At 41.7% G+C, this 144179-nt stretch overlaps 8 protein-coding genes across 9 annotated transcripts; 6 read left to right on the plus strand and 2 right to left on the minus strand.

The window, feature by feature from the left end:
- Window positions 1–42869: 42869 nt before the first annotated feature.
- lnpa (limb and neural patterns a) lies at window positions 42870–49047 on the minus strand. Of its 2 annotated transcripts, none has more exons than XM_079563049.1 (13): window positions 48913–49047; window positions 48144–48216; window positions 47804–47845; window positions 47102–47289; window positions 46962–47020; window positions 46839–46879; window positions 46025–46108; window positions 45898–45949; window positions 45585–45803; window positions 44459–44564; window positions 44217–44287; window positions 43792–43944; window positions 42870–43666 (listed from the first exon to the last, which is right to left on the minus strand). In XM_079563049.1, the coding sequence occupies exons 2-13, from the start codon at window positions 48168–48170 to the stop codon at window positions 43503–43505; spliced, it is 1206 nt and encodes a 401-aa protein (XP_079419175.1). In that variant the 5' UTR covers window positions 48171–48216; window positions 48913–49047; the 3' UTR covers window positions 42870–43502. The 2 variants fall into 2 exon arrangements, with proteins under 2 accessions (XP_079419175.1, XP_079419176.1); XM_079563050.1 differs by having other exon boundaries at window positions 48144–48212; window positions 48913–48958.
- A 9812-nt stretch (window positions 49048–58859) lies between these two features.
- evx2 (even-skipped homeobox 2) lies at window positions 58860–63054 on the minus strand. The gene is made up of 3 exons (XM_079563076.1): window positions 62214–63054; window positions 61504–61730; window positions 58860–61014 (listed from the first exon to the last, which is right to left on the minus strand). Exons 1-3 carry the CDS (start codon window positions 62599–62601, stop codon window positions 60400–60402), a joined length of 1230 nt encoding a protein of 409 aa, XP_079419202.1. The 5' UTR covers window positions 62602–63054; the 3' UTR covers window positions 58860–60399.
- Window positions 63055–71214: 8160 nt separating this feature from the next.
- On the plus strand, window positions 71215–72403 carry hoxd12a (homeobox D12a; the record flags this gene model as incomplete). The annotated part of the gene is made up of 2 exons (XM_079563064.1): window positions 71215–71713; window positions 72168–72403. 2 exons carry the CDS (start codon window positions 71215–71217, stop codon window positions 72401–72403), a joined length of 735 nt encoding a protein of 244 aa, XP_079419190.1.
- A 3735-nt stretch (window positions 72404–76138) lies between these two features.
- hoxd11a (homeobox D11a) lies at window positions 76139–77771 on the plus strand (the record flags this gene model as incomplete). Its single annotated transcript, XM_079563184.1, has 2 exons — window positions 76139–76760; window positions 77536–77771. The coding sequence occupies exons 1-2, from the start codon at window positions 76151–76153 to the stop codon at window positions 77769–77771; spliced, it is 846 nt and encodes a 281-aa protein (XP_079419310.1). The 5' UTR covers window positions 76139–76150.
- Window positions 77772–81448: 3677 nt separating this feature from the next.
- Window positions 81449–82975, plus strand: hoxd10a (homeobox D10a; the record flags this gene model as incomplete). The annotated part of the gene is made up of 2 exons (XM_079562460.1): window positions 81449–82214; window positions 82701–82975. The coding sequence occupies 2 exons, from the start codon at window positions 81449–81451 to the stop codon at window positions 82973–82975; spliced, it is 1041 nt and encodes a 346-aa protein (XP_079418586.1).
- A 1367-nt stretch (window positions 82976–84342) lies between these two features.
- hoxd9a (homeobox D9a) lies at window positions 84343–85586 on the plus strand (the record flags this gene model as incomplete). Its single annotated transcript, XM_079563269.1, is given in 3 exon segments — window positions 84343–84417; window positions 84424–84973; window positions 85342–85586. Coding segments are annotated over 3 exon segments (870 nt in total).
- Window positions 85587–94911: 9325 nt separating this feature from the next.
- hoxd4a (homeobox D4a) lies at window positions 94912–96781 on the plus strand. Its single transcript, XM_079562500.1, has 2 exons — window positions 94912–95395; window positions 95696–96781. Exons 1-2 carry the CDS (start codon window positions 94924–94926, stop codon window positions 95986–95988), a joined length of 765 nt encoding a protein of 254 aa, XP_079418626.1. The 5' UTR covers window positions 94912–94923; the 3' UTR covers window positions 95989–96781.
- Window positions 96782–98510: 1729 nt separating this feature from the next.
- Window positions 98511–105607, plus strand: hoxd3a (homeobox D3a). The gene is made up of 4 exons (XM_079562501.1): window positions 98511–98925; window positions 102069–102125; window positions 103294–103839; window positions 104071–105607. The coding sequence occupies exons 3-4, from the start codon at window positions 103380–103382 to the stop codon at window positions 104817–104819; spliced, it is 1209 nt and encodes a 402-aa protein (XP_079418627.1). The 5' UTR covers window positions 98511–98925; window positions 102069–102125; window positions 103294–103379; the 3' UTR covers window positions 104820–105607.
- Window positions 105608–144179: the final 38572 nt, after the last annotated feature.

Genomic DNA, 144179 nt, shown 5'->3' on the forward strand with positions numbered 1-144179 from the left:
GATACTGGACAAGGCCCAAACAAATCCATGTTTAAATATAGGAACAAATAATCTCTCTCATTGTGTTTGTTCCTGTTGCGATGGGCTCTTTCTAGCACATCCCACAATGTAAATGATCCATGCAAGAAGTTTGGTATTGCACCTGCAATACACACTTTCAGTTCTCATGGGACAAACTCAACCCTTAAAGGTGCTAAACAGCACTTTATATTTAGAGTGCACAGGTAGGTGTTTTTAATATTTCTAATATCCAGCTGAAGTAATCCCAGGGGGCAGAGGGAGAGCTTTGCTAATTTCTCTCTGGTGACTTCCACTGTGTCCCCTGCTTACTTTTAGCATCGAAACACTTAGATTATAAATCAATTGGCTGTATTTTGTCAATATATTAATCTCTACAGTAATTTATCAAGTGGAAATAGAGCCCATAAGCTCAATAATGTTACATAGATCTTTCCGGATGAACCAATCTAGCAATATTATTGGTTCAGAAACAAAATAATTAATAGACAAATTAATCTTGGAAATATGTATGTTATTTACAGCCATACTTAGCCTATATAGAGACCCACAAATCAGCTCCAATGAATTCAGGAAAAGTCAAATGAGGAAAGCAATGAATCGGACGAAGCCATTGTTGCTAATATGGCCACAGAAGTGACCGCCCACAGCTTTACATGGAGAATAAGCCAAGTGCTATTGATCCTGGCTCGATTAGCCTGCACTTCTATTAATCATTTCTAACACAGAAACAGGCCTGAGTTTTTAATGTTCACAACAAACAAACATAACCGCTGGTAATGAGAGGTGATGATGGAAGACTCAAGTGAAGTCTCCACACTTGAAATGTGCAACACTAATTCCAATAAAGCCCCTTCCTATCGAAATAATTTTGCTTTAATTATAACTGCCATAACAATGAGCCGCAGAGAGATAAATAAATAAGTTCACTGTCCTCCCTGGAATAGTGCTGATGCGGAGGCCTGCCTAGGCATTATAAACCTAATTAGCAGAAGATTACTATGCAGTGTGCAAGGCTGTGGTCCAGAAAGACATCATTAGGTCTTCTGATGGGGATATGCCTTCAGCACATTGATTCTTTTTTCGCTCCAAGAACAATGCAGATTGCACACTTTATAATTGGGCTTTCAGGTCACTTGTGACTTCACTTCCACTATGTTTTTGCTGGTGATCTCTCTTCAAACAAAAGAAGCTAAAACAAAAATTCTCTCCTGTTGTGATTGTGGAAGTGTATGTATAATAAGGTATATCCACATAGGCTTTAAACATATGTGAGCAAACATCTGATATTCATCATACAAGTAATAGTGATGTCTTGAAAAAAACAACAACATTAACACAGTCATTATTTAAATGTATTATTCTTAAATTACATTTAGGGCTGGTTCACCCAGATTCCGGGGGAGGCGGGGGACATGGAGTCAGAGTGGACTCTGTTCTCCTCCTCCATTGTCGATGCGGCTGCTCGTAGTTGTGGCCGTAAGGTCTCTGGTGCCTGTCGCGGCGGCAATCCCCGAACCCGGTGGTGGCGCCCGGAAGTAAGGGATGCCGTCAAGCTGAAGAAGGAGTCCTACCTGGCCTTGTTGGCTTGTGGGACTCCTGAGGCAGCTGAGAGGTACCGGCAGGCCAAGCGTGCTGCGGCTCGTGCGGTTGCGGAGGCAAAAACTCGGGTCTGGGAGGAGTTCGGGGAGGCCATGGAGGAAGACTATCGGTCGGCCTCGAAGAGATTCTGGCAAACCATCCGGCGCCTCAGGAGGGGGAAGCAGTGCTTCACCAACACTGTGTACAGTGCGGGTGGGGGGCTGCTGACCTCGACTGGGGATGTCGTCGGGCGGTGGAAGGAGTACTTCGAGGACCTCCTCAATCCCGTCGTCACGTCTTCCAATGAGGAAGCAGAGGCTGAGGACTCGGGGGTGGGCTCGCCCATCACCGGGGCTGAAGTCACCAAGGTGGTGAGAAAGCTCCTTGGTGGCAAGGCTCCGGGGGTGGATGAGATTCGCCCTGAGTACCTTAAGTCTCTGGATGTTGTAGGACTGTCTTGGCTGACACGTCTCTGCAACATCGCGTGGCGGTCGGGGACAGTGCCTCTGGATTGGCAGACCGGGGTGGTGGTCCCTCTCTTTAAAAAGGGGGATCGGAGGGTGTGTTCCAATTACAGAGGAATCACCCTCCTTAGCCTCCCCGGTAAGGTCTATTCCGGGGTGCTGGAGAGGAGGATCCGGCCGATAGTTGAACCTCGGATCCAGGAGGAACAATGCGGTTTTCGTCCTGGTCGTGGCACACTGGACCAACTCTATACCCTTCATCGGGTACTCGAGGGTTCGTGGGAGTTCGCCCAACCAGTCCACATGTGTTTTGTGGATCTGGAGAAAGCGTTCGACCGCGTCCCTCGTGGTGCCCTGTGGGGGGTGCTCCGGGAGTATGGGGTCCGGGGCCCTCTGCTAAGGGCTGTCCGTTCCCTGTATGACCGCAGCAGGAGCTTGGTTCGCATTGCCGGCAGTAAGTCAGACCTGTTCCCGGTGCGTGTTGGTCTCCGCCAGGGCTGCCCTTTGTCACCGGTTCTGTTCATTACTTTTATGGACAGAATTTCTAGGCGCAGCCAGGGGCCGGAGGGTGTCCGGTTTGGGAGCCTCAGAGTCTCATCTCTGCTGTTTGCGGACGATGTTGTTCTGATGGCTTCAACGAACCAGGACCTTCAGCACGCACTGGGGCGGTTTGCAGCCGAGTGTGTAGCGGCCGGGATGAGGATCAGCACCTCCAAATCCGAGGCCATGGTTCTCCACCGGAAAAAGGTGGCTTCCCCTCTGCAGGTCGGTGGGGAGTCCTTGCCTCAAGTGGAGGAGTTCAAGTATCTCGGGGTCTTGTTCACGAGTGAGGGACGGATGGAGCGTGAGATCGATAGACGGATCGGTGCGGCGTCAGCAGTGATGCGGTCGCTGTATCGGTCTGTCGTGGTGAAGAGGGAGCTGAGTCGGGGGGCAAAGCTCTCGATTTACCGATCGATCTACGTTCCCACCCTCACCTATGGTCATGAGATTTGGGTAATGACCGAAAGGACAAGATCGCGAATACAAGCGGCCGAAATGAGTTTCCTTCGCAGGGTGGCTGGGCGCACCCTCCGAGATCGGGTGAGGAGCTCAGTTACCCGGGAGGAGCTCAGAGTAGAGTCGCTGCTCCTTCACGTCGAAAGGAGCCAGCTGAGGTGGCTCGGGCATCTGTTTCGGATGCCTCCTGGTCGCCTCCCGCGGGAGGTGTTCCAGGCATGTCCTAGTGGGACAAGGCCTCGTGGAAGGCCCAGGACACGGTGGTGGGACTATGTCTCCGAGCTGGCCTGGTGTCGCCTCGGGGTCCCCCCAGAACAGCTGGAGGAGGTGTGTGTGGATCGGGAAGTTTGGGCATCTCTGCTGAGACTGCTGCCCCCGCGACCCGGCCCCGGATAAAGCGGAAGAAAATGGATGGATGGATGGATGGATGGCTGGTGAAAACAAATGTTCTGCTGCTCAGTACAGAAGCTTGTAGTTTAGCCACTGCATTTGTGGCTGGTTTAGCTTGCTCATTAAAGGCAGTGTTATGATCACATACCTTCAGAGACAATAACCTTGGAGGATTTCAGTTATAAACAACCTTTTATTATAGTAGTTTAGCAGTATCTAAAATGAAAAAGGGTTTGGACAGCGAGCCCTAAATATCACAATGCGCCCTGTGTGATGTCCTGCTTGAGCTGCTCTTTGCTTGCTCTGCATTCCTTTATGTGCATCAGGAAAAGGCCCCGCCACTTTAATCAGCTTGCTCACTCCCTTTCCCTCCGCACTTAGACATCCAACGGCCGTCTTGTGCACCACGCTCTCTTTGGCTGCCGCGTGTACAGCACTACGGCCCCATTTGAGGTATGATAATCAGCTGATTAGCCAGCGAAGTCCTTTTCCCAGAGGCTCCTTTGTGTGCAAAATCCTCACGCTCAATTGACATGTGGACATCATCAAGCTGATGAAATGCAATTGTAATGAACAAGTGAGGCAGAGCATCTGCAGTGGGACCCTGAGCGAAAGGACTCTTCCCTCCTGACATGCTAATGCGGAAAGCTGCTCTCCGCTGCACTCCCCGCGGGTCTCTCATGAAAATGTGAAGAGATGCATATTCAAAGCCAGGCCTTCTGAGGGGCTACTTGTACGGCAGAGCGAGGTGGAGGAAAAACCCTGTGTGGACTCGGCCAAATGCTAATTCTGAGACAGATTATATTGCATCACGCGCCGTAATGATCTGACAGTTCATTTGTGAGGAGAGTTCAGGATCTGAGCTTTAATGCTTGGCTGGACGCAGGTGCCGAGCCCTGGCTCCTCAGAGCTGTCAGCGCCGAGCAGGGGGCTGCTGTCAAATTATCCCAGTTAAAAAGGCTGAGGCGCCAGCAAATATGAAAGACATTTAAGAAATTAATGCATTCGTATTCAACACATATCGCAACAGCGTTTCATTAGAGATGCTTGAGTCGTATTAAAACTGACATCTGACCTTTCACATTTCTCCAAGGCAACCAGTAACAGTCTTATTACATACATGCAAAGTCAAAGAGAAGGTAATTGTGATAACTAGCAATAATTAAACAAAGTGATATTTTAGCACCATCATTTTCACTCTTATCCCTGTTCTTGAGCACCACCCCAGAGCACAGGGGTAAGACACTGCCAGTTCATTCCAAAGAAATTGTTTTACCATCGCTTTCTGCCTAAATATAGTATGGTCTATCCCTCGCTCCATTTGTGTTATCAGAGAGACTTATTGCATACCACTGCTGTTTTGTTACTGCATAATCTTGCTGTGATTATGATAAGCATACATAATGGAGACAAATCCATACAATTTCCCAGATCAACATTTTCAGCTTTCATGTTTAAAAGATTTCACATTCATCAACACCAGCCATAAACAGCAAGTCTCTACAGCAGTCAGCACAAACATGTTGTGAATTACGGCTGTTCTTCAACACTGGCTCCAGATGTTGCGTCATGCAGCTGCCCATAAAGTTTATCTAAAGCCTCAGACTTTAGCGGGAGGCTGCATCTTCTCACTGCAGCGCATGCACTGAATGTAGAATGTCTTCATGAGGCAGTACAGTTGGTGGAGGTCACGGTGGATAAACACAATGATGATGCTGTACATATTGTTCTATATGGATGAATGTAGGTCATTGCACCTATGGCCTCCAGCTGAGAGGTTTAGTGATGAGAGGACCTTAGTGAGCAGCGTCACAAGCCTCTGGGGTTAGTCCAGTGGCAGAGTCTACAGGGTCAGAGACCCTCAAATCCAGCTCAGTGCATCTCAACACCGGCCCTTAGCCACTGCGTGCCAAGAGGTGTCCCGTCCCACCAGGTGTCTTCAGGTGTGGAGTGGTGTGGCCCCAGGACTACACACAGAACTGAGGGTCAAACATGGAGCCATGGTGGACCAGCTGTCGCTGTGCGGCCCATGCTCTGAGCCAGAGATGGTGAGGCCAGCTGCACACACTACAACACCACATTCTGCCGTCTGCTTTAGTGTCATTTAGTCAACTGCATCACTCCAGGAGGAAGACGAACCAAAAGGTTTGTGATGTCAGAAAGTAGAATTTCAACACATGAAGAATCTGTGCCTGCTAGGTGCTCCTTTAAAAATACTATTGTGTGCAGATCACAGGCTGGCCAGTGTTTGGAAGCAGCAGCACTCCATCATCTGTCTAGAAGCGCCTAAGAGCATGAAAGCAGTGGTAAGAGTTCATTTGACTAACTGACTAAAGGCACTGAGGGAGTAAAGCTCTGGAGAGATTCATACGAGCGGCCAAATGCCTCATGCTCCTTATATTAGAACAAAAGCTTGTTGTCTCTTCCAATTACAGATGTCAAAACGCTTATTTTGAGGGTTGTGATCTTTTCCCTTTTAATCTGCAAAGATAAAAGCTGTGAGCTTCATTTGCATGTGTGCTCCCCTCAGACTTTGGCTCGCTGCAACAGCCAGCTCAGCCTCAGCCTATTACCCACTCCTGGGGCCATTAAGGTCTAACATTAATGATGTGTAATTAGCATATGATGACAAATAATAACAATGTACTCCCATTGACTGTAATGGGGCTAAGATAATAACATGGAATCCCACTGTTTCAGCCCTACATACAGCTTAACAATATTTATGTTTTATGGCACACGCCGTTGTCCAAAGGTATGATGAAGTAGGGTGCACAATGAATGCATATATTATCTAAATTAATTTGTTCATCAAGAATCCTCACTAACACAATATATCGTCATTTTGTTTAATATGCACAAAGGCAGACAGCAGGTAAATCATTTTTAACGACTTCAAATGTATGCTGTTGTTTTTTTCTTGTTTTTTTTGCTTTTCTATGCCATGAAATACATTTTTTTGTATATAATGATAAAATTTGGTGGGAACCCAAAAATGGCAATAACAAAAACATTTTATAGTTTTGATTATGGAAGTGTGTCGCTTTATAAAACCAGAATTAAAATTAGTAACAAGACAAGTGCAAATAGAGAAGTATTAGTGGACAAGTGATCAATTATGCTGCAAAGAGGTAAAGCAATCAGAAGTGACAGAGCGTCTTCAAACATCTTCCATTAAACAAGCTGCCTGTCTGTGTCAGCTGTGGCTCAGAACAAAACCATACAATTAGAAACACACATTCATATGCATCTCCAACATGGAGCATCTTGTATTGTCTTTGTGTAACGCAGCCAAGCCTTTTTATTTTCCACATCTGTCACAAAACAACCCATCACCAATTATACTGAAGCACAAACATGGACTACTTCAAATTTGTTGGTTACCTCCTGTAAAGAAGATGGCGGGGCATCTCTGAATCAAACTAATCAAAGCACCTCTAAAGTACAAACCCTGACAGATACATATCGACAAAGAGAAAATAAGGTTCTGTTTAAATAAACAAGACTGAGACTGCTGGTGTGGGTAAGGTGTTAGAAGTGCATTAAAACAACTATTCTGATTGAAATTTAAGTAGTCTATGTCAAAGAAGTTTTCCATTTTTGAAAATGCAAACATACAAAAGATAATTCCATTTGGAATCCAGACATAGTCTTTCTAATTGAATTTCGTTCTTTGAAAGCACAGACATTCATGCAGCACTATTCCAACACTGTTTACAGCAGCCGGATCTGAAATTGACTTGCTAATGTTAACTTTTATTCCGTTGCCATGGGTAACCATGTCATGTGATTTGACACCGCGCTACAGACACTGCTGATTAGTAGCATCCAGCTCTGTCCATCTCTTTGCATCACTGAACCATCTGGTCATTTATCCACTAATAAGCCCCTAATGGCCCAAATATTCAGCAGCCTGTCACTGTGACATGGCAGAAAATGCCTACATCTTTCAACTCGCTTTGACATGTTGCTTGTTTCACATCAAAACTCGTCATTTACAGAGAGAAACTCAGGAGGTGTAAAAAGTTGACCTAATCGGCAGTGTTAACACAGAGCCAAGGAGCTTTGTTATCTGCAAGAGTGACTGAACGGATGTTAATGCATTCATCCTTCCCCACTTCAAGACCTGCTTTTCTGCCACAGGGAGAAGGATATGAGTGCTGTCAATAGGAATTTGATTATGCACACATTGATTCTGGGCTCAAAAAGGCGAGATTATGCACAGCCCGGACTCTGAGCCGCTGGGAGAGAACATAGCCTCTGCAATGTGTTCACGTCCAACCTGTCATTTGTCGCCAAAACATTGACTTTTGCCATATTTCTTTCCAGATGAACAAAGCCAGCTGGTGTAGTAATTGGTGACATGCAACCGTAAATTTAACCTTTCCAGGGACGCTGGTGGCAACCAATTAACAAGCCATTGAATAAAAATTTTCTCAATTATCTGTCTCATTATGGTCACGCTGGCCTGCAGACAAAGTGAGCACTAAGTGAAAGATAATCAGCCACAATGAAAAGTATTGTTTTCCCTTTTTTCCCCTGGAATTTTCTTTAGAGTCGGAATGAAATCCATATTCTGTCTTATTATAAATGTTTTTGATGATCTGTCACATTTAGCAAAGATGAAAGGTGAATTTACGGAGATTGAAAAGCCACTTTAATGTACCTTTCCAAATGAGATCCTCAGACAGCCCATTCTATCATTGGCCTGATTGGAGCGTGAATGGGCTTCAGGTTGACCGACTGGTTGTAGAGCCTCTCTGTCAGCGTAACTAGCATCCTTGGATGGTGTGAATGTATACTTAACTCCCTGTCACTTAGCCAGGCGTGCACCCTGAGCCTCCATCAGGACGAGCTAAGTAAGATGGAAGACGAGCAGCCTCTGGCTGGAGAGAGAAGGGAAATGCCACCTTTGGTGAACCCACCAGGGACCTCTCTGTCAAATATGAACGCTGTGCTTAGGGAAAGAGGACACAAACTGCATGAATCTCACATACTTAATACTCCAATATTTATTTTGTTAATCTCTTATTATCCTCTCACATATCTTAATATGTGGTTACATTGAGCTGTTTAAATAACAAGGTGAGCCAATGATACACTTCGATTTTTGTGCCAAATAAAATTAAAGAGCCTTTAAAGACTAGAACCACATTCTAAGTACAGATAGTTTTTGAGTGCCTTCTTTTAGTACTTTTAATTAGTCCAAATAGTCCACACAAGTAGTGCAGGCTGTCTCATGCCACCTCAGTTCTGTGGTCTAATTTATGTAAACTTGTTCCATTATATAGGCTGCTGAGAGTATCATTAAGGTTTGGCTTGGTTTGGGGACTTTTCGAGCACAGCCAGCTCATCTCATTTGCTTTCTGCGTTGGATGGCTATTCTAATGAGTGGCTTACAACAAAGCGACCTGCCAGTGCAAATAATTAACCTTAAGTGAAACCAATTACATACTTTTGTGCTGTGGCAGAAGCCTCCAAAAGCAATCATGTATAGCTTTCCACAGGAATGTTTTGCTGATGCAGTAACAAAGTAGCGGATCTTGGGTTATTCTGTAGCAACAAATGAACACTGAAGTCTCTTTATGCTCACTGTTATCTAAGAAGTAAGAAGATAAACAACAATTATAGTGCTCTCCCTGTCAGCGCGGCATGCCTCGGGTCAGTCCATTAGATCACTGTTTGGTGCTCTTGTGCAGAATAAGAAGAGCACCCGTTTGCGGCTGGGCTTTTGACTGGCAGTTGGGACCTGGAGACTGCGTGTGTTGTGGGCAGCCTGTGAATGCGCGGGGAGTGTTGGGGGGGGGGTGTATCCAGACGTAAACTTCCACTGTCAGCACGGCAATCATGGCGCTTCATTGTCCAGCAGCATCATTACAATATGGTTATCATCTGAGCGCGCGTCTGACACCTTCTCCAGGACCTCTCCAATCACCCCCATAGTGGGCTTCAGTAGCAGGCAGGCAGGGCAAATCTCAGCTTTGTGCTTGTCTGCCTTAATAGACTGGATGTCACTTCTGCCTGTGGAATGTGGCCGGTCTTCACTGTCAGTCAGAGCGCGGGTGTCAGGCCGGAGCGTGGCTGCAGCCGTCTGGATTAGAGGGTAGTTACCATAGCTGTCAGAATACTGACAGCCTGACACCCCCTCACCCAACTTCCTCTTATTGTTTCTTTGTTTCTCTCAAACATCCTCCAGATGGGAGAATTACCAACCAGGAGAGAGAGAGGGGCTGGAAGGGGCGGTGGTTAAGAGCTGGGTGGGGTTTCAAAGTTCTATGCCACGTTAGCTTTGTGATGAAGTAAAAAGCGTGCTTGGCTACATCCCCATCGAGGAGGATGGAGAATGGAGGAGGAGAGATCGTCCACCTATTCCCACCTCTCCTTGTTATCTTTGGTATTCATGTCAAGATAGGTGATTGTGTTGGTCATTAGTGTTCCTATAGCCAAAAGTGTGTCTTAGTCCGTGCCTTTGAGGGAGGCTTCATCTTCACACTGTAGTCACCCCTTTGACTGCTCCTGTCTCACACGTCTGAAGAGAGCAGGAATGTTCCTCTTAATTTCTCTTCTTTTTAAGACAAATGAACTGCCTTAAGGGAAAGATGTAGACAGGCATGATAAAAATCACTTAAACACTATAACCTATAATGAATAATGGAATCATCCGTGGTTTGAGGAAGTATTTTAATGATTGAAGAAACGGTGGGCAGGCTACGGGTCAGCGCTTGTCTTTACATTTTTCATTCCTCTCATTTGGCTGACCCTGGATGGGCGACACTGTCATCCTGCCATTTCTAAATGAGCTTCGGACCAACAGCACACTCTACATTTGAGGGTAGTCAACCAGTGGGAGAATCTGCTCTAAGATCCAGGCCTGTGCCAACAATTCCTCCAGACTAAAACTCTACCTCACTTTAACTTCTTCTTTCAAACTTTCTTCAAAATACTTCAACATGAAATACAATCCAGCCGTACATACGATATAATATATCATCCCAAAACATGCACAGACTCCTGACAAACTGCCCCGAGGCACTGGTTGAAGGTGGGGTTAAAAGCAGAGGACAAAAAAAATCCAATACTTCAGAGAAACAGAGGTAACAATATAAATGCATCAAATCAATGTCAGTCTTGTTATGTTCCATATTGAGGGTTAACAATCACATAGGAACAATTTCTATAAAAAGCTCAATAAAGATACAGAAATATGCAAAAATATGTGAGACAAAACCAAAACAATATAAATCCATCAAATAAATATGAGGCTAAAATAATGGAGCACTGTTGATTTTAACAATTATTAGCATGCTCTAAATTGGATCAGCCCCGAGCAGTGAACTTGAGAAACAATTACATGAATATCAAATGAAAGGAAATGGGGTGTTATGTCCTCTGTAAAAGATACCAGTAACACTGCTTCAGCCCCCTTGCCTTTGGATTCCGCCATAAAAATAACCAAAGGCAGATTACAGTTTGCCCTGACCTCCAATCTCCTCTAACAAGCGCGGCCACTGAAATCAGCTGCGCCGTCATGTAGGGCCGAGATAATGAGGGCGCTGCCTGAGGAGAGACCCAATGCAAAACAATTATAGTTAGTTCCAAGAGCACAGGTTAATATTCTCTCATGTCCCTCTGCTTTGGCGTTCCCTTTTGTCCTGCATCAATCTTAATGAAAGTTATGAGACCTGCCCGCAATGATAAGCAGCCACTCAGGCGTACTCTGTGTCAAGGCTCCCACATTATGCCTCCCCTTCAGCCTATGTTTTGCATAGCCTAAAGCATCTATTAAAATCCCCTTGTAAAATTCATAAAACAAAAATGTGGTGGGTCAAGTCTAGGGGGAGCCAAAGTAAGCTGCTTATTAGCAGGGAGTCGAAAACACAGATCCAATTACAGATCCTGAACAAGGAGCACTAAGAATCAGCATTGGGGAATAAGTATTTTCCTTTCCTCTCCTCTTCAATTGGCCAAGGTGCGGACGAGAGAGGGGGAGGTATCGGCGCGCAGGATCCACGAATGGTAATTACAGTGGGAGTGTTTAGTGCATGAAGCCGGAGTTGGAGCCATTCAAGTACAAACTCATGTAAATCTTGACTTTGCTTCAGATAGTAAATTGGTCGGGTTTAAGAGGAATCCCAGAAGGAAAGGAGGAGAGGGTCTGCGCCAAGAGAAGCCATGAGCTCCAGAGATATGTAAAGAATCTCTGTCTGGAATTTAAAGGGCTACAAATTAGACCCGACATTAGCCTTTCTCTTTTACAGAGCCAGCAGAATGTGAATGAAACAGAATAAATAACTATAAGACGGCTTTTCCCCCTTCTTATAAGATGACATTAATCCTTTCATGTGCAATGACAGCTTACAGGGGCTGACCCTCTCCCCAGACAGCCTTGGAAAGCCTGGAGATTTCTTAAGATTCCACCAAGAACAAGCCTGTGTTAATAAGAGCTCCTGATAGAGGTCTCCACCCCACGTTTAATTCAGCCGTTTACACGACCTGCCCCACTATATGCATTCAACAGATGGCCCTTATTAGCCTAATCAACAATATTGTCAAATGTAAATCCACGCAGGGTTTATTTAAATGGGACTTGTTTCAAAGGCGTAACAAGCGGACAGCACTAGTCCACTTTTTTCCTGCGGTGTAGTGAAGGCTGAAGCGCCTCTCAAGCGTACAATAGCAAGAGCGTTTGAGCCCTTTGAAAGAAAAAGATCAAAGGCGCCGGGTCTGGGTTTAAGCTGTAGCGGCGCGGCCCAGGCTCTCCACATCTGGGGTGGCACATAGTGGTGGGTGGCGAGCTGACTGATTGCAGCAGTGTAGTGTCTACATCAGAGTCCCTGCGGAGGGGCACGGAGGTGGACAGGGGGCTCAGGACATGTGGACGCCCCTTTCCAATACAGCAGCATCTCCTGTAATGACCCCAGTGCTTAATGTGCTACACTAATATCCAGACAGGCTAATTCATTAGCACAAATGGACAATGCATCACAGTCTGCACACAATACACTGTGTCCACAACTAAATGAGCACTTAGTTTTTCAATACATGCCGACTGATAATAGGCTAATACAAAAATAAATCTATATATAACTATTTCTAAAAGTGATATTTATGGCATCATGTTTTCCTCTTCCTTTGTTTCATTGGGAAAGAATATAATTACACAGATGCAAAACCATCTATGATTCATACTTGGAATAGGCAGCAGTTGTGTGAAAAATCCTGGGAAATCTGTTTTCTAAATAATCATTGCTTATAAAATATACACCTGCGTACAAATAATACATTTTGATCATATACAAAATTTGTAGTTTTGTAAATATCATTATTTTGACATTTTTTTAAGAAAGGAATCTTGTTTGTGTAATGTACTTTCAGATGATTTCAAGAATAACACCTAAATGTAGTGCTGTAGTAATGGAGTAAAAAAAAATTGGTAATAAGTTGTAGTTTTGTGTAATATTGCCTCACAGCAATTTTGGCAAAAAAGTCAAGCACAAATTTCTCACCTTGTGCAAATCCACTGCATTGTTGGTAAAGATTTGACTCTTCATGTTTTAGTGAGACCCATTGTGACGAAACCTAACTATACAATGGTACAGTAGAAAAATAACGAAATAGTTCAAAATAAATAACTGAAAACGACGACACTAAAATCTGCAGTCATGTCAGAGGCTAAGCTAAGTGCAAAGCTGTGCACTTACTGTATAAATGTTAACACAGCCGTAGGAGTTAACAGACACTTCTGGACAATTACCAGCCAGTGTTACACTCCTGACCTGACATTATCAGGCTCCAACTCCGCAGTAACGACGGTCTGTCTTTGCAAAACAGCAGCGAGGTGGCCCTCGACTTACGTTTCCTCCTTCTCCTCTGTTTCATTTGGAGATCAGTCGCATCTGCCGTCAATGATCCGAAATTCATTTTAAAGAGACACAAAACAAATAAAACGCTCTCCACAACAACATCTGCTCTAGTCGCTGTATGCAGATTAATTGGAAGTCTTAGGGCCGTGATTTCAGCTGAGTGCAGTTTGACTAACATCTTAACCTACTTAGTGCAATTAGTGCTTCATTAGAGAGGCTAACTAACTATTGCTTCCCTCCGTAATGATGTGCAAGAGTGTAGACATAAAAGTACATAATCAATGGTTTCCAATTACTCCAGAAGTGCAACCACTATTTCAAATAAACTGGATAATAATATAGAGCCATTACGGAGTCTAAGGTAGCAGAACCATTTAATTGCGCTGCACTTTGTCTCAGCTTCGAGATTTTTTCACACTAATGAAGTGTCATACAAAAAAGGCGCTATTGATTTTTTCACCACACAGCCTCCACCACAAATATGTAATTATCCCTTTGATATCTGGCAGGGGATTAAAGTAATCTATAGTATCTAGCCTTTGCGCTTTCCTGACAGCGCTGTGTGGGGCTTTTACCCTTTTCAAAATATGCAGCTTTTTTGATGAATGAACTTTAGACAAAATGCTGCTCTGTTCTATATTGTTTTGTCTAAAAACCTGTATTCTGAAGACATCATGCCGCATGTACAGCTGCCCGGGCTTTCAGTACACCATCATGGCATTTGAAGCGCTGTCATCTGAGAGTCAGGCAGTTAGAGCGAGCACACACAAACAGCCTCTTAGCTCCAGCACACGCCCGGGCAAGTAAAAGAGCGCCTCACATTTGCACCGATTTTCTTAAGAGATCAGTGTGAAGCTGCGGGCTCAATAGAATTCATCACAGCTGGTTAATAAGGTTAATTTAATCCAATAATGTGTCCATGAAAATCACTACTTCCTCTGGAGCAGCACACAAAAGCACCCCGCTGTTCACTGTCAAAGCCATCCACTCATCCACGGGCTTCACATAATAACAGCTCAGTCCACTTAAACTTTGAGCTACTCCTTTCTCTGCTCCCTCTCTCCTGCTCTGTCTGTCTGCGGACCTGAGATGGACGAGCAACCTTAAGACTACCCCACGCTGGGCTGCCCTTCACGATAATAAAAAGCCATTACCTTGACCGCTGACACGAGGCCAAGTGTGAGGGTCAGAGTGATATTTATTGATGAAACTCTGAGCTCCCAATCTGCTGCACTCAGTGCGCATCATACAGCTGTCAGCACAGACAGGGATCAGGCAGCATGATGGCCCTCGACATGGCCCATCTATAATTTATGAACTACACAGAAAACAACCAGGAGACAACAGAGGAGCCCGGGCTGCCCAGGGATTACCCTGCAGCCCAGCTAAAGAGCTCTGAACCACAAGCATCTGAGGGCCACAGCGGGCCAGCGCGCTGGTATGGGGCGCAGGTAGAAGCACAATGGCTCTGTTCCATATTCAGAGGGGCCTCGGCGGGATCCCTCTCTCTCAGGACACTGGTGTGAATAATATAATAGACAGTGTTTACAGTGGGCATGTAAAGTGAGTGCAGTGGTGCGTCACACGCCCAAGCGCTCTTCAGCTGAGCCCCGGAAATGAGCCAACAGTGGACAGGCCACGCAAACTTCAGGCCCCGTCTGTAACAACCCACAGTTATCAGTCAGAAAGGTTTATCTTTCACTTTAGACTCCAGAAACACACAGTGGTTAGAACTGCACTACCAGGCAGAATACTGCCTTATCAACATCATGTAAATATTGTACTGAATGTGTAATGAACACTGACTTGGTGTTGCCTCATACATTTTTGCATACTAATTTGAAAGACGAAGCAATTGAGGGCATAATTGTAAGGCAGAACTTTCTCTGAGGATGTGGGTTTGAATTTTTTTAGAATCTGTCAAAAAATAATGGCACTAATAGACAAGACTGTGAAGTCAGCATAAATATGCTCAAGGAAAACAGCACATTATACAATGAATGATTATTTTCAAAGGTTGCAACAATGTTGTGTTCACTTCTTATTTGGCATTGAAACGTAATCCATAGAAAAGAAGGAATAATTTACACCAGTGGTTTTCATGGTAAAGCTTGTCTACAAAACAAGATCATTAAAAAAAAAAAAAAAAGTTTGAAAGGACATTCATATGTATAAGTGTTTGTTTAAAATACATACTTTGAATCAGTATTAAACCACCAATCTCCATATTTGTCATTTTACCAGTGATTTTAGCCTGTCAAATGCTACACATTGGTTTGAATACAGTGTCTTATGAATATCAAGGGCCCTTGAGGTATCTTCGGATCGATACGGAGGCTCCAACTTAAGGAATGCCTGACTTGGACCATTACAGTGAGCCTATATTAATTTTTAAGCATTAGGACAAAATATAATGTGAAACTGCTCCAATTATTCAGATGGTTGTAATGCCACTTCTTCTTTGAAATCTCTTCTGACACTTCTTTGTGGGAAACTTTAATTGCATAAAGACTTTTTGCCTGTATTTGAACACAAGGGCATTCTGTCTCCATTCTCGAATTCCCCACCAGATCAAATGCAATCCTTCATCGGCCAATTTCCCTGACACTTCCCTTTTACCCGCTGAATTCATCTTTACATGCGGCAGACAGACATACATTGTTTCTGATCAATAAATAACCATATAATTGAAAAGTGCTGCATCCCAAATGAAGCCCTCATTTACCAAGCTTCAGTAAACAGGCCGATCCGCTGCCTATCTAACGCTGACATTTCACAATTCAAACACATTCGGGGCAGTGTCAATGCGCACTGCTTCTGTATCCCACTTAAGCTGCCTTTTCAATATGAACTATCTCCACCCAATAAATTATTCTGGGCATCTCCAAAGTCATTACACATTTATTTTGATCTGGCATCATAATTCACAGCTCGACGCGCAATGTATTTTCTCAAAATGCATGGTAATTCCTCTGTGCACATTCATTTATAGCAGAGTGACAGCATAATGCAGAGACGTCCAAATCCATTAAACTGTTCAATGTCTTGGGCTTTATTTAACTGATGGTGAAAAATATACAGTCTGCTGTGTTTACCTCACCTTTAGAGCCAATGTGTTATGGTTCCAATTAATTTGTTATTCCTGTCACTAAAGGCATTGTCTATGTCAAAGCTGTCACAGCGCTCTGGGCTTTGTTTTCTGAGAATGGCATTTAATTTCACTCTATAGCTTTTACAATCTACCTCATTGGAAAGGTGGGCTCTCTATTTAGTGCCACTTAAGCTTAATACATAGTGATTTGATTGCTCATCACAATGGCAGATTGTGAAATTGCAGCTTTTGCTTTGACCAGTGAGAGCTAACTGATCATTCAGCCCTTCAAGACATTCAATTAGGTATCTTATAGGCGGCTGCTGAGCAGGCTTCTGCACTTTGGCTGAGTCTTAAATTGCATTACCTCACTATATATGCACATAATGCAACTACTTAACACTGGTGCTTTTCTGAATACATTGCTCTACACACTGCTGAGGCAATGCAGATCGCACACTGCTTTGTAAGTGACTGACTGCAGCATATTGCAGGTGTTGAGTACCTGTTCATTGTGCACTTACATTACATTTTAAATTAATTAATCTGTTCAATTAAAATCCATGGGCTGGGTCTAATCTGAAGTTTCTGACAGTGCTACAATGCCTGTGCTGTAGCGGCTGTGCAGTGAGCACAGCTTTGGTCTGAGCCTGGGAAGGCAGGAGGGTTTTTTCTTTCTTCTACAAGGTTTTTTGTGTGCAGTTATGGTCCATCATTATTAAATGTCTCTTGTTGGATAGGAGAGGCGCTTTATCAAAAACAGCCATTCATCAGACGCTGTGCAAGACAGCTCACATCTGACCTCTGCGGCAATAATGCCGCATCAAGTAGGCCAACTACCTAGTTTAGCGGCGGAGCAGGGAGCAGGGGCCGGCTCCAAGATTAAGTGCGCTGTTTCAGGTTTTCATTCCCAGGGGCTCTGCTGGCTGATGTTGTATTGATTGCAAAAGTTTACCAGTAAGTATCACAAACAACAATAGCCAGGTCAACGATCGCTGATGCCTGAACCGCTATTCCCCGGCGGGAGGCTACACGTTCAGGGCTAAAGCACTGCCATCATCATGGCTGTGTGCAGGGTGCACTGGGGCTCTCCCGAGCTGCACACAACTGCACTGGCTGCTCCAACTGACATTTAGGAAGGCAATGTGTCAGTGTGAAATGAACGAGTGTGAGATAATTATAAGGCTTTGCATTATAAAAGGCTGCATCGACAAACTGTCGTGCTGGCTTTTCAGAGAGGCGTGAGGACCTGTTAGTTACTCCCGTTTAGGTAGCTCTTTAAGCCATTTCAGTGGCTACTAATTTTTCACATTTACTCTTGACTGCAGCTCACTGTGTTTTGTTGTTCTGATGTTTACAATAACATGCCAATCCTTTTCACTGCAGTAAGTGTATGTGAGCGCACCTTGAGTAGTGAAGAACACTCTTCACCCTGAGGCCATCTTGGCCTGGCTGAATGATGGTGCATCCTTGGCCCTGTGTGGAGGACAGCACACACCCCTCCATCACAGTGCCACCGGACCATTACCCCGGGACTGCTACGGCCAGGCGCCCCGAGCAGGCCTCCTCCACTGCCCCATGAAGCTAATCATGTGATTTGATGCAATGACAGAGTAATGACACAGATTGGTGGTGTGTTGAGCTGGACTCTGCAGGAGGGATGGGCTGGTAAACACAGTAGATGGCAACATTACAGGCAAGTTGAGGAGAGATCCAAGTGCTCTCACAAGTGAAATCAAGATTAATGACGCTGCAGAGGAATCCCTTTATGTCCTTCACTATCTATATTTCACCTAATGAGGGACATTAGCTGTAATAAAACTACTCACAAGTACAAGCCGTTAATTAATGCTTCCACATTACCACTCAATGAGAAGAACGGAGTTGTAGGACCCATTGGACCAAATATTAAAAGTGCAATCTGTGGGCTCATAATTTCCACTGCTCGGCACCAATTCATCATTTTCACAACTGAGGTCTATTTCTCGTCCTTACTTCCAAGACCAGTAGCGTTAAGCATTAATTATTGTACTCAGCATCATTCCTTATTAGGCTCTCTGTTTCTTCAGCACAGACTGAAAAGGCCAAATTTGTGAGCCTGTAATAATACTTAATTAGTTTACTAAACATTTTGATTTTGCTAACAAGGAAGAATACTATATAAATACTATACAAGGGGGTTGAGGTTTGGGATGACTGCAAGGTATGGTAACAACAAAATCAAAAGTCTTAAGTCTATCTTAAATTATGGTCCTAAAGTAAATATGATATAGTCTTATAATATGATCAACATGTTGAAAATCGAAATGGTTTTTGAATGGCAATTGCTGAAACATTTTAACTCACTTACCCACGCTTCTAATCAGTCACCTACAGTCAGGGAGCACATACACAAACTATCAAACAGCTCCAAAGCATAACACTGTGATCGTCGGTTGCACACATGCCAATAAGTTGCTTCATTGTTGGTCTTCTTGCATCAGACTTTGCCAGCGAATATTAGCGGCTCTCCACACCTGAGCACCAATGAAATCCATCTACCTCCCTCTCAGAGCACCTTTATCTGGGCTATAATCCTGGCTGTAATGTGGGCTCGTTAGGAAAGCACTGCTGGCCCACACCAAGCGCAGCACGGGAAAGGCCTCGGGCACCACTGGAATTAATTACAGACAAAAGCGGCGGTGTTTGCAATTGTCATGCCAAATTTATCACTCGCCACTTAATGTGCTTCATCTGAAGTGATCCGCACTAGCTAAACTGCCCCGGGGCTTCTATTCTTTGGTCTTCCAGGGGTGGGGTGCAGCTAGCGAGGGAGCTAGCGTGCCTTTTGTGTACGTCCGTGCATGTGTGTAAGTGCGCAGGCCGGGGCGGTGTGCGTCTGCCGGGGGCCTGCCTAAGTCTTTGGGCCGGGGGCGGTGTGTGCTAACAATGCCCCCAGCAAATACAGCATGTAGAAGTCTGTAACAAATGTTAACAACCGCCCCCACCCCTTTTCCTCTCCACCCACCCAGCGCCGTCTCCAGAGAGGGGTTCAAAGCCGAGCCTGACATCTTTAATTCTGCCACTTTTGTCATGATAATCCTTGATATGCTCCGATGTGGTGTCAGTAGTCATTTGCTTGCTATCGAAATACGTCTTTACAAAGGCCTTTGACATAGAAAACACATTTATTTTGAATGGCACTTTCCTCATTTAGCTGTCCGTAAGACTTTGTATAGTGGTTTAGTAGTTTATCAATAAAACTATATTCTAAGACAAAAAAACAAAAAACAAAAAAACAATATGGCAATCAGTAATGACATGATGCCAGATTCTGTAAATTACACTAAGTAAATAGCAACATCCAAAATAAAAAAGAAAGAAATCCAGTCTATATTTAGTAAAGTTCACTTCACCATCACCACAGAAGCAAAGAACATGTTTAATTAAATACTGCCATTTATTTGGCTGTTTACATCAAAAGGACAAAGACTGTCCCTAATGCATACTCACACATAAGCCACCATTATCTTTCTGCTTGTGCAGCTGAAATCCTAATACCTTAGTTCAATAATAATGCAGAGGGGACAGCTCATTGGTGCCCTCGCTACAAAAGAATAATAGCTCCGGAGTGGCCCCGCATCCGTAAAATAAATATGCAGGTGCTTCAGTTCAACCCGGGAAAAATGAACCAAATACTGTATCCACAAGTGCATAATGTCTCATCAACAACCATTGGTTATCAATTACAGCAAAAGCTACTCATTATATTAATGAATGGCCTCAGCCAATAATGGGCTGTCTTATTGACGTTCGAGCAAGGTAAGTAAGTACAAACTCCCTTACACAGCACCGAGGACCTGAGCATCTGAGAGGAGATTTGCAAGGATGAAGAAAACAAGAAGGAGAGAAACCAGAGGGGCTGAAGGACACAGCAGGATAATCTCAGAGGACTGCATTTATTCCAGCGATTGTCATGCAAGTGGTGTTGTAAGTAATAATGTGGCCTTTAATGACGGAATGATGGACCTGCCAAACACTGCCTCAGCCATACACTATCTGTGTCCCCGCCGCCGCTCTCTCGACCCATCTGGGACGTATTAGCATATCCTCGTCAATTCGCAGGCCTTTAACATAATCCATATTTGTTGGGTAAAGTCCAACAGTGAGCCACCACCACAGCGGTCATATGATGCTATGACACACTTCAAGAGCCCAGCCCACGTGAAGCATGCATGGGCAGCTAAGCAATTCCGAAATGCAAAATAGGAGGGCACACCGCTCCCTACCTTGTAGCTAGAGGGACAAATCCCTTTTGGCCAGACATCTCCAGACTTACCTTGGTATTCCTCCACAACACTTCTTGTGATTTATATTCTAAGTGTTCAAGAAAAAGGAGAAAAGGAACAAAAAGGAGTCTGCTGTCATGGCTGCCACAGAGTGTGTAGAATATAGTGAACTGCCGAGGCATGTCAAAGTATGTATGCTTCACCTATCAGCGAATAATGCCATATTTTGATACACATTTGCTCCGTAAATATTCCACTTTTATTCTTCCGAATATGGAGACCAAAAGTCTGTCTTATGCAGCAGTTACTCTAAATTTAAAAATAAAGACAGAAAAAGAAGCACTTTGTAAATGTAATATGTATTGAACTGACATTACCAAAAATGTATTTTGTATTTGAATTATTTTTAACAATGTGATGCAGTTCCATTCTAATTATGATCCTTTACAACTAGAGCATTTTAGTGAAAATGTATCATGAAATACTTAAATATTCATTATGTAAGCATTGTATTGAAACTCATTTGTAATTATAAAGTTTATAAATGCGTGTGGTTCACTACTATTTCCTACAGTACTGTTTTCTGAAGTTCAGGGCAGTAAAGACATTCAGCAGAATTCCTTCACCCGCTTGACGCAATACCTGTCATGAGCCATCATCACAAAAGCCTTCAGAGATATCATCTCGGAGAACTTTTAACCCAGGAATTTCAAACCTTCCTGTCAAAGAGAAAGCAGAGATCTTGGGATCATGACACTCAGTCAGCAGCAGTCACACAGCTCTGGGCCCACGGCTTCTCAAGAGCTGGACTGTCTGGCAGCCATAGGGCCAAAAGCTCTACTTCACATGCTTTTGTTAAATAGTCCTCCAATGGGAGACACTGTAGCAGTGGTGTCAGAATATAGATTCTAAAACTATAAGTAAAGTATTAAACTAGTTAGCAGAAATTATGTATTAGATAAGATTATTTGTGCACGTGCTGTCTGATTTTTGTTGTAAGTGACACCACACTGTCGATGAATCAAATATTAAACAGAGGGAATGCATAGCTGAACTGATTTAAGAGAAGAAATATCTTGCTCTATCCTGAAGCAAGGAATATTTCTCCATCAGGGTTGAAGAAGTGATTTTCTTTTCGTAAATTTGGATAAAGATAAATTTCAATATATATCAAAATACATGTCATCTATGTTTCCAACAACTCAGGACTGACTGAAATGTATGTTCTAGTCTCAAACATGAGGAGGTTCAGAGAGTGAATTTTACACAACACCCCCATCACAATGGAACACAGTGAAGCTGATGCTACTGTATAACGGGCGTTTGTGCTCAATGTCATGCAGCATGTCACACGCCTGTTTAAATTGCACTGCCAGTGGCTCAGCAGCAGGGGTCACATGAGGCCCAATGTGCAGAGCAACACGTAACGCATGGGAGACCACCATCTGAAGTCTGCCTCATAATGACTCCAAAACGTCTCGATAAAGATTGAGGTGCAGCTGTTCTCAAGTCCTCCCTATCCACTGCAGTCCGAGATCAAGCCTGAGGTACTGCTCCTTAAAACACACAGGGCAAAGATCAATGTATCAATACTGGGTCAATAACGCTCAGCTAACACAGAGCAACTCTTCAGATAGTGTTGTTCTTCATTTATAACTATTATTTTTTTTATTTTTTTTTATTTGGAGAATAAAGCTCAAGTGTGATGCAAAAGGATATGTTGAGGTGTGGAGCAGCTTCAACCATTTGCCCTTGTAAACACAAAGCCCACATGTGCGGCGGCCTCAGTTGGGCAGACAGCAGAGGGAGTTAACAAAGCTAATTAGGAGAGGCTGACATGTTAAAGTGAGCTGCGGCTCGGGAGGCAGCTCTTTCACATATGTTTCCTTTGTGGCGGGTGAAGTGGCTTCTTTGTTTGTGAATTGATGGCGTTTCGCTCTGCCGTCCCTTTGGGTAGAGGCAGTGACCTGCGGAGGCCCCGACAGCGTCTCCCCGAAGCCTGCTGCTCCAGCTGTCCCGCTCCCTCCCAAACCCAAACCCTCCCGAACCATGGTGCACACAGAGATGGGCAACACCTGTAAAGAGTGAGTACCTCCGCCCAGGCACCTCAAGCAGCCTGCCCACCTGCTACTGAGCTCTCTGGGCCTGCAGCTTAAACGCTCATTTTGTGCCTCTCAGCACGGGACTTATTGATATAAATAGCTGTGCACAAAGTGCACACTCTGTTTTCTCTTGGTCTGATGCTGTAGGTGTGTGTATGTGATTATATTCAATGGCAACCTCTTTCAGCTGGGGATGAAATATGAACAGTTTGGACACAAGCTAAATCACTATCTCTGCAAGGATTCACTCAAAAGGATTATGGTCCAGATGACATGTATTGGAATGGACAACACTGTTTTGGTGCTTCTTTAAACAAAGATTCAATATCTAATATGTAGACACATACTCTGTGTTAAACAGTACAGCTACACAATAGATTTAATGATGACCTTACCATTCATCTTGATATAGTCTGTCCTTTAGGATGGTGCAACACAGACTTGTCCTTGAGCAGTAAGCACTGCTCCGAGAACAGGAGACAAAACAAGTCACTATTGAGGACTCGATACCACTCTACACATGTGATAATGAGATTACTGTGATAGATACACGGAGGCATCAACAACATGTAAAATGAGATGAAATTCAAAAATCAAAATGAGTATGAACAGAACAAAACCTCAAAGTTGTTGTATGGCTACAAAGAAAGTTATTAAAGTTAGTCTATTTGATTCACCTAAGCTGCATGTCCTCAGATTAATGTGACCATTTGGATGACAGGCCAATCTGCAGGGTAGTTGAGTGTAAATAAACACGCTGAGCTGAAGATAATACATTAGGCTGCTGACCGCGCTATTACATTACAGCAGCACATTTGTTTCCATACACACAGGAAGCCATTGAGCCAATAGTGTCTTTCTTTCAGGAGGCGAAAGTGTGCTCTTGCCTCTGAGTGGAAAATAAGGGCATCAGGACTCTCAGACATTAACTTTCATCACAAAAGTCATCCCAGCCTAGAGAAATAGAGGCTCTGTGAATCTGCTCATAAAGAAAATATAATACACAGCCTTCAGTTTAAGGGGTAACAATACTTTGGTCTCCATTAGGTCTTATAAAACAACAACCGGAGTGCTATTTCAGACCCATGACTGTAAAACCACGACCCTGCAATCATTCTGCAGCGGCACAAGACAAGCGAAAAGTGACCGCCCGATACGTTTCATCTGAGCTTATGTGAGAGAACCCTTAGATTTACCACTCCAGGAGCTAGTTAAGCTGCAGAAAGAGGCACGACGAGCCAAGTGCCTGCATTGATTTTGCAGTAATTGATCTGACGGTTCCTTGTGATAATTGACAATTATCCCTGATTACCAGACAGGGGCCTAAAATCAGTCTAAGAAAATGACCAGCATTATGGGATGTTGTACAATGGGTGAACAAAGATAATCAATACACATCAGAAAAGTGCTTAGAAAACAAGACAAAAGACACTGCAGCACATGGTGTTTCTCCTCACATAGTAAATGTATCTATACAAATATATACGCTAAACATACAGATATTCAAAAACTGCAAAAATGCATTTGCTACACAAATATAGTCCCTTTGATATTATATAAAAAAAACAATTCTGTTTGGAAAATGATAAATGATTAATAAATTGTATATTCTGTAATTAACATCACTTTGGTGGACAGTTTTTGTGCAACCGTTTTTGATGGTGGAACGAACCTCAACAAATTTAGATTTGTGCTGCTGCTCCAATAACAAGCTCTTGTCAGCGCTCGCGCAGTGTCTATATTTCTCTTTTACTATGTGCCTGACCTCGGCTGATTGGTCATCTTGATTTAACCAGACAGATGCAACTCATTGCAGCTTAATAAATATAGGGGCCCAGGGGATGCTGCTAAACAGTTCTATTAAGTTGGAAACATGTCAGCCAATATAAAAGCCAGCTGACCCTGCGAAAGGTCAGCTGTGACACGCATGTTTACCCAGGAAAACAACGGCAGGCAGGAAGGTCCTGTTTTATCGGACGTTACAGAGGGGAGAGAGTGTGTCTGGCTGCTGAGATGCTGCTTTTACGCCATTTTTAGGTCTTTGAGCCGACAGAGCAGCTTGTCATCGGTGCAGAATATTATACTCTGTGCGCCGGAAAACAACTAATACATAGGTCAAGGAAGGAAAGAGAAGAAAAAAAACTTAGGCAGGTGGGGAAAACTCTCAAAGTCTAGAGAAATGTAATGCAAATAAAGCTAAGAGACACACTTTCTTATTCTAGGGGTTGATGACGCATTATTCCACGTGTAATTAGAACAGGCCATGAGTTACGGCAGGATCCCTAGTGTCTAAGTACTGTATTTATATTTATATTTATATCTTTATGTATTTTCATGTGGGGAAAATAAGCAGCGCTTGTGCATTTACGTTGAATTTATATTAAGTGACAAAAACAAGAAATGATAGAGGTAGTTATTGTTAAACGGTACGTCCGTGTTTAAAAAAAATTACATAAATCCATACTTAGTTACTACAGATACTTCTGACATCCCCCAGAATGGGTACCATAACTGATCCCAAGTTTTTATGTGCAGCCCCTTAAAACCACACCGCGTAGAATTTTACCCAATAAATAAAATTGAAACACAAGCATTCATTTGATGACAGATATTTTCATCATAGAAAAATTCCTCAGAAATGCACAAATGAACATGTGCTTTTGCTTTGAACTCCCCAAAGATAGGACTGTAACTTCCCCAAGAGTGGGTACGTCTCCGTCTCCATGGAGATGTGACTAAAGTCAGTAGAATTTTAGATTTAAACAGACTACGTTCAATTCTTCGATTAACCCACTGCAGAAATAGCATTTTCTGTGTCGAGCTGGTCATTAGGAGCATGTTTTATACTGATGGCAACAGTGTAGTCTAAAATGTTACGCACTGCGCCTTTAAACAGTGCTACTAAAGGAATGGCTGGTTCTGCTCAAATAAATAGCAATATATAAACATACTTATTATGTTTTGTGGTTCTTCATTTATCTCTATCAGGCACCAGTATATTGTAAACAAGGTAGTGCTTATGTACTGACTTGAAACGTGGAATCGAGCGCATGAACAGCGATGCACACGTCAAAGCTCTGATCAAAGCCGGTCACCTGTGACACGTGAGGAGACCGCATCGCCTTGTTATATCGCCGCCGCTGCTGCTCCTCGTCTCTAATGTGCCTCTACAATGTTTAATCAGCACATCACAACACTGAGGGAGAGGAGTTTCCGTGCTCGGTGAGCATATTAGGGATGCAGTCACAGCGTTAACTAGCATTGATGAACTGTTTGCTTATGCAGTAATAATTAACTTCCATTACATTACTTTGTGTGATTACTTTCTTAATTGCCTGAATTATGCATCAATTTAATATCTAATAACCAGTCTCAGACATTAGACACTGTTCAGACACAAATTGCATGTAGTTTCCGAGCTTTAATTAAACACACCAGAATAAATGAAACGAAGGAGGATGGATGTCTTGCGGTGATTTCCTGGGTGCTTAAATATGCTATTTATTATAAAAGCATATAAAATTCACTTTCTCCTCAGGAAAGGAAACCACAAGATGCCAATTATAGTCCGCAAGTTGCTTTGCTGTGCCTTTTTCAGAATTGAGGCTAATAAATTTGTTGAGTGGGGCTCATTGTTATATTATGCTAATACATTACTATGCCATTTTTTAAGTTTCAAATTTGGTGTGCGGAGCAAAACATGTCCCCGAAGATGATTTTAATTAAATCGTAGAATGGGCTGGGGCTGCGGTGTTTTTGTCTCTTGCTATGGACCCAGTGAGCTGAGACACATTACATTTATTTGTTGTAGTGCGTGTTTAAAGCCACACATCACTTCGGTCATCTCTCACTCGCAATGTGATGCAAAAATAAAAAACCTTTAGAGAATTGAGGCGATCATTTACAATCGCTCGAGCCGCGCCACCTGATTTAATCCTGATTCACAGGTATGAAGCGGCTGCGTGTCATACGAACTAACTATAATTAAAAAGCCAACCAGTGGAAGCAGCAGGTCATTCCCCCAGATTGATATGAACTTTCGGTCCCCGTGTATCATCATTTCAGCCTCGTTCAAAACCCTGACACATCCACTTAAAGAGAAAAATGAACCCTATTTTTCTCATCAGTGGGATTTTTTTTGGGGGGGAAGACGCGTAATAGAAGCACACGCGCACCATGCTCATGTCCGTATTTTGAGAGTTAAAACAACCTAAAACGTATGAGAATTACTGAAAACGACGTCTTCGCAAAGAGACAGAACTACGCAGCCCACGAGGTAATTCTGTTTAACTGATATTCCCGACACCAGCGGCCGCGGCGTTGGGCCTGGCAGAGTCGTTAAAGTCTGTTTTTGTTTTTTTTGTTTTTTAAACGATCCCCGGCACTTGCTGAGCTGCTGGCAATGCAAGGTTAGACAGAAAATGATGGCGGGCGGGCGGATGCTTCACAGACCTCATGATAGTCTGCGTCTGTCATTATTCACGTCTGACTAGTCGCGTCATGTCAGCTACCGGGAGAGACACTTTTAATGTGCCCCCCCCAACCTCCCTCCCTCCCTCCCTCCCTCGCTCTCCCATTGCTTTTCACAGCCCGTGTACGATACCATTATTTCTTTGCTTCAGTACCTTTAGGTGAAACTCGGCCTCCCATCAACCAGAATCAAAGACACATCCTCTGCTTGGTATAATACATGCTCGTGTTTTTTTTTTTTTTTACCTCTAGACATTGAGCTGCAATGAAAACAGGGCATATTGTATCTCATTTGAATTGTTGGTATCACTTCGGATTAAGGTGTGCTCATTACGTATGAACAAGCATTAGTAATCATTTTAAGGTTACCGTAAGGGTTAAGGTTAGGGTTAGGTTTAGGGTTGGCTATGAATGAGCGTATTATTAAAGCCTATTAATATGTTAGATAAAAGTATAATAAGCAGTGTGTTAATACTTTACAAGGATATTATCAATGCTTATTAGTACCTTATTAACAAAGCGTTACCGAATTGTTAAATATAAAAACAGCAGAAACATGGAGTTCTTATGGCACAGATTATCCCGACATATGAACTTCTGAAATATTTCTATACATTATTCAAAAATATAAATTTAAAGTTTTAAGACTTCTGTGGACGTGGCGACCGGCCAATGCCATCGAGCTCCCTCCTATTCATGATGTGAGTATTATAAAATGTTATGAACTTGTAACGGAAGGAGAGCACCCTGTGGCTTCACTTTCCCAACATACAAATTTATTTCACAACATGGTTCAATAAGACAGTCATTTATCACGGCGCCGGCCATGAATCAAGCCACGTTGTAAAATCAATCATTGATTCACCTTATTCCCTTGTTTTTCCATCTGAGCCACATAATGATCATTAAACTGACCACAGCATGTCCAAAAAATGGATTTATAATACAGCGAGCAGCAGCTGAGGCGTCCCAGCAGCGGTGTCCAGAGGAAAAAAGATGACACAGATATAGAATCCAAAAGAGGACATTAAATTGCTGTTTGCTGTGGCTGCACTTCCTCGTGCATCTCAAACAGAGCTCGGGTTGCGCGGCTGAGAACTCCAGGCCCGGGACCTCCTGGCTGCGGTCCAGCTCCATGCTTTGTGCACGTGATCACAGCCTAGATGAGCATGCTTTAATGGGACTGCTTAGCCCCATCATGACCCAATGAGTGCCGGCTGTGGAGTGGATGTGCTGGGTGTGCGAGTGCGTGTTCCCAGCAGGGAGAGCGTGCCTTATGAAGGTCACAACTGCAGCAGTCTGGGGCTCGCTAAGTGAACCCAGGAGAGGATAACAAGCCACAACCATGCGCTCTCTTTGTGCTCACCGCTACTGATCCACCTCCGCTACAGAACAATGCAACACACTTCGCAAAGCAAAAACACTGAGCGGCTACACAGAGCTATTACTTTACTCCTTCTATGTGCACCTTTACAGTTACTTTGAATCTCTGCTCTGCTTTAAAACGACGCAAATTGGGAAATGTGTTTTCGGCAAAGCGAGTCCTCAAACGTATGCTTACAAAAGTAGGGGAAAGAGGATATTTTCCTTGTGGGAATCAACTGCAGTGCAGATTGGGACAGTATTGCCCTGTGTTATAGCCACCTAATGGACAATGTAGCATTAATTCAGCTTCAGATGAACAGGCAGGGCAACAGAATCAAAAATGAGGAGGGGCTCGAGGTGTATGAATTATGCATATTACATTACCATAACCTTACAATACACCAACAAAACAATGTGCCGGAAATTGGTCTTGGACTGGGATATTGAACAATTTTCCACATGCTTCTTGGCCATGCACCTTACAACAGGAATTGTATTTAGTTTGCTTAGTGACAACAGAGCCGTGTGCAATATTTATGCTAGCATTAGCATGCCGGGGAAAATGCTAAAACAAGTCCCAAATTGAAAAGAGAGCGTACTGACGGCTTTCCCTTGGCCCCATCATTTAGATGGAATTTGGTTAAATGGAAGAGAAATTACTTTATTCATTGATTTTCCTTTAGACTTCAACAGAAATTGAGCAATTTACTTTGTCTGCCTCTGAAAGTATATCCAAGCAAAACATGTCAGAAACTATTATCTGTAATCATTTTGCTCTGATTGGTCTGAAAAATAGAAGAATGAAAATTCACAATGGGACATGCAGGTCTCCAGCACACTTTAGTGTGTATTAGAAACAAGAGTGGAGACACTTTCACTTATTACAGTAAATGAACTCAATCGTTCAATTGTATTTAAGATTCAGAGAACAAACATGCCTAAACACAACGCTGTGGTCATGTTAAAAATGACTAAATTGTATGGTTTAATGAGACATTTCAGGTGAATGCTTATGTGTAACTGCTGAGTCCTCATGTGAGTCTGGGGCAGCTGAAGCACTGGTTCCAGTGAGCTGTGTAAAACAGCATGTGGTGGAGGTAACTGCTTCTGTTCTAGTCTTGTAATCATTACAGGGCATCTTATTGCCCGTGTGGCTTTTAAAGCTCTTGTCTCAGCTTTAGAAAACAGCGAGTTATAGCTGATCTTTTATTAAAACTTTGGGAGAGTGTCCCCCACTCGAGGGGAGGAGGAGGATTGGGACAAATTAGTGTTGACAGTAGACACTTAAAGCAGGAAAATCACAGGCCCACAGGGAGGCAGGGCCACATGGGGCTCGCGCTGTGTAAAGAACACTCCAGATTTCACTTGAGATGCAGTCGCCTTTTAACAGGGCAGAGGCAATGTCAACACACCCCCTTGAAAGAACCAATAAAGCCACTAAAAGGAAGGATTAACCAGCTGATATTAGGACAGCGGCTTGTTTTGAATGCACCCCCCTTTTGTGGACCATGGCCCATACTCCGAGCGTTTGCTATTCTTAGGGTGCTGGTATTCTGCCAGTTAACATATCATTAAATGTAATTATAATTGATTGTGGTCACAGCAGGGCTAACCATGAAATTTGCAGGTGAATATTCTCAATGCATAAATACAACATAATAAAATATAATGAAAAATATATTTAAAAAAACGGTTGAACGGTACTGCTGTTCTTAAGTGATTGTACATCACATAAAACTGCAATAACAAGATATCAGGGCCTTTCAATGTCCTGATCATTTCCCAGCAGCTGTGACAGAAAGCCCTCAGTCCAATTAATGTGTCAAATGTGACTAAACAATGTCATGGCTTTCTCCCAACCCCATAAACATCACATAAAACATGCGCGGTAATGAAGCACAATGGCAATGTTTTATTTCTATGAACCATTGAGTCATTTAGGGCAATCCTCCCGTCTGTGTCTAGAGCCAGTTAGGGAGCGACGCTGTAATTCAGGTCTTAAAACGCAGGCATCTGTAAGAGGCTGGTAAACAAGAAACTAAAGCAAGTCTGGACTGCTGTTAAAATAGTCACTAATGGGTTTTCAGTCTTACACTGTATTATTAGCAGCATCTTCATCTTTATAGACAGCACAAGCGAATTACCACGATTGGACGACAGAATCTAGCTTGTACCGTTGAATGAAAAGTTTTTCTCACAGCACGACACACGTTTTTTAACTTTTATTACTAGGTTGTACTTCACAAGCCTGCTTTTCATAAACATACGACTTAAGATGACATGCCTGCTGTTCCAAAGTTAGTTAATGTCTGGAGAAGGGCAACATGCAATTAGTATTTAGAGCATCTTTCTGTTTCACTGAAAACTTGTTTTTTATGTCAAGCAGGGCGGCGCGGGATGAATTTAGGCATTTGCTATGTGCATCTGATTTATTATGGGGAAGGTGAGGGTACAACATTGAGGGATTTCCACTTAATCAGATCTCTTAGGAGCCCATGTAGTGGACCAATACTCCGATGAGTTCCCTTTTTAAAAGCATAGAATATTAGATTGGCTGCATGCTACCTCGGTTCGGCCTCAATCAAGGTGAATTGAAGGGGATTTATTCAACCAGAAAGCCTTTTACGACTCTAAAAAGTTCATTTCTCTTCATTCTATGACTAAATAAAATCTAACAATCACTTATGCATTTGTCCATTCAGAAAACGGTCAACTCTAAAACTATAGATGTCGACTAAATTTGGAGATTACGGAGGACCAATCACAGAGGTGCCTGCCTCTTGGCTCGAGCACAAATAGATTCTTCCCAGCATTGTAAATCAGGACCTCAAAGACTATTATTTAGCCTCAAGCAAAAGAGTGCTTGTTTATCAGATGGTGCCTGCGCCGGGAATAAAAACCTGCCCATAAATCGGGCTCTTTTATGTGCTCTCACAGACTGACTCATTCACATCGTCTTAGGCATTCAGATAGGCATGCCATTCATGTCAAGCAGAAGACACGCCTTTGCACTGCAGCTAATGGAGAGCGTTTATGAGAACTTTAAACTGCTCGTAATTGCTCTAAATGCAGCCTAATGAGACTGCTGTAACATACTTTGCCTTTTGACTTGAGTGGAGACAAACAAACCATAAAGCACCGATCAGTGACAAATCATAACAGTTAAAGGGTGAATTCAAGGTGAATCTTTGGCTTGGCTAAAAGCTTTGCATCCTTGATTTAGTGCGTCTTGTCACTATATGGGTTCAATAAGCATTGCCAATTTTTCACATGAAGTGTCAGTAGGTGCCACGCCGCATCCGACAGTGTTGGATGTAAGTTATCAGGCCTGCGGCACCCCAGCAGGTAATTTTCTCTGCATTTTATTTTGTTACCTGATATATTGCCGCTGTGAGATGGCGATGCTAAAGCCCGGATGATAAATCAAACGTGCAGTGGCTGCCTCTGATAACTCAATAAGCACCTGGACTCCTCTGAACATGTCACACCTGCACGTCTTCTCGACGGGCTGTGGTCCCAGGGCCTCGCCGGAGGATCTCCGCACCTGCCTCACAGCAGCACAGCGGCACGGCAGCTGGGAGACAAACATCACGCATGCTTAATTAGGTGCATCAGAAACCACACTATACAGCTTACTTTTGTTTGTGACCAGGAGGACAAGGAAACAAAAGTAACTAAAATGTATTGGAAAAAAGTGTCAAATATTCAAGTCTATAAAAGTTACAAAAAGAAATCCCTGTCCACATTTAGTGAAACTGAGGTTAGTTATGATGAGACCCATTGCTAAATGTTACATGGATACTTTTAATTTCACCAAAATCTTACAAATCAGCTATGTTTTAAGAAATCCTACAGTTGTTTTACTATTTCCCTTTTTCTAAGTTAATAAAATGGTGGATAGAAGATTAATAGAATATGGTGGCAGAAAAAATATCTGGGTGTGAGCTGCTTGTTTACCATAGACAAGCATTAAATGTATTTGGAGTATTGTACTTTATTTACAAAGCTGTGTAATAAAGAGTTGATTTAATGAGCCACAGAAAACCAGGGGAATCTCCATTCATCAATATCACTGTGCTTTCTATATAATCAATAGTGTCTGCTAAGTGTATTACCAAGTGTGTAAAAACGAATGAGTGTTTACAAAAATAATATTATGCTTTTTCCCCAAAGGCATTAGTATCAAGAATCTTCAAAAGAATGAATCGACAGTGAATGCCGAAATACAAAGTTTTGTCCACAGATTTCCACACAGCTCTTTAGATGATTAGAAAAGTGCAACAATATCGTTAAAAAGTGTTTTCAGTCAAACTAAAGCTCCAACGACCGATCAGAATAATGGTAATTTGCAGACTATTGAAATAATCAGGTCATTGATAAGGTATGTGGGTAATTTATTATTTTTTATGAGTAAAAACAAGACACACAAATTCAGACATCGTCCGAAACCAGAGCGAGAGGCTATTCACTCCCACAGTGTCTGATCTATGCACAGACCCTATCTTAGGTTTTACCACAATGCATTATTAATTATAATGCAATAGTTATGTAAAGAAACTGCACAAAACAAAGCTCATTTTGTACATTAAAAAAAGAAAAATGAATTGGAAAAAAAAGTCAGTTTCAAAGGGTCCAAGTCTAAACAGTTTGTATAATCTGGTTCAAATTTAAATTAAAATATAATGTAAATACAGACGCCATGTCAATAAGTAAAATGATCATTATTCAGCTGTAATGTAGTGCATCCTGACAAGCAAAGCAAAACAGGTTATGAATTAGGTCTACACGATTTAGGGGAAAATATATTTGCAGTTTTTCAAACACACATTATATAAATTATATTAGCAATCCATGCTTAAAAATCAAGATATAGTTCACGGTTCAGACTTTTAACATTTGAGTGAAGATCGAAAGATGAATCGCATGCACTTTAAAACATTTTTGTAGACGTCAAAAGTCTAAACTACAAATATAAATCCTCGAGTTTTTGCAAATTTCAGAGGGTATTATGTTGCCTAAATAACTGCTGTTTTTTTTTGCTATTTACTAATTGCTGCCATTAAAATTGAGATTTTGCTGTGATTTATATTAACTGTGCAACCCTTTGAATTCATCTTCTCTCTCAACGGAGGTTTTAAAAATATAGACAAGTAACTGCTGTGTTATGACCCTATATGCAGTAAGGAGTGTCACGGAGGGCATTTCAGAGTGGGGCGGCATTTTCTAACAGCTTTTTAGTGTTTTACGGATCCAATCTTCAGCGTGACTTGATTGCTTCTCGGCCAGACGACTCATCAACGCGGCTCGAGCGATGCGTTTGGTCACATAAACTCATTCTGATATGTGGGTTCAGCATAGGCCGCAGACTCTATAAAGAGTCTAAGGACATGAGGAAGAGAGGGGCGGCAGATAACTCAAGAGCGTCCTGCTGTAATTACGGTATTCATGAAAAGATGAAATTGACTGCAGCCTAAATCTGTAGCTCCGGGCAAAATCAACAGCCTGGCGTTACGGCATGACCCCTGCCTTTGGGGAGAACGCGCCGGCACGCCGAAAGTTTGCCGCCTTCTTCGTCAGTCAAGAGTGAGGGAATGAAGTGCATCGATTGCTTGTGATTATTAACTAGACTGAGATAAGCCCTCTCCTTATTATGCAGATTACTGAGGCTCTCTGCACCAGCATATTGTACAGATGCAAGGGAGCAGCTGCTCTTACAGATGGCGGGTACACGGATCTATCATCATGCCTCCATTGTCTCCACTTCAATTGTTCAGGGGACAACAGAACTGCATCAAAGAGCAATCCAACTGCAATGAATTAGGAACGAGAAACGGAAAGCATCAACTAAATTTATACACCCGAGGCCGAGGAGCGGAGAGGAGCGTAAAACTGAGCTATTACATCTATACAGCCACGGAGTCGCCCAGTCATGTATACTGGAGCCAAATCTGTCAGAGGCAGCACTGTGCACCAGACATATGTTGTTTTGAGACACTAAAGTGATTATTGAGCAAATAAATATTCATTACAATATGAAGCCTTGTTATTTTTACCAAGCGTGCATTACCAAGATTAAATCATTGAGTGGAAAGTAGGCATACAGCGCATTTACGACCAAGCTTTTGTTTCATAAAGATATTAATTAATAAGTATATTTATATGTAAAAACAACACAAAAAAGGTTAACAATTAAAAAAAAGGAGAAAACACATATTTGCAGGTTAAGCAAATATAACAAGTCCTGTTTTGTTTTTCCTTATCATGACTTAATTTGATGGGAATCATGGGAAAATGCTGATGTTAAATACTAACCACAATCAATGAAGTGACAAATTTATGAGGAAAAGTGGAAGTTATTATGTTCAATAAAATCAGAGTGTGAGCGTTCCATATTCCAAGGATAGAGCTGGGATGAACTCATGGCCCTTATGTACAGCATGGGGGAAATCACCTTATTGCCGCCATTTTCCATAGTGTATATACATGTCAAACAAGGGAAACTATACTAAAATATGATCTAACCTGATATAATGTACTCTAAATGAGTTGAAAGTAAGATTAGAATAATAATCCAGTGGTATCACGGTGGTTCTAAACATATGTAGAGACCAGAGCATATGCAGATGTGGACAGTGCCCTCTGTAGTACCTCTGGTTGTGCACCGGCCGGGCCACGCCTCCCGCTGAGCTGATTGCGAGCGCAGGACACTGGACTCCTCTGATCCAACACGACACCGCTCTGGAGGAGATTACATATTAGCCACATTAGCACAGAGAAGGTCACACCCAGCCGCATGTCACTACAGCACTGCTACAACGCAACCACAAAGACAGGCTCGTACTAACGACACGCACTGACATTCAAACGGGCACATTACAAGAATACACGCTCAACTGACCACTGCTTTCTCACTTTCTGCTGGAAGTGAGAAGCTGGGGTCAAGTACTTACAAGATTGAAGATATATATTAATATAAGTGCATTATTTGAAAGTACAACACACAATGCCCGTTTATTTGAAAAAGAGGCTTAGTTGACTTGATGCATCTTTTTATTGCAATGGGAAAATGTATAAAATAAGCATAAAAAACACCACTCTTTTGGAAGCTGAAGAATCCCATTGATCTCCATACAGAGCAGCTCAAAAATACTTATAAGTGTCCTCTTACTTTAAGCAGTTACAAGTACACTTTGTTATAGCCTGCAATGGGAAATCGGAAACAAAGTAGGTGTCTCTTTGTTGGTAAGAGACGTGCATTTGCTCAGCTTAACTTGTTTTGGACTTGTTCTAACTGTATTCAAATAAAGCAGAGCTGCTTTCTTAAGTCATGTGTCATGGCTGGATAGACTGAGCCGCTGTCAGATCACAAAGCCCCGTCTGTTGTTAGGACCTGGTCCACATGGGGCACGTTTGATTGGAAAGCCCAAAGGGAGGAGTTCCACCAGTCACTGGGGCATTGTTAGTGCCTCCAAACTGGCCAGAGAAGAATGACTGATTATGCAACCACAGCTAGGGTTACTAATAGGAATTCTATTTGAATTTCTAACATAACAGATGTTTGCTGGGCACCTCCATGGAGTGTGCATACACAGTTATGCTAATTTAGCAGTGTTTCCCTTCAAGTTAGCTCAGAGTCATTAGAGCACACAGCTAGCTTGGATCCTTCTGTCAAACTAATAATTGGCTATTATTGATATTAATTAACATTTTTGCTCTCTGTGTCCTTTTTGACCCAGTATGTGTTAGTAAATCCGCTTACTGAAGCCTATTAGGGTGATCATTTCTATGGGACTCTATAGCAGAACCATTTATCAGAAAGTGAACATAAAGCCAATTAGGACTGGGAGCAGACAGTTGTCTTCATTCTCCACTGACTATTTCTTGATCTCCATTATAAATTGCTAATAGGGCAGATACTAGTTAGCGAGCGAAGGAGCCGGTGTGGGGGGTGCCATTGCTCCCTTGCAGCAATGACAGGTGAATGGGACCAGTAATAGTGGACTTGCTTGATGAGGCTACACCAACATCAGCTGCTGTTTTTAATATTCCTTTGTCTCTCGTGGAGCGCCTTCTATTTTACTGCTGGTCAATCACACTAATTGGCTTAAAACTACAATATTACAGAAATCCATTAAATTGCTGATGTTTCATGCTACAAAAAATAATAGCCTCTGCTCTGCACACTATTATGATGCGATGAGCATCGGAAACAGAGCACACCACAGCTTTATGGGCTCAGATCAAGAAATCCTAATAGGTGTATATTGACTGGTTTATTTTCCACTAAAGTCCAATGGGAATGCTGCTTGCGAGAAAATATATCAAAAAGGCTATCAACAATGGTTGGGTCTTCTGTGCAAAATCAATACTGAGCCATAGACAGCTTGAGTTTTCACAGTTCTCTCTCGTCATTTAAAAATACTGAGCTTATATGATGCCTATAGACCAAAAGAAGGTGAAGAAAATTAGTGATAAATTCATCTCGATGCCATTAGCCAGAGAGCATTGTTTCTGAAATATTATGCACTTGCTGCTGGTCTTGCTTGACACTTGGGATAAATGGTTTAGTTTTCTAGAGCAAAAGGCTGAGCAGCATGAAGGATCACGAGGTGCTGTTGAAGGAGTACCCTAACATGACCTGCGTGAAGCACAACTTATGTTCAACTCCCCAAATCCAGATGCTCCGACGACAGCACAGGTTTACGACAAGAGGCTTTGCACTCTCTTAAATGAGCACTGGTTAATAGCCCGGATTCAAGAGTAAAGGCTTTCTCCCCTGAGCTTTACTCCGAGAACCTAATTACAAGTTTCATCATCAATCATAAGCATTATTTATTCAGTGAAATGAATTTCTAATTAATAACTGATGAGCATTATGGCCTCCAAGACTGTAAAGCAATTAATTATGGTTGGCAACAGGGAATATGAGCGTACCGGACTATCTGGCGTACAGTCAGAGCGCAGCAGTGCCAACAAGCTAATGTCCACAACACAGAGAGACACACAGCTTTTGTATTGAGTTTACTGCCATAATTACTACACTCATTGTTTTCTCAGAGCTGTCACAGAGCTGGCAATGGAACAAACACAGAGAGCAGGGTGCTACTGTAAATGTAATTGTCTAATCTGCAATATCATGCTACATATATTATGGCCAACTCCAAACTACTACACTGTTAAGTTTCATACGTCCATTTTAAATATGATCTATCTGTATCTGTGTACCTGTTTAAACCATACATTGACATAGTGACAACAAAGGACTTTTAGAACTTTGCTGACCATTATTTTACTAAGATTAGCCGCAAATGAATAAATGCCTCAAGCTTAAGTGGCAGACAACGAATTGCGATGTGAGTGGTAGTATGTTAAAAACATTACATTGGATGTTACAACTTCACGGGGGAAATCTCAGTGTTCATAGCAGTAGGAGTCTTTGTCTTGAAGCTCATATACAATAAAGAGTATATGAACAAGCCTGCATAAAATATGTTGATCTTTCAAATATTTATTGTACTTATTTGTGTGGGCCACTTCTTAAGAACAGGGGTGGAAGGAAAACCCTGTCTGATAGTCCTGGAAGAAATCACTTGTTGATTCTATGCAATTAGTCTATTGAATAATTGATTTAGTCACAGCTGCACAAATATTTTACACCATGCAAAGTTGATTACGTTAACTTTTTGCTCATTATAAAAAAAAAAACATATCAGAAACTACTGAGAGTGGGTTTCCATGTCCCATGGTTCAAACCAGCTTAAAATAAACAAAAAAAGGCTCTCTCTCTCTTTCTACCATAGTCTCCCCCATGACCAATGAAGTCCTAATTGTTCCACGTAAAGTGCTTTGAGTCCATGTCTGTGAAAGGTGCTGTTCTAATAAAGTCCTTTCCTACCTTTGCTAATTAGTGCTAGAGCACCCCTCCATTAGTTAAAGCTCACTGACTAGATTTTGAAGTTGAGGTACAGTATATCTGTAACCACTAAGTGGTTGCTGCATGATATAAATGTACACAACTTTAAAATGACGTTATCTTGTTTTCCCAGGGCCACACTGTTACATTATTCTTAGTGTTTTGCCTGGTGCCTGGTTTCTGAGCTCTGCATTACTGAGATGAATAGAGTCATGCATGGTTGTTTGAGCTATTCAGAGTGTAAATGTAATAAATGTACATCACTACAGTATATTGCTGAATCGCAGAAGTTTTTTCTTTTTAATTTGCATGTTTGTATCGTCTATGTGTAGCGAGACAGAAGGGGTTATACATTATTCTTAATAAGAGCCCCATTTTGGCGAGATGTTGAATAGTATTGTGTCCCAGGATCTAACCATAGACTGTATAACACGCGCTTACCTTATGTAGTTGAAGCCGGGAGACCTATGTGCGTAATTTTCGTACCATGAAGCTAAAAGATTAAAAAAAAGCACAAATTAATATAACCTTACAAAAACAAAATAATAGCCTAATAATAATAATGTGCTGTCAACGCCTACAAAACATATTTAGACATACTTTCACCCTCAGCGTTTACTTACAACCGTCCTTTGGGTCTGGGATGAACTCCTGGTAGGCCTCATGGGCCAAAAGGATCGCGACGCACATTTGATTGGACGCACGCAACGTGCAGCGTGTGATGGCACCTCCGAAAGTAGATACCGCATACACTAAAAGTGTGGTAAAAGAAGTTGCACAGTTTTATAGAAGCAAATCCATCTGTTAATAGCTGTAGAATACTGCACTATGTGACCATATGTTGTTTTTGCGGAGGAATTCATCCATTTTAGTTGCACAGTTGTGAGCAGAAGACCCGCCTTTTTACGTTGAAGTTTTTTTCTTTTCTTAGTTACACTTGATTGGGCGAGTAGATGTTCAGGCGGGCCACAAGTCAGCGGGTCAGTTCATTAAACATTATGCCACTCTTACTGCACACTCAAACCATCACTATGTCATTCTTCAACATGTGTGAGACAACACTGTCCTCTGTAGATCCACACGCACTCGCAGTCACACACGTGCACACTAAACCATTCCCCTTTCCATCTGCTGAAGTGGGCTGTTGTGATTGATTTGTGGATTTGCTGTTTTTTTCTCTCCTCCATTTAAGTGAAATAATGTATGGAAGCAATCTGGCGACAGACATTTTGGAAAATCTATTTGAAATCATTTCAGCTGAAGCCATGGCAGTTTGTCTTCTTAGGGGAGAGGAGCAAAGTATAATTGTCTGCAGTCTAGTAAAACACAGTATAACTGCCATCACACTTGACTGAGCTTATAGCCAGCTAGTCCCATGGCCTCTAGAAGATAGAGCAGTTAATGTTCCCTTTTATTTTAGAGGATATGTCACTTGTATCGCAGATTTATACCATGATACAGCAATTTTGTCCAAACAGATGGATAATGGTGTCACCGGCAGAAAGCCCTGTTTTTATTGGCTTTGGAGGGTATTGTTTAGATGGGGGACTGTGTTGAACAGCTCTGCCAGCGCCTTTTCTCTTTATCTCTCTAATCTTGCCAGTATTAGATTTGATCATTTTTGTTTGAAGGAGGAAAATGTGGCTGTAATGGCTTCCTAATAGCAAACACAGGGGATACAAATCCAAGAAGCCTGTGCGGTAGTGCTTCCATAAGCACCACTGATTTATAGAGGTCTTTATGACAGAAAGGAAAATGATGTGCTGCTGGTATAAATCAGGTGAGGAGTAGGAAATTGAACTTAGATATCATCTTGTCAGATGCTTAATGCTCTTCCTCCTGTCACATTCGATAGGACCAATTTGGAGAATCCTGCAGAGGTAAAAAGAAGACAATTAACAATGACAGTGTGGTAATAGATGAAGCTATAAAATGAACCTGCTGCCTGCAGGATGCTTTGTATGATTTCCACACAAGGCAGTGGCAGGGAATGTTGCCATTTAGTCTTCCCCATGTAGATTTCAGTATTTTGTAAGCAGCATTAGGTTATGTAAAAAAAAACATAGCATAGGGATCAAGCTATACTTTTAACATCATGCATTTATTATATTGGGGTGAAGAATTTTGTCTCAACACTAAACTGATATTATATGAGTGTAGTACTGTTGATATATTGTTGCCTTTCTTTTACACACTAATTTGACCTGTGTTTTGCAGAATGAAAACAGATTGTTAAGTTCCCTGTCAGTTTCGCCTGATAAAAGGTAGAAAGTGTTGGAGTGATGATGGAGGCTGTGCCTGGGCTAAGGCAGATGTCTTCACTCAGTGCTGTAATGAGTTCACCATAGGACACAGAATGACAATGCTCTCTGATCCCTGAATGTCACTGTGGTATAAACTACAGCTCTCTGGTTCATAACAGCCCATGCAGTTCATATTGCGTTTGTGAGCCGATGGATAGAACATGAGGAAAAGTGGAAATCCATCCATCTGGGCATGTGGGCTTCAAATGACTTGAATTTTAAAGTCATCTCTCGGAGGCTGATGACCTTTAGTTGAAAGGCTGCTAAACTTCATCAAAGGGCAATTCAAGCACAAGTGGCTCAGACATAGATGTGCGCATTGTAGCTCATCAAGCCCAGCTCTTGTATAATCTAATTTGATTTTAATGCATCTCTGAAGGAGATTGTGCTCTTATTACTGTGTAATGATGCTGTTGTCAGGAGCCAATGGTGATGGCTGATATCACACCATGTTAACGGCCTCTGTGACACTTTGGATTTCACAATGCGCAATGGCTTTTGCTGTATATTTATCGCACTCTTGTTCTTCTTGGTGCATTTGTGAGTGACAAATCTTTAAAAGTCTCTTCTTTATTACCACTGTCTGATAAGGCTCCTTTTTGTATTCAGTACAGTAGATAGAGCATAACGATGGAGGCCTAGGCTGAGATGAGGAGAATTCTGAAGTGCTCACACTCGAGGGCAGCAAATGGTAAAGTGACAAGCTTGGTGCACTTGTCTATTTTACTTATTCTGTGCCTCGGTTTCATATTCCGCCTCGCACCGTGGGCTTATTTTCCTCTGGGGTTCAGGAGGGCATGCTCTTTCATTTCTTCAGAAAATTGTTTCGCAGGATTTCAATCTTTGGCTGCAAGATATGACAAAACACAATATCAAGAACACTTATGTTTCTTATCTGCCATTTTTTCAGGGTATAAATAAAAGATCAGTATAAATTTAAGTCAAGTGGCCTCGAATGCACATGTGAAGGATGAGTATGAAAAGAACTATGAACCATGGGACAGCTCCACTGTACATTTTCATCGCTGGCTCAAAATTACCTTGGCACTGGGGCTTTGTGTGCCATTCATCATCCTTGAAAAACAATTAGTGTGTCTATGATAGCAATCCAGATGCAATCCTTTTGAGAGTTTGACCCCAGCACACAGACAACTGTTCACGTTATGTAAACATTACTGCCTTAAATTTCTTTATAAAGCATCAGGTGTACAGTTTTAGGTTAACACACAAAGTGGTACTATTGACTATTGTCACCAAGAATGCGGTCAATCCAACTAGAGACTAGTAACAAAGATTGTTCACATAGCCCTGGGATCTCGTGTGATAAATCTTATGATGATGCAGCCTATGTATACTGAACAGCCTCCCAAAGGTGTGAAAACATCCCAACATTGTCCTATTGATGTCCCATTTTTTTCCCTATTCGCCTCTTGTCAGAGGTCAACCTCAAACAGCATGCGGTGGAATCAGGCGTTACTGTCGATGTCACATTGATGCATTACAAGGCCCCGGAGGTCACGTCTCTGTAAACATACATTATCAAAACCCATAGAAGATGTGTGGTTTTGACCCCCAATAGTTTACATTGAATCTACTGGTGAAAGGGTCACGTGGTGCCAGAGAGCAACTTTGTAGCCGCAATGACTTTCTGGTTGCAAATGAAGAGGGTCAAGCAATCAAGACCGGTCGGGCTCTGTGTCAGCACCATTATCTTACGCTGTCTAAAATGATCAATGAGGTAAAATAAAATGATCACAAGGTAAAATTGGCCAGCTAATGAAAATAGACTGTTTAAATGTGCAGCTTGGTGAAAACCCGGCTGGAGGAGGGGGCCAAAATCAAAGGGCTACAAGAACCTAAATGTGTTATTTTGTACTAACAAGTGAAATATTTAACCCTTCACTAGTTTACGTGCTAGGCAATCTTTGTTGTTTTTAAATAGTTATAATTTATTTCAGCGATGCCTAACTGTACAATACAATAGTATAATAGTGCAGACAGAGACAGGACCAAAACACAATCTCTAGAGCCAATGATTAAATATTCTCACATTTTTATTTATTCAAGGAAAAAACGAAAGGAACATTAACCTCGGCATATTGTGTCCCTTGAGACCTTAACAGCATTTGTATTTAAATAAGTTTCAACAATACTCGGAAGCAGGAGAGATAAAAGGCACATAGGGCAGGGCAACAGTACCGACATGAATTCTTCCCGACCTCTGAGCAATAAATACATTCCAATTGTAGCGATGATGTGTAAACATGCTAGCACTATGGTGCTACAGAACCTCATTTAACACTGTTGACAAAGTACAGCAACATTGAAAATATAAATAAATAAAACCCAACAACATACCACTGTTTCTTGTGAACTGTGACCAATTCATTCAAAAATAAAAAATAAAATATGGAGAAAAAACAAGCGCATCGAGAGAGGTATTGCTACATAACACCAAACAGCACATTAAATTGCTGTGATGGGAAAATAAGCCAAGAGTGGGATTGGCAAATACTAGTGCTACAAGATTTACAACTCAATTCATTTGTAATACAATATTAAAACTATCCTGAAGGAACTGTATGAGACGTCTTAGTAAAGCTACCCCAGCGGCTTATGGCATTTATTTCATTATGTAATTGTCCTAAAATGAAAAGGCTTGTGGTGGTTGTGCTTTATTCCACCTCCATTGCAGATTCGTCCTGGTCCACGTCAGACTTCTCAGAGGGCACGTCTTGTGATTCGGGGGTGTTGTGTTCATCTGACGCAGAGCAGCCATCGGTGGTCGGAGTGCTCGGCTCTTGGGGCTCATCTGACTCATCAGTAAGTTTGCACTTTCCTAAGGCATTCAAATATGACAACGTTTAGAATTATTATTATTATTTTCTTTAAATCTATTTACCTGATATTTTTTGTATATTTTTTTTTCTTTCTGTGTCATGTTCAAATCTGTGTTGTTTTTACCCAGTACAGACACTTCCTCATCTTCATCGGCTGCAGGAGGTGGTGACTGAGGCGCGGGCATCCTGTGCTCAGCTGGACTCTCTTGTAGTCTAGGAGCCTGGGGCCGCGTCTTCTTTGCCGGATTCAGAAAGTAACAATACGCACATCGGAAGGCTTTAAAAAAAACAAAACAAAGTATGACACCAGTTTACGTCAGTGTGTATTTCTAGTCAGACACAGATTAATAAACATGAAGATGAAGCAGTGACAAAAATGGCTGAGAGGCACAAACATTTCAGATTGATGTGATGTGCTGGTTTGCATATTCAATCTTACAGGGGTCGGCGGAGGCAGAGGCATTTAAGTGCCATATGATATACAACACTGCCAAATGCTAGAGGGCAAACCAAGGCATAGTGTCTGATGGAGAATAACAAGTGTCTTACCAGTGTACTCAAATTCCTCTTTTAAAGCCATGCCATTATGGGACAGACACTGCTGACAGATAAGAGCGTATCTGTGTGTGTGAGAGAGAGAACAAGGAATTATAGTGTTACTTAAATTAAAGAGAACAGTTTAATTCTTACAATCAGAAATTAGAAAAGAATTGTATATATTACAAGATTTGCTATATTTGACTCTGTATTATATCAATATAAGCATAATAATAAACTGTTTTCCAATGCACCTGTTTCCAGGACCATCTCCAACCAGATACTCAATGACCCTGTCCACAGCCCCTCTTTCTCTCGGTAGCACAGGTCTGGCCAATGGCGGTCCAGGTGGATGCATGCCTGTGTTAAGACGATACACAAGATTATTTGACATTATTTGTCTTAAAAACACAAACAATAAAGTGCAAACACTTAGGAGAGGAAACTAAAGCAGTGATTCATTGTATTCTGCACAAACCATGACGAATTTAACAGCCTCTCCTTTGCCTAATGACTTAAAACTGGATCTCACTTGCAAAGCACGTCCAGACTCCCTGCTGTGTTGGTGAGTAGTAATTAATATAATCTAACATCAAGAGCAATCATAGGAAGATGACTGGTCATTTCTGTGAGACTTGGCAGAGTCTTGGCATCCTGCTGGTTATTAATTTACCAACATATGGAAACTCTGTGGTGACTCTTTGTATCAAATTGCTTTTCACTTTCAATTTTCAGCAGAAGCAGGTGATAACATCAAGTCATGTAAACCATTTGCGAGGTGCTCCCAATGCCAAATGCAATTTCACCAAACATTAAAAGACATTTTGTAAAATTCCAGCACCATTGCCCAGAGAATGAACACATGTCTACAGAATTAATCACTGTTAGTGCAATCTTACTTTGTCTCGCAGTGGGCATTCTACATTGCAATTACAGCCCACCCCTTTCTCTATAAACACATTTTCTTTAAGGTTTGATCAAATATGCGCATTTACGGGAGAGCTCAAATGCTTTTAAATTTCATAAATGGCCCCTTGCTTGGCAGTGAAAAGTGTTCTATTGTGTTGGCCAACAGGGAAGAAAATATTGATTCAGATGTTAATTGCTGGCGTCTTTTGTTGGGGTACGTATGTCATGTGGAATTTTAGTACCAATTGCATATTATCAAAGTCAGAGGTGTGCACTTTGAGAAGGCTTTAACCTTTTAATAGGGTACCTAAATTTACATTTGCACAATTATCATCTACAACAGTAACATATAACAACCTTCTGACAACACACTGCAGAGCCTTGAGCAACGAGGGACACAGACGCAGAGGAGTAAATCACACCTTAATCGAGCACATTATGATGTGGTCCCCCTGTGAGCAGGTAACTCACCCACTCCTGGAACAGGTGTTCCTGGGGTCACAGGCCTCCTCATCAAGCTCTGCTGAGCAGCTACAGCCGACAGGCCTCTCTCTGGGGGTCCACCCGGAGCAGAATGGGAAGTTCGTCCGGAATGGGTGGGCCCAGAAGCAGAGGGAGGGCGAGCAGCCGCACTCCCAGGATTCAGCATCACTGTGGGGGTCTTTGGCATGACACTGCGATGCCTGAGCTCTAATAAAGCAACCATTGCATTTTGTTTATTCCTGTAGTTGTCTAAGCATGCTAATGTAATTCATAAGATAGGTGCTACTAGAGTTTATACTACCTTGTCCTAGGGTTGGAGTCATCATGGGTCCAGCTGGAGAGGATTCTAGTTCCTTTGTACAAACAAAAAAGCATATATAGAAACAGCCTCCTCAGGAACATAGTATCCAAGTAACAAATTCACTTACAATTTTCTTCTTGGAATCTGGATCAAATCTCTCCAGAATCATTTTGGCATTTTTATATGTCTCAGTTTCCATAACTTCCTCAAGCTGGGAAAAAAAAAGGAAAGCAAATCACACCATGAATATGAATACATGTGTGGTTCCTTCCTCCTGGGAGGGGCCTGAGTCTTATATAGACCGATCTGGCTTACTTTCCAGGGTCTCATCCTGACCACAAGAGCTAAGAAGAAGCATCTGTGTATAGAAGTGAAATGTCTTCAACTAAAGCCAGTCCAGTCGATGATTTAAGCTTCACGACCACAATAAGAAGGCAAAACCCCTCTATTTGGCATGCACAAACTGGACACATTTTAACTGAACAGGTGACAGCGAAGCTATTCCTCTTTAAAAGGAACCAAAACATTTACAAAATGTTTGCTTATGATATGAAGAATAATTACATTCACTACTTCGATAATGGAGAGTGTGAAAATCCATCAGCCCTAATTATTGGAAGTTATTAGACTTGACAGATGATGACAAGCCATTTCTCAGATTTATTCCCTTCCTGCTCTAAATGCTATTAATTAAAGTGACATTAGCAGAGTAGTTTGAGGGTTAAGTCACTGTGTAAATCAAATGTTGTCAGTATAGATCTTGGATTAGCAAGTATTTTGCTACTAAACACTGGGTGGATCAATTAAGGCATAACTAAGTCTTCCTGAGGTTCCACAGAACAAAGAGCAGTGCAGTGCAAAACATCCTGAGAATGTGGAAAGTGGAAATACAGACACATCCACACCAAGCATAGCAGTCCAGACATGAAAATAAAACTCACAATTTTTCTCTTTTGCCCCTTAAGATCATCCAACTTTTCATCTAAAAATATACATATTACAATTACAAATGGATTATACAAATAGACAAGTCATATCTTGTTTAAAAAAAAAGGGTTTCTTACTATTTCTTTCTGTTCTTCGGGAAAAAACATATACAAGAAATTTTCTAAGCAGCCAGATTCTAAAAAAAAGAAAGAAAAGAAAATAATGTCAGTTGCAGATGGCGAAGTTCGGTTAATAATCAATATAGCGACATACTTACAAAAGAGGAAAAAACAAAAGGGGAAGACACAATATGAGCCGGCCCATCAGCTGTTCAGGTAGGTACCACAAATACACTACCAGACAACTGAGCAGGTAAAGTATTGAGGAGTATAGCAAGAGGCGTCCAACCCATATTTTCAGCTGCCGTTGATTTTTTGCACTGTATTCTTCAAGAGCCTGGATGTCCTGTGGAGAAAATTCTAGTTGAGATACATTTCATATTAGTTTTTAAATAACACTTTCGACTGATAACTATTTTGAATAGCAAATTCTCTTGCAAATGGCAGAGCTAACAAGAAGCATCTAAAAATAGTCAGCAAACAGACAGGGGCTTGTGCTTGTGACTATCGTTCACATGTGTGTCTGTCACTCTCACCACCAACTGCCTACTGTACATAGGCATCTGGTCAGTAATGGTGAGCCATTACTGACAGAGATCATTTTTTTCAAAAAAATGGAAGAACATAACTTTTTTTCCTCACTTTCTTTTGCAAAAAGAAAGAAAGAAAATAAATAAATAAAAATACTAATAACATTGCTTTGAATGTATAGAGCCACTTGCTCCAAAGATAGTAACACGAAAGACCACTAGCTTAGCAGCAAAGAACAGCAAAGCCTGTTTCATCAGCTGGTATGGAGATTCACATTCACCCAAGTATAGGTGATCAAAGCAAAAAGATTATCATTATTGTTACACAACCTTTTCAATTCCTTCCAGCACCTCAACAGTGGATTGTTTTGTCTGCAAAGAAACAAATCAACAAGTTAGAAAAAAAATGGAGCTCTGTGGGGATGTCACGCATGCATTCATAGGAGCATTAACATAAAGCTCTTACTTGCTCTAAGTAATGCCACTAAAATCATGCAACAAAAACACATCAATAATAGAACAGAACAAAGCATTACACATGGTCTTTTCAATGTTTGGATATGTTTTGTGGTTTAAGTTGTGTGTTTTTGTTTATATAAGATACAACATGTAACAAACACTAATTTAAACAGATTGTAGTTAAAGATTTAAAAGGAAGGACAACACGAACCCGCCATCGGGATAACACAGCCCCCATGACGCTGACGGTGGTTAATTTCTGTCCAGGGCACACTCCTAACCTGCTGGAAAAAAGGAAATATATTTCATATAATATAAACATATTTAAAGATTAATCAGTGGCCTTAGTTTGGGCAACTCGAACCTTCATGTGTTTATGGTAGCGTTTAACGTAGGGCTCTAAATATGTCCTCCAAGTCCTTGAATATATTCCCAATTGTAGCTCAGAGCTATCTTTATCAGGGACATCTATCAGTACACTTGGCAGCTCTCACGTCCATTAGCAACATTGTTTGACAGGTACTTCACTCAAGCGCACAGCTGATATTTTAGGGAATCTATTGTTAACAGATTTCCTATCCTATGTGATCTAATCTGCGTAATGTACTGAAGGGTGTAAGCGGTGGCATTTATTATTGCAAGGAAGAAGAATTAACTTAAGTTATCAAAGCTAGCAAAGTTAGCAAACTGTTTTGATGAAGCTAGCAAAGCCCTATGATTCATATAAAGAGCGATTTTGTCATATGCATACCCACAGTATGGCCGGTTCCGTATTGTTTGCACAAAATGTTCCCTGAGGCACGTTTCTGGAAATATTAGCCTAATATTAGCATTAGCGAAGGCTGCCTGGTAGGCTAGCTAACAGCTAGCATGCTAGCTTCACACACCAATACTTTCCGCAAAACTTTATGCACTTCAAATTAATAATACCATTGGCAGAGTTGCTACATCCTAAGCAGTGGCTAAAACATCAACATTACCTTAGCAAGGCTTCGGACTCAGCACCGCTTCTGTGTAAGTCCTGCTGTCAGTGTGGCGCCTGCCCTGCAGAGAGTGTTTGGGACAAGATGGGGGAGTGCCCACCAAAGAGCTGCGTGGCTTTGGGTGACTAATCTGAGTGGCATGGCCATTATAGTCCAACTGTATGAAATAAATGGTGTTAAAATGACACAAACCGGTGATTAGTGTCAACACTGAAGCAGATATCACTCATTAGTTTATCTAAGAGTTATTTAAAAATCCTTGTCTTCAGGGCAACAAGATGTATGCCTTGAATGTCAGTTGTTATGCGAGTAGGTACTTGCCAATACAGTCTACTAGACTAGGCTTGTTTGTGCAGTATCACAGACTTTTACTACTTTGTTGCTCTGCTTCAGGCTAGTACGGCTAGGGTTACAATGTAGCAAATACAATGTTGGTGCTGGTGCCACAGTGCATCAGTAAACACTTTAGAAAAATGCTACTAGCCTGCAACTACTTATTTCCCCTATTATGTCTCCTTCTGTAGATACTATATATTATGAAGAATGGTTAATTTAGTTTTTGATGGTTTATTAGACCTGTGTGTCCCAAAGTGCGCCACAGAGCAGGAGGCCCCAAGTGGATTTCAAAATATAGGCTTAAAAAAGTGAAATATTGATTGGGTATTCAATATAATTCCTACATTAAAACAGAATAGATTTGTGATTGAGGTTAAATAACAAAATAAACCATGTAGCCTATGCAAATCACTAAACCAGAAAGGTGTTTGCTTATTATTTATTTAGTTTTAGGCTGAAATGTTTGGGATCCCCTGGCTTAGACTATACCATAGTAGAGTGTAGTAGAGCAGGTTGTCATATAACCGAGAGGTTGGCGGTTCTTTTCCTAGCTCCTAGCAAGACACTTCACTCACCGCCTGTATGAATGCAGTGTGTGCGTGAGCGGCTAGTGGTGGTTGGAGGGCCTGAGGGTGCCGACTGAGGGTGCCGATTGGCATCAGTGTAACCCAGGCCAGCTGTGGCTACAATAGTAGCTCTAACACCAAGTAAGGGGTAAGTGAATAATGACTACAAAACTGATGAGGAACTTGTCAACACAGACAAATTGTAATACAGTGGGAACCACCTTATACACTTCATAAAAAGATGCATTTTTTCCTCAATGCCAGAAGAAACAGACATTTCTTTTGATACTTTTTACGAAGTCAGAAATTACTATACCTTTAAACAATTTGGGAAAGCCCAGATAGCAATGTCATGTCCTTGGAAGCACAAGTCTGGTTCATCCCTGGGTGCAATTTCAAGACACTTGAAAGTGCCTGGTTCATTGGTTCAAACAATATACGCAAGTATGAAAAGATGGAAAAATCAACCCAAAAACAAATGCAAGAGACCTGGTGAAGATGCTAAAACAAAGAGTTTGTCATCATCCACAGTGAAACAAGTACTGGGAGGGACTGGTGCACTTCACAAAATAGATGACATCATGAAGAAATAACACTATGTGGAAATATTGGAGCAACATCTCAGAAATAAGCCTCGAAGTTAAAGCTTGGGTACAGATGGGTCGTCGGAATGGACAATGACCCAAAGCAAACTGCCAAACTGGTTACAAAGTGGCTGAAGGATAACAAAGTCAGTGTTTTGAAGTGGTCATCACTAAGTCCTGATTTCAATAGGTGAAAATATGGGCAGAGCTGAAAAGGCATGTGCGCACAAGGTGGCTACAAATGTGGCTCAGTTACACCAGTTCTGTTTGGACGAACAACCAAAGCTTCGGCCAACTATTGAGAAGAACTAGTAGAGAACTAGTGAGAACTAGTGAGAGGGACTGCGGATGGAAAATAGCTGCTGAGCTAAATCTGGTACAAACCATCTCCTCTTGTAAAGACTAATGGTTCTGTACATTGTCCCTGTTTCAATAAATAATGATAATAGAAGCTTGTGGAGGGAATTCCAAAAACTTTGACCCAAGTTGTACAGTTTAAAGGCAATGCTTCCAAATATTAATGAAATGTATGTAAACTTTTGGTTTTGTAAAAAGTAATATAAAACCATGTAGAAAATTCTGTTGTGTGTTGGTCTCCGCCAGGGCTGCCCTTTGTCACCGGTTCTGTTCATTACCTTTATGGACAGAATTTCTAGGCGCAGCCAGGGGCCGGAGGGTGTCCGGTTTGGGAGCCTCAGAGTCTCATCTCTGCTGTTTGCGGACGATGTTGTTCTGATGGCTTCAACAAACCAGGACCTTCAGCACGCTCTGGGGCGGTTTGCAGCCGAGTGTGTAGCGGCCGGGATGAGAATCAGCACCTCCAAATCTGAGGCCATGGTTCTCCACCGGAAAAAAGGTGGTTTCCCCTCTACAGGTCGGTGGAGAGTCCTTACCTCAAGTGGAGAAGTTCAAGTATCTCGGGGTCTTGTTCACGAGTGAGGGACGGATGGAGCGTGAGATCGACAGACGGATCGGTGCGGCGTCAGCGGTGATGCGGTCGCTGTATCGGTCTGTCGTGGTGAAGAGGGAGCTGAGTCGGGAGGCAAAGCTCTCGATTTACCGATCGATCTACGTTCCCACTCTCTCCTATGGTCATGAGATTTGGGTAATGACCGAAAGGACAAGATCGCGAATACAAGCGGCCGAAATGAGTTTCCTTCGCAGGGTGGTTGGGCGCACCCTTCGAGATAGGGTGAGGAGCTCAGTTACCCGAGAGGAGCTCGGAGTAAAGTCGCTGCTCCTTCACGTCGAAAGGGGCCAGCTGAGGTGGCTCGGGCATCTGTTTCAGATGCCTCCTGGTCGCCTCCCGCGGGAGGTGTTCCAGGCATGTCCTTGTGGGACAAGGCCTCGTGGAAGACCCAGGACACGCTGGAGGGACTATGTCTCCGAGCTGGCCTGGTGTCGCCTCAGGGTGTGTGGATCGGGAAGTCTGGGCATCTCTGCTGAGACTGCTGCCCCCGCGACCCGGCCCCGGATAAAGCGGAGAAAAATGGATGGATGGTAGAAAATTCTATCTCTCATTTTTCTAGCATTTGACAAATATAGATATATTTTTTTAATTCTTATTGACCTATATAAAGTAAAAGTTAATTCTGGTTTCATGTCAGACAGTGAGGAAAAAATGCAAATCTGTCTTTTTATAAAGTGTATAAAAACATGGGCTATGGTTACCGCTGTATAGAACTACACTATTTGTATAGGGCAAAGAGTTTGGGTCACCATGGTAATTTATCAAGATGAGTGCAAAATAGCGAGTGCAAGCTGGAAAAGCCCTAAATCTGATATGTAAATAAGAAAATGATGCGTAATTAAACAATGTGTAAATTACTCTGCTGCACTTTTGCACGTGCTACTTGTTTTGCACATGAGCAAACACTTGGCAAATGAACCCCTTAAGGCTGGTAGTCCTAATCATCAGAAGAATGATGAGTTTTTCTTTTCACTCTTGTTAGATATGTTGTTCACCATGGATGCATGCTTCTGTCTGTCATCATAGAGGTTGTGGGATCAAATCTCTAGTCAGCCCAATGCAGTCTCTCCATATTCTCTGCTTTGGTTCTCATCCACCATCCAAGACATCCTAAAGAAAGGTGAGCATGATTTAAAATATCAAAGTGTGATGAGGGATGTATGCATCCCTCTGCATCAGTCCCAGCTTTGGCTCCATCCAACAGCATCTGCTAATATTAAAAGTAAAAGATGAATGAATGAACGGTCTTACTTTCCAAAAAAGATGGCTTGTTTCAATGGGCTATGTATTCTATTTTTTGTGCTTATCATGTTGTTTTAGAGTTGATCCTTGTTATTTTGTGTGATTGTGTGTGAGGTATGCACATGTGTTCTTTTCATGTTCATTAATGTGCATTGTTCCTATCAAATTAATAAATAGATACAGTTTTGGTTATCATAAGGTGATGCAACCCAAATCTTGCTACAAATATAAACGTGTTATAAGTTTGACAGGATATGTGCCTTCTGGAGCACCGTATGTTTGACATTAAAACATTTAGATATTTGTTTAATGACATGTGTGATATTTTAGTTATCCTTTAATTTGTGAGATTAGTTTATCACATATGTCTCTTACTTCCTGCAAGATTTACCATAGCTTTCGACATTTGCGGAGGCAATTCAGAAAATGGGCAAATTGGATCAGCCAGGTTACATATTCAAGGAAAAATAAAATACAGTATTCATATACAGTGGGTTGCATAAGTATCCGTACCCTTTAACTTTTCAACATTTTGCCACGCTATGGTCTACAAAAATAATACATATAATTTAAATTTTGCGTGAAAGCCACACACTAAGTGACACACAATCGTCAAGTGCAATGAAATGTATACATTTTGATTTTTTGTCGTCTGAAAAGTGGGATTTTTGCGAAAGTATATTCCCCCCCTTTCCTTTTAGTGCAACCAATTGCCTTCAGAAGTTTCATGATGATTTCTTTATGATCACATGTTGACCCAATGACTAAATATAGTCTACCTGTGTGTAATCTAATTTCAGTTCAAATACAGCTGCTCTGTGATGGTCTCAGAGGGCTGTTAAGAGACTAATGGGGTGCAGACAGCCTCATGAAGTCCAAGAACACACCAGACAGGTCAGGGATAAAGTTGTGGAGAAGCATAAAGCTGGGTTCAGTTATAAAAAGATTTCCAAAGCTTTGAACATCTCTCAAAGTACAGTTAAATACACCAACCAGGAATGGAAAGAGTATGGCATCACTGCAAACCTACCAAGACCCGGCCGTCCCCCTAAACTTAGTGACCGAACAAGGACAGCACTGACCAGAGCTGTTACCAAAAAGCTTATGATGACCCTGGATGAACTGCAGAGAGCTACAGCTTAGGTGGGGGAAACTCAAAGTCCAGACCTAAATCCAATTGAGAATCTGTGGAAAACTGCGGTTCACAACTAACCGCTCTCCATCTAATCTAACTGAGCTTGAGCTGTTTTGCAAAGAAGACTGGGTAAAAAATCCAGTCTAAAGATGTGCAGGACTGGTAGAGACAACAGACTTGAAGCTGTAGTTGCAGCAAAAGGCAGTTCCACAAAGTATTAACTCTGGGGTATAGATACAGCGGGAACCATATGTTTACATACGCTTCACAAAAACACAGATTTGCATTTTTTTCCTCACTGTCTGACATGAAACTAGAATTAACTTCTCTCTTTTTTAGGTTAATTAGAATTTGAAAAAAATAAATAAATCTAGTTTTCAAATGCCAGAAGAAAGAGCGATAGAATTTTCTACACATTTTTTATTACTATTTACAAAACCAAATGTTTACATACACTAAGATTACTATACCTTTAAATAATTTGGGAAAGCCCAGATGACCTTGGACGCACACGTCTGGTGCAGTTTCAAGACACTTGAAGGTGCCAGTTTCACTGGTTCGAACAATGATGGAAATTACCAGTCGTCATACAGATCAAAAAGAAGTCGGGTTTTGTATCCCAGAGATGAATGAATGATGATGAATGAGATGTGAATATCAACCCAAGAACAAATGCAAAAGACCTGGTGAAGATGCTGAACCTGGTAAGAGTTTGTCATTATCCAGAGTGAAACAAGTCCTGTACAGACTCCAGTTTGGCGTTTGCAAACAAAAGAGGGATAAAGACTTTAATTTTTGGAGACATATACTCTGGTCTGACGGAAAAAAAAAGAAAAGAAAATGGCCATAATGACCATCATCATGTTTGGAGGAAAAAGGGGGAATCTGGCAAGCCTGAGAACACCATCCCAGCTGTGAAATATGGGGGTGGCAGCATCATGCTGTGGGGTTTGCTGTGGACTGGTGCATTTCACAAAATAGATGACATCACGAAGAAAGAACACTATGAAAAAAATATTGGAGCAACATCTCTGGACATCAGCCAGGAAGTTAAAGCTTGGGCGCAGATGGGTCTTCCAAATGGACAATTCCCAAAGCAAACTGCCAAACTGGTCACTAAGTGGCTTAAGGAAAACAAAGTCAATGATTTGAAGTGGTCATCACTAAGTCCTGGTCTCAATCTAGTTGAAAATGTATGGACAGAGCTGAAGAGGCATGTGCACGCAAGTGGCCTTCACATGTGGCTCAGTTATATCAGTTCAGTTTGGACGAATGGACCAAAACTCCTCTCAACTATTGTGAGAAGCTTGTGAGTTATACAGTTTAAAGGCAATGCTACCAAATCTTAATGAAATGTATGTAAACCTTTGGTTTTGTAAAAAGTAATAAAACATTGTGTAGAAAATTCTATATCTCATTCTTCTGGCATTTGACAAATAGAGATATTTTTCTTCTATTTAATTGTAATTGACCTAAAAAATAAAAGCTGATTCTAGTTTCATGTCAGACAGTGACAAAAAAATGCAAATGTTTATAATGTGTACGTAAACTTGTGGTTCCCGCTGTACTTTTGCACATCCCTCTCGTTTTTTTATTTATAAAATAAAATTTTATTTCACTTCACGATTGTGTGTCACTTAGTGTGTGTCTTTTACAAAAAAATTCAATTATACATATTTATGTTTGTGGTCCATAGCGTGACAAAATGTCATAAGGTTAAAGGGAGATACTCATGCAACCCACTGTACATATTCAGGGAAAAATAATAAAGTTTTTTGAAAACGTTTTTGATTTCATCAAAGTTAAACTATGGTATTGGTACACATCTGGCTATATTGAAGTTTTAGGATCAGAGTTGTAGTTTTCTATGTCTACATCAAAATGCTTAATTTTTAATTTTGCAAAGAGATGTAAAACATGTATAGCATTGCTCTTAGATATTGTTTTGAGTCAGTGTGAGACACGTGCATGTAAACATTCTACGCCTGATTCTAGAGCATACAAATGACAAATAATATATGGAATTTTCTGTCATTATTGATCAGGCTTAAATTGTGCTCGATTTCAATTGAAGAGTGACCAAAAAAATCAACCTGAAACACCAGTTACAAAGCCCACAGTCATGTAGTTGTCTGGGGTGGCCAACGATAGCACAGGCCACCCGGTACCCCCAGGATTCAGTATATTGTGGTCAAGTTCAATTTGGTTTTACTTTTAATATATCACGACCAAAACCAAATATTGGGAAATCACCTCAAAACAAACGAATGCCGAAAACCCTCAATTGAAATTCAGTCTTGAAAAACTCAGACCGGCCCTATGTGCCACCCCTGATACTTTGTGTTAACAGGCTTAGGGGTTTTTATATTGTTTAAAAATGCTTCAAAAATAAAAACATAAATGAGTCATCACTTTTTCTCATGCTGCCACACATGCCTGAAAACAATAATACTGAGTAACCTGACACAATCAACTGTCCATGGGGAGATGGTAAATGGTCTGAACTTATATAACGCTTTTCCACCAGACACTCAAAGCGCTTTACAGCAAGGACCCACTCATCCATTCACACTCTCGTTCATACACCAGTGTACACAGAATGGTTTCATAAATACTACTTGTCTTATAAAATTGAATCAAATCAAAAACATGCAATTCTTAATTTGATTAAATTCATAAGTAACTGCTACATTAGGTCCAAGATGATATAGCTTTTGACATAAAAAGGGCACCGCACATTTCAATAAAATCCTATGGTTATTAGAGTTCAAATTATTTTTACAGTTCTAAAAGAAAAAATAAGTGGCACACATTTTGTATGTGCATAATTTTCGGTGCCTTTGGGATCTCCAGGACACCTTGATGATCTGACATTACTGTTAATTTACTTTTACAAATTTTCAAGTTTAAGTTCGAGTGACATTTTTACACAAGCGAGTGAAACTAAATACACCACCAAATAAACCTCATTCTGCCAGATCCTTGGAAAATTCTGTATAAATTCTTGTGCCTGGGGTTTACCAAAGTCCTTGTAAAAGTCCACTGTTTAAAAAGCATGCCCTGTATAACAATATCAAAGTCTGTCGTAATTATGTAATTCCAAACTTGTTCTAATAAAACTGGTGCAATAATTATAACAACCACAGCTAGTGCACAAGGCACGGGAAGAATTGCATTGCGGCCGATAAAAGCAATTTCCAAACATAATTGAGAACATGTTTCAATACATATGCATGAAAAGGGGATTTTCCATTTGACCGCCTTATACGCCCATGTAATTGATTGAGGGGACGACCTGTTATGTTAAATGTTATTTGAGAACCATCAAAACCTGCAAAATTGCAAATTGCCCAGCTTGTATCTGAATTAATACCTCATTCATCATCATTATGAGTTGATAAGTTAATTTAACCATTTCATTCTGTCTTAATGAGCTATAGTTGAATTAATGTCATGTAATATATGAAAGTAACATTTGAACAGAGGCAATGATATGAGACAAACAGTGTGCAGGCTGCTTTAGAAGCATAATGGTGGCATAAATCTCAGCAGGCTGCCGTCCGCATTACTATAATACAACAGAAGTGTTTGATATGGCGCTGCTGGACCTAATGTTAAAGGGCAGATAATACAAAATACATACTTTTTTTTTTTTGTGCCATTGCCATTCATTCATTTGCTGTTTCTTTTACATTTTTGTGTGTGTAAAATGTGTTTTCCCTTAAAAAAAAAAGAAAGAAAAAAAAAATCAAAATATGGGCCTTTATGAATCCAAATTACATTAAACGAGGTCACGTTATGCGTCTACAATAATGTGATTTTGTAAAAAGCCACATAAAATAGTGCGCAATAATGAAGTTGGCTCAGATGGTGTGACCCATCCGAGACCCATCCAGTCTCGTCTCGACTCTGACTACACAACAGCCTCTCTCTCGGTTCCACCTTAAATGCGTTTTGGCCCCGCTTGCTCCCTGTAGTTTAGGTTTTTTTTTTTTTTTTTTTTGTCCTCCCCGCAGCAGCTGTCACCCTGTATTACTCGCAGTCAGCTAAATGAAACATTATTCTAAACATATGCATCGTAATCAGTCCGGTCACACTTACAAGAACACGCGTTAATAAGGCAATCAATCATTCTGGAACAAGCAAGTTGTTCTGTAACAGCTCATAAACAGTGTGTAATGAAGAATTGGAGGTTAGCATGACACGGCGCTGATCAGATAATCAATGTCAAAGATGCGATGAATGTCAGTAAATGTAGTTTTCATGTCGTTTCTATAAAATCGCCCAATTTACAACAAGCAGTTCAATTACCCTGAAAATACAGTCAATTAAACGGGGGGGTGATTGGACAGTAGGGGCAGGATCATCGATCTTTGCATTTTCTATCTCGCTGCTGGACATTTAATTTGTTTTTTCTATTAGCACCGAAATAAAGAAAATATAAAATATATTAAACCGGCCCAAAGATTTATTCTCTTGTCAAAAACCATTCAGCGAAGGTGACAGACAGTCCTTTCTGCATTATGATGAAGACGCGTTTTCTCCTCGCTCCTGCGCATTGGCCACAAAAACTAATCGTGTTATTGTGGCCGGTGTTTTCCTGGCCTCTGTCTTCTCCTTTTTACCCCTCCATCTATCTCAATGCCTTTGTTGTATGGGTTGCAGCCCTCGCTTTTAGTAAAGAGCAAGGAAACACGGTGATACATCACGCCTATATTTGCTGCCCTAATCCTATTTCTTTTAATGGGGACGTTCAAAAAAGCAACTTATCTTGAAGTCCCACCGGGGCATTCTGGTGGAGGCTATATTTTAACCAAGTGCAATTAACGACTGTATCAGCTTGTATCATTTAGAGGTAATGTAAAAATAATGGTAAATTATAAGGCCGGTATGACCCGTGATGGCAGGCCTTATATTCCCTGTAGCTTTACGCGCCAGTTTAATTAATACAACAAATGTCTCTAGAAATGGTGTCAGCGCCTAAATAAGCTCTAGAATACAGGAGGCCATTGTTATTCTACAGCCTATACATTCCCATCAATGTCTGTGCCATTAATGTGTAGCAGCCCAAATATGTAAAGATTGTTGTTTTTTTTATTTAGTTTCCAAGAACAAACACGATCAATAAATAACAAGATTTACATTTTGTATTGCACATTTTTTTTTCCAAGTTAAAATATTTATAATACAGTCCATCGATAATTTAAATACATTGATAGTTAAAACGGAGAGAGCCCAGGGACATATAGGCCAATGTGAACTGAACTGGTTATTTCAGTGCGTTCGTTTCACCCCCTGAAGTCTCTCAGGGAAATTTGTCGTCAGTTTGGTCTATTTTTTTTTTGGAGAAAGACAATTTGTAGAAGGCTATGGTCCATCCAGTGTTTAACATTAAACAAAAACATTCAGCAAGTCACAGAAAATAAATTAAAAGGCAAAAATACTCCAAATATGTGCCAAATGACGATAGCCTAGAACCACAATTAATGGAGCGTTAGGGCGATCAGTAGCAAAATATTTCACGTTTTACATTTCACATGGTTTATGATAACTCATTGGTGAACGAAAGGCAACTTATGTTTACTTTTTTTCCTTTCTTTTTTCAGGCGATGAAAGAGGCTAAAGTCGGACTATACTGAGTGTGAAACATTTCGCCTTACTCACTTCCAGTCAATAGACAGCTCCTATATGACAACACTGGACTTCATTAACGAGCTTCGGCCATTCAAATTGAACAGTGGCTACAGTATCGAGGTATTTTCTTGGTTATTACGAGCCAACACGCCTGTGTGTAGCTCTTAGTAGGTTGCTATTTAATTTGGAAGCCCCTTATATTAGCCTCACAGGCCTACAGTGCTTGCTGTCTGTCGCTTCGCTTTGTTCCAGCTCTTTTGTATGTCTAATGACTTCCCTCCGCGGGTTGTTAGCACATGACAGCGGCTCTCACAACGACCGACTCCACTACAGCCGTGTATTCAAAGGAGCTCCATCTAGGTATATGATTGGCAATTTTTGTCATGATCCTCTCATTATTAACATAAAAATTGACATGAAAGACGCGGTGCAAAATGATATGCACCTTGTAGCTGATTAGGGGCGTCCCTATAGAGCACAGGCTGGGTGCAGGAAGATGCTATTGCTGCCAAAATCTCAGTCTATTAGGTCTAGTGAAGAAATATGGCCAAGAAGCACCTTCTGCTAGCTAAACTTAGACCTCTAAATTAGCTTGCACTGCTGCCCTATAACACCAAGCTAAAATGCTGCAGGTTTGAATCTCAGTATAAACAAAACCAAAATGGCGAGGTCTGGCGAATAGGCCAAATTCATTCATTCGTTCATTTGGATGGTTGAAATTAAGACTTAAGGAGTTCAAAGTATAGGATCACTCTCCCTAAAATACATAATGCCTACATGTAAAAAAATTAAATCATTGTTGTTTGGCACATGGCTTGGAAAGGTTGTAGATGGTGGTAAAGTTATGCGTAATTTCAGTTGCGGACGTCGTTGTAAACGGTCTTTTGGACATGAGCATAAAAAATGTACAGTGCTGTTAGAATGCTCCAGTGGATGAGGCCTGTTCTAACACAAGACCAATGTTTTGTTTTGTTTTTTGCCCTCAATGGAGACGTTGCAGCGACTGACGGTGCTGAGTTATCTGTTGAGTGACGATTCTTCCCGTTGGTCTGGAGATGGGACTGAGGTCTTGCTCAGGACAGCGGCGGAATATGGCAAAAAACTGCTCTCGGAGCGCTGGGATGATGCTGTACAGGGAAAGTCAGCACTGGTGCTCCGGGAGCCAAGCGCACTAGCCGCCTGGCTGCTGTGGCAGCTCAGACACGAACATGGCCCACCGGCTGAAGGCGCACTCACCGCCGCAGCCGCCGCTGCCGCCGCGGCAGCCGCTGAGGCTGCGGCCGAGCTGTTGAGGCCTGCGGGTGACTGATACAGTCCTGGGTGTCTGAAGCTGCACAGGAGCTCTGGCCGTGAGTAGGGGTGAGAGAGCGCGCGAAAGGTGTCGAGGGGCCGGATAGAAGTGGCGAAAGGTGAAGAGGCGGCGCTGGTGGCCGCCGCGGCCGCAGCGGCTGCGGTGACGCCGACATGCGGATAGTAATGGAGAGGCATATGTGAGTGGAATGGGTAAGGTAAACTTCCGGTAGCAGCCGCGTGCGTCATCATGTAGGTGTAAAAGCTGGGGTCTGCGGGATGCGGCCAAGACATCGCCAAACGTTGCCTCTTGTCCTTCATCCTTCGGTTCTGGAACCAAACCTGCACAGAGCCCACACCACATGCGCCGTTAACCCACGTGCTCAAGCTTCAGCGAGACCTTAAAGACTTGTGTAATAACTGTAAACGGTGTTCCAGAAAGAACACCATTTTTATTGTCAAAATTATTATTGTTTTTCTCCCAAAAAATAACGCGTGAAACATTAATGAATAGCCTAAGTTACACGCGCGTCACCTTAAATATGGATAGATCTGTGCACAATAATGAACGTTTGTTTATGACTAATTTATAATAATACGCGTGCCATTTTGCCCGTGTATTTAAAAAATATTTTGTTTTATAAATGCTCGGGGTTTAAAGGACAAAAGCGTTTCTATATTTTAAATATTTTGATTCCAATTTTACCATAACCAAAACTATTTTAATTTTAGGTTTTACCTGTGCAATTTTACGCACGGTGTCCATTTAATACAAACCGCAAAAAATGCGCATACAAACAGTTGAGTTGAATAATGAATATAAATATGCACCTTGATGGTAGTCTCGGGCAAATTGAGCGCCGCAGCCAGCTCACACCTCCGTGGCCTGGATACATAGTTTTCCCGATAGAACTCCTTCTCCAAGCGGCCAATCTGCTCTCGCGTAAAGGCTGTGCGGTACCTCCGGACTTGGTCAGCGTTGGAGCTGTTGCCTCCGTTCATATTGGACATCGAGGAGGAGCTGGTGTTTGAGGACGCCGAGTTACTGTCAGAGAAGCCTAAAAATAACACAACAATAATCATTACATTGCACATGGCCTAAATATAAGCTATACAAAATACACACGCTTTTAAAATAGCAATTTCGATTTGCTTGTGCAATAAACTAATGTAAAAATACACGGTTGGGCATTGAAGCACACAGCTCTAAAATGTGATATCGATAAATATGACATTTCTACTATTGTGAAATAATCAAATATTGAATTATAAAAATTAGCCTGCCTATATTGACAAAATTAAAACAATCGAGAGAAAAAATAACCCATAGACACAGTAGTGGCCTAATAATAATAATAATAATAATAATAATAATAATAATAATAATAATAATAATAATAATAATAATAATAATAATAATATTGTTGAGCCTGGAAAATATCAGTAATAATGACGATATTTTAAAAATAGTTTATATAGGCTACTTTTCTACTATAACACAAATGAATTAATGGGATCAAAGCAATGTGGTGGCCGAATACCTTTGTTCTCCTTGTGCTGGCTCGGAGATCGGTGCGACGGGCATCCCACCTCCACATCGCTGTTAATATCAGACTCCTGGGAAACTTCAGAATAAAGACTCATCTTCTTTCTGCTATCCGACGACGAGATGTCCGCTGAACCGTTGTCGCTGCCGTGGTGCGAGCCAAAGAGACTGTCTATTTCAAATTTGCCTTTGCTCGGGATATCCCCCAGGTTTCCGTGGAGGGACGCAGAAGTGATCCTGGGGCTCAGGCGGCCGCTGTGCTGCGAGTTTTCCAGGGCCTCGAGCACGGAGTTCCCCGGCGTGTCCGTTAGCCTCTTCCCCGCCACGGGACTGTGCAGCCCTCTCTCCATCAAGATCATCTCTTTCCTTATCCTCTCCATCATCAAGCCGCGCCACAAAATAACACCCACCTAGACTTGTCTGGAGGGGGGGCTGGATCACCAATGGTTTGCGTCGGAGCCTAAATCCGCGTGCAACTTGCCAAGTGTCTCTAAATAAGTGTCTTTTTATAACGCGCAAAATGAAAGAACGGCGACTGCTCAGAACCGGTCGAGAAACCTCCCCACGGCAGAAGAAATGTCATTCATCAAAAAGTGCGCGCTGCTCTGCTCTTCTAATGCTCGGCTGACGTCGCTCCAATGATCATTTATTGTAACAGGTTTATAAGCAAATAAATAGGAGAGGGCTGTCACTTGATGATGGAGGCGGCCTTCGGTCAGACGAATAATATCCAAGAGAGAGGAGCGGAGTGGAGTGAGACGCTGCGTGTCTCTGCAACATCTCTGAGTCTGAGCCAGTCTTGCTCTTGGGTTTGGCCTCTTGGCTCAAATTGACAGTCTGATTAATAAAATGAGCCCGGCAACGTTTCCCTCTTCATTTAGGAATATTATCATGCTTTGATTCTCTATTGTTCCCCTCCTCTTCCCCGCCCTCTCTTTTTTGGAAGCTTTCTGGGTGTTTTTTTTTTCCTTTTTTTGTATTTACACTCTTTACTCTCTTTCGCCATTTTCTGTTGTTTTTCCATTTTTGTAATTTGTACACATTTTTTGCAAGATGTGAGCTTGTGGGTTGTTCTTTTTTTAATGACTGATTTAAATATCTGCTACCACTCAAAAGAAACATTTATATGGTTTAGAAATTGCGCACTAACACTGTTAATGACGTTTTTGGGAGTCTTGGCTGGACCAAAAGCTGTGCGTAATTACGCTAGTGACCAATATCGTATTTGTTTTTCAATTATTATTTCAGTCCATTATGAATACTATTAAATAGGATATATGGATATTATTTTGAAGTCATTTGAAGACAACCATGTTGACTGACTTTATCATCCTCATTCTCATCTCAAAAGAGCTTTTCTTGATCTGTAGGCTAATTAATATGAAGCCACGTTTGTGGATTATTCTCATGTTTGTTTGTGACAGTGACTGCTCCGTATACGCAAACTCCAGGAGTAAGTGGAAGAACACGCGTGGACACCGTTTTTTTTTTCTATTGAGCTGCCCTCACACCGTTCTCTACATGTCCTGTGGCGCCCCCGGCTGGCTCTTCAAATAAAACGCAAGAAGTGAGATTTCACCACAAGCTTGAACATAACTTAATGTTGTAACCTTTACCTCAAAATATAACATGACAGGATTTATTTCACTTATGTGACAAATAGGTTTTCAAAATGCTAAGGTATAGCCTTCTTTTGACCTATAAACTCAGCAGACTTTCTTAATGCTGTTGTTTTTGTATTTGTTTTTTGCGAATGTAGTAACGTGCTGTCTTTTCTATCTTCATGTTATATTTAAATTACACCAATAGATCGATAGGCCTACTTTCCACATTTAGCCTATAATGTTGGCAGCTAATTCATACCCCAGTGTGACATGTATGAGCGTGCATGTCAGTAATATTTACAGAAACCACGCGCGCCCTCTCGCATGCATGAACAGATTTACAGGCACTGCCGTTGTGTTTGGGTGACGGTTCCCTTTCTTGACTCTTGATGAACTTGTTCCTTATTCTTAAATGTATAGGCTGCTATGGACACGCTGGATGAACTATGTCTCTAATCTGGCCTGCATGGTGTCGCATCAGAGTCTCTCTCGCGAGCCGGCCCCGGGTAAAGCGGAAGAAAATGGAAAATGCATACGGATGGTTGAAAAGTGCCTGATATTGTCCTGTTTGCTGATGATAACTGTGTCTTTGAATAAAACGAGCCTGTACTGATTCCCCAGAAGTCTGTCACATGTGAAGTGCCCGCATGGGGTCGCAGACTGGTGGTGATAATGTTATGGCTTTCAACATGTAGCCTAGTTCTAAGATCAGAAGCAAGATACAAACAGTAAACAGTATTTGAACTGCTACTTCTTTATTATGGAGTTGGAGTTCCATGAGTGGAAATTAAGCTCATGAGATTGAAATATCACTGAAAGTTTAAGTTATACAAAGAAACCAACACAGGATTTGATTTATGCACACACCTAAATTGCATTGTTCGCAAATATATAGGCTATAAAACAAGCTGCATGGAGACAGGAGATGTTACTGTTTGAAGCGAATATACAGCCAAATTAATAGCAACCTTTCGTGATTGCGACCACTGTAATTGCAAGTAATTGCACAGCCCCAGTGCTACAGTGAGCACCCCTTGTTGTCGGTTCATCTGTACAAGAAAATGAACAGGGTTCATCCATTCACACAACAAGCCCTGCCAAGTTTGGACGCTGGATTCCGCCCACTCAGAACAGTGTGTATAATAACATTAGACTGACACCTAGTGCTTGGTTTTGGAAGTACACTGTATAGGTCAACATTTTTCATCCAAGTGGACCCGTGTGGTTTCTCTTGTACACCGGTGCCATCTAGTGGACATTGGCTGTAATTACTAAACGCCGCTCTTGTCTCTTAAATCACGGTCGACACACAAACTTTGGACTTTGGCCACAGAGAGCCTCCTCTATCCTGCGCCAGGTCTGTGTGCTGCGGGATGTAGGCTGTACATGTGTTGCCTTTGTACAGTCTTTTTACTTTTAACTTGAGTCCGTTTTAGTCGTATACACAGTATCGGTCAATAGTTTGGAAACGCTTTTTATTATATTGTTTTTTTCTTTTATTTGTAGAGACTCACTGAAGGCAAATGGAATTATATAAACCAAGAAAGGTTAAATAGATTCTTTAAAATTGCCGCCTTTTGCTCACTTTGCCACTTTTCACATTCTCTCAATGCGCTTCACTACATAGTCGCCAGAATTGGTTTTCACTTCACAGGCCTTTTCAGGAGACCGCCATATGAAACTCACTGAGAAAACGAGTTATTTCTCCCTTATTCGTTCCCGACACAATCTCATGTGCTCATTCACAGTTTTATGCTTTCATTGAGAATCACACAATGTAAAAGTCCTAAAGAGAGATACACAGGTGAAACTCGGAAAAGAATATGGCTAAAAAGTGCATTCACTTCTGTTATTCAACTTAAACTGTGAAACTAATATATGATAGACTCATTACATGCAAAGTGAGATGTATATAGCCTTTATTCCTTAAAAATCCCAAATTAAAAATCCTAGGGTTGGGTTAAAATGTTGAAAATAAGGAAAAAACAATCATAAAAAGTGCTTCCAAACCTTACACCGGTACTCTAGGGTTTACAATTTGTTTTTTTAGGCTCGGAGCCGCACAATCAATCCAGTATTATAGTATTCGTTCCAAAAATCACAATATCCCCTCTCCATGATATTGTTATGTTGTAAATATGCTATCCTTGTGGTATAGGCCGCTACAATCATTCACACAAGTCTTAGATCCACTTTATTTTTGTAGCACATTTAAACAACATGACAGTTCCAAAGTGCTGCACACAAAAAATAACATAAAAACACAAAAACATCTCAATGTAGCTCCGCTGGTCAATAAAATGGTATATCATTTTATAAATGTATATGCAATATAAAGTGGGGCAAAAAGTATTCGGTAAGTTCCCCATAGACTTCTTATTGGATTTTAGCCAAATATTTTTTTGCCCCACTGTATATCATAAGTATATATACTTATAATATGTAGTGCAATACAATGGTGTAATATGAACAATCAAGTGACAACATTAAGGGAGACCTGCACAATCTAAATCAGCATGTTAAGTTTAGTATGAAACTCCCCCTGTGGACGTAGCAGGCTGTTTATAGTTTAGGGGCCACCATTGAGAAGGCTATAGGTCGACGGTCAAGAGGAGCTTCTCTGCAGACTTTCGGTTTTGTGCGGAGAGTTATTCAGCAGCAGTAGCTCTGAGAGGTGTCAATGTGTTCACATTCAAAACTATCTATTCTAAAAGGGACGAGAAGCCAGTGCAATGATGACAGTGGTGACAGTATGACCTCATCAGGTTGTCTTTTCACAATTTTGCTATTTCAACTGAGACTCGTCTGACTTTGACTTAAGTTGTAATAACTCACAACAAAATTCTAATGACTTAAAAATAATAATAATAATAAATAGAAAAACAATTATTTTGTAAACACATGATGACGCCTTTACCAAGGTCACGGATTGTGTCAAGAGACCATTTCAGTTCATTTTTCCCTCTTCTGTAAAATCTCAGTGCTCTTTTAGAAACTGCAGTGAGCTGAAACTTATATTATCTTGTTCAATAGATTCACTTAGTCACATTGGTCTGTCTGCAAGGTGCATGCTTTCTGATCCCTGAAACATGGCAGGCATTCTGTGCCTTTGGCCTCTCTGAGACAAGGACACAACAGGTTAGAGCAAGATTTGAACCACTAACTTTCCTGTTATCGAGCCATGACATTTCATTTTCATTTCATTTTTTTATTTATTTCATTCGTTTAAAAATGCAACAACAGCATTTAGCATGAATGAAAAGGAGCAGAAAGAAGTAAAAACTTATAATGTCTGCCCCAATCAACACAAAATCATTTACAGTTCCAGTTCATTTAAATGTTAAACTGTCTCATGCAGCTGTCTTTTTTCTTTTTTCTTTTCTTGTCCAAGACATCAAAACACAAAATACAAAATACATAAATAAAGTTGATCTGCTACTCCGCAGTGTCATATTTTTGTAACATTGATAATTTTACATATTTCTTAAACACATCAATGGACTTAGAAGTTTTAACTTTACAATCAAGACTGTTCCACAGAGCGACTCCTTTGATTGAGATACATCTTTCCTTTGCTGCCGATTGAAACCTGGGTTTTGTAAAAACCTCAGTACCTTTTAGTTCATATCTGCTTTTTCTCTTATTGAATCTGCTTTGTAAATTATTTGGTAAACTTTCCAGATGAGCTTTATACATGTTTTTTAAAAGGTTACATCACTCTGCAACCTGAACTGTCACAGTTAATGAATGTTTTAATCATTATTATTTCATTTTTGGTTTGATGGAGACATACTGTATATGACATACACCTTTCCCCTGGGGTCACTGCGCATCATCACAACATTACACATTTCTTCCATTGCAATGAAGAGCAGAGTGACCATCGAAAACTGGAACATCGATTGTGGAAAGGTTTGACGTCATGTGTGGTGCTGGTTGTCCCAGTTTTGTGTTAACAAAAAAAAGAAAAGAAAAGAAGAGATAGTTTTTTTTTCTTTTTGCAATAAAAAAAAATGTATATATAAAAAATATATATATATATATATATAAATAATAATATTAATAATAATAATACAAATTGATTCACTCAAATGGCCTTTACAAATGCCACCGATATAATTATTAAAGCACAATTTCCCCAACCAACGCCCGACTCCATGAGACATTGATCCCCATCTGAAAACATAACGAACACTTAGGCCTTCCTCTTACGTGGCGAGCCTGCAGGCTCAAAGATCGCTCAATTCAAATATTACAATATAATATTACATTTTTCAGACACTAATCACATACAGGCGTTTAATTAACAAGAAAATTGTCCAGACCCCAAGAAAAGGACAAATAATTTCTGTATTTTTGAGTGAATGAAAACATATCATTGCAGAGGAAGCTGTAACTTGATATTATTATCAAGTCACAGCTCCCTCAGTGGCGCCGGTCTCCCTGAATCAAGACAAAATCACCAAAGTTGAGGAAGAAATAGTGACCTATTTCACTTTTAGTCGTTTCGCAATATTAGAATGATTGTCATCTTTGGCATCTCTGAACGAGAAACAATGAACACAAAATGTTCCTGTTTATTCTGTTAAGCTATTTATAGATTTAAAACTGCAGCCAATAAGCGCACATTAAAACTAAAAAGCATCTTGCAAGACGTTTAATAAGACGACATCAATGTAGCCTAAATAGCCCTCAGTATTACTGCATGAGCTGAACATTTGAAAAAAGCCATAAAAACACTTTACAGTGTTCACGAGAAGGTTAACAAACTAACCCATGCAAACGTAGTTCATGTGCGTTTGTCGGTCTGTGCGCTTTCAAATAAAAGAATATAAGAGAATATAAAAGTCACTGAAAGTTACTTTTCACAAGCTGTATTGAATTGCACTTATTATACGCATCTGAATACAGGCTTTCACGGTTTTTGTGTACAATTAATTTCCCTCCCATGGATATGGATGTATTCTGAGTCACAACCTTAGACGTGACGATGAGGTTTTAGGTGTTTTTAAAAATATGTATTTTTACCATTATAGTGATGCCATTTTAATAAACGAATAATAGTTTAGAAACCTAATCCCGAAAGGAGAAATGTGTAAAGTACACACTGTTTTTATGCGCAGTTCAACGTTGTCTTGCGTTTAAAAAGACATTACCAGTGTCACAAAAGTGTCTTTACCCCATCTAAGTTAAAGCGTTTAATCTTCACACACAGTGTGTTCATTTTATTTTGAGATTACAACATTAGGTCAAAACCATGCGCAGTGGTTCATTTGAATAATCGAGGCCCATTTATCGGAGAGCGCATTGACCAGTTTGATATAAGGTGAAATATAACACTCTCAAGAGTAGAATTTGCCAATTTTTTGGCAATTTTTAAGTGTGTTTTATCTTTATGGCAACAATACAATAAAGTATTTGCTTCAGTATCTGCATATCATCTAAAGAGAAAGCCACTGAACATTATTCCACTGTGCATGCTAATACTTACATGTTGGAGAGAGGGTTCCATGTAACAGGAGAAATAATGCGTGTGTTATTTTATTCCAGTCCAGTGTCTAGTTTGCTTTATGTGTAATCCTCTCTCTACACCCATGGTTGTGTGCGTGTTTCTTATCGCCCCCAGGAACTTGAACGAGGGAAGCTGCAAGTTTATTACCAAGGACAATAGACGGCGGAAGGCTTCCTTCAAAGGCCGCGTGAAAACACGCAGACGGTGGCTCCTGACGCCGTAAAAGTGAAGGACGATGAGCTGTGAATGACACTAAACCTTGGTGCATTTTCTTATTGGAAACGCCTTTCTGACTAAAGATTTTGCCCATGCGCGTATTTCGAACCAAAACGATCAGGTACAATGTAACCTATACTAGCCACTAGCAAAACTCAGACCCTGTTATCGTTTGTCCTTTGAAATCAAACATTTAGATACGGTACTTTGCATTTTTGTCATATAGCCTTCGTGCGTAAAAGTAGGTCTACGTCACCATTTCCCAAGGACCATATGGTTTTCGCAGCCGAATTGACTGGCTTCAAATTATTATTTTCCAACATTTAATAGCATGCGTATCAATAGTTTATCGTTTGGACTGCGGGGTCAGTGCGGAATCACCTCACCAGTTTTTGTAATGGATTTGCCAGATCTCGGTTTTTTTTTTTTCCAGCCGTGGATTCATTATTTTTCTCCCATAGTCTTAATAAACGCTTTATAAGACCTGGGAGAGCACAGTGGGGATATTTGTGCTCAGTGTTTACGCAAAACACGCTTTGACTCTGGACACAAACGGACATCAAAAAGGGCAGATATTGTTCATTTGTGTGGCCTATATTTCCTCCTGCATTTCCCGCAGATTCACTGTCAGTCTTGGTTTCAAAATGCGGCTGCCTTAGCTACATGCTGTGCGTTGAAATCCTGTAATAACAGAGCAATATTATTGTCGGAGGACGCGTGTTATGGCCCCACTGCACATTATTATCAAGCCTCTGTGTTACTCATTCAAATGTACACACTACGCAGGCTTTTGGTAAACCCTCACTAAGATGCCACAGCCCCATCAAGCTACAATACAAGCCATAGAATTATGAAGCTATGGGCCTATACTGCTCCCACACACTAAATCTATTATTATTTACTGAATCTGTTATCACACACTCATAATGCACTTTTGTGGCCATTTTTGAGAGGAAAAACAACATGTAATTATAATTATTATTAGTTTGAAATGCGTATTAATATTGCGCATATGCGCCATTGTCAGTAAGCGCAAACACATGCGCACTGCAGCAAGACCACACAGGTTGACGTAATGCAAAACTTAGAATGCAACTTAAGAAGTGGTCTTGAAATATGTTAATGACATGTTACACATTTGGTAATGCGCGCAAAACATGATCTGTACGTTTTAAGATTCCTAAAGATTCCTTTTTAGCGTTAAGGAGGCATTTTTATACTTCTCTAGCAGTAGATTATAGGTATGCTCACAATATTTCATCAGTAATTAATCAGTAACGTATAGAATCGTGGTCCTATTTTCACTTTTACGCATGGATTACGCGCCCAAACTGCAGGTTGAAATGAGCATGGCTATCACTGTCCACACTCCTCTTTCTCAGCCTTCTTCACCTCCCAAGTCTAGCGCTGAAGACTCATTCCAATCATTGTTATTAATGTTTAATAATATCACACATGGGTTGGATTTTGCCACATCCTCCTCCCACACAACACTCAAATATGTCCTCATGGGCTACTTAGCTGTGCAGTATTGGGAACCAGGGTGGGGCATGACAACATGGTTTACATATCACGTGACCCTGTATTAACAAATCAACAATTACCTTGGCTTTATTCTTGAGGAGTTGCTAAAAGGCTCGCAAGAAACGTTTGCGGAAAGCTCCATGGAAATGTGTGAGCGAACCCCGTTAAATCCGAGCTACGTTGGTTCTCTACTTAATTTGGCTGCGCCTGATTCGCTCTATTTCTCCAACCTGCGGGGCAATGGAGCCCACATTCCCGGGCTTCATCAGATCCCTTACAACAGGAGAGACATGTGCACGTTCCCCTGGACTTCCTCAAGTTCGTGTGCATCTGGGGCAGCGGCTACACCGCCGGGGCAGAGCCGGAGCTTCGGGGGCTACTGTCCGCCGTTTCTGCCCAATGCTGTGTCCGTCAACACCGGAACCAAGGCGCAGGGCTTTCAGGACCTGAACCACAAGCGAGATGATCACGGCAGAACGGACAGCTACGTGGCGGAGCGCGGATACTCTCAGCTGGGTGGCCGTGCACAACTTGGCTCAGATTCGCTGGGCCCAGTTACCGAGTCCGAGTCCAGGCCCGAGCTGAGCGGGGGTCACAGTGCGTCCGGCGGAGACACATGTGCCAGGAGCAGCTATGAAGGTAAGCCTCCTCCTGCCTGCAGACGATGACTTTCCAAAGACACTCACGGGGCTTTATGGCGCCTTACACTCTCTGCATTTACACAAAACAGACAGCAACAATTATAACAATGGAACAATATACTCAATTATAGCCTTCAAAGTATAAAGTAAACTACAGCCTTTTTTTTTTTTTTTTTTTTTTTTTTACCTTTTCTTTGTGGTTGCTGTTTATTTCAATGATGGCATAGAAATACATATGCATTTCAATTGTGTATTAACAGTTTACAAAGTCCTGATTATTACTTAGAACTGTTTCTTTTGCATTATTGTCGTATTGTTACAGTAATGTATGTACTATTTGCGTCTTCAAGTGCTTGTGTCCATCACAGTGTAAGGAGACAAATATCATCATCTCTGCTGACGTTGCTCCTATTCCTCATCACTAAACTGAGCTCTCCTCCACTTCTCCATAGGTGCCCCTTGGTGCTCACAAGCAAAAACCAGAAAGAAGAGGAAGCCTTATTCCAAGCTACAGCTGGCAGAGCTGGAGAACGAGTTCATGATGAACGAGTTTATAAACAGACAGAAGCGGAAGGAGCTATCGGACAGACTGGACCTCAGTGACCAACAAGTGAAGATCTGGTTCCAGAATCGCAGGATGAAAAAGAAACGACTGATGATGCGAGAGCAGGCCTTCTCCGCGTATTGACGTGCGGCCATTGGACTTGGTTTTGACCACCTTGTCAATAAGACTCTGTTTACATGAATGCACACAAGACCATTGCTGGCTGTTTTGAAATACTGAATGTCAAACTAAATCGTCAACAGCTCATTGTGAAACGGACAATAATTACGCGCATTGCGCACTACGATAAAATGTTCAGATTTATTTTTTCAAATACAGAAAGGTTTGTGTTGCTTCCGATACAAAGGTTAAAACAAACTGTTGACATAAACTCTTTATAGCAAACATAAGTATTTCATACAGAAACGTGCCATGTAGCCTATCACACTGCGTGCAGAACTATTTGTGCTTTAATTGTCTGTTAAAAGAAAAAAGAAAAGAAAAGAAAAAACTGAGATCAAGTTCATGTCTATGGTTGAGCTGCTGAAGCTCATGAGTATGTGTACATAATGACATAGCTGCTTTTTCCATACAGCGCATATTAACGCATTCATCTAACGCAGTAGCAAATGTCATTTGCAATTTGTGGTATGGACCTATGTAATTCATAACCTCTTCCTGTGCAGAATGTTTGTTTTAGAGGGATTTCAATGAGTTCAATGTTTGCTGCAAACATATTTGTGAATGTTTCAATGATATTAATGAATGTAATAATTAGTGTGGGTAACTATGAGACATGGTAACACATGGGTCGCGTGCAAACCTCACGGCCATGCTGCCGTTTCTCATAGGGATTCCTTGTTTTGGTTTGGATTTTGTTTTGTTGTGTACATTATTTATATTATTATGGATTTGATAATTTTAAAGTCATTCCTCAAAGCATGTTCATTTGTTTTGTTTATTGTAAACTAGTGAATGTGAATTGCAACAAAAGGCTTTTACGCACGGCAATGCGTTTTTACGCAATCCTTGGCTACACTTGTTAATAAAAATATTTGCTTGTGCATAACTTTATTTATTATTCCGTGCAATAATAGCCTAAATAAATCAGGTAAAAATGGTCTATCTCATTTTCCAAGAATGATTTAGCCGTGCCCAATAGAATGTGGTGGAGCCGACATCTTGCTTTCATATTTGTTATAACTTGGAGACGCGCTCAACACGCTTTTATCCTACATTAACAAGTCACGTGTTACAGAGAAAATAATGGAGATTATTATATCTTACCATATCTTATAGATGCCACATACGAATCGTCTCACTCCTTTCATCAAAACGTGTTCGTATGCAAAGCACATTAGCGCTCTCTTTTCGTTTACCTTCACATTTTATATTCATGTTAACCAACTTTATAATTTAGTTTATATGTTTTTCTGTGTGCATGTCATCCCTGTCCCTTCCGGATTGTGTGAATCTCTGACGAAGCTCCTCGTTAGAGAAATGCCTTTAGCCCAGTGGACATGGTACCATTTGTAGGGTGTGCATTGTGCATCGTTAGCCACGTAGCGTCAATGCCTAAGTCATTTTGCATTGTTACAATAGCAATAATAGAATAATATCGATGTGTTTCCTAAAAATGTGCTTTTTCATGTTTTCCAAAAAACAGTGAAATATGAGTTATCCTATGTGGCCAACGTTGTGTCCTTGCTATCAGAACATTGTGAGTCTTTATGTGCTACGAATACTTTAGTTAACATTCATTCTTAGGTCAATAATCGACTTTTTATACATATTAGCGAAGACTACAACCATCGCACACATCACAAAGAGCTCCCGTTGCGTCATATCGTCACGTCATCCCTGCAACGCCATGTTCCTTTATCAGCCACTCGTATTGCAGGCGTATGGAGATTATAGCTATACTATTTCAGCTTTTTCTTTTTTTTAACTTTTCAACCTTGACGCTTCTTTTCCGACTTTGTTTTTTTGATAATATCATGAAATAATAAAGATAATATAACTGATGTTGCCATTTCAAATTGTGCTAAACGTGGTGTGGGTATGTTTTATATCTAATCCGCTTCACGAGGGCTGTCTGCTTTGGCTCACATTCCTGACTGCACCACTTTTATTGCGCGCTCTACTTTGAACAGTTAAAGCAGCTTTCTATAGGCGACGGTTCCTTGAGTATTTGTTGCTTTATTGCTTTACTGCCAGACAGCGCCATATAGCTCCTGCAACTTCAGATAGATGGGGCACCAAAACAAAGTTAAGGTCAAGTTAGTATGGTGCATATTGGTGCTTCTATCACACGCAGCTTTTGCAAATTAAAATCACAGAAAACCACATCCAAGTCGCACAAATACACGTTTGTCTGAGAGTCCAAAAGCCTAAAATCAGAGCAACTCAAAGGACTGTAGAAATAATGGTTTTCTCGAAAGACTTCGTTTTATAAAAAAAAAAGTTTTCTCATTTTTTTATGACGATGGTACGAATTTATATGAATAAATTTCGTCTAAATGAAAGGCAAAATAGTGCAACAAGTCGCACCACATTTTACGCACATAACAATGAAAAACATCTCATGCGCTTTGGCGTCTTCTCTTACTTTTTTCCACTTGGGATGTGAATAGTCGCCTTTAAACAAAACTTATATCTCAATAAACACAATGCACATTAGTTCTTTATACTTAAAATGACAGGAACAGGTCACTACAGAAGCTATTTAAGAAAACCGGCCTCAAAGCGCAAGTAGTCACCATCTGCCCAACGCTAAAAAAAAAAAACTTGAGCGTTTATATGTTTTCCTTTCAGGGAAGAATTAAGAAAACATACTCACAGAAAAAAAACTATGTGCTGGAAGACGCAGAGAGTCCGTTTTTGGCACCGAGCTGAGGGCTCTCTGGACACACACCTCACACACACTCACACACTGCGCACTGCCTGGCGCAATAAATGATTGGGTAGAGGCTCGTTGTTGGCGCATGGTTGGAAGACATTTACAAAGAAGGCACATGTTCTGGACTTGACCATGCACTGTTGTCACTAAAAGTCCTACATGAGCTAAACCTGATTTTTTTTATAAGTGATTCATTCCCACTGTTGTACTTGGATTTGTTTATAATTGACATGCAGATATGGTTAGGCCACAGGATGTAAAGATTTGCAACTGTTTTAATGCTGTGCCATTTGTGGATTATATAATTGCGTTATGTTCCTGGAGCAAAACCTTTTAGCCTCCTGTTCAATGATTTGTACTATTATTCTTGTTATTTTCCTGTGAACTATTCCTTCTAAACGCATTGCATGCAGAATATGTGCGTTTATAAATGTAAAATGTCACAAAGGAGGGTAGGTGCCTGTGAATGAGAGAGAGAGACAGAGACACTGTTGCGTTTTTGTTTTGTTTTTTTCTATATGCGCATGGCTCAACTTGAATGTTACCAAACAAAGCCTCGGTGGCTCCTGCAAAGTGGTAAATTTAGAGTGCACTGAGCGTGCGCGGCTGTCATTACATGTCATTACAAGATGGAGATGATGCCGCTGTAAAGCTTTCATTGAAATATTCCAGCGGTGCTTCCACAAATGTCTTTTCCGTGAGCTATAGGGCAGGGTAGGCGAGAGAGGAGTTCCCATTGCAGTGGGGAGCCAATGGAGGAGCTTGCCTCGCTCACATGAGTTTCTCCGGACAGTTTTCTAATGACTGCTATTGATGTATGGTAATTTCTCCGCTGGATCACATGACACAATTACCTCAAGAATCGATCAAGATGTATTGCAGGTCTGCCTACATTTCCGATTTTTTCTGCCTGTTGGGGTTTGTGTCGCTATAGATGGACAAAGTTTAACTCAGTGAAGCTGCCAATTCCTCAGGAGGAAAAAGGACGAGATATGACGGAATACGATGATCGGAGCTGCGCCTCAAATATGTATTTACCGAGCTGCACTTATTACGTTTCGACGCCCGATTTCACATCAGTGTCCTCCTTTTTACCGCAGACCACGTCTTGTCAAATTAATTTCCCCTATTCTCCCAACCTAGCTCAAGTACAACCTGTTCGGGAAGTGACTTTCAGGACTGACTATGGACTCGAGCACCCGAGCAAATGGCACTACAGGGGCAATTACCCGTCCTACTATTCAGCGGACGACATAATGCACCGGGACTTGATCCAGTCCTCCAGCAGCAGGGCAGACGTGAGATTCAAAAACGAGTCGCTGTACGCTCCCCACGGGGGAACGAGCTCTCCGTGCGCTAATTTCCTCACCGGGGTCGGCCGAAATGGGGTTCTCCCGCAGGGCTTCGACCAGTTTTTCGAGGCTGCAACTTCGGAGAAGGCTACCGTGGATCTGGCTAGACAAAAGGGCACAGAGTCACCAGGAGAAGCTGGGGATCACAACCAGACGGTGACCAAAGTGGAGCAGCAGGACAAGGCTGATCCGAGCGGCAGCGTAGACGAAGACTCTTCCTCCAATTGCGGCGACAAGAGCAGCCAACAGGGTGAGTGTGTCCCGGCCGTGCTCACTACAAAGGTGTGCTCTGACAGCGTGGTGTGTAGACGGGATCGTTCCAGCTCTGCGCGCGTCCTGGGTTATAAGGCGCTTTATAAGCATGCAAAAGATTTTATATACCAATAAGAGTAACTTTACGGTTGTAAAGGTATTTACAATGGGAAAGTGTGGGGGAGTCACGGTTTACTATTAGGGGCTGCTTGGAACGCAAAAAACCCTTCTCAATGTCAATATATAACAAGGATTAATATAGCCTATTAAAGGTGTATTTTGTGTGTACCCATTTTCTAATCAATATTCTTTTTTGGAACTTTACTTATTCCCTTTGATATGGTCTCACCGTGCGAAGTAATAATAACCTTTATGTGTCAACTGCAACTGACTATTCGCTGTTATTTCTAGTGCGTAAAAAGTCATGGACAGCAGATACATTACCTCATTATTCAATATTGATTTGCCAATCATCCAACCAAAATATATACATAAAACAGACAAGCAATGTTAGGGTTACAAATAAATATGCGTTTGTGTGCAGCATTCCATATGAAGTAATTTAATGATATGCTTGACATGATATGATATTTAGAAATATCCTTTACATCAAAAACAATAAGTGGGTCATATTTAGTGGACGTTTAAGAAAATTATAATAAGCTCTTTATTTGAGCCCAACAATACAATACAATACAGTTATGACGATCAACATTACGCATTACAATTCTATTGCATTCTTTTAACGAACGTTTTAATATCATCTACTGCAGGTTCATCCGCCAAGTCCAGGAAGAAGAGGTGTCCATACTCCAAATACCAGATCCGAGAACTTGAACGAGAGTTTTTTTTCAACGTGTACATAAACAAGGAGAAAAGGATGCAGCTGTCCCGGATGTTAAACCTGACCGACCGTCAGGTGAAGATATGGTTCCAGAACCGAAGGATGAAGGAGAAAAAGCTCAACCGCGACCGCCTACAGTATTTCACGGGAAACCCTTTATTCTAATACGATAGCTCGTCCTCACACTAATCCTAAAGCAAACACACATGGACGCACAGACCTTAAGACTGCTCCATTCAGATCCTGTCTTAACAAAAGGTACTTTTCTCAAGTCAGCATTTATTTATTATTTTCCCCCCTCATATATATTATCGTTGCGTTAATCAGTAGCCTATATATATTTCGTCCTAGGTGTGCTTTGAGATTATTTATGAAAATATATACGCTTCTTGTATATGTGCATTTTAAAAGACGCATGTGGTATACCTTGTGGTGTGAAAATAAAAGCAGACGCAACAAGTGCTGCGTTCTAAAGTTGCAGATTTTGTCACATGACAGTGAAGTGTTTTTTTGCTGCATTTCGCCCAAAACTGGTGATTTTCACTAGTGGTGATATAGCGCTTTAGGCCTATAGTCCCGTGATTTCCTTTGCTTTCAAACAGGATTGTTTACAAAACCTTGAACCGTCTAGACAGTATAATAAAAAATAGCTGTAAATGTCTAAATAGGGGCTATAGGACTTTGGGATCCCAGCCCCCAAACCACAAGAGGACTGCTTCTCTTTGCTGCCCCTTTTACTATTCAAGTGTATGTTTGATACATCGCATCCCTTATGCGTAAATACAGCGGCTTGCATACTATTATTAAGCTACTCGTGTAAACTGTGCTACTGACGCTAGCTTTTTATAAACATAGGCCTAATGGGAGCGACGCATAACTAGGATAGCCATTATTTACGTTTTTTTTTTTGCGCGAGGCGATGCACATTTAAACCCCACTGAAGTATCAGAAATATTGATAATAAACTTTTGGATGTTGTTGATGTTATGCCAAACAAAAATAATCAAGTAATGTGGGCTATATCATTGCCTAAAGGCTACAGGCCTGCATGGTGTGCCTTTGACAACACGGGTGTAATTGCCTCGTTGTGCACAGGCCGAATTATCAACAACAGTGTCGCCACGTCCCAATGAAATAAGAATTAGGCTATGAAAGAATTGTTCTTATTTGATCAACTGCAGCTGCAGAAGCAAACGTTATAATTTCCCAGGCTTAACCGTGATGCTGCTTTATTTCTATGCCCACAACTGATTCAATCACTGACCTTAACATGTTACTCAAAATGATTATTCCTCGAGGTCACTTTAGACCAACTGTCCATCATGATACTGTTTATTTATAATATCTCCAAAAATAATCACCAAAACACAGCAGAGCTCCTGATAAGAATCACCCTTAGGCCTGTTTACAATTCGTAATAAACTCAAGATGAACCAATATCTTATGGTTTGCCCCAAACAGTCAGAGTATTTTTCATATATTGTACTGTAATCTATCTATTTTCCTAAAAGGCAAAGACAAGGTTTCACAAAGCGTTTAACTGGCTGCCATCATGTCCTATCCCATACAGCGAGAAGACATTACCACTTTTATCCACATGGGGGCGAACTTGCATCTCCTTGGGCTGACACTGAACTCGGCTGTGGACAGCACGAACACACACACCAGAGGAAAGAAAAAACACTCACAGCGTTTATTGTTGTCTTTATTTCGGCTGCAACTAAACGAGCCCCGACCCGCAGTGATGTTTTATCTTTGTTTTAACCAAGCCCGAAATTGCGTCAAAACCTGGCTTTGTGTAAAGGTTTCAAATAATAATAGTTGTGGGGGGAAAAAAGAAATGCTGTAAAAGCGCATTGGCTAAACAGAGACTTATAGCTTATAGCTAAAGAGGAGACACTGAACTCGTTTTTCTATCTCTATTTTTAAGTTCAAGCCCGTTTTCTCTCTTAACCTGTGCTTTCACTTGGAAACAAAGACACATCAAATCTTCGCAATAAACTAAACGTATAACTTCAAACGTCGTTTTTACTCAAAAGGCTTTTCCCTTCACACTCCAGAGACATCATCTGCACAGCACCATGTCTCACAGCCTGACAAAATGTTTGTTGTTTTATTCCCGGAAGCAATTGTTGATATCTGATTCAGGGGTAAATTTAAATGTAGGCTATACATTTCCCCCCACTATGTTAGTAGCTTATTTAAAGACTCATTTCTCTCTTCAAAAATAAACAAAATCACCCCATAGTTTAAACTTGGTTGTTTTCATTAATGTTGATTTCGTCCCTCAAAATGTAGCCAATGCAATCTTGGCGATTTTTACAAATATTTACATGCAAATACTGAGGAGAAAAACTGCTCTGTCTCACCTTAAATCAGGCTCATAAGATTTTTACCGTGTCTTTATTATTATTATTATTATTATTATTATTATTATTATTATTATTATTATTATTATTATTATTATTATTATTATCATTATTATCATTATTATTGCTGTATGTTTTGAAATGCAATAATGCTTAATGCGCACAGACAAATATGTGCCGGTACAGGCAACGTCGGCACCGTCTTTGTCCGCTATATATCGCTCAGGAGGCGAGGGAGGGAGATCAGGCCCAGTTTTTTTGTTTGTTGTTTAACCACAACAGCCCTGGTACTTGAGGCACACCGTTCTTTGAATTCAGATGTTCAAAACATGTCTCACAAGTCTGGTATCTTAGCAATAGTTTTAAATGATCTTGCAATGCCATTTTCTTTTACGCATTGGATATGCACCATACGTATATAGTCTGTTTATCTTTTCTTTTCTTTTTTTTGCAGCATTATAGGCCTTTCTTACCTTCCTTGTATTATTCCGCCCTCATTGGCTGCTATTAGCCTGGATGTATTGTGCTACTCTTTGTGTCTCCTCTCACAATAAAACAAATAGGCCTATGCAAAGCAAAATCACAGCCGTGGACGTCCATACACTGAGTAATATGCGGGACAAACCGGACTTTACACAAAACAAAACAAAGCAAATATTGTTCTGTAAAACTAGCTGTATTTTTTGGGGGGAAACTATTATCTATCTGCAGTGCGTGCGCTTTATGGAGACGCAATGACCTTCACGCTCCTAGACTTACTCTTGTGGATTAAAAGGTTTACTTATAAGCAAACAGTTGTGATCTTTTTATGCATTTTCATTTATTGCAATAGCCAACATTAAGCGTTTGAGTCCCAACACTGCACATACAGAGTTCAGTATTTTGTTCCCCAGTTATTTTGATGCGTAAAAGCGAAAAGAAAAACGAGCAACAAAACGAGTCATTTCTGCACTTCTTTATTTTTTCCTGAAATAATGAAATGTTTACATCTATTCGAGCAGAGCATTCACTTTGTCACACATGGGCTATAATTGCTTTGTCGCATTTTTTCAAATTTGCTCAATAGCCAAAGAGTCTTTTACGCCCAAAGGAAAAACGGTCTGAAAGCCATATTGTCGCCATTGTGATGATGCCAAATAAAAATCTCTTCCCCATTTCAAGCATTACGCGCAAATTTTGCATTTTGTCCTCCATGTTTGTGGTGCTGGCCTAAAGTCTTTGTCCAGCTCCTGACTCTACCAATTTCAAGTCCGAATCGTAGGGGTCGCTGTTGACCACGTCTGCACTCGCGCGCCTGTGCTCTGTATGTGTGTGCAGTGGAAGAGGAGGCTGCGTCTCAAGGCCATTTTCAAATCTCATTGGTGGGTTTGTCATGTGGTCGGGAGCCATCCTGACTTACTCGGAGATTGTTTTCCCGAGATATGTCAGCTTACAAAGGACATCTCTCTCCTCCAAAGAACCCAACACCCCAAAATGTCCTTCCCCAGCGGCTCTCCTGCGGCCAACACGTTTCTGGTGGACTCGTTAATTGGCGCGTGCAGAACGGACAGTTTCTACACCAGCGGCAACATGTACATGCCGTCTGGCTCAGAGATGGGAACTTACGGAATGCAAACCTGTGGACTCCTGCCGTCTTTCGGCAAAAGAGGGGAGGTCAGTCACCCAAACGTGGGCATGAACGTGCACTCATATGTCCCACAGATAGACCACTGGACTGATCAGAACCGAGCGTGTCGCGTTGAGGCGCCCGGGCAGATGCCAAACTGCCCGTTCTCTCAGAGCATCAAGGAGGAGAGTAACTGCTGCATGTACTCAGAAAAAGCACTTCCAAAGAGCAACTCTGAGGACGGAACCGCGTACCCCAGTGCCATCCCTGAGCCCTGCCCAGTGGATGGTCCTGAGATCCCGGTGCCAGGTTACTTCAGACTGAGTCAGACCTATGCCAACGAGAAACATCAGGAAAACTACTGCCATGACGCGCCAAGTCCAAACCCAACACTGATGCAGCTGAGCCGGGTCGCCCCCAAACCGCAGACCACCTCATCCTCCTCGTTGTCATCGACTTCCAACTTCACGGTGGAGGTGGAAAAGAAAAGCGAGGACGCCCTGCAGAAGCGAGAATCTTCAAGGACGCCGATTCCGGAAGATAGTCCCGAGCCAAAGTCCGGCTGCGAGGAGAAGCACGGCTCCATGGACGCGCCAGTATCCAGCCCAGAGCTGGCGCACAAGGAAGCGAAAGGTGGGTTGGCTACAGTGAAAGCTTTTATCTCGAGGCGCCGGCATCATAAAACCAAGTATAAAACACAAACAACCCCAAAGTCGTAATGTTTAATGAGAGTCTTTCACAGGTTGCGGTAATAGGCAGCTCAGAATGGTTTTACTGCGCAGCGTGCAGCCAGCCTGCCATTTGTCTGTAACATTTTAATACAAATACCTTTCCCATGTGGCTGACTTTGAAAAAAGCCGTTTAAAAGAAAAGACAATTGTGCATACATTATTCAAAAGGGTGGCGTTAAATCCCAATATTGTAAGAAGACACTGTTTGTGCACAAAGTAATTGAGATACAATTCAAGGATCTTAGTGCTGATTTCCTTGCTGTGCCTGTGTATGATTTGTGCTCTTTTGTTATTTTGTTTTTTGAGAAAGGACACCAGCTCAGGGGCAGGTAAAGCAGGATCAAGTTCACGCTGATTGTTTTATTTTTCGTGTGTGTTTTCTTTACAGAATGCAAGACCAACACGCCGACAAGCAGCTGGCTGACGGCGAAAAGTGGCAGAAAAAAGAGATGCCCTTACACTAAGCACCAGACCCTGGAACTGGAGAAAGAGTTCCTGTTCAATATGTATCTGACCCGCGAGCGCCGCCTAGAGATCAGCCGCAGTGTCAACTTGAGCGACAGACAGGTCAAGATCTGGTTCCAAAACCGCAGGATGAAACTAAAGAAAATGAACAGAGAAAACCGCATCCGCGAACTGACCTCAAGCCTTACCTTTTCGTGAGCGCGCAAGGCAGATGCGCTTGGATGCCCTCACGGTGGCATTGGACATTTCCTCCTCAATTTCAACCAAACTGTGATTCTAAATGTTCTGTAAATATTCAATTTTAAGTAGCCGTGGTGTTGCGTTGTGTACTTTTTTTTTTTACAGGGTAAAATAATTTTAATTTATTGGAAAACTTTCTCGGCCAGTGGACATTTGTTGACTTTTTTATAATTTTGTATTGTTATGTGTCGGTCATTTGCTCTGTGCTAAATATTTCAATGGCCTAAGATAATGTTCATCAGAATTTATTGCATGTGTGTGGCATGTTACTTGCAATAAATGGATGGTCCTGTATTACTTGTCTTTGTGTCTAAATGGTCGGTTTAATTTAGGCTACACGTTCACTCCCAGCGCACGAGGTAAAACAATATTAAAGTACATTGCAGCGTAGTTCTGGAATAGGACAGAGAAAGGTACTTTCTCATAATGTATTTAAATGTTCCATTGAGTTTCAAAACAAAACTACTGACCGCACTTCCAAATAGCAGAGACGAGGAGCGTAACCAGTTCTTGCTTTTTAGCGCAAAGTCACAAAATAGCCTATAATAAGCACGCAACTATGTTTATTTCAAGTTGTAAATGGTCGATGGTGTACGGTGAAAGCGCGTAACACACACATGGATATACAGAATCATTAAAATAGTCAAAAAAGTAAAATATCTTTGTATAAAACAGAAGAAACGCGCGTATTTACGCACCGCTTAAATGACACTTTGAGGACACAAACACGCAGATGGACTTCGCTTATCCAAGTCTTTTATAGACGGCGTGATCACACGCACCTCATAAAACATTTATTGATACATAAAGCCATTATTACTCTCCTTTGAACAAATACAAGAATTTTACTACTGCTATTTCCGGGTCACTTTAAAATCAAACTAACACAAAATAGAATGTATATGTTTATTCGTCAAATATTAACAATGGATTTAGAGTATGGTGACGGAAATGGCTTCTGTTATTTTACAGCATGTTATTACATTTATTTTACGAGGACCTAGTAAGTCTATAAAGCCTTTTACTAGCATTCATGGCATCAAGGCGATATTCTAAGAGTCTCCCTAAACATGAAGACGTGGGACTGAGAGCTGTGCATTCTTAGGGCAGCCGCATGAAGTGCCATGCTGTGTCAAACTAAAGGAAACACATTGCGCTCATTTGGCGCTTTTTTGGGTCCAACTAAATTCTGTCAAGGCTTTTTATTATTTGTGGAATGAAAAGCTACATTAAACTCGGCAAAAGGGGAGAGAGAAAGGGCAGGATTGATTTACTCGCTGTATTGGTAAATATGACCACGTGACCCATGTAACCAATCCCTGTAGATGCAGGCCAGCAAAAATACTATGATTGTTCATAGAGGGAAGCTTCCCGTAACAGAGCGAAGCTTATTATATGAGTAGTAAGAGATCAAAATGTCGTCCAGTGGCACTCTGGGTAACTATGTGGACTCTCTGATGGCGCACGAACCAGAGGACGTGTATGAAGCGCGTTTTATTCCCGCTCCGCACACGGTGACCCCGAGGCCGCCAGGTGCTGTCGGGGACCCGATGGATTTCTCTTCTTGTAACTTTGCACCAAAGCCTGCCGTGTTCCCGCCGTCCTGGTCCCCTGTCCACACGCAGGGGCTGTACCATCCGTACGTGCATCACCATCAGCCGCACCTCCCCGCTCCGGACAGCAGATATGTCGGCGTCCGCTCCTGGATGGAGCCCGTGTCCAACCACGTCCCTTTCGCTGGATTCCACTCGAGCAGCCGCTTGTACGAGACCAAACCGGAGGCTGTTCCCCCAAAAGCCGCGGAGAAAGAATCCCCGGAGGAGGACGACGCCTCTGATTTCACCCCGTGCGCAACGTCGGAGTGTCCAGAAAACACGAGCAAAAAGCACAGTGGAAGCGAGCTTTCGAGCCACAGCAGCGAATCCAAAGACGAGAAACAACAACAACTGGACCCAAGTAAGTAAACGGAGTAGCTGGTGCTGATTTACAGCTGTAAGAACTGTATGAGCTGGGTGTGTAAAACTAGAGGTTTTACTAACCTATAAAAGTGTCTGGAACTATACCGCGGCCTGGCGAGGGGAAACCCGCCCTGCACGGGTTATTGCAGGGGACCCGAAACTTTTTATGTCACAGGAAGCCCAGCAGAGGCAATGCTTTCCTAGGACACCGTAGGCCCATTTCATGCCACAATGCTCCATATCATCTTTACTTCCTTACGCACATTTAACTGCCAGCCTGTAATACACTTTAATCTGTCCATTCTGGGTTTCAAACACCATAACATTTCCTCTTTTTTAAATGTCTGCACTTTTTTTTTTTTACAGGCAATCCAGCCGCGAACTGGATCCACGCTCGCTCCACAAGAAAGAAGCGCTGCCCCTACACCAAGTATCAGACTTTAGAGCTGGAAAAGGAGTTTCTCTACAATATGTACTTGACCAGAGACCGTCGATTCGAAGTGGCCCGCATTCTGAGTTTGACAGAGAGACAAGTGAAAATCTGGTTTCAGAATAGAAGGATGAAAATGAAGAAGATGAACCGAGAGAGGACTGGAAAAGACCTGTTCTGAGTTCAAAAACACACAAGCCTCCTTTTTAAAAACAAACAAACAAACAAACCCAAACCTGAACAACTGTAACTGTGGTGGCTCTTGGATTCGTAATGATAGACCCTGTGTCGAACCAAATGTTGGACAAAAGCAAAACACAGGAGGACTATGGGGTCCGTTTCCGTCTAATTTCGACAGAACAACTGGGACTTGCACGCTGAGCTGTAATTATAAGCACTAAACTGTTCAATGAGCCCATTTGAAATGCTCTTAGTTGTTAAAAATTTGTTGTTGTACATAAAACACTTTCAAAGATAAAGTATCTTGCTATTTTGCATTTTACGCACGTGCCCACCGGAGTGTAAAATTAAAAGAAATGCTCTTCTTTTTACGCACGACAATTTGGTGCCCTTATATAAAAGAACCCAAATATTAACACAGCTGACATCAAGCATTTTACATGATTATTAGAAAAGGTAATTTCCTTAATATGTGTAGGTTATAAAGACATGATTTTTAAAAAAAAATGGAGACAGGCGCGTAAGAGTTTGTCGAATAGCGCCGTTTGAAACGTACAGGGGAAAGTATTTACGACTGAGCCTAGTGAGAATTTTCAAGTTATTGTCCAAGTTGTAGGAAGAATGTCTAAAGAACAGGAAGAAACATGGTCCAATAAAGCCATAGAAACGGCTAGACGTCTGGCCTAAATGACTTTATGAGCCTGGCCAGCAAATCCGCTCTGCTCTTTCAAAGAGTTTTTTTTTCTGTCTCTCTTTCTCGAGCTGTTGCTAACAAACAAACGCCCAAAATGGTCACGTTTATTGTCCAACACCCCACGAGCGATTTACTTTAATTGTTGTGTCTAACCAAGTTCGGGAAATATGGATGTGAAAAATAAAACCAGCCTCTTTGAATGTTTCAAATAAAAATGTAATGCACAATCAAACACAGCTACTCAAAATCATTTAAACACTGTCGCGTGAACTCGCTAGAGGGCGACATTGGTCTTCTGTCTCATCCGTAAAGCAACAATGCAGTTGATAAGGAAAAACCAAAAACCCACGAAGGGCATTAAAAAGGTGGAAAAATAAACAAGTAAGACTACCTTACGAATACCTTACACCTATAGGATATGTTCAAAAGCCCATGCGTTTGTTATAGGCCAATATGCAATGTGTGTTAACCCGGATAACTTTTCTGTTATTTTGTTACTATAATTTCACATTCTATTTAGAGAAGATGAACATTCAGAAATTTAAACATGTCCCGTGTTGCCAACCTTACAAAAACGGCCTAATATTGCTATATGGCCTATGTAAAAAATAAAAAATAAAAAAAATACTATATGTATATTTGTATCAGCATTGACCTATATTAAATGTCCTATATTGTTTAGGCGACTATCAGGATAATATGCTTTTAATTAAAGGAATAGAATTTCAGTTATAGAAAAAGTACCATTTCCAGATCACGCGTTGGTTTCAGACTTCTTCTTTCACATCGCTAATATGTAGCCTACAGGATTATTTGAGAGCATACTCCTGTTCAATGATGTTGGCAATAATGTCAGAAGGACCAAGAAGGTGAATTTCTCACTGTTGCATCTTTCTTTTGTATTTTTCGTTTCTTTTTTCTTTTAGCAAATGTGCTCTTTCACATTCAACAAACATGTCAAGTTGTACCGATTATCTGCTTCCTCGCCTCCCCGCGGATATCTTGAGCTGATTGTCATGAGGTTCCACATACATGGACGATGCAAGCTAGCGGCACTGCAGCACTGTATACAAACAGTGGAGCCATAAAGAAGCGTGTTGATGGATTGTATACGCGCTATGACCTCACGCTTTGATCTCAGTGCCGGCTCTGTTTAAGCGTCTCAGCGCGGCCTCGTTGTTGACTGCGAGGTGACTGTCACGGCTGAAGACTTGAACCTATAGGATAACCGCCCTCGGCTCCTTCATCTGGAAATAGATGCCTTCACAGTTACGCTGTGCCAATAGGCGTTCAAGACGTGCATCATAAGACATCTTTGATGCGACACGTTTTCCATCAAAATATCGCCATTTCTGGGCTGCATCCTTGGTCATGTGGCTGCTTCCTTCTTCAAAGCAAATGAATAGCGAGCCCAATTAGTCACATAATCTTTGATTTAATTACACTATATCCTTTCCCTGTGTAATAGACGAGCAAATATGCAATTGCAATAGGACACATCGATTGGAAAGCCGTGCGTAAATGCGCAAAAAACGTCTCTTTTACGCACTGATATAGGTATTCAAAAACCGAACAAGAGTACTTCTAGTACTGTAAGTGGCATTCTTATCTTATGTTAACGGGTCCAGTCAGTGTTTACTGCGTGTACAAGAAATATCTAAATAATAATTAACAAAAGAGGAATTATTTCTAAATTGGTATGACTCAGCACCAGCACTGCAACTACTGAACAGTTTCATACCTGTTTTCGTGAGATGTATAAGTTCATTAGGTAAGAGGTTAGGTTAGAGTATAGCTGAGCAGCATGAATTTCATTGATCTACTATATTGGCATGTCGTGCCCAACACATGGTTGAGCATTGTGTGTGAAGAAGCGCTGTTTGTCTCCCTCTCTCTAAATCCACTAAACTTGTTTACGGCCTGTGCTTTGGTTGACCAGAATAAATGCCATCTCTGGAACGATGGACAGATGTTACTCCCACTGGCTGCAATAGATGTGTCTTGGCTCAAGCCTGGATCTCTTTCATAACACACGCGCACGCACACGTGCACACACACACACACACACACACACACACACACACACACACACACACACACACACACACACACACACACACACACACACACACACACACACACACACACACACACACACACACACACACACACACACACACACACATTCCCAGGACACGCAGGGTTAGGCCCGGGCTGGTTATAAATCGCGCCGGGTTGACTGTGGCATGTCCTCCAGATGAAGAGAATTAAATGAAAGCGATTCCTTTTTGCAGCACTAATATTCACGAAGTCGAACCCAAGATATAAAAGCAAGTCTATTGCTTTATATCTCAACAAAGTGCAATGGGGGGGAAAAAAAGCAAAGATATAAACATTTAAGATATTATTGCGATAGCCTACATTTTGTTCTCGCACTAAAATCATGAAGCTTTTTATCTTGGGCAATAGTCACGAGAATATCAGAATCAGCCATGAATTAGAGTAAAAAAATACAAAATACAAAATAAACACATTTATCATAAAAGGAGATTCTTGACCTCAGTGGGACTTCCCTGCTTAAATAAAGGTCAAATAGACACATTTAAGAAATACAGTTTTTTTTTGTTTCCTTTATAACAACGAAGCCTTTTTTTATGTAATCATAAAAGGCCTATACGCAATTCTACAAAATTATTCGTTGTTTTTTTTTACATTGATTTGGTAAACTCAATAGCATTTCATAAAATAAAGAAGGAAAAAGGCTATTCGCTTTTTTAAAGTAAACAAATTGACTGTATCAAGCGTTTACTGTCATGGTAAAATATCGTCCTTCTAATTTGAAGATGCGATTGCGCAGAGAGGAATAGCGCAGTGTTGCTTGTACGCAGAGGGCATGCAGTTTGTGCTTTTCTGTGCTAGGAAGGGGTGAATTGCTGCAGTCCAAATTCCTTTTTGTGCGAGGACAATTTACAACTGGGTTATAGCACTTTTATGGGCCTCCATCGCCTGTCATTGGATGCCACTGGTCATGTGTGAGAGCAAACGTCTCCATGGCTCTTTCCTGATTTCCCACCGCATACTGCGTATATGGCGTTTAAAGCTTTATACGCCACGGTCTGTTTTCCCCAAATATGCCAGAGCTAAGGTTGTAAAAGCCTGACCAGTCGAGAGCAGGTTTTTTCACGGCGCAAAGAACGTTTTTGGACCGCAACAGGATTTTGTTCTGTATTTGACCCGCTCCGGTGGCGCCTCTGGAAGCTTCATCACCAAAGATCACAGAATGACCATGGATTATCCTTCGGCTATTTGTGAGTATTTTGTGAGATAGCAGCTCATTTACGCCTGTGTGCGCGCGTGTGGACAGTGACAGTTTCCTGTTTCATTAGTCATGTTAATTACCAGCAGGCTAAGCTTTGTGGTTGTGCATGGGCACGAGCACAAGCTGAATTTTGAAGTGTTAATGTGATTAAGTCTAACAAAATGGCTGTTAAATAGTCAGGCAGATTTATCAATTGGTGCGCATTAAGTTATACAATGTTTTTTCTTTTTTTTTTAACTAAATGGTCAGTCAATCCAGTTGAAGGTTTGATCCAATGACCTATTTTTATGTTTGAACAGGCTTAGCCTTTTCATTTTAAATTAAATCCTGCAAATGATTTGGGCTCATTTAGAATTATAGGCCACACGATGGCACACACTAATTGTGGTATAACTAAACTTTTGAATCATTCTTATTACAATTCTAAATTTAAAAAAATCTGTGTTTTTGCAAGATAGTCGAGCAATTTGTGAATGTTTCCTACAAACTTAGCTCATGTGAACCAACAAAACTCCACGGAATGACAGGGGTTTCTACAATAAAGTCAAATGCAGAAGTCCCTCAAAGCTTTGTGTTTTTAGTGAAGCGTAGAGAACGTTTTGGTGCTTGTGAACGAGGACAACTGAACAAAGACAGTATTTCACCGTTGCCTGACAGGCAGCTGCGAAAGTATTTACAGCCTACTGCAATGCGGCAAAATGGACACTGAAAAACAGGCAGCAGACACCGAGCTCTCAGTCGTTCACTGCAGTCTTCTGGCTAATCCTTCTCTCAGTCCAAACTACCCGCATACAAGAAAGTGACAATGATATATCAATAAGAACACCTAAAGGCCCTGACTAAATATAAGAACATCACTGACTGAGGCTGAGCAGCGCCAACTCAACAGGCTTTCTGAGAAACAGAATACACTCATGTGTGCGTTTTCAGGCGGTAAAAATACTTGTGTTTTGATACAGCATTGTAGCCTGTAGTCTCTGATGTAGGCCTATAAGGCATACAACTGAATGCACTTATTTGAAAACAGTAGTTATGCACTGTTGGCTGAAGTGCAAACAGACACAGCGTCTGACTTTGGAATACCCAGTCATAAATATCATATTGAGATTGCCTAATGACTTTTTGTCAGTGAAGGCATGGGGAGATGTTGGTGCTAAAGGTTTGTTAATGTCTCTAAGTAATAATACATATTGTGAAGGTCTCTTGTGATAAGCAAGTTCCAGCAGAAGGCGCTGTTGTCCAACACTAGAATTCAGTGGCGCAGTGCACACAGCCTTTGCAGCAGGGGCCAGGGCTTCCTGATTGGTCATGGCTTAGAACACGTGACACCACGGACACGCTGGTAGTTAGATTTTGGAAAGGTATATTTAGGATATGATTTGTTCCAGGCATTTATTGTTGATGAGGCTCGTCTGCAGCCTGTATTTGGACATCTACTGATAAAGAAATATCTTGCCATATACTTCAGCACAGTTGTTCGGGCCTCCACTTAGTATTTTTCCAGTTCACGTGATGACGTTCTTTTTCCACATGCTAGACTAAAGACTGCTTTATAAGATCATTTGATGGCAGGGTTTACTCATATGATAAGTGTGATTAATGTTGTGAAATTCACGCCAACATTTTGCGGAGATGTTGCTTAATTGTTTCAACAATTACTCCCAGTGTGTGGGAAGGGAAGCTGTAGGGAGGGGCTAAAAGACAAAACGCCTTGTGATTGGCTCAGAAAGTGTTTCCTATCAGTCTGGTGAAGAATAACGCCTGACTTAAAGAAATGATGCCTACAGGCCCACTATTATTTTCAGCAATATTATTTGCATCATCAATTATTGATTACTTTCATACAATAATACATTGTATAGGCCTAGGTTACAGGCCATTTGAATTCACATGCCCTGCTCTACAATGTAATATTGTAGACTGGAAGCATAATTTTGATGCTTGTCAAACAAAAGATTTTGAACATAGCTCACAACATTTGCTTTTGGTGAGAACGTTTATCAGGCCTGAGGGAAAACATCTAATCTAATTAAGCGCCATATGCCACGGTTTGCCTGTTTTAAGTCTTTTCCTTGGTGCACATCAGTGAAATCGTCTTATTGAGCAGGCTAAGTCGGTGCAACTTTCAGGGTTATTTATGGTCTTGTGCGCTCATGTGAATGGCTGCGCGGAAACACGTGACACCATTAAAGTTTGTTTTATGACCTGGGACTTGACAAGCCAAAATATAATTCTCATTGTGTATTAGTAAAGCTCCAGATGGGCTGCGATAGCTCGTCTATTGGTGAAAAGCTCTAACGGATTCACTTTAGCCCCGTTCGTCTGAGTTTGTGCGCGCTGCCGCCATGTGTCGGACTATTCGTGGTAAGTCGTGTTTTATAATTTTTCTGCTACTGTTGTGGGCGTATGATGTCACGCGCTCGGGTGTTTCCTGCCTCTCAAACGGCAACAGGACGCACAAATGCTGCGAGAACTACAGCTGCTGCTGCTGCTGCTTGGATGTACGTGACGTTTTCAACTGTGCGTAAACTTTAGAAAAGTTGCAAACTGGGGTTTGTTGTCGTGCTGCCTTTAACCGAGTCTTGCTTGACTGAGTTACAAATGTGAGGGAGCACAACCTGTTGTTCAGTGCTGGAAACTTTCACTATACTACCCTTCATTTGTTTATGTGTAGCCTAATTCTTTTTACAGTTTCTGGACTATTCCTCATTTTATGGATGTATTTCAAAACTTGAGTGTAAATGTTTGAGTTACAAATTGATAGCTTATGTATATATTTATTTTACCGCAACTTAAACATTGTAATAATACGTTTTAAAATCCACCCTGATTTCTTGTGCGATAAAAGCCTTTTTATGGCGGTTATTGTCATTGTTTGTCTGCAATAGGCTATACTTATTTCAAATTAATATGTGATTATTGGACATTTGATTTACAGTGAAGTGTGTCTAAAAAGGGAAAAAAAATAGGCCTCAAGCTCATTGTATTTCATACAGGCATCACACAGAAAGAAACTTTGGTAATTGGAGTTAAAAGGAGTCAAGCCGGAGCAGTTGCCCTCTCATTTAAGGCAGGCCTCGTTTGGAGAAACGCTGACTTTATCATTCTTTTGTTTGTGATTTCGGCTTTGACCCGTCTCAAGGATGAGGTGAAAGGCAGGTCATATCGTCGCACAACACCATCAAACCAACAGTGCCCAATAACTGATATTTTCCATATTTTAATTGACGCAGATGAGTTTTCATATTGCTAATAATCGAATTCATTGTGCTTTGCGATGTAAGACGAAACCAAGCTTGTCGCATCATTAGAAAACAAGAGACACGGGCTGTTTGAGCTCTCCATGACGATTGTTTAAATAAAGACCCTACATTTTAGATTAAAAGACAGTACAGCAAAAATAAAGCCTATTCCATCAATCCGCTATGCGTAATGTGGTGAAGTTCAGGCCTAACTAATCATTAAGCGGGCCTGCGTGTGGCGGCTTTGAATAGCAGCTATTGCCACTAAAATGGTGTGATAATAAAAGCAGACCATGCCCATAAGTCCAATGAAACAACACGTGCATTATTTTTAAAACTACGGCAAAGCTTCCGCCCTATGTGGCTTCACAAATTCAAAAACGTATGGATAGAAAGAGGCACTTTTACGCACTTTAACACATTTTCCGCCTGTATAAGCTTTCAGTTTTCCAGGAGTTTCCCATTGAGTAAAGACGAAATCCCTCAATAACAAAACAAAACAAAAACAAACAAAAACAGTCCGGTTGATTGCATAAAAAACCTCCACAATATTCCAATTTCCACTTTTCCCCGTGCGTCATGGGCTTTATTTCGTGCGTAAACGCGGCTGTAGAGCTTCGTGTGGCGTTTGGTCAATGGCTCATGAGAACCTGCCTCAACTTTTGCGCTCTTTGAGCTGTCAGTGGGAAGAAAAATAATTCAACCTTTAGCTACGTTTGCAAATGATTTGGCTTGACCTCGGTGGCCCGTCGCCTTATCGTTTGGACAGCGCGGATAACTAATACTCGTGGACATTTGCATCCGCCAGTGTCATGTATATACTCTAGCTATACTTTTGGGTTGGTTTTCCCAAAAGATTTTGACTTTAACATGTTATTTTAAGGCGTCACAATAGAGATACTCATGTGCCACGACTATGTGTTCTCTCTCTCTCTCTCTCTCTTTTTTTTTGGGGGGGGGGTAAGTTTGACACGTGTTTTAAATGTTGTAAGATTTGTCAGTGGTCATAAGACAGAGGTCAGTTTTCCAGTGCGTAAAACCTACCACACAGTGCGGTAATTCTGTGACGCAAGCCTAACTATTCTATTTTGGATTTCCTGAAAGTGCTTTGTGCATTCCCGTCGTCTATATATACCCTGTAGAACCGAATTTGTGTGATAGAAGCACAGTCACAGATTCGATTCTAGGGGAGTATATGGTCGATGAAAAAACTTCGATTTATTGACTGTGTAACAATCTTTTTTGGGCTCGTTGAGTGTTGTGCTGTCAGAAGATCCAGTGGCACAGTAAAGCCCATAAATAGACCCGAGTCTTACATAAAGGAGACTGAGGCCAGATAATGGCACTTTATCTGTGTGATGGTAACATGATCCGAAATGTTACACTTGATAATTATGAATTGGCAGCGAGGAAATGGAATAGATTGGGTCAACGCAGCACACATTTGAGTATTGTGTGTTTTATTGCCTTGTGGCTTGCGATGGCTCTTCATTATTGATTCCCAGGGCTGGCTGTGCCTCTGCCTCTGGCCAATGGGCTCCAGAGACGCCGCAGTCAAAGAGAAGGCAGCAGTTGAAGTGATGAGATTGGTGTAACTTTTGGGTGACCCCTGTCCCGACAAAGACACTGTCCATCAATTGTCCGCAGTCATTCTTCTGCGCTTTTATGCCAAAGGGCTTTTTGTAACCTTTGTTGGATTCCCTGTTCAACTGCGCGCCTCCAAGCAGAGACAGAGGAGCTGATAATCTCTATAACTTCCAAATACTTGCATTTACTTTTGAATTATATGACGCGCTCTTTATTGTGCGCATTAAGAATGGCGCTTGGACAAAGGTAACAAACCACAAACTGCGTGTTTTTGCTCCAAATTTTGTTATGACTGTATTTCCTAACTACGTGTTTTGTTGTATGTTATGTTTTCGCTCCGCTCCTCCTCCAGGTCTAATTTGAGAGTAGGTTAAGTTGAATTAAATTGCTTGTAGTTGTATGTTTACCCGTTTATGAACCAGCATCACCTCCATTGGTCGATTCGGTCACATGGTTCGCTAACTTTATTCAGTTGACACGAAAGTAGGAGGGCTTTATGGAGGGAGGAAAAAAAGACAACTCGAGAAAAATTAGTATTTTCTACCTTCAGAAATTAATGGCCATGAGTTCGTATATGGTGAACTCTAAGTATGTGGATCCGAAATTTCCTCCGTGCGAGGAATACTCCCAGAATAACTATATACCTGACCAGGGCGCAGACTTCTTCAGTCCGGCGCAGGACACTGACTTTGAGCATCCCGGGATCTACCCACGGTCTAACTACACGGAGCAGCCTTTCAGCTGCAACACGGTGCAGGAGCCCACGGTGCCGCCACGGGGTCATGTACATGACAGGACACAGAGCCACGCGGATGCCTTCAGCACGCACACGGAACAAGGGCCCACAGTTCCAGCAGCCGGAGCCAGGACGTGTGGCCAGCAGCAGAACACAAAGAGTCAGAACGGGCTGCAGAGCAAGCAGCCAGCAGTGGTTTACCCCTGGATGAAAAAAGTGCATGTAACGACTGGTAAGACGCGCTTGTATTATTCACTCTAATATTTATGGCGGTGTTTGAAGGGCCTCACCAATTACACAAGTCATAAATTTTTATAGCTGAGGAAATAGGCCTATAGGTGAGCGCCCAATACTGCTCAAGACCAGGAGGTTTTTGCAGAAATATACCCATATTTGCTTCATTTCGTTTCTAATGGCTAAGCTTTCCCTGCTGTGAAACGGACTAAACTTGTATCTAGTCGGCCGCGTGTTTTGTTGATTGTGTGTGTGTGGTGCTCCCATTTGGTGACACTTTGTGTATGTTTCTCGCCAGTGAACCCAGATTACACGGGGCCCGAGCCTAAACGGTCCAGAACCGCGTACACGCGGCAGCAGGTCCTGGAGCTAGAGAAGGAGTTCCACTTTAACAGGTATCTGACCCGGCGACGGCGGATTGAGATCGCGCACACGCTTTGCCTATCTGAGAGGCAAATCAAAATCTGGTTCCAGAATCGACGCATGAAATGGAAGAAGGACCACAAACTACCCAACACCAAGGGTAGATCTGCCCCACCAGCGGCCATCCATCTGCACAAGGAGCCCCACACGGACATCACCACGTTATAAGAAATACACAGGAGTGGACTGTACAGCTGCATCTGACCTCTGCATGGAAATGCTCTTTTATTTTTATTTTTCTGAATTATTTAAAACAAACCAAGCAGTGTTTCTAATGTGCATCTTGCTACAGAAGGCAATCAGTAAGAGTTTGAAATACTTCAGCACAAAACAACAAAACTTTTGGATATGACTCTATTTTACACACTTCATTGTCCATCCATGTGGACCTGAAAACGCTTCAACTCATCTCATGTGGATTCACGGGGTCTGAACCTCGAATTGTCTTTTAGGCAAAACGGGGGGACGTCATTTGTGTACAATTGGGCACACACAAAGTGTGTGTGTGCGTGTGTGTTTTTTTTCTTCATCAAACAAAGACGCACAAAATGTTCGCCTGAATCTTTACTTGAACGAATTTACACAGAGCACGCCAAACCGTTTGGAAATGTAGAAATGCTAGAATAGGTTTCTTTGTATGTTTTAACTTATTTTATACAAAAAGGCTTTGCCTATCTTAGCCTAAATGTGATCAAGGCTAAATCCAGACATTCCTGTGTGCAAACTATTCCGAGTGCCCTTATAAATCTTTCCTGACACCTTTGTAAACAATGTACATTTTCAGAGCTTCTCTCGTGCCATTTGAAACTCTTTATGAAAGATCTTTTCTTTTTTGCATGGCATAAAATTGATATTGAATGTTTCTCATCATACAATGAAACTCAGAGTATATAGGAACATAATTATTTTTTCTTTGTATGAGTTATTATTTATTTGTTTAAAATTTGTACATTTTACTATAGCAAACACACAATTTTAAATAAAAGTATTCGTTGAATTATTGATGAATTAGTGTGCCTTTTTTTTTTTTTTTTTTAGCGTGCTTCAGTTTTTGGAGAATGTGGGCCGAGAGGCCAGATTATTGTCGTTTCTTGCGTCTTTGTGTTTTGGACAAAAAGCCCAGAAGCTGTGTGAGTGCGAGAAGATCTGAGAATCTTCTTCTTGTCTTGTGTCTTGATGAAAAGGTATTTCGAGTCAAAGGTGGACAAAGCAGCGCGGCCAGCCGCCAGGTTCATCCTTAGGCCACGCTTGAGCCGCGAGCACTGACCTCCAGCTCCAGTGCCTGACCCGCGGACACAGAGCATTACTGGGAACATTTGCGCACCGAAATAGCAGAAAGGAAACCGAAATTAAAAGCAGTAACTATTAAATTGGGCAAATTTGCCACAAGCCGCAAAAAGCGTCTTGGCGAGTGCAAACGCCTGTGCGTAATTATTGCGTAAAAAAGAAAAGAAAAACTACATTGTGTTTTTCGTTACAATATGGGTTGGAAATGGCATAATCAAACTACCTTCAAACACGATTTGAAGCACGGGGAGCACAGACAAAATGTAACACAACTAATGCACGTGTTCATTGTTTCGTTTCGTTTGGTCGTTGTTTCTTTTTAGGCGGAAACTTTGTTGTTTAGTGGCTATTTAATGTTTTAGGGAGGTAATGCTCATTTTGCAGCTAGTGTATCGCATAGCCAATATAATATAGTTATTTATAAACTCCAGCCAATATAATATAGTTATTTATCAACTCCCGAAGAATCTTGTAGAAAACATAACAAATAGCTGCAAGGTCACGGCGCTCTTGTAAGATCTACAAATATTCCCCATGTGTTTAAAACAAAGGTGTTTTTGTTTTGTTTTTACACCGCATCTAATCGTGCTTTGCTGATACAAATAAATAAATATAGGCACATTTATAATTAGGCTATATCAACGATCATAATGCGCTCCGGGTTAGCGCAATCTGCGACAGAACATGTGATAAACAGAAACCAACAGCTTAACAGATGTAACTGATCTGGTTTAGTACAAAAGAGACTCGTTTTCTCTGTTCCAATAAAGACACTTTTAAAGCTCATCAAAGTAAGTCACAACTTTTATTTCGGACGTCCTATCTCTGCACAACTGACCTTCGACCCTTGACCCATGTCGAACCTGGACTGAACCGAACTTTTAGCCCAGACTTGTACAACTAAATGTTCACAGAATACTTAGTGACGCTACGTATAGGTGTGTGTGTGTGTGTGTGTGTGTGTGTGTGTCTGTTTGCATGTGTGTGTGCGTGTGTGTGTGTGTGTGTGTGTGTGTGTGTGCGCGCGTGTGTGTGTGTGCGTGTGTGTGCGTGCGCGCGCGTGTGTGCGTGCGTGTGCGCATAGGAACTCATATACGCATAGGAGGAGGAGAAGCAGCAGGGAACAAAGTGATGCTGCCACTGATGATGATCTCAGATGCTGAGGAGAGAAGGGCTATGACAAAGGACAGGAATAAAAGATTTTATTTTAGGATACATAAAAGATTACGGTTCTTGACTTATAAAAGTCCTGTTTGTGAACTAAAGAAGAATCAAATGTAAAAAATGTAAAGAAGCATGTGCCAAAATATGTCGAATGATAAGGTACAGTGTTGTAATAAAAGAATGAGGTTTCTATCGCCGTCTCCATCAGCACACGTCAGGTCAGAGCAGCCCACTATACGTGTAGCGTGTATAGCCACTGACCTACATGTCTGAACAGCAATAAATGGGAGCCAAAGGCAGTGCCATTTTCAATGACACTGCAGCCTGAGCTGGAATACGACGAGCTGCTCTCCATCCGGCCATATTTGATTTCCAGCTGTTTTCGCAGAAGCCTCTCGGATCCAGACAAGCCCCTGAGATATATGCATCCACAGATACAAGCCAGAGACTATACCACTACACTCTCTATTCTCGACCACGTGATTGTCTAAATAATTAATGCAGCACGTCCCCCTAGAAACACCGCGTCGTCATTAATCGCGAGGACTCTATCAGACTTGAAAACTGAAGAGATCCCCCAAGAAAATAATATCCGATAGCCGGCGCAAGTGTAGCCCGCTCTGTAGCAGCACATCCGAACCGATGGATGCTTGGGTACGTACAAATTTCTGCATTTTTCATGTTGCCTGAGCTACAAGATGACGATATCAAATGTCGAGATATTTGATAAATAGCTGCCTTTGATGTGTGCGCGCGGCACTTTGCTTTTGGGCTTCGATTCGTGCCGCTGTTCGCGCTGACTTCTCCCTCTTATATTCTACAAGGGTTCCGTTTAGGCTCAACTAAATAATCATTGTTTTACCAGTGTTTGGGGTTGCATGTTCTGACTGTTACGGTAACAATGGCTTTTAGCGCATTTTTAAGGGGGAACAGTGAACATAGCCGATATTCCTTGCATTGATATTTAATACATAATCACTTAACGAAGGCATAAAGTTCAAATCTCCTTCGCTCCGGAACACTGCCGTTAACGGCAACTCATCGTGCTTCCTTCAATGACTCACATGACTCTATTGTTTTTACTGTTGGTGGCTGATGCGAATTTGATGCTTGAAAGTGGCACAAGTTTGGGCGGGCTGACAGACCTAACTCCTTGTAAATCATTGGCAGTAATTCCTGAAAGGGTGCGATGCTGTTGGGGGCCGGCCGAAAACTGTAAATCTTCCACTTTTATTGCCCTCTGAACATATGCAGCGCCGATACAAGCCGTGCATCCCTCTCCACAGTCAGAGCAGTGGCTGTGCGCTCCGAACTCTCCTCTTGTTCGACAAACAGGATTTATTCTCGAATTCATCCACGAACCGCACATGTATCATTATTTTGTGTGATTGATAATGAAAACAGCACGGGACAAGCCCCGGCTCCACTCTTTGTGTGAAGACAGACACAGCAAACAAAAGATGATAATGTGTTTTATTTGAATACAATCCAGCCACAGATGGAGAAAACTCCCACGGCATTTATTGAAGAAATAATAACATCAATAACAACACGAAAAATACAGGCCATTCTATGACTACATCCTAAAATATAAATATGCAGAGCTGTGCTTCTTTTATCAACAAAATGCACTGTTTTAATCATGTGTAGCTTTCAAAACAAAGCAAAACGTTGCAGGGTTTTACAAGTACACGTGTGGAGCAAAGAGCTTTCCTGATATAGCTGGAGGCACAGTTTAAATGTTCATGAGCATATCAAGAAAAACGCGGAATGGAAGATTTTCACACAGTTCACACGAGGAAATAAACGCCACCCTTTATCAGAATGGATTGGTGAGGTAAGGCTTGCTTGAAGCAGGGTGAAGGAGAACAATCACGTGAACAAATATGCTTGTGTCTTAAGGCAGTGCCTTGATTTGTCATCATAAAGCTTCCGAAACACCAAAATCCTAATGCTGGCTCCACATCAGAGCAGGCCTATCTCTGACTCAATTCTACACATATCAATAGATGATTGATTACCAGGATTTTTTTCTGGAATAACGCTACCTTGTTGGCTTTTTATTGGTAGCTGTATGCGAGACCTTCCAATCTTTCGGGAATAGTGTCTCCACTGGTATATGGAAATGTCTGAAAAACAGCAAGATCAGGTTTAGGACGGCATTGTCTCCAGACAAAGGCTGAAGGATTTATGCTGGAGAGCGCGCACAGACAAACTGAGGGGCTTTATGATGAATTGATGCACAGGTAAGCAACTGCATGGCACAACGCAACCTTTAACGATAGGTTAATATAATGTGTGTGATTTATTCCGTTCAATGGGCTGATGCTTGTTAATGTAAGTGTGTCGTGCGCACGCGGCTATATGGACTTGAGTTACCCCTCTTCAAAAGCAGATTCATAAATTGAAGAAGCGCCTTCAAATATTATCGACACATTGAATGGAAGGCGCCCGGTGCTTTTTTGGCTCACTGTGCCTTTTGATGAGAAGCGGCACCGAAGGAGTAGGAGAGAAACTTTTCTTTTTGACTCTTGGATCGTAAATCACATTAATTTGTTGTCTTATATCGTCACTGTGGTGTTTGCAGTGATCTATGTGGTTTCAACTATATGGCTTTGTTAACTTGAAACCTTACATTATACTGAGGTTGGATATTTGAACGCATTCAGTTGGATTACGAAGAGATGTATTTTATTTATTTAAAAGCAAAATTGTATCAACTTGTGCAGCATCCGTTTCCTTGGAATTTACACAAATGTCTTTCTTTTTGCGCTGGATCATAATGAGCAAAGGAAACAATATGTACAATAATATAGTGACTATAAGGTAATTAATACAATTATATTTGGTTGTTTTTTTATGTTATAAATAATATAACATTGGCCTGCGCTTACTTGCGTAATATCATATTTCAGATTAGGTTTCTTACAGAATTCGCCTCCAGCATAAAACGTAATCAACTGAAATGAAAAAAGTAATTAAAACAATTTTTACTAAAATGCACTTTTCTCCTTCATAATTCCTGTAGGGCCTGCTGAAATTATAACTCACTATGAATAATATATGGTTCATAAAATCTTCTAAAATGGACTTTTGGTTATCATTTCTATTCAAAGCTACTTTTGAAAGAAATAACAAAGCTGGTTTTAAAGGGATAATAACACTCCACCCTGAGTCTGGCCATTGTGTGAACCAAACTTACCGTAACAGCGCGTAGGCGAAAAACACAACGCTATGAAAAGAGGAGCATGTCTGCTACTAGTCTGCTGCTAGTACTAGTGGGCTAAAGCACTCGAGGCGACACAACATCAAACCCGTAAAATCCACACGCGGAATCCAACAATCCAGAACGTTTCAGCCGCAAATACCAACGGAACAGCATCTATCCCGACGCTCCAGCTTCTGGATGCGCCAGACGCAGAAAGGCAGCCCGTTTGGCCAGAGCGGCTTCTTGAAGCAAACTGCTCGTTGTTCATTAAACTTTGACTTTACACTCAGTGACCTGTGGGTCACACAAAAAGCTTATGACTGCTAAATATTTGGAAGAGTTCTTTGTGGGAAAAGTGCACACGCAGGACTTTTTTCGTGCCTTTGAGGCACAGCCTCAATATAACATCAACTCAGTGCTTCACAAAAAAAGCTTTGTGCACGGAACATTTATTAAAATGTACGCAAAAGATTTGATCCTTTGATAGATTTTTGAAATTGTAGTATTTCAGAAAAATGGTGCTGCATATATTTGTGTTGGTCAGTGAAGTGAATGTAGGGGTGGTAGTGATTTCTTTATTGTGTTGCAGGTCGAGGAGGCTGCAGCGATGAACGCGTAAAAACTACACGCCTTTGCGCAGAGTTTGGTGAGTAAAATTGATATCAAACGCAAATGTTATATTATACACGCTTTATTAGGCCAACTACATTGTAACATTAATATTTAGGCTAGGTTAAAATATTGCATTCGTAGATGCAATACAAACATTAAAAACAATACAATCGCCTATAAAACAATAGCATATAAAAAAAATCTAAAATAAAACAAGCAAAAAAAAAAAAGATGGGCTACATTAAATCAACATTTAAGATACACATGCAAAATATGGAGGATAAAATTATACGGATTCGCCGCGGCGTCCCTTCCACTCGGCTTGAGCAGCGCCAGAGAGGCTCAGTAAAGCGGTGTTTGGGTCGAAGGCGAGGAGAAGAATGGACGCCTTGGGTCCAAACCGAGCCTTGAATGAGAGAAGCGGCCAGCGATAAAATTCTTTCCCATGCCTTCCTCCTACGCTGTGCGTCTTGAGCACTGTTTTGCTTTTCATTCCTCTCTGTGGCCGTTTACAACCATAACATTTGCGGTCATAAATTTTGCCGCGGTCCACACTGACAGGTGCAATTGTTATGCACGACGCAAACTGCACCTCCTAAAGCCACCAACATAGGCACAGTCTTTGAAGCACGTTTTTGGTGTGGTGGAGCCTACCATGTTTTACAATTGCATTTAGCGAAAAAGGATTTTATATGACATTTTTTAATGGTCACAAATGGGGGAGGGGGGCATATAAAATCACCAACAAACGTCAGACGAGCCTATGAAATACTGGCTGCATATCCAATATCATATCCAACCATCAGAACATGCATATACCAGGACATCAGGCCTCTTTCAGCATCTGATCTAAACGAAGATGAGGCTGCACAGCCTCGCACTGGTGCAGTGAAACGCGCGCGCCATGGTGGGCTATATTTCTGTTGCAGGAACAATGCGTGACGGGCTTTGTCAGAGTCGTGATCAGTGAAAAGCCCATTGTGCGTATTCGAGTCAGATGCTGATTCAGCTTATTTCTGGGGAGCCCTTAAGTCTCCCAGAGGGTCCTTTTAGCGTGAGTTAAACTTTAACAGTTTGGTGACAAAGTGAGTCGAGTGCTCGCGCTGCTGTCAAGCCATTTGTGGCTCACATCTGCTGTAGTGTGAATGGCGTTAGGAGCAGGCCACCCATTGCCCAAACCTTATGATGTTTCTCTTATACAGGTCAGAAACTGGAGAGGCAGTGGGAGACACCAATCACGTGAAAAACAACACCCATGCACGGCGTGCAGTGGCTTTGAAACCACAAAATGCAGAAAGCAACATACTATGACAATTCTGGACTCTTTGGAGGCTACACGTACCCCAAACCCGACTCTTACAACTATGGCCCATCTCACCAGTCCTACACGGCTGCTAGCATTGAAACTGATTACCAAGGCCCAGCGTGTCCCATCCAGACCTCTGCTGTGCGTCCCCCGACCCTTAAAGACAGTGAGCTGAACGGGGACTGCATGCGCCAGAGCAGCACACAGAGCAACAGCAGCCAGGCCAGCAGCATTGGTGAGCAGCAGCCTCCTCCTCTGTCTGCGGCCTCGCCCGGTTCCAACAGCTCCACATCCAACAAGAAAAAATCTCCGTCTGGAGCCTCAGGCGCCACCACGCCGGCCATCACCAAGCAGATATTCCCCTGGATGAAGGAGACCCGGCAGAACTCCAAACAGAAGGGCAACAACTGTAGTGCCAGTGCAGGTAAAGGCCCAATGATTGATTGATTAAATAAATAAATAAATAAATAAATAAATAAATAAATGAATGAATGAATGAATGAATGAATGAATGAATGAATGAATAATTACAAAATATTCCATTAATTCTGTTCAATGAAGTGCCATCATTATTAATTTAAATCATTTCAACTATGAGACGCATAAACTATGATAACGCATGTGTCTTTCTTTGAATGTGCTGACTGAAGTCTGGATTTGGGTCTGTTTTCAGGTGAGGTTAGTGATGAGAAGAGCCCACCCGGACCAGCTTCCAAGCGGGTCAGAACAGCGTACACCAGCGCGCAGCTTGTGGAGCTGGAGAAGGAGTTTCACTTTAACCGTTACTTGTGTCGCCCTCGGAGAGTGGAAATGGCCAATCTGTTGAATCTGACCGAGCGTCAAATAAAGATCTGGTTTCAAAACCGGAGGATGAAATATAAAAAGGACCAGAAGTCAAAAGGCATGGCGCATTCCCCTTTGGGGCACTCGCCGGATAGAAGCCCTCCACTGAGTGTCCCGAATCACATTGGATACTCTGGCCAACTCCAAAATGTGAATAGCCTCAGTTATGACGCGCCTTCGCCACCATCCTTTGCTAAACCTCAGCAAAACATGTACGGATTGGCTGCGTACACAGCGCCCTTAGGTGGATGCATCCCGCAGCAGAAAAGGTACCCGGGATCCGAGTATGAACACCACGGCATGCAGAGCAATGGCACTTTTGCCAACGCCAATTTGCAAAGTAGCCCAGTTTATGTGGGTGGGAACTTTGTTGATTCCATGCCAGCCTCGGGCCCCATGTTCAACCTTGGCCATCTTCCTCATCCTACATCCACCAGTGTGGACTATAGCTGCGCTGCGCAGATCCCAGGAAATCATCACCACGGACCCTGTGATCCCCACCCCACGTACACAGACCTCACGTCGCACCAAGCGTCTCAGGGAAGGATTCAGGAAGCGCCTAAACTCACGCATTTGTAAAATGTCTTATCCATGTGTGTCTGTGCGTGTTTGTGAGCGAGTGCGCATGTGTGTGCCAAATTAGGTTGCGCTCTTTTTATTACCTCACTAGTCTAACTTCGCCCCGAGCGAGTCGTGTATTATCAGTATTATTGATATGACTATTAATGCTATAATGTGTCATTATTTTCTGAATACTGCTTTGTCCATTTCTCTTGAACAGGGGCACATAGGCCTGTTGTCAGTCTGTTCCACTACTTTCTATTTTTATGTGCAATGCGCATTTTTGGACAAAATATTCCATGCCGTTACTTGAATAGTCGATCACAAAGTAGCAGCTCATCTCTAGAAGAAAAAGCGCCATTCGAATTTTTTGTCTGTTTGTCCGGAAGCAATTTCCTCGAGAGAATCCAACTTATTTATTGATATTATTTTGCATACTCTTTATAATAGCCTCTTCACTATTTATTATTTAATTACATTTGTATTGCACATTATTTATCGTTTATGGGAGTATTTATGTGATTTTTTGTAAGATTGGACACATCAGTGCACTTGTAAGTGTAGGAAAACAGGGTCTGAAATGACTTGGTCTTGTGTAGACCGGGAACATTTCTTTATAAGTGGGATAAATGGGGCATTTTATAGTGTATAACCGTCACTATATGTCCATGGTTAATCTTGTGTCTACCTTAAGAACATAGACTATCGAAGTATCTAATACAGTATTATACACCAGCATGTCATTTTGTGTAGCCATTTGATTTGTTCTCCATTGTTACTTCTTCATTTGATATCCATGAAATTACAAGCCCTAATGATATCAAAATGTTATATTTTATTGTGTTGAACATTTTGTAAATAAAGTGCTCAAATATGTCTAAATCATATTTATGTTTTCTATCAACATTTTAATACATTTTCTCAGAGCTTGTACCAAAAATTATGCCAAAAATGTAGTCCCCCCCTAATCAGATGTGTATAATTTATAATGCTGATGATTATTTTAATTTGAGCATAGAGCACAACAATGATCGAGAGGAATTCAAATTGGCAGCAACTCGTTTGTCCAACCAGTTTCCAAAGGGACATTTTTCTCTGTGCATATACAGTTTACACACTACAGAAAGGAGGCTCGGGCAGAATAGTGACAAATGCGAGGAGAGAAAAAAAAGAATACTGCTGCTACTATGACATTGGGAATGATGCAACGATGGCGGCGTGCGTTGGTGTGCGCGCACAGAGCAGCGAGAGAGCGTAGTTCATCCTTTATTGCTCCTGGAGAGCCATTTCAAAGCTCATTAATCAAAAACTCGTCGCTTTCAGACTCCTTGCTGATCCCTCCTCCTAGTGAACAAAGCATTTGCATTCCAAATCCAAGTAACACGTCTCAAACTGGGCAGGCCAACCTCTGATGAGGAGGGAAAGCCACGGAATCTTATGAAAACGCCTTTGGATTCAAGTGAGATAGGCTTATTCTTCATTAGAAAGATGTATCAAAGGTCTGAATGTGCATGTGCTCTAAAGGGAAACGTCCAGCAAGCCTGCTCTGATAGAGTTAGTGGGAAAAAATACAGCCTAAATACTTATTTATTCACAGCATCGACACAAACAGAGGAAAACAAACAAGCAAACCAACCAACAAACAAACAATTCATTTAATATGAAGTCTCAAACAGTCGGCCTATTCAATACATTTGTCTAATATTTTTGTGTCATAGCTTTTGAGATAAAAGCATAAGGCCTATTTGAGTTGCTTCATTACTTTACAGGTCATATTGACAAGTGGAAAGGATGTTCTCATATATGGCTTAAGCCTATAGAACTGGATGATATGGGCTGGACTATTTTATTTCTCACATTGATTGATTTCGATTTTACAATTTGATTTTAGATTTGATTTTTCATAATGAAATACATACATGTAGCTGATTCATGACACACTAAGCTCTAACAAACCTAAGCTCTAACCAAAACAAATTCATGTTTCCTCCAGTATCATTTAACACACAAAAAATCTTCCAGTGTCTCATCCAAACTCCAAAACTAGGAGCTTTTTCTGCCAAAGAAAAGGCTCATTCTAAAGATCCAGGACGATTATTGAGATTGATCGAAGAAGATATTGTGTTTTTGATTCAGTTTCGATGAATTGCCCAGCCCTTCTTAGGCCCATTACAATGGTATGTTTGTACCCAAAAGATAAAAAGCCTTACATTGGCAAATATTTGAGCCACGGGCTTTAGAAAAAGCCCTATAGGAGGAAAAGTCTCAGGATTTTGGACCAATTTATTAACCCTCAATAGAAAACAAGTTTGACTTCCAGTCAAATACAGGCTAGCATCTATGCCATGTTAAAATAAATGAATATAAAAAAACAACAACTTGTATTTGCTTCACAATGTCACTTGTGAGGCTTTGTGGGGGAGACAAAGCACCCAGATGCGTGTTTTGAGGCTGTGATTGGATGAAGAAGAGGAGACCACGCCCATCGGAGGGAGCTAATATTTGCACACAGGGAAGTTGCTACTAAGGCTAGTTAATAATGTGTAATAACAGGAGCTGCTAAACGGACTCGACGTTCGATTCCAGCAGGATTTTTTTCCATCCTTTTTTTTTTAACACGAACTGGGATTTTGATGCGTTTCAAAACTGCGCGTTCTGTTTTGGTGCGAGAGAAAGAGACGAGTGACCAACGGAGGAAATCACTGCACTGACTGCCACTCATTCAACGTGGGCCATAAGTAAGATTGAACCGGTTCGTTAGCTAATGTAGAGATAACAAGCAGCGCTGCAATAGAATATATTCACTTTGTGCTGGAACTTGTGGCGTATTGCTGTCGCGTCCATCCGCATTGTTTTTTTTATTTTACGCACAGCGACCCATGCAACCACGCGCAAGTGTGGTGTGGAAAACGCTACACGAGAAGACGTCACATTCTCGAACGATAGAACATACGGGCAGTTTTTATTGTTTGCGACAACTTCTATGAAATAAGCCGGCCTTTTGCAGCCGCTTCTGCGTGTTTCAAATGGGAGAGCACTGAAACAATTTTACACCAGAGACGCGAACGTCATGGACTGAAGCATTTGTGTCTCAAGTGAAACAGGTGAACCTGCGAAGACTTTATCAGTAGTTTTGACGTTAATATTTGTGTAGTTTACGTGTCAGAAGATTACTTGACAAACTAAAAAATAAGTTTTCTGTGTAATGCGTTTTATTTTGCTGCAATGTTAAATAAATGATTACATTTAATAATACAGTAGTGTGTGTGTTATTATTATATTTGCAAGATGTAAGATTTCCAAAATAATCTCTGCACAGACACTTAAATGTACATATAGGTGTTACTTTTTACAGCCAATGGCGTACAATTATTGTTTATGACAGTGTTGTCTTGGTTGGAGAAGCTGATAGCACAGGAGGAACCTGATCTGTCTCCAATGGCCGGAGCAGGGCAAAACACTGACAGAGGATGTGAAGGTTGGAGGACATCACTGTCACAAGCCCTTCCTGTCGTCTGCCCTCTGCTGTCATTAGCCATTGGCTCTGTGGACGAGGTGGGGCATTGCTGCCAAGTGCTCCGTCACTCACCATAGACCGCTCTCACCAGCTCAAGGTTAAAACTATAGGCATGCCGACTAACTTTTAGAATCACGCTGCCTGTTTGTCGAATAGCCTCAGTGCAAATGGTAAGCATTGCCCATGTTCCCTTTCTACTGATGGTATGTCATTTACAGGATTATGGACTGACACAGACAAAGACATAGCTTAAAAGAGGAAACAAATAAAATGGGTCCAGCACAACACCATTTGTCATGTCATTTGTAATAAATAATCACAATGAAATTGAATAATGCCTACTAAAAAAGTCTGCAACTACTTTTTAGAAATATGTCTTTAAGCAACAAAAGTTCTTGTCATATAGTCTCAAAACCAGTTACAATCCTTGTATAATCTTCTCTAAAATATTATTGCCCCTGGATGTGTTTAAATTGTGCCATGAGAGCTGAATCCTGACATTAAAATATAAATCTGAAACCTAATAGTGAAAATTAAATATAATTTAGCAATTAGATGCACAGTTTTAGAGACAAAAAAAAAAGTTTGCACTGAATTTCTAATTTAGATTATGCCATATTTCCATAAAGCGACACACACGGATCTTTTGCTCACAAGTTCATAGTAATTATACATTACTCTCCTACAACATGAGATATATTACCTATAACATTATTCTCAACAGTAATGGTAAAATAGGTCTACAACATAATTCCAGCTACAACTGCTTAGAACAAAACCCTGGCGGTCTTTATGCCGCGGTCAGTAGCACAAGAATTATGATACTTCAGCATGAACCAGGAAGACAGATGAAAAGCAGTGGGAGATTACGTAAGGCCAAGTTTCTGTGTGAGCTGTGTGAAGGGTGCTGATTCATAAAACACTGCAACAGAGCGACCTACGGCCAAACTGCTCCAAATAACTGGTGGCTAAGAGCGCCCTGTACATTGATCATGCATGTTGTCACAGAGGCTCATGTGCCTGGATTTATCGCAGCTCTTATGTGTTAGTGATATTGATATAATTGTAACTATAATAAATGACTCACTCCTCTGGATATGATTTAGGGGGCTTGGCCAAAGGGCTCATCTCGTCCTTCCTGCTGTGAAAGATAGTCCACTGATGTGAGGAAACCAGGAGAAACTCATAGTATATTACCTTCACTTTAACTAGAATGCTCTGCTAGTCCTCATCCAACGGTATTAGTGCCTCTACCTTCTTCTGATACCTATATGGATTTCTTTCATGGCACAAAATTATGAGTGAATAAATTGCATCTTCATTTATCTTCCAAAAACCCTTCTGTGCTGACTGCGATACTCAGCTCTCAGCGCTTTACATAATTATATTAGTCTTCTGCCACACCACAAAATTGATTGCCCAGGAAAATGAACCAGGCTTTCCTATAAATTACACCTATGGATCATAAGAAATGTGTTATTTTGTTTAAAATAGTACCTAATATAATTAGAGCTCTAATTCATGGCGAGCTACAAGTGTGCCTATTACAGTAACACGGTTTGGAATTTAATCTGTCTTCTGGATAAAGAATGATTCAGTGTGGTTTTCATTTGTAATCCCTGGCACATTATTTCAGTAAAATAGTCTGTGACGTTTAGATATGAGAGATGGATTGTTAAGTGAATCAACCATATTCATAAGTTTGAATTTTTAGTTAACATTTTATCCAAGATAAAAAAAAGTTGTCATGCTTCATCCAGAACCACAATCAAACTTTACTTTAGGTGAACACACAACGCACTCACCTTAATGCAAAACACAAGGTGTTAGGTCGGTCTGTCTGGATAGTTTTCAGCGCTGGCTCCCGAGAGAAATGTCTGAGAAACAAACATGAACTGTAGGAAACTTATAAACATGGAGTGGTTTAGAGGTAAGGCATCTGGATTTAAATTGGCCTTTACTTACCAACTGTGATGCTTCCAACTGCGCGGATGTCAGAGACTCCTGGGTTGTCCAGTTGAACCCAGGAGTCTCTGAAAGAAAACATTAATCATAAATTAAATATTAATCATTAAAAAAAGAAACTATTTGAATATGTTACCGACAGCAATACATTTACAAACTGACTCTAAAGTACAAGTATCTAAACGAGAGCACTGAAAATTAAAGTGAGTGGACTTGAACTGAGTATTGAATGTTTTCGATGCTGTGTGAACTCACAAATACCGCAAGAAATGAACTCGCAGGTAAGGTGATGGATGAAAGATGATCCATAAAAGAAATCATTTATTTCCTATTATGGCCCATTGCCAATTTGCATTGAATTCTCACCATTCTTTTTGGATTATCTTGTCAAGATTTCACCTGTTTCTCTAATATAACCATATTTTCTTTCATGGAAAAGAGATTCAAAGATTGTGGTTGTGTAGAATGGATAATTTCTAATATATAGCAACAAATTAAGTTGAAAAATAGCAAATTTCAAAATATAATGTTATAATTAATAATCACACGATTGTTTATTAATATCATACTGAACTGGCAGTTAAACAAAATAAAAAGCACATTTTGTCGCATACAGTATGTACATTTCCGCCTTCTATTGTTCCCCTCACCACTGAGCCTCTGCATTAGAATCTCAATATGTGCGGTGTGGCAGCATGCCGGGTTAAGTAATTCTACACCGCTGAGAAAGACATTTGATTTCATTTGTAGTGTGTCTTCCAGTGGGCGGAGGTGAGCCCACCTTTGGCTGCGGGAGGAGTGAAGCGGCAAGCATATCTAGTGTTCGGAGACACAAAATTGACAATGCATTTATCTTTGAATAATGTAAATGTCCTGAGAATACGGTGGCAGTGGTCCTGGAGTGTCCGCTGAGGGCGCCGGGCTGTCACCGTGGCGGCTCTCTGGCCCTCGCTGCAGCATAATGTGGTGGCTGGCTTCCCTCGAGCGTCCCTTTTACTCTGCTCCACCAGCCTCGGGGCCCACAGTCCTGCTCCGGCACACTGCACTGGCTCCCCACTTAATTTACAGCCAGGTAGGACAGGGAGTTAATGCAGAGCAGCCTGCCAGGAAGGCTCATCCTCCCTTCCTATTCGCACGGTGAGCAGCTAGATCAAAAGGAAAGTGATAAAAGTGGGGTTAAAAGGACTCATTCTGATGCAGTGCTATGGAGTGATAACAGTCTGTGTGGGTGTCCCAGTCTTTCTGATGCCTTAAGACGAACGCTGTATGTTCTAGTACTTGAAGTAAAAGAATGTAGAAAATACACAACAACTTCATATCCTGTATGCTAAACAACATCCCATGCAAAATCACTAGCATCACTAGCATCACCAAGTTATAGTTTTGGTTCGATATATTTCAACAACTTTGTGTTGGTGTGCTTGTCTTGATCTACTTTGTATGTAAAAAAATCAATGTGACGAAAATTACAACAGGGTCCTATTATTTTAAGTACTTGGCTTTGTCGATCTTGTAAGCAATTGTGTCCAAGAAATGTGCGCTCGCTGCCTAAAACATGTTTTGTTTAAAATGGATGGTTCCTGGCAGGCTGACAGTGCTGTTCAGTGAGGCAAAGTGCCAGTAAATTGTTTGTCTTCTGCGGAGCAGCTCTATAATTCTTCGGGGATTCAATGGCATTGTGTTTGCCAAAGAGAATAATGATAGATGGGATCAAATCAAACTAGAGAATTTTGGGGGGATGCACTCAGTAATCGGAATACACTGTGTGCCCCGGACAAACACCTGCAGACTGTTATCCTTGAGTTTCAACCTGGATCTACACTGCCATTCCAGTTGTGCCTATTTAAATCAGTGCACGGATCAATTCAAATTTGGCCATTTCATGTGCAACTCCATAGTAAGATAACACTGGCTTTGTGGATACGGGTTTCTGTGGAAGACAGTCAAGCCAAGTCGACCGGTCAATGTTAGAACATATTACGTTTGGGCTTGTAAAGTGTCCAGATCTAAATGTAAATGTGCAATCTGCCCGTTCAAATGTCCTGTTGGCCGAACAACAGGAGCCCATCCCCATCTGTTCTCTCCCTCTGATGCCCAGGCCATATATTTCTCCCGCCAGACCTTCCCATTTGCTGGAGCAGAGGTTTCCCAGCCATTTTGAAGGTTATGGACAGGGTAAGTCCTCTCACCATGTGCTCACAGATCTTTGATTGGAACTGGTGGCTCCACATTTGCTCATGGAGTGGGGAGGGGGAATTTTCGGTGCTCAGTCATATTTAAATGTGCTGTTCTTGGCTGGGAGGCATTTTTCGTTGCTGTTGCTGCTGTTCCAGAGAAAGGAGCAGAGAAGTGCGGCTGCCAGTGGAGCGTGATTTGTTGCAAGCCCAGCCGTGCCAACTGTGAAGCAGCGAGGTGTGACCACAGAGATCCCGAACATCTCCAGTTGCCTTCGGGCCAGCTAGTCAATTAGGCGACTATACTGTCTACCGCGTGCAACGGCATGTGCACAGCGATGGCCCACATGCAAAGAGGAGGCTGCCACACCCATCTTTCACATTATAACTGTATGTACGATACACTGTGGTTGGTAACAGGTTTTAGGTATTGCAGTACAGCGCAGATGTGAATGGCCCCTCGAAAGAGACACAGCAATTAATTTTTCTTCAATAAATGCAGGCCTCATAATGTTCCATACTAAGCTGTACCATGAAGTCAAGTCATTTTCAGTAGCAGAGTTTGGTCACTGCCTTCTCTGATGCTGTAACAAACTAGTGGCAGTGATCCCTAATCCTAAATGTTTATGAATACCATGTGTGGGAAACTCCAAGAGGGTCTCGGTTCAAAGGGACCTGCCTCTCCAGTGGAACACTTTATCGTGTGGATGCAGATGTGCTTTTTGTTGGAACCTTGCACCTCATCCATTACCCGCAGCCTGCCAGAGAGATAGTGGAGAGTGAATCCATTCAGAAGGACCATGACAGAGCGCGCTGCTCAAGTGAACTTTCAGTGAACTAGGCTCCACCGAGGAATCCATGCATCAGAAAATAAGTAATTTCTCTTCAAGCTCTGGCCTGTGTTTCATACAGATTGCTACTTTCAACACATCTGGCATCCTCATGTATCAATCTGTCAATCTGATCTTGGTTTGAGGACTGTATCTGTCCCCGAAGATTCAATCGGGATGAGAATAAAAGTGAGCTGGGAAATCTGTGACTACCTTGTCTTGTTGAATCAAGATTTCACACGACGCATTGACAGAAGAAAACACTGTTTACCTCTGTATTATGTTGTACAAAGTGCAACAAACATTTTACACACATAAACGAGAAAAGTATTGTATTGGTTCTTTTTGACACATAAGAGAGTAACTTACAAATGACGATTTAATTTTTTTCCATCTAAACAATAATTATGCCATCAGGCCTCTGTGGGCGTCTGTGGTCTGTCCAAAAGCCTGCATGACCCAAAGTCTGCCAGGGCAAAACACTGTCGTTGTTCTGGGTGGCAGCCATCAATGGCACACTGAATAGTGCCCCGAGTACTAATCAGGTGGTAAATGAATGGATAAACAGTTCAGTAAGCTTTAATATGAAACCAAGGCATTAGGAGCATCAAAATACAGCAGTGAAATGCTGCCATTTCATGCAGCTTGAATCATAAGGAGACAAGTAAAGGCCGTCATTTGGAGAGCATTTTTTTTGCTTTGTCTGAAAAGCTCGGACACAATCGACATAGACCTTGGGTTGTTATATGAAAAGTCATTGGACACAATTTAATTTCTGTCAGCAGTCAGCCTGCACAGCTGCAATGGGTTTCTTTGGTGCCGTCGCCTCTGACTCTCTCTGAGCATCAGTGTGAAACCCTCTCCTCGATTGCACGCACTGCCTCTGCCCTAAAGGTGCATTTCATCCACATGGAAAATGAAGTTATGTCTGAACTTCGACCAATAGTCGCTTGCTGCCTAAGGGAACAGCACTGTAAGAGCGAGTCTTAGTATGACCGAGCAGCAACAGCATCCCAGAGCTCCGGTCCATAAATCTCTCTCCAGTCTGCTTTAATGACTGCATAAAAACATGGAGCTTTTTGTTTTTCTATTTTCATTTCTTTTCGCCCTGAACATTAAGAATGACTTAAAGCCAATATAATTGCTACAAGTACATCCTGACCTCTCCCATCACAAGGATCTCACATGATGTAAACTCAACAAACCTCTTGTCTTCAGGCGGCGAGTCGAGCGCCGGGTCATGTTTGTAAGGGCCTCCTTACTGACAACTTACTTGTGTGGCGTTTGTCTATGAAAATGTCCCTAATGGTATGTATCTGAGTGTATTCAAGCCCGTTGTGCTTATGATGATTGACAGCACTTGAGTCAGGACTGACTGACAGGAAAATAAATTACACTGGGGACTTTCCTTTAAGAAGTGCTGACATCAGACGCTCCCAGTTAACGGTTGGAGGAATGCGATTTACACAACGTCCCGATTGTTCAGAGTTGTTCTGCCATATAGTGAATCCATGCACATAGTATTAGAAGTCTATAGCTTACCACTCTTCATTTATGAATGAATGAGAGACATACAGCAACATTGAAAACAGACATTTCATACTCGTACCTCATACCTCGTATGTCCAGATGACTAATTTACAACAGCGGTAGCCTTTGCTTATCTCATCACTTATCAACACCCCTATCAGAGGATGTTGCCTCACACAGCCAGAGGAACTCACCTGAGGTCTCTCATCCACTTGAGGTTCCTGATGACTCCATTCTCCTGGTCCTCTGTGGCCATGTTCAGCTTCTGGTCACATCATGTGGGAAAGCCAAGAGATGGTAAACACTCTCAAATCATTTGTCTTAATTAAAATTTCATGAACTGTCGCCGACATTGCCATGGTAATAATGTGAAGCTTAAGAACATACAGTCCAAACACATGAACAACACAGGCCCCGAAAATAACGAATAAATAAATAAAAAACCCAAAGTGACATACAAAAAAATATTTATCGTTTGTGCCTCTCAAAAAGGAGTTAGTATTTTCCACCAAAAACAAGCCTAGTTTAAACAATCATGACATCACACGACCTTGATTGACAGGATTGTTACATTGTTATTGTGCCGAGCTCACCTTAGCCAAGTAGCGCCATGTTCATGTTTTTCCATCTCACGCAAACTCATGCCAGAGAGGCGCCTGAAACAGTAAGTGGATAAATCAACAACATTAGCCTTGCTGCAGGTTGTAAGATAAGCCATTACTTGTTACAACATTGTTAACCGATCGCGCGTTTTTTGAGCCATGAGCATAGTTCACGCTTTAGCTCCTAAATCAGGTGCGCTGCTGTTAGCACGTGCACCAAAATATGAAGAATCGAGCGCGTCGAGTTTCTAAATTGGTCCTATAATGCCGCAAAATACACAAACAGGCAGCTTGAACATTTCTCTGTGTTGGACCATCAAGGAAAGATGACGCCAGTTTCCCCAGACTCTGCGTAAAAGCGTTTGCTACAACACCGTTTATTGGCTGTGTCTGAGCTTTTACGCTTAGGCGAAAGTTATAAAGTTGTGGTTCTACAAACACACTATAAATACATCATATCTTCGTTTGTGCACTTGCTGTTGCCGCCTGAAGAGTTGAAAGAAACTGGACTGCCATCACAGACTTCAGCCACACCACCATCTTCTGGAAATATCATCCACTCATCAGGTGAGCATCAAACCGTCCTATATTTCAACGCTTGGAAGTTTGGAGTTCTAGTGAAAATGGCCTAAAGTTACACAGTTTTTTTTATTTTTTATATTGGTCTGTACGCTGAATAGGCCCAACAATATAGTGCAAGGAGATCCTCTACATCTTTGTGCATCTGTAGTGTGAGTTATGAGCTGTGGCCATCCAAATGACCTCTGGACCCCACCCTTGGTCCTTATATATCTCCTTACTGTGAAGAAGGGTGAAGGGTAAAAACCAGTGGAATGAAGAAGCATGGCTGGTCAACTCTCAGTGTTTCTCAGGGCTGTCTGCATGTGTTCACGTTTCCCTTAAACTCTGAGCACAGGGGGAAATTATAATTAATCTGTTAATGACAGTCGGTGCTGTCATAAGCTCAGGGAGTGTATAATAAATTGCTGTAATAAAAATTAAGATTGCATGCATCATTGAGGCCTTCTGAGGGTTTGTTTAATGTAGTTACAAAAATGGTAGCAACCGATGTGGCATCCACCGCTCTACCAGGAGAACGCTAATGTCTGAGTGACACTTAACCTGCTGCAGCTCAACCACTGCTGAGGGAGGGTAGCAGAAACCTAATGAGTTCTGCTACCGCTCCATTTTGAGATCCACTGAACTGGATGGCCTGGTTTGTTTCTCGAAGGCAAAAAAAAAAAAAAAAAAATTCAGTACTGTTCTCTAGAAATCATGGAAAACTTAATTCAAATGTATCAATTAACTGCATGGGTGACTCTGGACATTGTTTCTAACGCTGCACAGTAGATGAATGCTCTGTGGAGTCATGTAAGGTCAAGGGTGAGATTATTCACTTGTTCTTTCTCCTTTTGTGTGGGGCATGAAAGCTGCTGCATCACCAGAAACGCGCACTCGCAAGGGTTAAGGCGCTGGCACTGCTGCAGTGAACTTCCTTTTCTTTGATGAGAAACAAAGATCACTCTGTGGTTCATGGTCCCATTAGAGAGGAGCTGATGACTTTTGCCCTGTAGGAACAAAAGAACAAACCTCAAACACCGGCTGCATTGGACAGTATTACTTCATTGTGTACTGTTAATCCTACAAGGAGTCATCCAGAACCCCTTTATCAGCATCTTCTTCCCTGACCTTCAGATATTGTTTGGGGACATGCTTTACTGAGATTGACTGACCAGTTTCCTGTCTAGTCACCAATTGCCACCTCTTCTGGCCCTTTCAAGTGGAAATATTTGTTAAGGAGCAAACTTGGAACCTTATCTGTGGTGTGGCTGTTTGGGACACATGGGGCCTCGTTTGGGGGGCTATGGCCTGCGGGCCAGGCTGGTATATTGCACTTGTAGCCTGACACCAGTTGACACAGCATAGTTGCCCAGGTCACGCAACAAAAACACTGCCCTCACTCTGAATGAAGACACCCAACAATGGGCATATTTTGGCCCACAGACAGACCATAGTCCTCTTAATTAGGCTAAACTCACTTGGCTTTCAGAAGAAGACACTTCCGGTTAATGAGATCCTTCCTGTCCTGATGCTGAACTTCCAATGTCCGGAACTATAATTGACTTACAAAATAACTAGATAAGAGAAGAAGAAAACTCCAACATGCATAAAATGTTGTCTTCAATATAGAAGTTTGGGGCACTGCATTTTATATTTTGTTAAACTTAATGTGTATTGAAGTATGTTTTTAACAAGTTAGTTCTCTAATAATTGCCTGCAGTGATAATGTGTGCAAGGCAGAAACATGAAATTGGAATCAGGATTGTGTAACAGTTTGGGGGCAGATCTAATAGGACCTCAGTGGAAGGCTGTTGTAGTCTATGCTTCTGTGTGCTCCATCTCTATTGTTTGCTGGATTTGTACCTTTTCCTTGGTCCCAGTGCTCCCACAGCAATTATCATTCACTTGTCTCACAGCTTGTCTGCTGGCAGTTGAGTTTTTGTTTATCTTTTCTTCAATTCACCACAGCCCTTTGGTTTGCTGTTATTAGTCTTTTAGAAACTTGTTAAGCATCACACTGGTCTTGACAGTGGGCCAAAGGAACGCTGGGCTTATTCTCACAAATAAAGTGAAACTTAATAATGTGCAGTTTACACCTGTCAGTGATTAATGGTATGTTATGCACAGGGAGGTCAGCTGTTTTATTGTGAAAGGAATTGTTTGTCTATATTTAAGGCTTTATATGATTGTCTATCCGACCGATAAAAGTACTGTTTTAAGTGCATGTGGACGCACATTTGCCTGTTGATGTTCATGTCAATTTAAAAGACAGAGTCTATGTAAGAGCTGCAGTGAGCTCGTTTGAAGTGACAGTGTCACAAAATGCGCATTAATTTCTACTGAAAAATTACTGTCAGCGTTTCAGTTATAGTTTCTACATTTGAAAAAAGTTTTCAAAGTAAACGCATTTGAACATAATGCCACACAAATTACTATAAAATCATGAGTGTTTTTTCTGAAGAGGAAGATTGTGGATGTCCTGTTTGTGTACATTCCCTTTATGTAGCACACTGAAATTTTTTTTAATTTATTCTATGTTATACCCAATGCAGCAAATTGCAGTGGAGCGTGCATCTTTTAATATATTTAGAGAAAATATAATCATTCTTTTTAATTACTGCACCTGGGCACTCTATTAAAATTGTAATTCACCTCATCCACCTCGATTGATCTGTTCACAGTGGGTGGTTGTGGAGAAATGCACTGTATAATATTCATGCTGGGATGCCTTGGTTGTGCTGTGTGTCAGAAGCCATCTTGCAGCGAATCCCTCAGCCACCTTGGAGCGCAGCCTGTGGAACTGATGAGGTGAAGAGCATTGCTCTGCAGCTCCATGCTAGTAATCACGGGACTGAAGAAACACATACATCATCTGGCACACAGGTTGGCACGGCGAGTGAAAAGCCTTCACATCACGTAAGATGTTGGACAAATGATGGTCATACGTGTGTTTGTCTCCTCACAGATGGCTGTGCATCTTCAGTCAGGAAAAAGCTGAGCCTGGCACTTCTTCCCCTCCCCCACCAGCTCCTCCCGCTCCCTTCTCTCTCTGCCTCCATCAGTCTTTTGTAGCACGTCCCGTTTTGCCTCTCCTCTGCAGGAGGTTTGATATTGGCAACACAGTTAGTGCCCTCCACGGAAATAACAGTGGAAAAGATGACATAAATTATTTGCCAATTGTTTGACACATGCAGGGCATTGTCCTTGCTATAATCATCAGCACTCTGTCACCTGAAGGTATGAGCGGTGCCATTGCTGCTTTGTGTCTCTGCTCTGCCTCGTGGGCTGTGTGCACTTCCTGCTCTTTTCACAATAACACAAACCCTGGACCTTCTTTTAAAGATGGGACATAAATCACTCCATGCATCTAAAATGCCATTTACAAATGTGTAATTTTAGATGGCAAGTGTATAGATCAAGTTGAGAAAGACATCCCGAACACTTACCAGGCCAAAACAAAACTACAACTATAATATCAGAGAGGGATTGAAGTGAAGTAAATTCATTGTTCCTCTTCTTTTTTTTTAAAAGTCTATCAGATATCAAATGTAATAAAAATGTTCAGTCTTTTCAACAAACAAAAACACAGCAGCACATTGTATGACACGTCTCTTTTAAGCATGGAAATGCCTCATAATTAGCACTGTTTGAGGCAAATAGTTAAATGTGCAACAGTTGCAGTAAAAGCCACACTTGATCTTAAACAGCCATTTACAGGCCATGGTTGTCTCTAAGTTTTGCTCATTTCATCACAAATAAATGACATTAAATAAACAGATTATCCAGTTTTATTCCCCCAGGCGACGAGAGTATCTACGCAGCATCGTTATTAACAACAAGTTTGTGTGTGTGTGTGTGTATGAGCCAGCAACAGCGGAGGCAGAGAGAGAGAAATGTATGCGTCTAAACGTTTGGTTTATTTTCCCTAAGATTGCCAGTGTCAGTGTGAAGCACATTTTAGTTAGCCCATATAAAGACTATTGTTATTAAATTGTGGATGGTGATGCATTGCAGTTCATATGATGCTTCTGCACCAAACGAGAGAGGAATATTTCCAAGTGGCTTGTTCTCCCAGAGCCATGCACAGTATACAACACATTATAGCTCGTGGATACGAGATATAGCTCAGAATCAATACGTGATTTCGCTGAATGAAGAATGATGTGCGAAGCCCTACAGGAAAATACAACAACGGGCAGAGAGAGGGGGAAAAAAATGCATCTCCTCATGAAAAATGCTCATTATCAATGGGGGAGGTGTTTTGTCTAGATGTAATGAGATACTGTCATGCCGTGGTACAGTGCAGAACAAGCAGAGCCACCCCTATGCAGCCTGTACCATTCTATAATGTCTTTGCCCTTGATCAGTTCCCGCAGCCTTCAATTGCACCAAAACCCATTATAAATTAATCACCTCATCTTGTAATTTGCATAAAACACACACGGCACCATTTCCATTCACCTCTATCTATGAACTGGATTAGGGAGAAAACTGCCTGAAATGGCACAATAAATGAGACCAAAGCCAATATTCCACTAAAGGTGGTCATTTTGTGACTATAATAGACATGGTTTGTATAATGCTTTTGGGAACATGAGGGGATTACACATTTACTTCTGTTCAGAGGAGGGCAGAGAAGCAACAAATAGCAACTTGACTTATTTTAATATATGTAAGTATATGTAGTTTCACTTTATTCACAATTAGTATTTCAATATGAAGGTCACAATTTCACATGTAATGTGCTGAAAAACAAACACAAGTTCTCCATCCATCCATCCATTTTCCTCCGCTTTATCCAAGGCCGGGTCGCGGGGGCAGCAGTCTCAGCAGAGATGCCCAGACTTCCCGATCCACACACACCTCCTCCAGCTGTTCTGGGGGGACCCCGAGGCGACACCAGGCCAGCTCGGAGACATAGTCCCACCACCGTGTCCTGGGTCTTCCACAAGGCCTTGTCCCACTAGGACATGCCTGGAACACCTCCCGCGGGAGGCGACCAGGAGGCATCCGGAACAGATGCCCGAGCCACCTCAGCTGGCTCCTTTCGACGTGAAGGAGCAGCGACTCTACTCCGAGCTCCTCTCGGGTAACTGAGCTCCTCACCCGATCTCGAAGGGTGCGCCCAGCCACCCTGCGAAGGAAACTCATTTCAGCCGCTTGTATTCGCGATCTTGTCCTTTCGGTCATTACCCAAATCTCATGACCATAGGTGAGGGTGGGAACATAGATCGATCGGTAAATCGAGAGCTTTGCCCTCCGACTCAGCTCCCTCTTCACCATGACAGACCGATACAGCGACCGCATCACTGCTGACGCCGCACCGATCCGTCTGTCGATCTCACGCTCCCTCCGTCCCTCACTCGTGAACAAGACCCCGAGATACTTGAACTCCTCCACTTAAGGTAAGGACTCCCCAACGACCTGAAGAGGGGAAGCCACCTTTTTCCGGTGGAGAACCATGGCCTCAGATTTGGAGGTGCTGATCCTCATCCCGGCCGCTACACACTCGGCTGCAAACCGCCCCAGAGCGTGCTGAAGGTCCTGGTTTGTTGAAGCCAACAGAACAACATCATCTGCAAACAGCAGACAACATCCCCAGTCGAGGTCAGCAGCCCCCCACCCGCACTGTAAACAGTGTTGGTGAAGCACTGCTTCCCCCTCCTGAGGTGCCGGATGGTTTGCCAGAATCTCCTCAAGGCCGACCGATAGTCCTCCTCCATGGCTTCTCCGAACTCCTCCCAGACCTGAGTTTTTGCCTCTGTGACCGCCCGAGCTGCAGCACGCTTGGCCTGCCGGTACCTCTCAGCTGCCTCCGGAATCCCACAAGCCAACAAGGCCAGGTAGGACTCCTTCTTCAGCTTGACGGCATCCCTTATTTACGGGCGCCACCACCGGGTTCGGGGATTGCCGCCGCGACAGGCACCAGAGACCTTACGGCCACAACTACGAGCAGCCGCATCGACAATGGAAGAGGAGAACAGGTTCCACTCAGACTCCATGTCCCCAACCTCCCTCGGAATCTGGATGAAGCTGACAGAGGGATCCGCCAGACATTCCCAGCAGACCCTCACAACACGCTTGGGCCTGCCAGGTCTGACCGGCTTCCTCCCCTGCCAGCGGATCCAGCTCACCACCAGGTGGTGATCGGTTGACAGCTCAGCCCCTCTCTTCACCCGAGTGTCCGAGACACGCGGCCGGAGATCAGATGACACAACTACAAAGTCGATCATCGACCTCCTGCCTAGGGGGTCCTGGTGCCACGTGCACTTATGGACACCCTTGTGCTCGAACATGGGGTTCGTTATGGACAAACTGCGACCAGCACAGAAGTCCAATAACAGAACACCACTCGGGTTCAGATCAGATAGGCCGTTCCTCCCAATCACTCCCTCCCAGGTCTCACTGTCGTTACCCACATGGACGTTAAAGTCCCCCAGTAGAACAATGGAGTCCCCAGTCGGAGCACCATCTAGTGCCCCTCTCAGGGACTCCAAGAAGGCCAGGTGTTCTGCACCGATGTTGGGCCCGTAGGCCGAGACAACGGTGAGCGACCTGTCCCCAACCCGAAGGCGTAGGGACTCGACCCTCTTGTTCACCGGGGTGAACTCCAACACGTGACGGCTGAGCTGGGGGGATATGAGCAAACCCCAGCCCGCCGTCTCTCCCTGCGGGCAACTCCAGAGTCCAGCCTCTCCAGGAGTTGGGATCCGGAACCCAAGCTGTGCGTGGAGGTGAGCCCAACTATATCTAGCCGGTATCTCTCAACCTCCCGCACAAGCTCAGGCTCCTTCCACCCCAGCGAAGTGACGTTCCATGTCCCGAACGCCAGAAGCTGTGCATGCGGACCAGGTCGTCGAGGCACCTGCCTCTGACTGCCACCCAGTCCTCTCCGCACCCGACCCCTACAGATCCCTCTGCAGGTGGTGGGTCCACAGGAGGGTGGGCCCACGTCGTCCCTTCAGGCTGTGCCCGGCCGGGCCCCGTAGGCAGAGGCCTGGCCACCAGACGCTGGTGTTCGGGCCCCAACCCCAGGTCTGGCTCCAGGGTGGGGCCCCGGCTGCGCCATGCCGGGCGACGTCTCGGTTCTTGTATGTTGTACGTCCATAAGAGTCTTCTGAACTGCTCTTCGTCTGACCTGTCACCTCGGACCTGTTTGCCATGGGAGACCCTACCAGGGCCATAAAGCCCCAGACAACATAGCTCCTCGGATCATTCGGGCATTCAAACAACCCCACCACGTTAAGGTAGCAGTTCACGGTGTTGAAAAACACAAGTTCTAATGTTTTTTATTACTGTTTTGCTAACAAGCATCTTAGAACTACACTATCTGCTGTACTGTCAGAAAACATTCCAGTGCAAAATATTCAAGTGCAGCTCTTATTGACATCTACAGTCTGTATCGATTCATATTAAACATAGCTGCGTATTGAATTGAGGTATTTGTAGTGATGCAAGTTCAAGGATGAAACGTGAAATACTGTTAACAGTTCAGAGGCCTTTTCGAGCACATTTACACCATGTTTTTGTTATTTTATAGATCTACATGATACAACCATCAATAAGCAGACACCTTATAGGTAAACACAATGTGACCAGTAAAAACACCAGCAACATTTGGTAAAGATGAGCAAAAATGGCAAATGAGCAAGCCCTGAATACAAACTATAATCAACGTCTTTTATGAAGCTGTTGTGACTCAGATTCACTCACAGTGGAACGAGTAACCAAATGTTGTACTTAAGGATATTGATACAGAAAATATGACTGAAGAAGAAGTTAAAGGTACTGTGTAACAACTTGAGTAAATGTCACTGATTAGTACATCCCCTCTGCTTCTGTTGTGTTGTCTTCGCAGGTCTCCTCTCCGGTGTTGATTTTGGCTCCACCAGGTAGCAGCACGGTGCGCACCTGATTACTCAAATTAGGACAGATTTGCCCCGGAGTGATGAGGTAATCAGCTCCCCGAAAATGCCTCGCTATTACTCAGACAATGAGAGACAATAAACTTAGCTGAAGGAGTGAAGATTGATTGCGGGGGTCTTATTTAGATAAACACGATTCGCAGAAAAAGGCAATTCATCTGATCTGTCTGGGTTTATTTTCACGGTGAATCAGCAAAAATGTTTCGAGGCCTGCTTTGACTTACATATACATGGACATAAATCATATGATTATGTTGTCAAAGGAACATAAGACCCTTGAAAAGATCCAGAAACATAAAAAAAGATGTTATCTGACTTCATTGATGTTACAAACCACAATCCCTTCCAATTTCACTTTTTTCCTGTTCTGCTTGTTGATTAGTATTAGATGACATTTTACTTATGGGACATGGACATGATTATTTAAAGCCACACTGCAGAACATTCCAGGTTATATGTTGCAACAAAGCTGTTGTAAAATGCTGACAAATAAACAGGAAAGCAAAACATGTCCAAATGCTCAGCTATGCACAAACAATGCAATTTAAACCTTATGTTTTGTCTATATAATATGGCAATGTATTCAGTGTTATATTATTTAACTTGTGATGCACTTATATTTTTTGCCCTGTATGTTACTATTTATAACACACTATTTATAATACTGGTATCGTATTTTCTCGGCTAGCCAGCTAAATTGCGTATTGGAGGGCGCATCTAAGTGGAACCAATCAGATGTGTGGATGTGTGTGGAATGCATATCCATGGGTAATTTCTTGCCATAAAAAGACTATAAAACATTTGCAATCAGCGGTGTGTAATTATGAAATGATCCTTGCAGAGTATTAGACATCAGGGTTGTAAAAGCGCTGGCCTAACAATCTAGTTTGGCAGTGAGGAGCGCGCATTAACAACACAACAGTAGTTATTCTCCCAGCGCTTTCCTAAATGTCACAGTTTGCATTTGTCAGATTGCAATGTATCACTTGGAGGGGGGTGATGGGAAAGCCTCCAAGAGCAACCTTGAATGGCAGCCAGTCGGCACGAGACCAGTGGCCTCCCCATTTCACAGCTCTTAGTGTACTGCACTAATCAATAGGGTAGTGACATGGCAACAAAAAGAGATTGATCTTGATTTTTGAATGGATTTTATTTTTTTAATGCTATGAACAGATACATATGTCTGTACCAACACACTTCACATGATAGGCATTAAAAAATATTTGTTTACTTTTTAAATTTATGTCTTAGATATTGCTATAACCAAACTATTATATGTTGCAATATGGCACAAATCCATTGCAACACACAAGGTTCCTTTACATTTAAAGAAAAAAACATTAGCATTGTTGCAAAAGACGGGAGGATGTGTGTTCACTGAGTTGAACAATGAAGTCAGCTGCTCAACCAACATATCAATACAGTTGAACGTATACACTCTTGCCTTGGTTAGAAAATGTGCAAATGGGAGAAATCTGAAGCAAACTAACTATCTAGTTAGTGTCTTTGTCTTCGACTCAAAACAAAAAAGACTAAATCAAAGCTAAATGGTCGGGGAAATGTTTGCACATATTTAATAACATACTGTGGAACAACACAGTACATTGCAATAACAATAATTTGGTGATGTATTGCGCGGCTCTGCGAAATAGTTTCCATTTTATTCCACTTAAGCTCTACACAATTAGTTTTTATTGCGGCAGGATGAGCTGTAAACGTGTCAGTTGAAGAGCTCCATGTTGCTTACTGAGATCAGTTATAGATTTAATCACAATTCGATAAAAATTCGATTTGCACAGTCCTACTACTAAATCTGTTGTAGTGCCCAGGAGTAAAAATATCACCTGACCCCTCGAAACGGATACTCTCGGAAGCAAGAGAGAGAGAGGGGGGAAATTGTCTAATGAAGATGGATCACAGTGATGGCTTTGCATTTCATTTCTTAACGGCGGGCATACGGCTTTATTACAGCTAGACCTCACCTTTATCCTCCACATCGCAGGACGGCCTATCAGGAGGTTGTGTACTCACTTTAGCTTGGTCTTCGTTTGTTTTTGTGTTGCCAAGCAAAAATGTGGCAGCTTTGTGGAACTTGCTTAGCTGGCTGTAGTCAATTGGGAGATTTTGACAATTCAGCCCGGTTCCATCTGTGCAGCGCTTACTTCCGGTCGAGCTGTTTTCTGTGAGGTCTCTGGTGAAATGATGTCCTCTGTCAGCACTGAATGTCACAAGCCTTTCCCCATGACACCACTAACACCTTTGGAAGGATATAGACGCAACAGATGCACAAAGTGGATCATGGTGTGGATCTTTCTCTGTATCTTTTTATTCAGGGTAATTGACTTCGGTGTGTTGTGCTCGTACCCACTCGTGCTAATCATAGTTTGTATATCTTAGTGTCTAGTCATCAGACAGATATTTATGTTGGTGTGCACAACTTCCAGAATTGGCAGCAAAAACAGCCTACTATGACCTGAAACAGACAATTTAGAGTTGCTTTGCTAATAGACTATAGTAGCCCACAAACTAACCCTCAATCAACTAACATAAGGAAAATTAACTGGAAAAGCATTATTACAAGTGCTTTCACTTTTGCATGTTTGAGATAAAAAACAACAACATTGTATTTCACTGTGTTTTTGCAGAAATCAAGCCAGGGAGGCCGTTTGAACAGTTTATTAAACAACCAGATTCATTTCTATGGAGGGTAAGTATTGTATGTTTGAATGAACTAATGCAGCAAACATTTCACACTGCCTCAGCTTACATTTTTACCTAACAGTAGCAGTGTTGTACATGTTTGCAGCCGTGTCAGTCAGAAAACAGACCCCGAGGGAGTAAACTAAAACAAGAGTGGCGTGAGGTAAGTAGGTTTAAACCCAGTGACATTTATTACCAATTTTCTCTTCTACTTCATATGTGTTCAGCTACACAACAGGCTTCAGTTAAATATTCTTCAAATTGACAGTAAAGTAAGCAGAGTAGCATTACTCTAGATGTCTGAGATTGAGTGGAGTCACACCCCTGAACTCAAGACTTAAAGGCCAAGGGTTCAAATGGACAACGGTGCCTTCAGGCAGAAACCCTGAACCCTCTCACCTAAACTGATGAGCCAATGTAGCACAGCTCCTACCAGACACTCAGCCACCGTCTTGACCTGCACCATGTATGGCAACAACATCTATGAAAAAAATGCAAATTTTTAGCAGCCTCTTGAAACTCTTTTGAGCTTAACATGAAATCATTTTCTTTAATTATTAACTGATCAAAGCAGATTAAGACTCCTTAATGAATGGACAAAATTCATTTGAATCCTGCTGAACAACTAGCTGTTTCAGACTCCGGGAACTACATACCTAGCTTTCTGGATTTCGTATTTCAGTGGACATGTTGTGTGAACTCTGAAAGGAAAAGTTTTGTTGCCCAAAATGCTCTGATCCCACTTCGAGAGCACTCATAGTTGTCTGTTCCCTGTCTTTCTAATTAGGTCAGATATACGCTCTGTATTATCTCCAACCTTTGTATTTGGATTTCACATTCACACTGAAGGCTTATAGGAATAATTAATACCGAGCTAAATTGAGTTTGAAAAGCCCGTGGTTTACCGTGTCAGTGGTGCACACTGCCAGGCAATTGCAAAGGCTGAGGGATTGGGAGGGTCAGTGTGTAATGTCCATGCGATGAGTGCTGCCGCTGCTTTACGACTTCCATTTGCTCCAGTGTGGGCAGCCTTCCCACCGGCGCTCGCTAATGACGCCGCGCTAATGCAGCACGCTAGAGCGGGGCAGGCTAATGTAAGTGGGGACGAGGGAACCACCAGGGTAAAAATTAAAACCCCATAATTGATAATATTTCAATGTAGCTTAACGGAATTGCTCCATAGCAGAAAGGGATTATCAATGAAATATTAATACAGTGTAGTAATATTTCAAAGTGAATGCAAGGTAACAACTGCATGCGGTTATGATGGACTGAAATACCACCAACATTGTCTCTGCTTTTCATTTTCTCCATATGTGATTAACACGGCCACCCGCAGTCCCATTCCCATTATAATTCTGTAATGTAGCATCACTCAGCTTCTGCGCAACATACGACCTCCTGATCTCCACACAGAGTTCTTTTTTTACAGGTGCTAATAATGATTAAATAGTTGACAAGGAGCATGTAAAGTCACAATGTCGCGCCAGTGCGATGCTGTGTTTTGGAAGTAAAATAATGGTAGGAAGGACAGTCTGGACTAAATCATACCCGTTTTGGCCATGAGGGCAGCAGACAGGAGCCGGACTGTTCCCCTCTGATGTCTCTTTGTGCATTTCCTCCATGTGCCCCTGTGATCCGGCTGTCCCTTATATCAAAGATGCTCTGTTTATGTTTGGAAATCTATTGATATTGCGCATGATGGATGAGGCGCTGGCAGACTTGCCCTCTCTCCGAAGTGGTGTCAGAGGTGGCCCTATTTAATGGATAGCTTGTCTGCTTCAAAACTAAATGTGGAACTATAGAGCGACAAAAAATATACAGCTTGGGGTAAGGGCTGTTAGCATACTGATGGGGAGTGACAGTGAACATGAATATGACGAGTTTCAAACCAAGCCACTTTGCAAATATGAAGACATAGGAAGGTTTAAAATTCTTCCAAAACAATGTAATAAAAGCTCATTATCCGCACGAAAAACAACTGCTGTCAGAGCAATGATCCCAGCCATGCATTTCTATTCCTGAAGTTTGAGTCACGTAATAGTTGCATTATTAGAAGCTAGCGTGGCAGAGAAGACCTGCCGGTAATTCTGATCGCACATACTGTGGAAAGTCATAGACAGATAGAAGGCCGAGATTAGATAAAGTTGCACGAGTGTGTCTTCCAAAGCACTTATACAAATAGGGAGAGCCCAGCAATAGGCATCGTCTGAACGTGCACTTTCATCCTGGTGCTTTTTCTTGCCTCCAGCGATGGGAGTGGGTGACCTTTTACTGTCAACTTCTAACATGACAAATTACAGAGGCTGGATGACCGTGTTTTTTAGGAATGCAAGAGTTCACCGCCTGGTCAGGCCGCTAGCAGGGCAGCGGACCCTTACAATGGAGACAGATGTATTAATTGATAGATAATAGTCATGGATATATCGACCGAGGGGGCTGTGTAGCTTTTTTGGAGCAGGAAAGGTGATAGCTAAGGAAGCCTGTAAAGGTTTTTTTTTTGTCTTTTCCCCACAGGGACTATCCAGGCTGAGGCAAACGCAGAAACTAGATCACCACATCAGTGCAGACGACTCCTGGGATGAACCTCCACGGCGCTTCCTGGGGCTCTGTCTGAATTTAAAGACAAAATTAGGTGAGGGCTTTTCTTCTGTGTAAAAGGCGTGTTCTGTGTGTTTTGTTAATCTTGTGGCAAAAGCTAAGAAGGTGTGTGTGTGTGTGACGTGTCTTTGCCAGTGATCCGGAGGTGGCAGCCACACATGGTCTGGGCTGTTGTGTCATGTCCATGCCCTGTTTAATTGCAGATCAGCTGGGGAAATGTAGAGCGAGCCGTGCTTTCTGACCTCCCCGGGCCGATCTGTGCCACGCATCCAGCCCACTCTCTTGCAGCCACATCAGTCACCGGCCTGTCAGTCCACACAAACAGCCTGTGAGTATTTACCGGGCTCTCGTAAGATCCACACCTGATGCACCGCGCTTGTGCATCTGAACATGCTTGTAAAAATAGTACTATACTGTGCAATTTCCAATTCTTTACGAATGCGTGAGTAAAAACAAGTGGGCATCTATGCTATAGAGTTCAGGAATGTGATGTCATACCGCTAACAGTTATTGTTCACATTAAAACACTTGGACTCTACAGTGTGTTAGATGTATTTACCAGTAGTAACTCAACAGATAACTGAGTTGTTTTAGTTAATGTTAGTCTATAGAAAATGTATGCTAACAGCTGCAAAGATGGCAGATCTCCATGGTAACAGTGGATTTTCCTGAACTCTATAAGAAGCTCTATGCATGGCTAACTTCCTATGTTGGGGAAAGACTATTCCCGTCCACAATTTAACTTAAATAAACACCAAGCCGAGTGTGTTTCATAAAAATAGTTAAGATGGTGGCACCATTTGTTAGCGTAAAATTATTGTTAGCCTTTAGCTTCAACGCTAAACGCAGAAGACTCCTCAGTGAAGTGTTTACATCCTGAGTAAAGTTTTTAACATGTTGTAAGTAATTGTCAAACTGCTGTATTTTTTTGCCATGTACTGTTTAAATGTGTATTTATTTCAGTGAGATACAGCTCTCCTTTGAAATAAAAATGCAGAAAGCAAACAGTTAGGATGTTCATGGTGGCCATGTTGCTCATGTTGCTCATGTTGCTCATGTTGCTCATGTTGCTCATGTTGCTCGTGTTGCTATGTGACTGTTGTACTGAGTATTTATTCATAATGCAGTTAACACTTGTTGAGTTCTTAGACTATATTGAGTCTGGTGGAGCATGTTCTCCCTGTGTATCAATGGCTTTCATTTAGGTGCCCCAGCTTCACTAAAACATGTCAAAATGTTGTTTCTAACTTCAATATAAGAAATACCAATATTCCTATATTTACAACAGCTAATGCCGCTAACTATGTTCTTTTATTACATTAATTTGTCTTCTTGTTACAATAAGCAATACATTAGGTTATAACAAAATTGTTATTTATGACCTATTGACCTAATGACCTAGAAAACCCTTTTTTGGCATAATCCAATAACTACGTACAGACGCAACTCAGTCTCAAACCGGTTCGTGCAGTATAATTTATCTTGCACTGCTTACCTCTGGTCATTCCTGCACCCACTGAGGGCTGAAGGTTTCCTCATCACTTGTGCATCCATGTAGAAATGATTGCATATTTACTGGCTGTGTTCACTCTGTCCCACACAGATTGGGTCATTACATATTCCTCATTTGTTCAAACGACACTGCTGTATTATGCAAATGCTAATGGATTAAGTCCCATAGACCAAATATTACTGCTGTAGTTAGCCATATTGCGGTAGCCAACAATCACTGAGCTGAGAAAATGAAATCACCCGACATGCCGTATATTTATGGACATCAACGTTTAACATCATGGCGAAAAAAATCTGTGAGGTTTTTAAACAGTTGTAAACAACCACGCTGTTTCCCATCCATGTCCAAGTTTATGGTGTCCAAAATGGAGAGGGCTGGGCTTCTATCACCCATTGGTTCCAACTAATTAATACTTAGTTTGGCCAGTGCACATTAGATGAAGCACTGATTTTTGGGGGGGATTTATATATGGAAGCGTCTCATTGATGGGCTGTCATCAGGGCTGTACCACAAATCAGTTTGGACATAATTGGGCTGGGAAAATATTTAATTGCAATTTTGTGATTGCAGAAAGATGTGCAATTTATGATTTATCTTCAAACTTCAATTCACATTTTTTTAACACATCATGGAGCGTTTAAAACAAAACTGAAATATAAACGTGCAAACCAACAAGACAAGAATCACATGCATATCTGAGTATGTTTGTCGAAATCTAAACTTAAAATGATGTCTGTTAGAGCAACATTGGACATAGGCGACCTATGCAGCCTAAATAAATGAAATGAAAATCAGCAAAGGGAGGGACTTGAATATTGAAATTGACATTGAATATTACATTTAGTCAGATTACAGGCCCAGGTGCTCCATTACACACAATCTATTAAATTAGTAAAAATTGAAACTTACAGACTAAGAAGATGAAGAATGCATATAGATGGGATATTTTATTGTTTGCAAATGATATTGCACTTAAATTACACCGTTTTGCTAATTGCGACCAGTCAAATTGTGATTTTGATTTAATCGACATCAGTGAAGTAAAAACTAGGAGCCATGTTTTAAGATGTTAATAGTGTTAAGTGATTACTTTATTTATTCTAATTCCAAAATCTGATATAATATAGCTGCTGAACACAACAGTTCATGTAACCATTGTATTACATGGTTTCACATCCTCACTTTCCGTTATATCACACAGGTATGATAGAGATTTAAAGTTAAAATATCTTGTTGCATTCTCAAGGTAAGCCAAGGCTGTGCGTCTAGTGCCGGGGTGCATAGGGCTGAACACACATCTGTTTGCTATTTTCACCACTGAACTGGAAATACATAATCCTCCATGCTTCTAGTCTAGTACAAAGAAACAAATGTTTGGCTAATAAAAATCTCTCATGCCTTAACCGCACTGTGGCAATATCACTGAAGGCTACCTAGATGTATTGAGTCGCCCTCCAATAAAATAAACAGCCAATAAAACATCAGGTCGGCACTCCCCTGACAGCACTTTAACATCGTTACACTTTCAACAGGCTTTCGCTGAAACTTGAATATATCTTTAACTGTTCCCTATTACTCGGAGTTCACCACAAATAGTGTAGATGAGGTTTTATAGCTTCCTCCTTAAGATCACATATATCTCGTCGTTGTGTGAAATGCCGCCGCGTCGGCTGAGTGTTAGCGTCTTGTGTGGAGATCTGGGGCCGATTTGTGCTCAGCATTGCTTACATAAACTCCACTTCCACCTAATCACTCTGCCTTGACATCAGTAGCTAGAAAACATATGGGCCATGTACGCTTTCCGTCCGCCGAGGAACCCAGAGGGAGTGCAGGGGGAGCTATGTTACTGGGATGAAAATATAATAATAATGATAATAAAATTATTACTCCACGCAGGGTAGATTATGACAGAAAATCCCCATTAAAACAGAATCATGCATTTATGGGTGATTATGCTAATCGTGGCTAAATAAACAGTATCTGTTGGATTGGTTTTGTTTTTGAGTAAATCATGTTTCATTCATAGTTTTAGAATTAATGACTTAATATGACGTAGTTTGCATAGACCTAATTAAATAGTACAATTGAAATATCAGTACCACTTAATAACAACACTATTAAGCATTTGTAAAGCATTTATAAAACATTTACAAAGGATTCCTCAGCGCATGTTTATAATTTATCAGATAAAAAATAGTGTTTTGTCTTATTGAGCTCAAACCCTTTTCTTCGAAATGTAACCAATCCTGATTTAAGTAAATCTTCAGTGTTTGACTTCACACCGTATCATTTCCCTTAAGGTTAATCCTTTTAACCTTTTCTGTTAGTTGAATGTTTAACCTGGTGTGTATACAATGATTTTCAAAAGGATTACAAAGGTCCTAATAGGGGATTAGCGTAATCCCCTTCTTGTCTGTTCAAAATTCTATTACTCTGAGGGATTAGACTATCAGCACTTGCTTAGGGCTGCGGGGCTGAGAGGCTGAACTCCAAGACAGGTTGCTGTGCTGGTTGTAATTGGACATAAATGGCCGTTAAGCTCCACAATAGACTGTAAAATAAAAGCGGAGTGTGATCTCGAGGGAAACTGGAAATGTCATCACACCGGTGTGCAACACTGGTGCTCTTTCTTTTTAGCCTCTGTCAGAGAGATTCTGTTGGTTTAAGTTTGAAATTACAACCCGGTGACAGGATTGCACATTCTCCTTTGTGTGGTCCACACTGTGTGCCTGCTCAGTGCGCACGCAGAGATGATCCCAGACTCCCCCTATAGGAAACAAGCAGTAGTACACAAACAAAGGAAGTTGAGGCTGTCCCTCCTCCCTGTTCAGGATCAATATCCACGTTTTTTTTTCTCTCTCTCTCTTTTTAATGAAAAACAGTAAAGCAGAAGTGTGAATGTGTATTGTAGCACAGTTATTGAATTTGAATAATAATTATTTTTTACACTTCGAGACGTATTGACTTTTTTGTATCTTTATAATCTTAGGTGACAGCTCTTATAGTATTTTTGTAAGTACAAAGTAATATTATTGAAGTTTAAAGTTTAATATGGCCACTTTTTCTCTGCTTGTAAAGCTGCACAGATTGTGTTTTGTTTGCTCTAAAGTCACTGTAACAAAATGCCTGCTCACTCTCCTTTAGTGCCATGTATTTTACTGTTTACTCTTCAAGAAAGGCAAATAACTCAATTTGTTTGCTGCTTGCATTTACGCCAAATGCTTGCTGGTGGATATTTATGGAATTTGAGTGAGGGCTTCACACTGAGCCTGAGCAGAAACGCAGGGTGGCTGACAGCACTAATGGCTGTAAAGATAAGTGGAAGAATGTTGATGCTCGAGAAAGCCACAGGCAATGGAAGAGGATGAAAGAGAGAGTTCACCACCACTCCTTCACAACAGTGCTGCGCGGCTAGTATTTATCAAGTCTTACACGTGAGATTAATCCCTTTAAATGCCGTTTACAACCGGGGATAAATAAGTGTGCCTGACACTATTATCTCATATCATGTCCCATAATGCTTCTGGCCTTTGCCTGCTGTGTGGATGAGGGTGTGGATTTCAACAGAACACCATAAATATACAGTGGAGACAGTGATAGTTTGCTACTGAGAAATGAGATGTTGTCTGCATTCTCTCTGCTCTTGTCTTTTATCTGTCTCTTTCTGCCCTCATCTCCGCGACTCTGCCTCCATCTGTAGTCTCTGAGGTGCGGCCAAAGTAAACATCATGTTCGGAGCTCTCAATCACAGGATCTCTCAGAGGAAGAGGGGGCAGTGCCCGGGCACAGGAGTGGTGGCTAAGCCCTGGGAGCAGGACAGGAAGTGGGTCACTCGCTTAAAACAGCATTCTTTCCTTTGCCAACATGGGATTTAGATCTACCAGAGCATGTGCCTGCCTACCTGAGTGCTCCTACTTGTAAATATTTGCATGACATGGCTGACATAGGAGATCCTATCATATGCCACGCAGAGTCATCATAGACCATTACAAGCAGCACTCACACTGACCACCAAGACCGACAGCGGCTAAGTAGAGAATAATGGCCGACTCCTGGCCCAGCGGCAGCTACAGTTACAGAGACATGGGATCATTCTGTCATCACGTTTTTAAACAAAATGTCATCCCAGCTATTATACTGTCATTTTTAGCGGCTCCGTCACAGCCCTGCACAGCCCAGTGACAGATAGCCCTCTGCTGCACGCCTCCCGGCAGCTATGCGTTGTGCTTTTTCCCACGTACTTCAACCTTTGCCTGACTGTGGCGCACATAACTCTCAATTGTGCTTTGTGTAGCAGCACGAGGAAGAGACTTTCTGTTATTTTTAGTGTTGAATGTGTCCATGAGGTGTTGTGTGTGTGAGACAGATCTATTCATTTTACTTTTGTCCATCATCACTTACTGTTCTGCTGACGATGTGTGCTTTCATGCTGCACCAGGACAAGTGTGTGTTCATTTCAGCATTTCCTTCATGTTGTGTGAGAAAATCACACTTTACCCTTTGTTTTCCCACTTCCTTAATTCAGAGTGTGCCTCACTGATAGCTTTGGCTTTGGACCAAAACAGTTTGCCAAGCGGGTTATCCTGCTGTGCTCTTAAACATAAATCTACTGCTAAATAGTAACTCCTGGACACATGAACAAGTTGTTCTAAAGAGCCTGCATGAAAAAAATCACTTATGGGATGTATGGCCGGTGTTAGGTTAACCGCTGGGGACAAAGGTGAGAAAGTTTCCGTAAATTTCAAACATGTCCAAATCTCAGTGTGAGGCCAGTTCCTGTCACATATAGAGAGACGAATCTTTACACTATCAGTCAGATCTGTCAACCTTAAACTCACATGAGCGTTATGTCCGGGCTCACGGAAGATGGTAACATACAATTTGACAAACATTTAAATCACTTTGAAATGTGTTTTTTTGTAGATTGTATTAACTATTGCAGGGGTTCCCAAACTTTTCGGGCTGCGATACCCCCCACCCCCCTGGTTCATTAATGTTTGTTTTCATAGTTTTGCTTTATTTAACTAAAATATTCTCCTTTCATTCTAAAATACATCAAATTCATTGTTATGAATTTTTAAAATATTGTCTTGAAAATATCTCGCAATCCCGACCTCTGTGTCCTGACCCCAACTGGAATAGTGTAATAATAGCTCAGTTTTAAACTGCACCAACTGTTCCAACTAACATCAGGAACATCCCAACACTGAGAACCTTCACTAGATCCGTAAAACTCAATCAAACCTGCTGTCACAGTGTGAACATGTTTTTTGCCACTAGTGTTTAAAATTTCACGTTTATTGTCTTATTTGTCTGTGTCGCCTTACCGTTATTGTGTGTTAATTTCATGTTTTATTTTTACTAACCATCTCATGTCTCTTGTCTTTTGTTCATGTCTATTGTGCTTGTTCTGTGGCCTCTCCTGTCTGTGAACAGCAGCCTGCCCTGGAACGACAGGTGAAAATTAGCCATTGTGGCTAACTCTGGCATATTTACATATGGACCTTGAGGACTCATGTTAATTAATATGCACTGTCCCATCTTAAAAAATAATTAAATGATAAGCATGACAAGCTTCACACGGTGCTTTACAATAGCAAAATATTAATTCACACTCTTGGGTCAATTGTGGCAAGTTACCTCATAGTCACGGCTGTCTTGGGGCATATACATTCGCTCAAGTGATGTCTTGCCTTCCATTTGTATTGCACTCAGAAACACACTCTCATTGTGCACTTTAGCCTAATCATCCCCACAATCACGTTTGAATTTACTTGGAGCAGCAGTCCTTGACAGGTTAAAAGTTTGACATTTTCTCGTGGTCATCGGGGCCAGCTGTGATCACGATAAGCATTATTTGCATGTGCTCACGCTACGCTCCTGTAGAGAATCATCACTGTCATCCCCAAACAACGGAGCTGATTTATGAAATATGACAATACCAAGACATTCATGATTATTGATTGGTATTGTTAGCAGCTTTAAAAGAGCCATATGTCTTCATCTTCTGCAATGACACGTGTATAACAAATAAGTTTACTGCACAGTGAAAGCCCGAACCCACAGGCAGCGTCTAAGGTTCTGATACACATCACAGGCTTATTTCATTACATCTACTGTCATTATAGTGAGATTCTTGCATGAATTAACAAAATAAATGAATACAAACCTATTTCTTGACAAGCACATCCATAAAAAACAGGAGGGTGTGTTATTGAAATACAAATGAGTTTTATATTAGACAGGTGCGCTCTTATTATAGCCGCTGTAATAAATACAATATCATAATACACTTATAACTTTTACAATGGAGCTGCAGTGAGATGGGCTCAGTATGGGCTTTCAACGCTCATGCATCTTAGTCAAGCATGATCTCCTCTGGAAATGTGTTTGCAAAAAAAAAAAAAATCTATTTGTTTTTGAATAGTCACGGGCAGGAGGATGCTGCGGCGGCATGCTCTCAAGGTTAGCAAAGTTCTTCTGATGAATGGTTGTTTGAGACTGCGCTCGTATGTCAATGTTTACCCCATTAGTGACAGCTCGGAGGCAGTTGGCCACTTAATATTGCCTGCGTGGCCCCGACTGTCCCCACATGCCGGTTCAAAAGTTCACCCACTTCCTCAAGGGTCTCATCGCATACTCGCCACATCTTGATTTTCAAAGCTTCACAGGACGAGACCAGAGCTGTCAGAGGAGATACCACGGGATGGGGGGGGGGGGGGGGGGGAAACGATGATGGAACACAGGTTTTGGAGACAGGGCCGTGTAAGAAAGAGCTGTCTCCTGGTTTTCTGGTTAGGAGGCCTGGTCCATAGAGTACATGCTATGAAAGCGTGTGTAGTGGTGCGGGGCCATGGGGCTGCATGCATATACGCCTGTACAGAGGGGGGAATTGATTGTTCTGGAAACCGATGAAGCCCGGGCACAATTAGATTGCGAGGCAGTGCTGTGAGGTGAGAGAGCAGCCTGCCTGCCGCGCCGTTGATTGATGGTTAAATAATAAGCGCTGCGTATTAACTACAGAGTTCACCACTAGGTTAAGGTGGAACCTAAAATTGATGCTCTTATTAGATGCTGATATGACTGGCGATGTTTAAAAGATTACTTGTATTGTGGTGGTGGACAGCCATTTTGCATGTGTGAAAGGTGGTTTGGCTGTCAGCCGTACAGCATAAGAATTATTGGGAGAACTGGGTCAGGAGTCACACCGGGATATTAGCGCATGTTGTTCTGACTTCAGAGGCTGCGAGAACAGTGAAATGACAATCCCAATACAATCACTCACAGCCAGGTCTAATCAGGTGACACTGCACCACATAGGGCAAACAAATAAACAGAATTTGGAGTGTTTTTTCTGCACCTGTCTCCTTTCATAGTCACATGTGATGATTTTTTTCCATTTAATTGCTCAAATAATATATCATATGACCAGACAATGCTCTAGGCAGTTGGGTCAGTTGGAGTGACATAGGTATGAAAAGGCTGATGGGTATAAAAAGTTTTCAGATCTGCTTTCATTGTTTATGTTATATTATGTAACAGTCTGATACTACTACTACTACTACATAGTGCAGTGTTTCTACACAAATTAAAGGGATCTTTCAGGATTTTTGGCATAGGGCCTCATTTCCAAGTTATCCATAGTGTTGTTGATTTCTGGAGATGTATTTCTTTTTATTATTCATGTAGTCCTAATATTTGAAGAGTTTAGTGGTGCTAGGCTAGTGCTAGGCTAGCGCATGTCTATGGTAACTAGTAGCCTGCATTAAAAACAGTCTGACCCAAGCACAGTGCACCTGAGGCAAATCACATAAAACACCAGACTACTGATATAAATGTCTGCGATGACTGAATATTTTTTTTAATATAACCATTTTGCATTTAAAAGAACTTATAGTTGAGCAGGATAAGCTTCCTGGTAGTAAGCTACGCAGCGGCGGAGTGATCAGCTAGATTACCGGATTTACAGTAGTTTGTTTACCTGCGGCCGGCATTACACGTGAAATTCACAAAAGAGCTTTCTACAAAACAGATTTGTTTTGAGGAATACCCAATTATTTTGAAGAGGTTTTTAATGCAGGCTTTTCATTACCATAGACAGGCGCTAGCCTAGCACTAGCCAAGCACTAGCCTAGCACTAGCCTAGCACTAGCCTAGCACTAGCCTAGCACTAGCCTAGCACCACTAAAATCTTCAAATATGAGGACTGCATGAATTAAAAAAAAACACATACATATCTTCAGAAATCAACAACACTCTAGATAACAAGGAAATGAGGCCCTGTGTGAAAAATCCTGAAATATCCCTTTAACCAAAAATAATACATTAAAATTAGATATTTATTTTCAAACACAATATGGATAAACTATTCAGACTGAAGAACTGCAGACCCACTCCATCGCCCTCCATTACTGTTGTGCTGTTCTTGATTCATAAAAGTTCATGCCTGTAAATTCCATTCATTTTCAATAATACAAACAATTATAAACTCTGAATAAGCCTGCAGGTCAAAAGATAACATAACATAATCACATATGTTTTTTTTGTTATTACCATTAGGCTTCTTGTTCAGTTACTCATTAACACTTAATGAAAATCTGTTTTGCATTCCATTAGTATTTCTTAATGAATAAAGGGCACCTTTTTAGCATAGAAATCGGGCTCCTCCACCTCCCTCTGTCCAGGAGTCAAAAGAGTAAGTGGCCATGACATGAGTGAAGAAATATAGAGGGCACTAAGCAATCCATCTGCAGCCCTTCTGTAGATAAAGATTAGGGAGGCCGGTCTAACCCTAAATGCATTTTTTTCCCCCTCGAAAAGCACTTCCTCAACGCACACTTACAAAACAATTTTCCCTGCTTGCTCAAAGTGCGTAATCCTGCTGGTCATTTGTTAGCGGCTGCATGTCCCGCGTGGAGGCGAGTGTCGGGGGGGAGGAGGGGCGGCTGGCTGGTGTGTATATATACAGGAGGTGAAAGCTTATAGTAGCATATCAGAGCTCGGGGATTCGCTCTCATTTATCTCCATTTCTTGCACACCGCGTCTAGTAATAAAGGCTCAAGTGAAAATGGTGTTTATCATTGGAATGACAACATCTCCCAGACGCTGCAGGAAGAAATCTCGTCAAAGAGGGGAGGGGGGAGGGGGGGGGGAATAGAAAGATAACAAATTTTTCAATAACAAGTCCATACTCCCATACTCTGCGGAGAATCCAATTAGTAGAGCCTTGCATCATGATAATCAAGCGGAGGTGGACTAGTTCATTTAGACGGCCGGATAAGAGAGCACAGGGAGGTCTGGTCAGGGGGAGCGGGGTTAGTGGCTGCTTAGACCTGCTGCATACATCAGCACTGCACTCATCTACTGTGGGGAGCTTTACCCCCTAGTGGTTTCGAGTGGGAATACAAGATGATGATGCCGCTACAGCACATTATGGTAAAGAGGCGGTGAGGGTTTAAATGCTGATTATGGCAATATGATAAAACACCCACTGATAATTTGACATGCTGGTGAGAGAGTTGTTTTTCTTTTTGGACACATTGTGATAAATGAAGTGAGTCAGGACTGGGGATAGAATAGAACTCTGAAGTAGTAGTTGGAGACTACTTTGTTGATAGTTTTAACTCAAGTCTATGTATTATGCCCAAATATAAATATTTTGTAATTTGCCACCCACAATTCAATAAGAAATACTGCTTTTGTGTTAATTATAAACGATAATTAAATTAATGTCTCATAGCTAAAAAGTGTTTGTATGGCCACTGGTAAAATGTCTTTTGTGGTTTTGGTTTGTGCTGTATTTTTTTGTATTGTGCATTTTATTCAAATGAGTCAAAACAGAGATCTACTTTTATGAGCTGTTTTCTAAAACATTATGAGGTCTGAATGATTGCCCCCTCAGCTATGGATGAGCCTGAAACATGCTCTGACTGCAGATGTTGCCTCCACAGCTGAAGTTATGATGTTGTTGTTGTTATGGACCCATGTTGTGCTTTTTCCTGCTGCTCAGCACTTGTGTTCGGCCTCGGGGGGACCCTGTGATGGTGGAGACTCAGTATGAACAGGAGCTTGCCTCTGCAGCCTCTACACTGCATCTCTTTGGTGTTTGCTATCTTTCTGCTGTCCTCTGGCTGAAGAAATGGCGTGGGGCCCGTTGAGCGTCACTCAGAGCTGACGATTGCAGAGCAGGTGCACATGTTGCCGCAAGGGCAAAATGGACATTTGTTCACTCCTTCCTCAGCAAAGCTCTGTGCTGACATAACAATTTACCACCCACGAGCACATACTATGTTTGGATCGCTCTTTAACATTTACATGACCATGCAGTGATTTATTAGCACTGGGATAATTCTCTGTTCAAGGATCCTGGGTGCACAGTATGCTGCCTTAATGTCTCAATTCTGGCTTGTTCTAACATTAGCAGCTGCTAATTTAAGTTTGTTTAAACATAGGTAAATCATTCTGCAGCATCATGGCATTGTTTTCATTTGCGTTGTAGTGATTTCTTTGACAAGGTTCATTCCATAGAAAAACAATGTATTGTAGTCATTGTGTGACCACATAAATTAACATAACTTTTACTCTCCTTATGGACTCTGGCTGAGTCACGTCTTCTTGAAAGAGTCATATTCATAATCCATAGTATCCTTTATGAATACAGTAAATTGGTTTTCTTTAGCACAATATTACATTATACTTTAAAAGCTACATAATGGCAGTCGTAGCATAATTACATTTCGGCTCATATGAGCAGTCTGTGCTTCGGCTGTGACTGTCCTCTCTCTGTGCTCAAGGCAAAGCTCTGCATTGTTTGTGACTAGCATGAATTCTGACCTCTGACCCCACCGGTGGCCTCTGCAGCCCCCCTGAAAGTTCACAGGACGGTCACAGAGTCTTCTGCAGACACAGTGTTGATGGAAAATCCACGCCCTTCTCATCCAGCCTGCTCTGTCTGCCTGACACTCTAAACAAATAAACAGATGGACTGAGTTATATGAAGTATGGCCTTAATCATGTACCAAGCATAGTCTGTATTACAGTTTAGAAAATAATGAAATAACTGGACTCACTTTACAGCTCAGTAAAATGGTATTAGGATGAAAAAAGCCTGGCTAATAAGTGTAATAATATGTTAATCATTAATGACATGGAAACAGGACACACCTGTTGTTCATGGTAATATGATAAATCATGACTCTTACCTTAACCCAAACTCTGAAGAAAATTAAACGTAAACAGTAGTGCGATGAATTATATATGTGCTTGGTTTTCCACAGTTACTATTTCCATACTACCATGTTATGGATCTGTAAGGGTGACATAATTATGTATTTGTAATATTGTCCTTAACTTTGTATTCTCTTGTTTAAATGAACACTTCTCAAACATGTTTTGAAAGGAGAGAAAAAGGCTGGAAAAGTTCACCCTGTACCTGAGCTGTTACAAATAGTAATAATAGCATTTCATACTATTGCTGGCTCTCGGGGGGAGACACTTCCCCAACATTGCCTACAAGAGCCAGGTTGTACACAAAGAATAAATGCTTTGTGTCACATGGCGTCAAATGAATGAAGCTCTTTCTCCATATGTTTAAACGATGAAAGCTATTGTGTTCCTCCACTGTGATGAACGACAACAGCTTATGGAGAGTGTCACAGTGACGCTACAGGACCTCCGCTGCCGGGGCAGATTCATGCCTTTTACTATGCTTTGTGGCTCCAGGCACAACCAATGGCGATTGGGCTTGATGCTCATCACATGAGCTATCACATGCTGCTAGGCAGAACATCCACCATGTCCTGGATGTAAGATATGCTGGGGTAACATGGAGATCATTTTCGTTTGGGGTATCCATTAATTCTGAAGATCTCGGCCCTTCTGATCAGCTGTATGTAAATGATTGTGCGCCGAGATGCCGCATGGTGGAGCAGGTTGGGTTTGCCACGTTAGTTTGCTCAGGGATCAGATTAGGCCCGGTGTCATTTCATGCTAGAGATGATAATAATGGCGGCTGCAGCAGAGATGGCTGTTGACATCATTACTCATGTGTTGTGCCACGGACATCAATCTTCACATGCTGTACTGACGCTCCTGAGGTGAATGAATTTTTCTCTTCGGAGTTCAGAGCAGGGTCACTCAGACACATACCCTTACATATGAGAGAAGCACAGCAGGTAACCCCCCACTCACAGCCAACATTTTTCTTGCATTCTGTTGCATTGCTGTGGTTATGTTTTCCCCAACGGCTTTTTTCTTTAGCTGTAGGAAGTGTCGTGGAAACATAATCCACAGGCTCGCCGTGATTATGTCGAGACAAGTTAACAGCATGCGCTGAGCGAATCCCTCATCAGACCACATAGAATATTTCGTTCCACATCGGATATCTTTAGAACTTTGCATAAATTTAGATGGGCCCTCTCCTTCGCTGACAGGTAGAGTGAAGGTGTAAGGAATTCTGGATTAACCCGCCCTAACTGCACGCTGTCATCTTTACAAAGTACGTTCTGGAGGTGTGAAAGGGATCATTAGTTGTGTGGCAGAGAAAGCATTGGCATTGTCAGCTACCTGCTATTTACCTCCCCTCATTACTGTACGCTGGCTGGCGCTGGTGGGAGTGTCAACATCATTAACATGGCTGTCATTAGCCCTGTCCCACTCTGCATGCAGTTTGTCCCGCTGAGAAAAATGAAGCATCTTTCACAAGAAGCCACCTCTTCGCTGCTGATGCCTCTGTGTGGTCCGTGTTTACAGGGAACATTTAGTTTGAAGATGAAAGAACGAGTTTCGTATAGGGCAGGGAACCGTTCAATTCTTTGGGAGCTGGTACCAGTACTTCAAGTATATCTGGTGTCTGATAACGGTACCTGAACAACAGCACTTATTTAGAATTAATCAATACCTAAAGCCATCAAAATGGTAATGTTTTGTAAATTACATTAATGTTCAATTGAGCAGGTCCACTCTTTTTGATTTGTGATAGAAAGGCCATGTACCTTTTGGTATCGCTGGCTGAAGACCTAAGATGAAGGCCGAAGATCTAAAGTTTAAAAAAAATTCCTATCAGTAGTATGTTGACTTTGTATGTTTTGACTTTGTATGTTTCAACTTTCCATACGAGCCATTGACCTGCCAAACAACAGAAGGACTAAAGATGGGAATAAAGAGGGATGGGACAGTGAAACATAAACAGCTTCTTGAAGGAAGCAAACCAAGCATGATGTGTCCTTCGAGTTATGGCTTACTCTATGACGGTGAACAATCTTATCATCATGTAGCTGAACTTGAAGATGAGCATTGAACAAAATAAGATACCCAACCCTCAATACGCAACACGCTAAAAAATTTATGTAAGTTGGTGTGAGCTAATACTGAATTGTTTACCTACAGTGTGCTGGCTCTGGTACCTACACCAGGATGAACACAAACAGTATCCCTCACACCTTGTCATCTGCCTGACTTGG

This window comes from Gobius niger (assembly GCF_951799975.1).
Source record: "Gobius niger genome assembly, chromosome: 9".
Lineage (NCBI taxonomy): Eukaryota > Metazoa > Chordata > Actinopteri > Gobiiformes > Gobiidae > Gobius > Gobius niger.

What these genes read in the sequence shown, in the direction of transcription:
- lnpa (XM_079563049.1), bottom strand. Translation starts at nt 48,170, where the DNA reads ATGGGGGCTGTGTTATCCCGATGGCGG. An exon ending in TGCTGGAAGGAATTGAAAAG is followed by an intron (nt 47,290 to 47,803) that starts GTTGTGTAACAA and finishes TTTTCTCCACAG; the next exon opens with GACATCCAGGCTCTTGAAGA. An exon ending in AACACCTGTTCCAGGAGTGG is followed by an intron (nt 44,565 to 45,584) that starts GTGAGTTACCTG and finishes GTCTTAACACAG; the next exon opens with GCATGCATCCACCTGGACCG.
- evx2 (XM_079563076.1), bottom strand. Translation starts at nt 62,601, where the DNA reads ATGATGGAGAGGATAAGGAAAGAGATGATCTTGATGGAGAGAGGGCTG. An exon ending in CCAGCACAAGGAGAACAAAG is followed by an intron (nt 61,731 to 62,213) that starts GTATTCGGCCAC and finishes TGTTATTTTTAG; the next exon opens with GCTTCTCTGACAGTAACTCG. An exon ending in TGCCCGAGACTACCATCAAG is followed by an intron (nt 61,015 to 61,503) that starts GTGCATATTTAT and finishes GGCTCTGTGCAG; the next exon opens with GTTTGGTTCCAGAACCGAAG.
- hoxd4a (XM_079562500.1), top strand. Translation starts at nt 94,924, where the DNA reads ATGGAGGGAGGAAAAAAAGACAACTCGAGAAAAATTAGTATTTTCTAC. An exon ending in AAAAGTGCATGTAACGACTG is followed by an intron (nt 95,396 to 95,695) that starts GTAAGACGCGCT and finishes GTTTCTCGCCAG; the next exon opens with TGAACCCAGATTACACGGGG.
- hoxd3a (XM_079562501.1), top strand. Translation starts at nt 103,380, where the DNA reads ATGCAGAAAGCAACATACTATGACAATTCTGGACTCTTTGGAGGCTAC. An exon ending in AGGTAAAGGCCCAATGATTG is followed by an intron (nt 103,840 to 104,070) that starts ATTGATTAAATA and finishes GTCTGTTTTCAG; the next exon opens with GTGAGGTTAGTGATGAGAAG.